The 144,179-nt window shown below is 36.9% G+C and overlaps 8 protein-coding genes across 17 annotated transcripts in view; 5 read left to right on the forward strand and 3 right to left on the reverse strand.

Moving 5' to 3' along the window:
- The window catches only part of ntrk1 (neurotrophic tyrosine kinase, receptor, type 1), a 30,113-nt gene extending 21,439 nt beyond the window's left edge, over window positions 1-8,674 (reverse strand). For both annotated transcript variants that reach the window (XM_052578368.1, XM_052578367.1), the window contains exons 1-7: window positions 8,128-8,674; window positions 4,969-5,043; window positions 4,804-4,875; window positions 1,691-1,759; window positions 1,381-1,532; window positions 533-675; window positions 107-245 (exon numbers count right to left, since the gene is read on the reverse strand). In XM_052578368.1, the coding sequence (XP_052434328.1) occupies window positions 107-245; window positions 533-675; window positions 1,381-1,532; window positions 1,691-1,759; window positions 4,804-4,875; window positions 4,969-5,043; window positions 8,128-8,306 (829 nt within the window). In that variant the 5' untranslated portion in view covers window positions 8,307-8,674. The remainder of the gene's footprint in view (window positions 1-106; window positions 246-532; window positions 676-1,380; window positions 1,533-1,690; window positions 1,760-4,803; window positions 4,876-4,968; window positions 5,044-8,127) is intronic.
- Window positions 8,675-30,079: 21,405 nt separating this feature from the next.
- Window positions 30,080-31,395, reverse strand: LOC127974442 (type-4 ice-structuring protein LS-12-like). The gene is made up of 4 exons (XM_052577680.1): window positions 31,288-31,395; window positions 31,129-31,198; window positions 30,766-30,892; window positions 30,080-30,384 (listed from the first exon to the last, which is right to left on the reverse strand). Exons 1-4 carry the CDS (start codon window positions 31,378-31,380, stop codon window positions 30,165-30,167), a joined length of 510 nt encoding a protein of 169 aa, XP_052433640.1. The 5' UTR covers window positions 31,381-31,395; the 3' UTR covers window positions 30,080-30,164.
- A 1,804-nt stretch (window positions 31,396-33,199) lies between these two features.
- LOC127974443 (type-4 ice-structuring protein LS-12) lies at window positions 33,200-34,232 on the reverse strand. Its single transcript, XM_052577681.1, has 4 exons — window positions 34,137-34,232; window positions 33,953-34,022; window positions 33,603-33,729; window positions 33,200-33,510 (listed from the first exon to the last, which is right to left on the reverse strand). The coding sequence occupies exons 2-4, from the start codon at window positions 33,996-33,998 to the stop codon at window positions 33,291-33,293; spliced, it is 393 nt and encodes a 130-aa protein (XP_052433641.1). The 5' UTR covers window positions 33,999-34,022; window positions 34,137-34,232; the 3' UTR covers window positions 33,200-33,290.
- A 1,820-nt stretch (window positions 34,233-36,052) lies between these two features.
- Window positions 36,053-41,438, forward strand: rbm8a (RNA binding motif protein 8A). Its single transcript, XM_052579403.1, has 6 exons — window positions 36,053-36,211; window positions 36,656-36,715; window positions 36,796-36,873; window positions 36,998-37,134; window positions 40,850-40,986; window positions 41,143-41,438. Exons 1-6 carry the CDS (start codon window positions 36,145-36,147, stop codon window positions 41,186-41,188), a joined length of 525 nt encoding a protein of 174 aa, XP_052435363.1. The 5' UTR covers window positions 36,053-36,144; the 3' UTR covers window positions 41,189-41,438.
- A 1,008-nt stretch (window positions 41,439-42,446) lies between these two features.
- On the forward strand, window positions 42,447-70,797 carry otud7b (OTU deubiquitinase 7B). 9 transcript variants are annotated; one of them, XM_052578321.1, is made up of 13 exons: window positions 42,467-42,668; window positions 43,191-43,275; window positions 59,069-59,249; window positions 59,725-59,895; window positions 60,162-60,389; window positions 60,784-60,885; window positions 61,221-61,348; window positions 61,931-62,037; window positions 62,139-62,266; window positions 62,533-62,682; window positions 62,996-63,110; window positions 65,030-65,114; window positions 65,614-70,797. In XM_052578321.1, the coding sequence occupies exons 3-13, from the start codon at window positions 59,165-59,167 to the stop codon at window positions 67,066-67,068; spliced, it is 2,754 nt and encodes a 917-aa protein (XP_052434281.1). In that variant the 5' UTR covers window positions 42,467-42,668; window positions 43,191-43,275; window positions 59,069-59,164; the 3' UTR covers window positions 67,069-70,797. The 9 variants fall into 9 exon arrangements, with proteins under 9 accessions (XP_052434287.1, XP_052434281.1, XP_052434288.1 ...); XM_052578328.1 differs by having other exon boundaries at window positions 60,165-60,389; window positions 65,617-70,797; XM_052578327.1 differs by lacking the exon at window positions 43,191-43,275 and having other exon boundaries at window positions 42,447-42,668.
- Window positions 70,798-73,599: 2,802 nt separating this feature from the next.
- Window positions 73,600-95,383, forward strand: mtmr11 (myotubularin related protein 11). Its single transcript, XM_052579002.1, has 17 exons — window positions 73,600-73,939; window positions 79,133-79,202; window positions 84,026-84,162; window positions 84,352-84,421; window positions 84,537-84,676; window positions 85,453-85,537; window positions 86,450-86,597; window positions 87,391-87,478; window positions 88,351-88,439; window positions 88,536-88,660; window positions 89,938-90,016; window positions 90,352-90,422; window positions 91,642-91,814; window positions 92,078-92,248; window positions 92,548-92,763; window positions 93,711-94,010; window positions 94,759-95,383. The coding sequence occupies exons 1-17, from the start codon at window positions 73,883-73,885 to the stop codon at window positions 95,176-95,178; spliced, it is 2,439 nt and encodes an 812-aa protein (XP_052434962.1). The 5' UTR covers window positions 73,600-73,882; the 3' UTR covers window positions 95,179-95,383.
- An 8,779-nt stretch (window positions 95,384-104,162) lies between these two features.
- Window positions 104,163-141,686, forward strand: LOC127975398 (synaptic vesicle glycoprotein 2A-like). Its single transcript, XM_052579441.1, has 13 exons — window positions 104,163-104,419; window positions 117,272-118,000; window positions 126,234-126,414; window positions 126,943-127,094; window positions 128,709-128,842; window positions 128,960-129,049; window positions 129,426-129,536; window positions 130,787-130,875; window positions 130,965-131,129; window positions 135,409-135,542; window positions 136,837-137,040; window positions 137,141-137,300; window positions 138,380-141,686. Exons 2-13 carry the CDS (start codon window positions 117,403-117,405, stop codon window positions 138,561-138,563), a joined length of 2,202 nt encoding a protein of 733 aa, XP_052435401.1. The 5' UTR covers window positions 104,163-104,419; window positions 117,272-117,402; the 3' UTR covers window positions 138,564-141,686.
- Window positions 141,687-142,906: 1,220 nt separating this feature from the next.
- bola1 (bolA family member 1) lies at window positions 142,907-144,005 on the forward strand. Its single transcript, XM_052578670.1, has 2 exons — window positions 142,907-143,074; window positions 143,243-144,005. Exon 2 carries the CDS (start codon window positions 143,262-143,264, stop codon window positions 143,697-143,699), a length of 438 nt encoding a protein of 145 aa, XP_052434630.1. The 5' UTR covers window positions 142,907-143,074; window positions 143,243-143,261; the 3' UTR covers window positions 143,700-144,005.
- The last annotated feature ends 174 nt before the right edge of the window (window positions 144,006-144,179 follow it).

Raw genomic sequence — 144,179 nt, forward strand, 5'->3', positions numbered from 1 at the left:
ACTGGTGGACATTTAAGCAAAACTATTTGGTTCTCCCTTGAAAAATAACAGCTTATAAGGTAAAAAAAAAGATGGAAATTAAAGAATAAAAGGTTTTCACACATACATTCAATGTCCAGCTGCACCACGGCTTCTCCCATTCCAGCGCGATTCTCTGCCTCACAGGTGAGGTTGTGCAGGTTGTCTCTAGACGACACGTTCCTCATGTACAGAATCAGCTCCAGGCTTGATCCCCAGATCCCTCGCTGTGGACAAGGATGGATGTAGGCAAGATTGAAGTGACTGACAAACTAAACAACTCTTTGAAGTCCAGATTTTAGTGGACTGGGGTTAGAACAAGATTGCTTTCAACCAATTTTACATGTATTAATTGTACAAAGTGACTTAAAAATGAGGACTACAACAACAAATGTGATTAATCATAGGGTTAGAGTTATGATTGCATGTTGACCTTCCTTCAAGTGCATGGTTAATCAGATCGGTCATTTTCCATAGATGGCTTCATCGACGATGTGAAAGCAGTGTCATGTACCTGCAGGGTCCAGTTGGACTGAAGGTGCTCTGTTCTCCAGTGGATCATCGGTGTTGGTACTCCAGTCACCAGACAGGTAAATGTCAGATTTCCACCTTCTTGAGTAGTCAGTGTTGATGGATGAATTGTGACTTCGGGAATACCTGCAGATCGCAAAACATTTAGTAATAAGGGCATTGGAAAATGATGGGGAAGATCAGGAAAAGGAAGTTTGTGAGTACATGGAATATTCTTCTGAACAAACTCCTATTCAAAAGTTCAATAGGAAATTAGTACTTCTATTGAGCAAGGGTGCATTAAATTGTTCAAAAGTGAGTCCTGAAAAACAAATAGCATTTTCCACAAAAATATGATGTGGCACAACTGTTTTCAACATTGATGATATTAATAAATATTTCTTGAGCAGTAAATTAGCATATTAGAATAATTTCTGAATGATCATGCAACAATGAACATGAGTGATGATGCTTGAAAATTCAGCATTGCATCACAGGAATAAGTTACATTTTAAAATAAATTCTAATAAAAAACAGTTATTTGGAATTGCTATAATATTTAGTTTTTACTGCATTTTTATCAAATAAATGCAGCCAAAAGACTTCTTTTAAAAACATACAATCTTAATGTATCCAATCTTAAGTATCCAATAGGTTTCAAAACCATAAATAATGATAAGTTTCCTAAACTCTGCCATTGTTGAATCAAACAAATGTCTCTGTCCCAAATTTTGGTGAAATCGATGGATGAATGGCCTGCTTATTGTCTCTTCATATTAAACTAGGACAGAACAAGTAAAATGACACACTTTTTCTTAAAAAATCGGTTTGATTCCAGATAGGAGCACTTACTGCAGTTATCCATTTCAAATGAATCCAGCTGAAAGCTGTTGCCATTGTGGACGCAGGTTTGTTGAGAATCAGTGTCGCTTTGTCTTTTTCTGTGCCACTGCTGAAGCCAGTAAATGTCACACGAGCAGGTGAGCGGATTGTCCCTTAAGATTCTGTGCAAAAGAGAAGCAAGTGACATTTCTTATGCTTAATTCATGCTTTCAGAAAAATCATATGTATGGTAGACCGAGATACATTGTTCACATTTTCAGTCCCAAATCACCAGCAGAGCAGAATAAATCTGTAAATCTGAGTGCAGTGTGTTACTCACAGACTCAACAGAGGGACCGATTGGAACACCCTCCAACTGATGTGCACCAGTAAATTAGACGCCAGATTTCTGTAAAAGAAGAGAAGATATGAATTACTCATGCCAAAGAGAGATATGCTGCATTCAGTAAGACAGGTAGATAGACTCTTAATAAATACAACTATTTCTCTTTTAAAACAGACAGCTCAGATATAGAGTATAACATGTTTGTAGGAATTGTATCAAATAACTAGATGTTAATATTTTTCTGAATATATATATATATATATATATATATATGTGTGTGTGTGTGTGTGTGTGTGTGTGTGTGTGTGTGTGTGTGTGTGTGTGTGTGTGTGTGTGTGTGTGTGTAAAATATGCTGATGTGGTGCTACACTGAAAAAAAATGGGTATAGAAATAATCTGTACTCAGAAATTGTTAATAGGTTTAACGAGCAATTACACAGAAACATCAAGTAACACAGAGTGGAACAATTTTGAACTAGAAAAACTGAACTGAACTGTAAAATATAATAAATAAATAGTATAGTAATATAGTAAAATATATATATATATTTACTACTTTAAAGAAAATACTTAAGGTGTTCTGAGTGGTTGGTAAAACTATTAAAAATAGGTTTGCCTGTTAAAATAAAGCTGAAATAGAATATGCATTTTAGACATTTTAGAATTTAAACTTGGTAACTTGGTAACTTGGTAACTTACTAAAATAAAATAAGTTTAAATGATGTAAAACTGAAACAAAAATAAACTGAAGCTTAATAGAAATTCACAAAAGCACACTAATAGTAAACTGAAAACTGAAATAACAAAAACAACAGCCAATTCAAAATAATAGTAAAAATAATACTAAAATAACACTACTGCAAGATTAACAAGACGTTGTTCTGGTTTCTAGATATGAATCCAGTAAACCCTTCAGTTTAAGGGGGACTATTTTAGCACAAATATAAAGGATGCTTTGTGTTTCAAAGAGAGCAAAATATTTAAGCTTAAGAGTTTGTATAAATCTCAACCCTCATATATGAGAAATAACAAGCAGCAGTGACAAGATTCAATGCAGCAGAATATTTCATAGCAGCACTGCATTTCTAAATAACACTGGCACACACTTGTCTGAAAACTGAAATCAAGCTTAATTTGTTTAGTGAATTTCCTTTTTTTCTCTCTCAAACCAGGTTTTCTAAGCGCGAGAGAGAGTGTTGACCACAGACACAGTTTGATGGATATTCTGCATGGTTTTGTGTACAGAAAACTGTACATACTTCAGTTCAAGGTTTCCAATTCAGAGATATTTGTTGATTTCACTTGAAGCTGAAATCTAAAGCTGGATGACAGTGACGGATTCTCACATATAGATTCTCTGTGGCAGGGCTAATGGGGGCCAGCAAGGGTTCAAATATTTGTTTTCCCTACTCCCAAAAGTTCATGTCAGATGGGTCGGCCATCGGGGCCTATCTATTACAGCTCGATTCTACCATAGGGAGAGAGCGACTGAGAATAGCAGCTGGCGTCGAGGGGAGTGGGGGCTGTGGATTAAAGAACCGAAGCCACGGACGAATAAAAGAGAGACTCGTTTATGCTTATGATTCTTCATACTGAACATCCCCAGCGCCACACGATGCTCACAGAGATACAGACACATCTGGTGCTCCGCACAGCCCTCTGTGAAATATTGATTGTGTGATAATGGACCCTTAGTGGAGTGTATTTATTATGCATCAGTTGTCAATAATACGCCAAAGTGGGCGAGTAAAAGGTGACTGCTGGATATGCTCTCATGTTTCCCCAGAACCCCCCCGTTCCCCCTCCTGCATGACCGCTTTCCCCCACATCAACAACAGTGGGCATGTCACACACTGAGAGATAACGATTACAAGATAGTGGAGATAAAGGTCAACAACCCTTCGGCTAATATCGTTAGTGTTTTTTGTTTTTTTTTTATGCCGTGATTAGAAACCTTCCCTTCAGGAGGGAATAGATGTCACATCGTTGAGCCTTAAACAGGATGATTTGGAAATAGCTATGCTTCTACACTGGAAATAAATAATGGTGTAGAAATGGTTTTCACTCACAAATTACTAGTAAATTTCACAAACAATAATTAAGAATCAAGTAACAATTTGAATTGGGTGCAATATTTTTAAATGTATTTTCTAGTAAAACATACTCCAATAATCTTTGTTTTATATGCAGCTATGAAAAATCTTTCTTAGGCTGGATTTTGAGTTGATGAGTTATTTATCTGTTTATGTTATAGTCCATTATGACATGATTATGCTGAGAAGGTTTTATAAGGTTTCCTTATGTGATGTTTGATTTATTATATACATGATTTAAAAGAGATCAAGATCATCAAAACCATTAATAAAACCAACATTTTATGGTGATTTAAAAATCCAAACATGAATACATACATAAGAGCATATTCCATAATCCAAATGTTTTAAGTCTTTAGAAATTCTGTAGAAAAAAAGATACTTAACTGCATAAAGTTTTATTATGATATGATGTGAAATTTGATTTGTTATATGCATGGTTTTCATGAAATCAAGGGCTTAGAAACCATTATTGTTATTTTTGAAGATTTAAAATTAATAATTTACCAAAAAAAAAAATGTTTTGATATCGACAGCATTGTTTCCATTTTAGGGCAAAATGTTCCTATGAGCCTTATCAAAAGCCTTTGTCACACTGTTGCATTTCAAATAGCAAATCAAGAGGAACTACAGGATGTAATGTTGTGTAATTATTATTCATAAGCCAAGCTGATTTTATAAAGTAACCTCCAACCCACCAAACAGTTTTTCAGATTGTTTTAACGCCTTTGAAATACTGTACATGATGAACTAATCTCTGCAAATTTCCTTTTGAATTACCCGGAAAATGAATGCATGTAAATTATTTCCGGAAGTGAAATGTGGAAATCTTTTCCTCTGTATTCATTTGGCTGATGACTAACTTCAAATGTGTCTTGGGTTTTTACCACCTGAGACCAATAAAGCAGCTTCACTCATCAGAAAAGGCAGAGAGTTTGAAGTGATTGACAGGTACAAGCCCTGAGACCCAAGTGTATTGTGGGAAGGCCAGTCATATATGTAAAGAACACTCACACATACTGCAGCTTGAAATTATGCTGGAAGGCATTTTCGGAGATGTACAGCAACCCACAAAATGTGACCGTCCTGAAACACATATAAATGCACAGAGTTTCAATTCACTTGAAAATCTTTTGGAATCTTTTACATATATCTTTTTGCAGACTGTGTTTTACTTACAGGTTCTTCAGTTCTCTGTAGTTGGCGAGGTCTACATCTGTGATGTTCTCCAGGTTGATTTGACTCTCTATGTATCTAAAGTGTTAAAATGAAAGGAAATAAAAAAGATTTGTATAATACAGTGATCTGACTGGTAGTTAGTACATTGTTTGGGTTGCTAGAAGTGGTGTCTATGGTATACTTAGCAGGCACCTCTAGCAATAATAAGACACAATGTCATTGATTCAAATCTGAAACTATTCACCATCAGTTCCAGATGCAGTTCTGGTGCACTTTAATCTCTTTGCATGATCAAAATGCAACAACTTGCTTCACCTCTCAAATATCTATCCTTTTCAGATGATGTCACAAATCCGTCTTACTTTCCTCTCCAACCATCAGACTCCATTCTTGTACGTAACACCCACTTTTCATGATCTCATCAGTTCCCAATCATAAGTTGATTACATTATGGATGTAAATGGTTTTCTAACTGAATTTCTTGTTGAATTAAGAATGATCTTGCTTTGTTGAAATATTGAAAAACTGTAACCACCGACGTTTCATTAGAATGACAACTCCCTGGCTTTGCATTATGAATATGCATTTGGATAAATAAATGCTCTAATGTTCACCTGAGCACATTTAGCAAAAGAAACTAGTTTTCCTCCACTATAAAACTCCAGGTTTCTTTGAGCTAAACGAACCAGCGCTGTGCCCTTGCAGCCGTTAATATGAGGCATAAACACCATCAGTGAAGTATTTTGAGATCGATTACTTTTCAGTTTCACGCAGTTTCGTTGAAAAGCACTTGTACTTCCAGAAAGGAGAACTCTGATTATTTTAGAGAAATGTTTAAATGGTTTCTCCACAATGGCTCAGTAAATTAAACTATATAGAGCTGTATGACAACATGACGTGTTCCCTAATTCAGTCAAAGTAAAAAAACGATCCAAAACCATCCATGGTGTTGCCATGGTTTTGTGCACCATGTCTCTGATCATCTAGAACATTTCATTCTGCAGGTCAGGATCAACTGACAGCAGCACCTAACATAGGAAAAAGCCAAATAAACCACAAAACTCATATCAGAAATACTCTAAATTGCACATCTGATTAAATTATTGCTTTTACTGTAGAATGCTAAAATATGGTATTTTATTTAAAAGTAAGTGAATGCAATAAATATATAATTTACGAGCAAAGTGAATCCTATATCAATTGTTTATATATTATTAAAATAATGTTGCTGCCTTATATGCTCTCTTAATTGCACATAATAACCTTTTCAAATAACTAAATACATTTCTACTGACTTTACTGGAATCCTTTGATCTGTGATTCTGTCCCGTTGTGTTCGAGAAGCACAAACAGATATTTATTAGCGTCTGATTGACCCAGAGGGCCATAATGCAATTACAGAGCAGGTGGGACGACATCTCAAACTGCTTTGGCTTATTGAATCGAGTCGAGTGGGCAATATTTCATCTATTGTTTTCAGCGGTGCATTCGCGAGCAATTCACAGAATGGAATTTACAGCATGATGAATGATGTATTTCTGCTGCTGGTATGAAGTTAATGGTCGCTTGTTTTCCTCCCTGGTAGAAGCGCTGTTCCTCTGTACTGTGCCCATCTCACTAATACGACCAAATGCTGTGTTTTTTACGGGCACAAAGTGTTCTGTGGAAACACATGCCGAAAGAGCATTCTCATTTATTGAGTGAATGCTTGTAGTAAATGTAAGACTCGACCTGATTTCAGAGAATCACACTTGAGCAGCTGTACTGAGAAAAAACAACAGTGGCAACTGTGCAGAACTTTACCATAAAAATACTTCATAATGGTATTTTGGAATTTGTGTTTTTCATCCATTTATCCTAATTATTAAATTAAGCACCTGATGACCAATGCAACTTCCAAGAAAAAAAAATATTCTGTTATTAAGCTGCATTATAATCATTGTAGGTAAAGTGTTTTCTTGTCACCTTTTTTTATATTTCATCTCTTCCAGAGAACCAAGAGAGCCAGATTCTGAAAACTTGATCTCAAAAAAGCATGGACTCCTCTTCATCATAAAAATACATAATGCACTTGATGATACAGTTCGTCAAAAACAGTCTTTCCAGCATCTGTGACCGATCTGGGCAGTGCACATTGTGTCCCAAACAAAGACCATCAAGGTAACACACATCTAAATGCCACTAAATTAATGCCATAAAAAAATAACTAATTAAATTCCATTCAACACTCCAATGGACATAATAATAAGAAAATGAAATGCAGCATTGCTTTAAAAAAATAAATGCCTTCAATATGGGAATGATATTGTTTTGACTGTAAATTTTGAGGTGAAACATAGTTTACATGCAAAATTATATACATTTCAAACAACACTAATACTTAGTGTAACAACACTTACTTAGTGTAAAAATGCATTCTAATTTTAAATATAAAAGCTTTTCATTGCATTTAATAAACTAACTTAGAGTTGACGAGTTATCAGGCTTTGTATATAGCATTTCCTTTCCTTTATATATTCCATTGTTTACACCTGGAGGTGCAACAGGGAACACATGAAACTTAGATGATTGTAAGAGGTGTAGCGATTATGTTTCCTACTACAAGCATGAGTGCTATAGTAATATAAACACTATTCTGAATGAAGTGCACTAAACTGATCTCAAGTCCTGCACCTCTGGGATCCATCCGTCTGACTGTACACACATGAGCGTGGAGATGTTTTCTCACCATTTCCGAGAATAGATTATGTACCTGACACTCTTAAAAGCACTTAAAGAGAAGCTGCACACAGACGCTCAGGAGCAACACAGAGCACCAGGCCTTTCTGTCCTTGACTAGATCCTAAGGATTCCTAAGGATTGTCTTGTTTTGAGAAAGTTCTGCTTTCGGTGCATCACATTCTGATTCCACAAATTAAGTGAAATGCATGTAAAAGCAGTAAATGTTGATGATATTTGGAGTGGTCTGCAAGGAAAAACCACTAAGCTACACCATGCACCAACTACATATCCAAATGCCCAGATTTCTCCATGAACATTCATGAAGGCCAGTCACTTTGATTGAACTCGCCACCCATTCCATCTCCTTCCAAGATCAAGCAGTGAACTCCCACGCAACTCTTCTCACTGTAAACTACCTAAACACCAAACTCCACTTACATTTCAGTGACGTTTTCGCTCTCCTGCGCCGCCAGCGCAGGGATGCTGGTGATTCCATCCGGCTCCAGACATTGAAGCATGGCGAAGGAGCAGCGGCAGGCGCTTGGGCATCCGCTCAGGGCTGGTGCGACCAGGACCAGAAGCATAACCACAACCGGGGCCACCTTACGGTCAGCCATGGTGGGGTTCGAGTGAGTTTGTTATCCTGGGAGAAACTCCACCCTGCAGCAGGAACTCTGGACGTGAGGAGAAGCTTCTCTTCTCTTGGCCAGCACTCAGGGCTATGATCCCATCCAGGAGCTGAGCTATTGAGTTGTGTAGCAGGGCCCAGGGGAACGGTGGGCTGTTGCCTCCTCTCCTCCTCTCACTACCTCCCAGTCCGAGATGGAGAAACTGAGGGGAGGGGCAAAGCAGTCCATTAGTTGAGTGTGAGTGTGAGATGAGATGAGAGAGAGCACTGGTCACCAGACACCTCTGTGACACTCGCAGAAGTGAGCGGGGAAATCAAACCCATGAACTGCAGGTGGACACGGATGGATCAGAAGTGCTCCCCTGTTAGAGCTGACCGTGAACTTTGAGCTTGCAAAAAAAACAACAGTTAATGATTATCCATGCTCAAAGGACACACTGTAAAAAGTGAATTGTCAAATTAACAGTAACCTACTGGCAGAGGCGGACAGTAGTGAAGTATTTTTACTCTGCTTCATGTGTCTGTACTTTATCATAGGGCTTTTCTTTAGAAAACTTTTACTTCACAACATTCCAAAGCAAAATATTGTACTTTTTACTGCACTCTGTTTCATATTAAATATAATGTAATACTTAATTACATTAGAAATCTAGTACTTTCTTACTTTTACTCAATTAAAAGTAATGCTTTAAGCTTAAAGGTAAAAAACAAACACTTTTTTAAATTAAATAAGTGCAGTAAAAAGTTTAACATTATGCTTTGGGATGTAGTGAAGAAAAAGTTTTCCAAAGAAAAACCACTCTAATAAATTACGGATACTTTTTAATTTCACTTGACTAAAGTACAAATACTTCACTACTGTCCACCTCTGCTTACTGTCAAAAATTTTCCAGTATTTGCTGTATTTTGCACCACAGTAAAATTGCTGTAAAACTTAATACAGTAGTTTTAAGAGTACTGTAAAACAAAGTACAGCATTATACTATATAACATTTTTCTTTACATTTTACATTTCATAGCGGAACTTCAATCAAATAAACAGAATTACAAGCATATTAACAATATTTCATTAATTAACAACATACAATTGTAGTCTACTACTAAAAACACAGTAATACATAGTGCAAGTGGAAAATAAATGGTGTAAATAATTGTTTTTAATAAAATAAAGTTTGACGTTTTAAGGTACTTAATAGTGACAATATGCTATTCAACAATAATCAGGGAATATGTATATCTCAAAACGTTTAAAAAGGTCTTCTTTATCGCGATGACTCTTCCCCCTGTCTGTCGCCTGGTTAGCACAGCTTAACTGAGAAATGAGCAACTGCTCAGATGTTCTTACAGACATTTATTAACTCAAACACATTTATATCTTGCAAATAGCATAAAGAAGACCTACCAAATTAACGAACTGTAAATTTTTTCGTCTTCACAAGTCTTCACAAGTATTAGAGGAAATGAGAATCCAGTGATTTCTTGTGAAAACTTCAAAAAAGTATTTACAGTTCAGGGACCTATCTTGGAGGGTGTGGTTGCAGCTCAATTAAACAAACACTTAATTGAAAATAAACTATTTGAGCAACATCAATCAGGTTTTCGAAAATTACACAGCACTGAGACTGCGTTGGTGAAAGTCGCTAATGACTTACTAATTGCCTCCGACTCCGGCTCCACGTCCATTCTCATTCTCTTGGATCTCAGTTCAGCCTTCGACACTATTGACCATGCCCTACTACTTAATCGCCTCGAACATGTATTTGGCTTGTCAGAGACTGTTCTTGACTGGTTCAAGTCCTATTTCACTGACCGTAGCCAATTTGTTTTTATGGGTGGTTATAGGTCCAAGGTTGGTTCTGTTCATACGGGTGTTCCACAAGGTTCAGTCTTGGGTCCTCTACTCTTTAGTATGTACATCTTTCCACTTGGTCAATTACTACAATCTCTAAACCTTAACTATCACTTTTATGCTGATGATACACAGATTTATATCCATACTAGACCGGGTCAGCAAGTGAACGTTGGGCATCTTTCTAACTGTATTGCTGAGATAAAGATTTGGATGTCCAATAATTTTCTGTCTCTAAACGGCTCAAAAACAGAAGTCATGCTCCTTGGATCTCCACATCAACTGCGAAAGGTTGGGTCTCCTACTCTGTCTGTTGATGGCGTTGCACTGGAGTTTAAGTCCAAATTAAAGAATTTGGGTGTCATATTTGACGCCACACTGTCATTTGAGCCTTTTGTCCAGAATACAGTTAAGACATCGTTTTATCACCTCAGAAATATAGCCCGGCTACGTCCTATGTTATCCTTTTCGGTAGCTGAGAAGTTGATTAACTCTTTTGTCTTTTCGCGCATTGACTACTGCAATGGTCTTCTAGCTGGGGTATCTAAATCATCACTGGATAAATTGCAATATCTTCAAAATTCAGCTGCTAGAGTACTATCTGGGGTCAAGACCAGGGACCATATAACTCCAGTCTTGGAGTCCCTGCACTGGCTACCTGTTAGGTACCGTATTGATTTTAAAATCCTTATGCTGGCCTATAAATCTCTGCACAATCTGGCACCTGAGTATTTGACTGACTTATTAATCCCCTACACACCACGTCGCAATCTGCGCTCCTCTCAGAGTGGTCTATTGGTTGTTCCGAAGACACGGCTTCATACGTGGGGTGACCGAGCATTCTCTGTCTATGCTCCTAAGCTCTGGAATTCTCTCCCGGCCGACATCAGGGAAGCACATTCATTAGTGACTTTTAAATCTCTTCTTAAAACATTTTATTTTAGGATTGCTTTTACATGAACTTGATTTTATGCGTTTATTTTCTTGTACTTACATTGTGTTTATTCATTTGGAGTTATGCTTGTATGTAAAGTGCTTTGAGAAAGCTACTTTTAAAGGCGCTATACAAAATAAATATATTATTATTATTATTATTATTATTTCCAATTCTTCAACCCCCGCCCCCACATTTTACAATAAATATATTAAAATATCAAAAGAATATGAGTAGAATATGTCATAATTTGATGATGATTAATAATTGGATGATAACTATTTGAGTTTCTGTTATATCTCTGACATTTGATTTCAGATTGTAGGATTGAGGTAAAAAATCTGAGCAGTTTGAGACATTTTGAGATTTTTTTCTGAAACTCTGAGACACGTGCGGTGTAGCAGAGTAATATGAGATTTCAATTCTGTTTTCTTTCCTACCTTTGAGCAAGTATTAGAGGAAGATGATATTGCTCATTGGATATTTTTTCATAGCTCTGGAGATCTCAGATGTGAGAAAAATTAATCTTTACCCAAAATTCCTTGGGTTCATTAAAAATAAACATATTTTACAGCAAATATGTAGAGTTATAAAATGAATGTGAGTAGCATAACTCAGATCATTTGATAACAAATATTTGAGCTTTGACTTTGATTTCAGAATTTAGATTCTTGGAAAATCTGAGTGCAGTTTGAAATATTTTGAAATCTTTTCTGAAACTGTTCTGGAGGCAGTTAGGCATTATTGGGGTCTTTATCATTGTAATAATGTCTTTATCAGACATTACTGGTGTTCCTGTAAGTTGCTTTGGATAAAATCTGCTAAATGCATTAATTTTATTAATTTATCTTGAGAATAAATCTGAAAGGTAGGATACTCAAGCAAAAAATTTCTCTCCCTTTAAAATATATTGTGAATGATATTTAGAGATGTTGAGTGATTTTGTCTTCTTTCCTGCCTATGATCAAGAGGACATGATATTGTTGAGGAATGTGATGAGAAATGTTTGACTTCTCTTTGAGATCTCCGACTTTTGATGGCAGACTTTCGGATCCTGGGAAATCTAAGGACAGTTTGAAACATTTTGAGATGTCTTCTGAAACTCTAGATTACATAAATGTGAGATTTCTGCATCTTTTTCTCAGGTGAATAAATCTGAGAAGCAGTAGGCTTTAGCAACAGTCTCCAATTGCTCTCCATTGATATTACTGAGGAGTAAAAGATAAATCTGTGACATTTGATAGGAGAATTTGGTAAATCTGAGCTCAGTTTGAGCCATGTGATATTACTGTGTCTTTTTCTGATGAGAATAAATCTGAGGACCCACTGCAAATGTTTGCATTTGCTATTTATGTATTTGTTTAACAAGTGAGATGTTAAAAGGTGATTTTGTTGTGAAAGCAACCACGTCCCGGGATTGATTACCGAATTGAACCCGGGTCGGGGACCTAGTTACATTGCGGGGTTCGACCCGGGACGAGCGCTGTGTGAACAAAAGCCAGATCAGTGTTTATGAATTTTTATTAATGTTAGTAAAAAGAATTCACCTGTTCATTGTTCGTTTGTTAGCTCAGTTTCGTTAAATAGATTTGTTTTGTTTTTAAAAATGTTGAAATGAACCCCTTAAAAAAAATTGATGCTTTAGAATAATTTTTCATTGTTAGTTCATAAACTAATGAGGTTAACTGAAGTTAATTAAAGTTTATTGTAAAAGTTATATCCATCTCTCTTAATATTTAATAGACAATATAAACATGAAAATTCATTAATTTAATGACATTACAGTATGAATATAGAGCTATAAATTGAAAGTGGATATAGCTTAAAATTTTATGAGATATTTGTTTCTGGAAAATAGATATACATATATGATTTTATAATTATTATGAATTATTATAATTATAATTATTATTATTTTGTTATTTTTATTTATTTTATTTTTGGGGGGGGGGGGGGGGGGGGGTTACAGATCCAGCTGTGCTTGTTGTAATTTTCCATGTGGTTTCTGCCTAGAGCTCGGACTTGGAGCCACTCAAGGCTTTCTGGTACTGAAAGGGTACAAGAGGAGGATGGATGTTTTTGGCCGACTGCTGTGATTGCAGAGTCTCATCCTCCCGTAAGAGATAAAGATTGTGTCCCGCCTTCCTCTCAGAGAGTCTCCATGTACGCAGCAGTAAGGTCATAGTGCCCTGACCACAATTACTGGCAGGACCTGAGCAGACCCTTTTTCTGCAGCAATAAGGACATAGTGATGGCTCCAGACTTCCTCCTCTCTTTCCCTCTTCATCAGAATCAGCAAAGATAGAAATATAGCTGGAGATAGGGAGGAAGCGAGAACGAGGGGGCGAGTGAAAAATCCATCTATGGTGGTTTTCTATCCCATGGCCCTAAAATGGCAACCGGAGAGTTTGGACGGTTCTCTCGTGCTCTTTAAAAGCTCAGCTTGTGAAGAGGCTTTTAAGACCATTTGGCAGATTCCGGACTCTATTGTTGACTCAGTTGTTTACCTCTTTACATCTAGCAGTGTACATGTGTGCTTCCACAATCCATTGATTTATTTCAGTGCGTTCTCACTCTTTTTGAAATGGTGAAAACCGTCAGCATGAGGAGCGGCTGGCTGTTAATACTCCCTCGGTGTGCTTTAAAGAACTACAGAAACACACCTCTGTGCTGACACACCTCACAGTTCTTGTGAATTTAGGGAACAGTTAGACGAATAACTTCAGATTATGGCAAAATTCTTTTCCTTTGTATTAATCCATCCAAACATTTCAAAAAGAGAGATTTTGAATCACATATTTGGCCTCTTTTTAATTTCCTCTTTTGTATTCAGGCTTCAAAAATGACCACGAAGAATCATAATTGTAGTTCATGAGAAAATGCAGAAGCCATGTCAAAGCATTCAGTAAGGACTGATTCATGAACAAATTATTTGGATGATTTTGTGAACTGAATCAATAAGAACCGACTCAGAAGAGTCAGTATATTCATTCATGAATCAGGATGATGTATGGTGCTTTTTTGTCATTTTTTTAAACAGACTTGCTGTTTTTTCTGTAAAAATGACTGTCATTATTTTCTGGTGAGCCCTCACAGTCCATTAAAGTTAGGCGTAGGAAGTATCAGTGATTTTAAACAGGATATGCTGATCAAGTCTGTCAAGCCAATCAGAGCAGAGAATAATTCAATTACAGCCCAAATTCACCACTCCCACACAACAAAACTACTGCTAATGGCTGCAGCTTCCCAAAAAGAAGGAAATTATGGACCTTTCTCGGAGACAGTGTTCAAAATTAAATAATATGAAACAAAATGCAATATACACTGAAACATGTTTCAAATAGCATTTTAAAAAGTGGTCATTTTATTCAAAAATATACATTTTGTCTATTTTTTTTTTTACACCAATTTTTTCATGTCTGAAATAAACATACATTTATGTATTCATTCATTTATTCATTTTATTTATTTAAAAATCTCTTGATTTTATGGTGTACTTTATTTTAATTTTTTCTATTATTTAAAATACAATTTTATAATAAGTGCTGTCTCTGATACAATTATTTATGTATTCTAAAATATTAAAGAAATGTCTTTATTTATTCTAAAATACTTTTTTTCATTCAGTGTTATACATTTTAATATATTTGAATCATTTTAGCAAATGATTGTCTTTCTTTTCCTCACAGTTTTTCCTGAGCAGCAGTGATGATGAAAGAGGTATGATGACAGAAGGAGAGAGTAGTGACCGGACGGCAGGTTACTCAATCCACATCAAACTAATGTCCTGCCACAGAGAGAGAGACCAGTGCGAAGTGCACCAGAGTAAAAGCACTTCTGGAACTGCTACAAGGAAAAGCTTTTACACCTGCAGTGGTTAATATATGCATCTCCACACTGACACACATGATAAAGAAAACCATTCACCTTCATTTGCATATTTGGTTAAATGATGAGTAATGTTGAATTAAAATAACACCGTAACCTTTCTGAATCTATTGCAGCTCCTAAAATGTGACCCTTCACCCTCAGTGTGAAAAAGATTGTTTGGTGGTTCTTAAGCTCGCCAAAGCTCTCTTCTTCTTTTTTTTTAAACAAAGTTTTTCATGTAATTATAGAGTTTTTTTTTTTTTTTTTTTTGGTATGTTGTTTTTTCAGCAGGCTCTGTGGTGTTTAATTTGTTTTCTATGTTTTCTATGGTGATCTGAGAAGTTTGCTGTATTAGTTGTTGTCTAGTGAGTTGCTACGGTGATTTGGGTTAGGTTAGGGTTAGGGTTAGGGTTAGGTTAGGGTTTAGCAGGTTGTATGGTTTTTTTGGGTGTTTTTCTAGGGTGTTCCTATGTCTTTTCTATGGGGATCTAAGACATTTTAGCAGGCTCTTGTGTTTTGGTTGTTTCTAGGGTGCTGCTCTGGTGATCTAAGACGTCTTTAGCAGCCTCTGGTGTTTTGGTTGTTTTTGAGGGTGTTGATTTGGTGATCTAAGATGTTTTTAGCAGGTTCTGTGATGTTTAAGTTGTTTTTAAGTCTTATGTATTTGCTTGGGTGTTCTGGTTGGTAGTTAGGGCCATGATATATGGGTTCTAGGGTGTTCTAAGTGTTTGCTAAGGCATCGGTGGGTGATTGCTTGGCTGTTCTGGGTTGTTTCTAGGGTGCAAATCAAAGAAAGCAATGAACCTTTGCTTTCAGTTAACAGAGCTTTCAGATGACCAGTTCACAGTGTTGTTTTTATGCCAATAAAACAACCAATTCAAAGGTGTTTTTCTATTGCAGGGTGTGGCCATCTCTTCCCTCACATCATCTCTCTACCAGGAAGCATACCCTATCAACACCCGAATCACAGTGTTAGTGAGACTCGCTGGGGTAAACCTGGGATCGATTGGCTCGTGCTGCTGGGGGTTTTGGTAATGTAACTGTATCTAGGTTCTCTCATTAGGGACACGAGAAGCCTGTCTTCATGCAGATGAGCCGAAACTCGAGGAGCGCTTCGCCAAAGACTAATGAACATGCAGCATCTCCTCTCCTACTCTCCATTCTGACTCGCTCTTACAGTAGTTGTCTCCATTTCTACCTCTTTCGTACACATTAGTTCACTCATACCATCTAATCTCCACTGCACCTCTTAGCTGAAATTAAAGCGTAATGATTTCATTATGTGTTTTTTTTTTTTTCTTTTTTCAAGAGCGCTCTATCATCATCTGCACCCCCTCTTTGTAAATATTCTAATAAAAGCAGTATTAAAAAGTGCAGAGGCAAGAGTGGAATCAGAAGCGCTTCGCTCTTTATCGACTGATCCTATGTATCTCATCAGGTTTGGTCTTGGTCCGGATCCATTCAATTACTATAATGCATCATTATGAAATAGGCCAATTACACGACTGACCTCAATGCAAAAATAGCATTTAATTTCTTTAAATGAAAAGCTCCAAAAACACCCAAGGCTGTTTGGTGGATCTGAACACAGCTTCAGGGCGCTCAGGGTCGATTTCCATTCACAAGAAGACATGAAATGTCCAGCATCTCTGATCCTTGAAGAAACTACAAAAAAACAAAAACATGTCTTTTCATCTGTCCATTTCTGCTTCAATAATAACTGGTTAGGAGAATAGCAACTTTATTTTTCAGAAAGTTTTCAGCTGTGCAGATGTTTTTATCTATGGAGGCTTGTTTCGGCCACCGGGATATAAAAAATAAATTAAAGGAAATTGCTACTTTGTTCTCACAATTCAGACTTTTATCTTGTTATTCAAGTGACTCAAATGAGTTCATTCTATCTTTTTCCTCAGAATTCTGCGAGTTTGCATCTCGCAATTCTAAAATAAAAGTATTATTATTTTTTATCTCATAATTCAAGCTTTTTTCTCACAATTGTGAGTTTTTATCACACAGTTATCATTTTTATTTATACGTTCATTTTTTTTATCCATTATTTGATATAAAGTCAGAATTGCGACACTATATCTCCCATTTCCCAAATGTATATCTTGCAATTTAAGAAGAAAGTCTATACATTCACAATTATATTGTGAGATAAGAATAAGAAATGATTGATAATAACTATTTAAAAAATTATAATAATTGAAAGATGTAAACTGAGATATAAATTAAGAATTCCAAAAAAGTCAGAGTTCTAAATTTATATCTGAGAATTTTAAGTTTATATCTAAGTTTAATAGTCAATGTAATAAAAGCTTCTTATTCATGAACAACCATATGCTAATTGTACCGAAATGTAATATTTAATATGATGTAATATTTTATTCAAACATTTACACAAAATATACTGCATATTAAGAGTGACAGCTGCTAAAACAGTCCTTTTTCATCTTTTAAGTGTTTGGTGGAGATCATTCGCTCGGGGAGTTTGGCATTTGAGGCCAAACATTAACTAAATATCTGAGTGAGTGCATTTTCTTTGATTAATCTCATAACTTACCCAAGGGTTAAAGGTCTGTGGGCAATATGGCTTTATGCATTAGATTATCTTGTGCATAATGATTTATTCATAAGTCCACAATGATTTTGCAGTAAATTCAAGCTATTCCTAAACACAACAGTGAAACATTGCCTTTTCTGTCGTTATTGGAAGCTTATTGGGGAAGTTTTGTTCCAGTGAAAGAGGTAGACTATCCTGTGCATTAAAATGATCTTTAGACAAGTGCCATAGCAGCAGTAATCTGACTGAACCAAGAACTGGACAGGAAGAACACTTCGACAGGAAGTGGTCATCTGAGCAGAAAGGAAAATGATGGGATCTAATAATTCAATCAGACTAAAATCACTAAAACTAAAATACGAATAGATTAAATTGAAATAGAAATATTTGAAAATGATAAAAGATGATTAAACTTCAACTAAAATGAAAGTTAAATATTTATTATCAAAATATGATAAAAGTATATAAATAATTCTAAACACTAGCGTTTATTATAAGCGCGTGTAATCAAGTGCCACTATAAATGCTCAAGCTCTTTATTGTAGGATGGATTCTGATTGGCTGTTAATGTTTGTATAATTCATCAGCTGGGGGAAAATAGTTCTGAAAGTGATTTCAGCAATATGAGTCTTCTCCATTATTTTTATTGTTGTGGTGTGGACTTCCCTATTCTAATACAAATAAAACGATTATTAATTTGACATATTATGGTTATATTTATTGTCCTTGATGGCCTTTCAGTTTTGAATGCTGCTGTACGTTGTGCTCTCTTCATTCATTCTCTCACAGGAAGTAAAAGCTGTGTGGTGTGAATATGAACGAATGCCTTCAGGAAAACACTCAGGAGTGTGGCATGACTCAATACCGATGTAAGAGCAATGTTTTAAATATTTCTTGTTTTATATGGGAATAATATACCACATTTCAGAATGATTTGCAAATGCCATTTCATGCTGATTTTAAATGCACAACTACCTTTCAGAAGTATATGATTGGTTTTATTTTTATGCAAAAACTTGTGAAGCTTAGGATAAGTTTAAAGTGTAAAGGATCTCTCAGTCACTGACACTGCATGTCATCTCCTGTGGGAACAGAACACAGATGGGTAGCATTGTTCACTCGTTCATCCTTAGAAGTGGCCCATGCTCGTTCACTTTTGAGATCAGGTTCACAGGCTTACTCTGGATAGCAGTATTTCCAGATGAAGTGTCTGAAAAACAAATCTAGAAATGTGTTATTTCATCATATGACTCACTGAGTTGATAATGAATCACAGCAGTTTCAGGAAAGAGTTCATGTTGGATGTGATCTGAATGCACTTGAATTGTCTTTTTTGAAAAGCTTTAATCCTGATCAAAAAGACATGCTGGTCATCGAATTAATTAGCAGATATTTGCCTTTTACGTCACTCATCAGGATAATCAGTAACTGTTCAATGTTTGCTTCAGGTCTTGAAAAGATTCAGTAAGAACTGAAGTGTTTGAGTTCATGGGTTAGAGGTGTATTGACTTATTTAAATTACTTATTTAATCCTTTGGAGTCAGAAGATTTATTTCAAATAAATGCTGTTCTTTTGGAACTTTCTATTCATCTATGAAGCTTGAATAAAAAGCTATATTAGGATTTCTGAAGGATCATGTGACACTGAAGACTAGAATAATGATGCTAAGAATTCAGCTATGAATCACAGGAATAAATTAGATTTTAAATTGAGAACAGCTATTTTAAATCAGTATGTTTTAAAATATTATTTTGAACAATATTTCACAATATTACTGTTATTGCTGTATTTTGGATTAAATAAATGCAATGTCTTGGTGAGCAGAAGAGATTTTACCAAGTTTTTGAACAGTATGTATATTCACATTTCTTTATTATTTATATTAAAGTGGCTAAATTATTGTCTTTTTTACAAGGAACTTTGACTAATGATGATGCACAGGTATTTTATCACATTTAATGGCCATGCTGTTCTATAACATGCTGCACATTTCCAGCGCATCCGTTTTACCGTGTTTACTAGTAGCTCCTGACCTCTTCAATTGTCTGTCTAAACACTCCACTGACCCTTGTAAGCAGATTTGCAGCTCTCGGTCAGAGCACGGCTGTGCCAACAGGGACAGATCGATAGCGGCCGAGCCTGACATTGATCATGGCTAGAGATAGTCTCATCGTTCAGATGTACTCGCAACATGTTTGTGTAGTGGCTACATGAGCCCAAAGCAGATTCTAGCTGATATCAATCACAGGTCGTCCAGCGTTCAGATCCCTCTGCTTCTGTTCTTCACAATCAAACAAACAAGATGTCAGCGTATGGAACGAAAGAAGGATTAGGTACAACAGGGAGGTATTGAAAGGGAATTTATGAGGAAAAATAATAAGGTGTGTGTGTGAGAGAAAGAGAGAGAGAGAGAGAGAGAGAGAGAGAGATGATTTGTGGGCCTCTCTTGTGTGCTAGCATTACAAGAATGGGCCTCATGGGTGGCATGAAAAGGCTCTTGATTTTAAGGAGTGGTAACTTGATATTGAAGCTCCTTGCCCTGATAGATTTATTTACATTCAGTGCCTCAGCCCTGTCTGGAAAGAGAGAGCGAGAGACTGAGAGAGAGAGAGATCGGGGGGGGAGGGGGGGGAGGCATCGCTGTTTGGTGATGATCATGTTTTGATTGAAGTTCTTTGTGCTTCTTGAACAATCGCACTAATTATTTGTAGGACTGATTTTATTTGCATATGAGGTTCAAATATTTAATGTCAACATGAAATCAATGATTTGATCTTCTTGTTTAACATTTGTGTTCTTATTAAGTTTATTGCCTGCCACATTGGGTTTCTAGTAGGTCTAGTACTATTGAAAAGTTATTTGTTATCATTTCCATTCATCTTATTTTTTTTCTTATGGGCTCTCATTGCTAGAGAAAACTGTTTTTGAGGTTTGAAGTTTCAGGTTTTGAACTTGAAAATATATTATATTGTATTAAATTATGTGTGTGTGTGTGTGTAGTCTCACATCATTACAAAAGTCAGTAAAAGCCAGAAAAAATTGTGAAATATTATTACAATTAAAATAGTTGTTTTCTATTTGATTATATTTTAAGTGTAATTTATTCCTGTGGTGCTGAAAGCTGAATTTAATATGGAGAGGCATATACAGATTTACTGCTCTAAAAACATTTCTGCTGAAAACAGTTGCTTAAATTTTTGTGGAAATATGTTTACAGTTACATTTGAAAATACATTCTTTCAGGATTCTCAGATAAATAGAAAGTTCAAAAGATATGAGTTACTATTAAGAGTATATAGCCTTATAGGGACTTATTAATAAGTTATTATAGACTTACCTTCAAGCTGTTAAAACTGTAATAAAAAATCTTTTTTACAATTATTTTTGTTAAAAAATTATTTAAATAATAATAATAATATAATATAATATTTAAACACAATAAATGTTAACAAAAAAAAGCCAAAGCAATGTCTAACTTGATTTATCAAAATAACTGAAACTACCTGAAATGAAACTATATCAACTATATATAAATTAAAACTATATAAACATTAAACGCACACATACAAAAAACAACAAAATCACTAAACTACATTTTAAATGAAAAAGGAAAATACAAAAAACTTAATTTAATAATTCAAAGATTCCAAAAAGCACTGTAATGTGGTTATATTAAATATCATTATACATGTTTTAAATGTATGTTGTTTTGCCATGACATAAAAAAAGACATGAGCAGCTGGGTTCAGCAGTTCATTTAGAAAAAAAAAAGGATACATTTTTCACAGCATCAGCCCTAAGTGATAGAGAGAGAGTCTTCATTTAGGGCAGTGGACCTATTTAGCCTGACGAGCATTAAATATGAATTAAAAACCACACAGGCCTTTTTGCCTCTAAAATGTCATTAGGCATCTTTATGGCGAGTAGTTGTTGAATAAGCAGTTTGCTGGGCTCCCCGGGGTGGTGCTGCTGCTGGATGAGGGCCGCGTCTACCAGTGAGTGCCACAGGGCCCATGCATGGAGTACTAACGGAAAGCTCTGGAAAATAAGCAGGGATAATAGCCACTGAAATGGAATTTACATTAAGAGCCCTAACGGAGTGGAACACTTCTGGTTTGGGCCGTCTGTGGGGTTGAGGGGGGCGGGCGGGGGCCTTGAGTGGAGCTTCACCATTTCCTCTTCTGGCTGCTGGGGAAAATGAAAATGAAAATTGCAGCATTGGAACAGCAGGTACATTAATGGAGAAGCATTGTGCGCCCATTAAATATGTCTTGCCAAACAACCGTGGTTAGCTGTACTTAATATTAGAGCAGAGTTACACATAAAGGATTTTACATGTGCTCATGTTTGTCACGGTTTACGCTGCCGGAAGAAACACGGAGCCGAGGATAAACGAAATAAGGCTTTTAATATATACAACTCATGGAGCACAGCGATAGACACACGTAAGTGAGTGAGTTAGTCACAAGTGAGGAGACCCGACAAAACAGAACTGAAAGGACAAGGCTTATGTACAAAAGGATAATTAGGGAAACACAGGTGGATGGCATGACTAAATTAACAGGGACATGGAACACATGAGGAATAGAATGGACACACCTGGGAACTAATCAAACCAAACACGGAAAGACAGAAACTGGGTCACGGGCAAAAACACATTAAATGAGTCCAGGTGTGACAGTACTCCCCCCTCCCGGTAGGTGCGTCCTCGCACTGTAGAAACAACCGAGGGAGGCGTGGGTGGGAACTTGGGAGGAGGTTCCGGTGGAGGACGGACTCCCAGGAGGGGGCCAGCAGACAGGGACCACGGAGGAAGGAGCCAGGGAGGAGACGACGGAGGGAGAAGCCAGGGAGGAGACAGGAGCAGGAGGAGCCAGATGGTCCACCAGAGACCAGCCAGGACGGAGATCCAAGGTGGGGTCGACGGCGGGAGGAGCCATGGTGAAGGAGGGGTCGACGACACCAGGGGGCCGACAGGCGGAGACTGCACCGGTGGGTGAGGAGCCCAAGATGGAGCAGCACAGCCGCAGAGCCAGGGTGACGTCGAGGTTCCGGAGGGCCTAGGTGGAGCAGAAGGCTCAGGCGACCAAGGCGGAGGCGGGGTCCTGGCAGACCGCTGTGGAGCCGGAGCGACCGAGGATGGAGGTGGAACCGGAGGGAAGGAGGAGCCTGACAAAGCCGGAGGGATGGAGTGACGAGGTGGAACCAGAGGAGAGGAGTCCCGAGGCGGCGGATGGTCGACGACTGACCAAGGTGGAGCAGGTGGGATGACAGGCCACGGTGGAGACGAGGGAGCTAAGAGCCAAGGCGGAGCCGCTGGGTCGAAGGACCGAGGAGGAGTCCAGGGCTCGGAGGCTGGAGGCGGAGACAGGGCCTTAACACGCCAAGGTGGAGCTGGAGACTGGCAGTCCAGCGGCGAACCACCGCGCCCCGATGGCGCGGACTGAGGGTGAGCTGCGGGACTGACTGGCACCAGCAGGGATGACGAGGAACTGGCTGGTCTAGGAGGAGGAGAGAGAAGAAACTAAGTGGTCTAGGAGGAGGGAGGAAGGACAGGAGGATCAGGGCTGGACGGAACCAGCGGAAGTGGAGCAGAGGGACCAGCAGGTTTGGGAGGAGGTGGGAGAGGGAGGCTGGGAGGGAATACAGGAGACACAGAAGATTCAGGGCTGGGTGGAACCAGCGGAGACACAGATGATTCAGGGCTGGGCGGAACCAGCGGTGAAACAGAAAAATCATGGCTGGGCGGAACCAGCGGAGACACAGAAGATTCAGAGCTGGGCGGAACCAGCGGCGACACAGAAGATTCAGAGCTGGGCGGAACCAGCGGAGACACAGGAAACTCAGGGCTGGGCGGAACCAGCGGAGACACAGAAAATTTAGGGCTGGGCGGAACCAGCGGAGAAACAGAAAACTCAGGGCTGGGCGGAACCAGCGGAGAAACAGAAAAATCATGGCTGGGCGGAACCAGCGGAGACACAGGAAACTCAGGGCTGGGCGGAACCAGCGGAGACACAGAAAATTTAGGGCTGGGCGGAACTGAGAAACTGTCTGGTATGGTCCTCGAGAGAACGTCCTTCCTGCTTCAGCAGGAGGATGAGGAATTCGGGACGATAGAGGGGATCCATAGAAACTAAGAAAAGACAAGACTGTGAAAAAACAAAAGCAAAACGGAGGGAAAAACACGCAGTTTTAAACTTTCTTTTTTAGGTCGGGTCTTCTGTCACGGTTTACGCTGCCGGAAGAAACACGGAGCCGAGGATAAACGAAATAAGGCTTTTAATATATACAACTCATGGAGCACAGCGATAGACACACGTGAGTTAGTCACAAGTGAGGAGACCCGACAAAACAGAACTGAAAGGACAAGGCTTATGTACAAAAGGATAATTAGGGAAACACAGGTGGATGGCATGACTAAATTAACAGGGACATGGAACACATGAGGAATAGAATGGACACACCTGGGAACTAATCAAACCAAACACGGAAAGACAGAAACTGGGTCACGGGCAAAAACACATTAAATGAGTCCAGGTGTGACAATGTTATGTTGCAATATTATATGTCCTAATCGGACACCGCATGATTAAACAAGACATTATGTTAGCAGGTTGCACAACTCGATATACTATAGATTTGTAAAAATATGCATATTATCTGTGTGTGCACTCTGATGCAATTTGAAAAACAGCTATCATTCATATTAGCCATTGAATTTAAGTTGCATTCAAGTTGCAGTCCTGAAATCTTTATTGAATATGAGTCTAGGGGGAAATTGCAGCTTGAATGTAAGAATGTTCAATTAAAAAGAACTGAAATGTAAAGAAGCTCAGAATTTGACATCATGCAGAGGAAACAAAATCAATATTTTGTGACCATGAATTAAGAATGTGTTCAGAAAACTTATGAATTTGTTTCCACAGGTAAATCACAATTTAAGTAAATTAAAAAGAGAGGACTGAATCAGTACAAAGTGGCCATGATTGAAACCAACATGAGGGTCAAATTTTTGAGAGAGAGAGAGTCTAAAATATTAGTATTTTTGCTATTTGTTATTTTTCTATAACTAGTTTTCTATTTTTATGCATTTTCCTATGGCAGTAATAGGATGAGTAGTGTGCTATATGATCCTGAATTTAGCAACTTACTGTTGAGTTTCTGCATCAGAGCTTGAACTTGACTGGTGTTCCAGTTAAAAGCTCCTACTGGTACAAATGGAACACACCATCAGTAAACCATCCGTTCAGTAAACTTCTCTTGCTGATTCAACTTCAACTTCCTGTGTTGTGGCCAGTGGAGCCACAGACTGATGACACATTTCCAGAGAAATTATGTGTTCAATTTACCTCGGAAAAAAGATGTCAGAGCTGGGAATAAAGTCCCACCCAAGTGGAGAGAAGTCAGGGAAAAATTGAATGGAGTTCACTCATTTTACTGTAGACACTCACATACAGCACAGCAATATGTTCACAGATAGAGGTTGAGACGTAATGAGTTTATGACACAATAATGATATGGGAATATAACAGAAGCTTCACAAATAGAGTATTTAATGCTTTCACTTTTGCTCACGTGCACGTAGGAAGCAGCCATCTTGAATTCCGCTTACTTGTGTAAGCGTTCCATTTGAAAAACCTGACATAGAGCTCTGAATTTCCTGCCTCCAATGACAAATAAAACACAGCATTAACATTGTGCATTTACATTGAAAAAAATAAATATATATATATATATATATATATATATATATATATATATATATATATATATATATATATATATATATATATATTGTACTGTGATAGCAAATGTTTTATATCTTCATTTTCAAAACATTTGATTTACATTTAACACTGTTTATTACCGAGCCTCGCACATGACATGCAAGAAAAAAATAAAAAATAAATTGTGATTTACTAATTATTTGCCTCAGTGTACTAAAACGCATGATTTAGCAAATCAAGGGAACAAATTAGTAAATCGTGCACACAATTTATAAACTGAGTGAATGAAATAGTAAATTGAGGGAATGCAATAGTAATCGTGTGCACGTTTTAGTACATTGAGTGAATGAATTAGTAAATTGTGCACATGATTTAGCCTGCTATTGTCATGTGCGGGGCGCTGTAGTTATATATATATATATATATATATATATATATATATATATATATATATATATATATATATATATATATATGGTATCTTTGCATTAAATTACAGAAAACTAGTTAACACTGTTTCGTGATTGTTTCAAATACAATATACTGAGGGACTGATTGCAAATATAACAATTTTCTCTCTCCCTGACCAGCATAATCAAAATATTGCAACAATGTTTCCTCTTTTGCAAAGTCATAGCAACCTACTGTGGTTTTTTTTATTTTTTTTTATTGTTTGCTAGTGGGGCAAATGGGAACACAAAAATTACAGTATAAAAGTATAAAAGAGGCATAAGCAGCTGTGACGATGGAAGTGTGAAAAGCATCCATTTAATTCACATTCAAATGTAATTCAGTTCTTCAGTTCTGAATTTTGTGTGAACCTTATAATAACCATATTCATAATCCATGATATTTGCAAAAAAAAAAAAAAACATGACACAATTTTGCACTTGCATGTCTAAAAAGCCATAACAATCCCATTGTGCTAATTTCTAAATGATGGTTAATTTTAGAAAGCTGTATGGCAAAGAAAAGTCTTCATAAAAAGGTGTGGCCACGTTTAATAATTCAGTCTCATTTTAATTTCCTAATTAAGAAGGAAATGCGGAAGGGAGGGGGGAGCGGTTCCAGAAAAATACAATTAATTTAATTGTCCTTTTTAATCTTGGGAACGCTGCATCCTAGCGAGCCAGCCGTTGTCTTTCTCTGCGTCTCGTGAAGTGCACCTGCCTCCTCTGTCAGTACAAAAGAACAATCCTTCACTGGCCTGCCTCTTGCTCCACCGCTGGCTCTCTGTTTTCAAGTCTGTTCTCTAATTCACCTCCACTTTGTAGCTGAACCCATCAGTCATGGGCATAAAAGACCCACTGTGCCTCTCAGGACCGCTGGATGTGTATTAGAGCAATTTAGTGCAATTTACATTTTGCTGCAGGTCCCATTGTGAAGACCTGTCTAAAACTCACTGGGGTGCGTCAAACTTGCCTTATGCGTTTCTTTTTTCCCCGCCGTTAATGGGCTGACCTCAACTTAATGAAAGAATGGTCTTCTAATTGCAACACGTTTGCCTTAGAAAATTGCATGTCTTTACCGCATAAGTTAAGTTGAATAACTTTGGCTAAAAAAAAAAAAGAGAAAAAAAGAAGAGGAAATGGTCTTGGAGATATAATTTGAACCTGTTTCTGAAAAAGCACTGTGTGTGTGTTTGTACAGAAAGAGAGATAGAGATTTAATATACATAAAAAATAATAGATTGCAAATTGCACTACCATATTATTATTTTTCAATGTAAAATGAATTAATTACTTTATAATTATGAGTAAAAGTTCTATCTATCTATCTATCTATCTATCTATCTATCTATCTATCTATCTATCTATCTATCTATCTATCTATCTATCTATCTATCATCTGTCTGTCCGATGATCTCCATCAGTGTTTAGTTCTGTACATCAAGTTTAATTTGCTTTGCACTGCTCCTTTTAGCCCAAAAACGGCCTTTGCTTTCTAAGGAGGCCATTGTATTTCTTCCATCGCCTAGCAACTATCACCAAGGCCAGCGCTTCATTGTTGCTGAGGCAAAGCTCTGCGTGCTGCTCTGTCCGTCTTCAGATTCATCTGCATGCTTTGCATTACTCTATAGATTAAATGCATCTGATATTCAGGTATGTTAGAAACATACACATGCACTAAATGGCATAATAATGGTTAAAAACAGTTTGCCATATGAATGATCAAATGCATAGGTGTGAAAAAATATGCTTTAAAGAAGACGCCAGTCTATAGAACAGATGAACTTATATACAGTGGAAAGAGAGGGCGGGACTTTTACACAAGTAAAATTTGCTTGACGTCATTTTTACACAATATCCTTGAATAGCACCTGTGTGCAGTGGGGGTTGTCTGTCTGTCAGCTTTGAGTAAAAAACATAACCCATGTCTGCAAAACCTACCCATTAGTCTCCACCACTGACCAGAGACGCAGAGCTTGCCTCGTACCCGGGGCCCTTCAGGACCGGCTGTTTTTGAAGAGAGCAGACTCCTCGGGAAGCATTGGTCCTGCATTCTTTCCTGAGCGAACCTGTAGTTTTGTTCCCAATTTTCAGCTAAAGCACCTTGGAGTTTGTATCAGTACTCCATTCATCTGGCCTCTGTTTTATTTTCAAGTGCTGCAGAGACTCCAATTATCAGCGGGAGCCTTATTTTACTCTTTTTCTTTGCCTATTTTTCTTTCTTTTTCGTCAAAGGCAAGCCCTTTCGACTATAAACTGATCCCTTTGAGAGACGCACGATGGCTGTTCGTGGTGAGTACCAAGTGTTTCATTTTATTTTGAAGTTATTGTGTCGGGAAGGAGATACCTTCATGTATGCTTTATTTGACTTTAATTCTGCTGCCTTGAATCATAAGCTTTATTGTCATTTATCCATTTTTTTGATCCATCTTTATAGGTCACCAGCTATTAAGGACTTTGAATGCATATTTCAGAACATATGGACCAAGGAAATGTAGATTAATGAGACCGAGAAAGGACAACTTTTGACTTATTTGTGATTCTGGTAAGTTTTTATAAATTTGGAAGAAGGAAAATTCAACATATGTATATATTTTTAGACATTCGACACTGTTTTATGATGCAATTTTGCTTTGGAATAAACAACATTTTGCAGATATGCAGCCCCAAAATGCTTAACACATGGCATTGAATTTCAAAGAGAGATACAAAAATGTGCTTTATGAAGGCTGACGTGCATGAAAAGCTGGCTGTACAAGGAGAAGGTCATGCGGACTCACAGTGTGTCCCTCACGCCTGTGTGACCTTCACACCCGCTATTACATGTACTGGGGATGTGAGCTGATAAACGATCAAATTATTGCTTCATAACGAGTTAAAACTCTGACAGATGTATATAAATCATTGATTCGTGCTCAAATGGGACAGTGACTGCAGTCTGCAGGCCAGGTGTTGCATTGACAGAAAGAAGTGAGGAATAAAATCATGACTGGAGAGTCTGTTTGTGAATTTCTCTTAAGCTCAGATGTCTCCAGTGGTAATGCATGCCTCTTTTAGCTGATTAATATTAGATTTTAAATTTTTGACTTTTTATTAAAAATAAATAAATAAATCAAACCAGCTTTTTCTGTGATTAGTCAGAGAAGTCCATTGCCGTGTGGAAGACTAGTGATTTTGTTGTTTTTATTATCTTAGAAGACAACAAATCATAGTCTACCTCACAGCGCTGAGATGAATGCCTTCAATGCACAGAGAAAATAAGCAGAGTTTATTTATTTACACTGCCCTCTGCTGCCAAATGAAATGATTGACATGAACTGAAATAAATGGACCTAAATTTGCTTGTGTGATTATTCAGATGCATGTGAGTTTTATTATGAATGTGTGTTTTATTTAGGATAGTTTAACTGACACCTGTAAGTGTTTCTTGAATTTTTTTTGTGATGCAGCTGTCTCGGTTTCTTGGCACAAAATATTATTCTGATTTAAGAATAGAGCTGGTTAGAGAAAATGGCAGACCTGGGCTCCTCCGAAATCTTTTTGTCATTTTTTTGCATTGGACGTGAAATTGAGATTTAAACAAATCAATTCAAATGACAAAGTGATGGTGATATTTTTTCACAATTTCTGCAATAATAATAATAATAATAATAATAATAATAATAATAATAATAATAATAAAAAGTGAACATTTAACATTTCAGACACAATATGGCCAATTTAGGTTATTTCTGCTACACAAATTAAATAAATAATTTAGAAGTTGTATAAAATATATTTGTGAAATTGCCTTTAAATCATTCAATCTTAATTGTTTAATTAAAAACAAACTTGGTCATATTAATGTATCACTGGTCCTTGAGATATGGCACTGAAATTGAAATGTCCCACTTTTTTTTTTAAATAGCAACATTTCTACTTTTAATTCAATTAGAGATAATGACTAGAAAGTTCCAAATACGTATTTCATTTCATTTTATTTCTTTATTTGAAAAAAAAATGTATGACATTGGTTGTCCTCCCATCGCCAAACCATCTTTCCTCAGAGCATATATATTAAATATGGATTCAAAAACATAAAAATTATAATAATATTTTTAAAAGGAACTTTACTAATATAATATTTTTTATAGGAATTTTTATAAGGTTTCTCCACTGTTTCACTTTCGAATACATTTAAAGTATCAGGAAAATTAAAGACAATGTTCCTTCTGAGGGTTTGATTTAAATAATTTTAGATTTGTCGACTGAAAAATGTCGACAAATATATATATTTTTTTTCTTTTTTTAATGGATACTGCATTTAATACATGTGAGATGTGCAAGGAAAAAGTACAGTTTGTGAGAAAAAAAATATGGAGATCTCACATTGACCTTTAAATCACTTTTATTATTATTTTAAATATACATAAAGAGAACAAAACTTAAGCGAAATAAGAAGGATTCCAGTGGTTTTACTGGGGAGGCAGCATGGCTTTGGTCTGGTCAGCCACAAACTTGAGGACATCTTCAACCTGGGACTGGACCATGCCGGCCAGGGGGGCGACCTGTGCCCGGACGGAGGCGGCCAGAGGCTTGAGGTGGTCTTCAATGTTGCTGGAGAGGGGCTTCAGCTGCTCCTGGAGCTTCTCAACCATGGGCTGGAGCTGGGCTCTGCTCTCCTCAAAGTAAGCACTGTAACACAAACCAAGACAATCAGTACTGCTCTTCTGCCTAAACACAAATATATGAAGGACATACTAATCATTTCTTATTGTAGATCATAATTTGTTATATGAATTAGAGACAGTAAAGTAAAAATGTCTAAAGAACCTTTCACTGAACAGTTCCTAAAAGAACCCTTTCCTAATCTGAAGATCCTTTTTCCACTTTGTGCATGGAAAGGTCACATGGATTTTAAAGTCCCTTCATGGGACACATTGATGTCAATACAGAACTTTTTTTTTAAAGAGTGTAATGATCAATAAAGACCAGCTGAGTACCAATTGTGATCTTCACTAACATTGTTTAAGTTGCAGATTCATTGCACAAAGATGATAAAGCTCATGGACTTACCTGGCTTTGTTGGCCAGCTCAGGGCCCTCGACGTTCTTCAGCTTGTCCACAAGATCCTGGAAGTACTTGGCGATCTTCTCCAGCTCAGCAGGAGCCTCTCTCTTGACCAGAGAAGCTGACTCAGAGCCTGGAAAATGAACAGAGTTTGATCAATGAGTCTTACATCTTAAATGGCATTACTCAAGCTAAGTGAGGTGAAAGACTGCTTCTACAGGGCACATTGTTATGTTAAGTACTTAACAGAGTGAAGATAAAACACCCACAACACACATTGTTCTAGTTTCTGTTCGTGTTACTATATTACATACACAAAATACCAAATATCTTGAGCACATCACAAGTTAACATGGTTTAAAGTCTCACCAATGGCCAGAGCAACAAGAACAATGGCGAGGAGGGAGAATTTCATGACTGCAGGTTGAGTGAGATTTGCCTGAAAAGAAAGAGACCATAATTAATGTATATTAAGAATCAACAGCAGAGTTTGACATGACCATTGCTATAATGTAGCTGTAATCTTACCTTATATCCAGGGTTTCTTATGCCTGATGTTGTGATGGTGAGTTCTCTAAGAATCCATGGGTTTTTATAGTCCCAGGATGGGATTGCACCCATTCACAGGTCACCCACACTGTGCTGATGAAATCATCCATATACACTAAACCTTTAGGCTTTACGCTGTGTGATTGGATCAAAGTTCAATAGTAATCTGTGTTTGTGCATTTCTGTGTCACCTGATGACTTCAGCAGTTTTAAAGACGACACTGCAGAAGACTGTCTATAGTTTATTTTTGTACACAGAAATTATAATTATTATTTTTCTGTTTAAGAACTGAAAATACTGTTTAGAAATCTGATATGAATAATATAATGCACAAAACTGCTTGTGATTTTAGTGAGAGTGAAATGATGTGAATGTGTTGATATTTTGTTTTATTCATTACAGACTTTACCTAAACGTCCTTATACCTCTGGGTTTTTTTCTTTTCTTTTTCTTTCTTTTATTGTATTAAACTGTCACATAACTGTCTTTGAGTCTGATTTTGGATGCATAAAATATTTTAATGCAGTAAAGTTAAAATGAAAACAGACTGTGTGACGCTGGTAGCATGGTCTATGAAATTCTGTTTTGTTTTAATTGTGTAATTGCTTTTATTCTTTGTCATTTGGGATTCGAATACATGAAAGTAAGATTAGAGAAGGTAATGTAAAATGACCAATAAAATCCTAATTACATTTGTTTTCTATTAAATTAGTTGCATTTAGTCTAACTGTATAGCCTATAATAAATAGAACATTTTCCCTGTTTTATATCAACCCAGTTTATATTGTAAAAATAGCTAAATGCATTTTAATACGTTTTTTTACTAAAGTTTTTACTAAATAGTTTAACAATGCTGTAAAATGTGAACTGTAAAAGCCTGTTCTCAATTTCGAATCAGCTGGAACACCCAGGTGATGCGATGCGATTGCTATAGTGTTCTGGATGGTTGTTTGGGCTAATTGTCATATGATCATATGATTTGAGGTAGCCTATCATCTATGTCTGTAGCACAAACGGTTCCTGTGCTAAAATAGCCCTTTACACAAGTCAAACTTTTTAATTAGTGAATGTGTTCGATGTAACAAGTGTTCTTCTAAATTTGTGGGCGAACACTAACCCTGCACATGTGATTTATTGTTGTCTGCTCGCTCGTGTCAACACCTCAAAAGGGCAGGCGATAATTATGATCAATACTAAATCATATGTAATGGAAAAATATCAGCCGAGAAGTAAATGATCTTATCTCTTACCACAGCTACTTATAAATAACCTGGGATTAATTGCATAAAAATAGTCAACATATATTTGACCAAGTAGTTATGCAAAGGGTAGTCTACCGAATCAGTTACACCTTTCAGATTCAGATTAGACCAGTTTTGTCCCTTATGAAAATTAACCATGGTTTTTCTATAGTAAAAGTGAAGTAACCGTGTGTGTAATTTTGTTGTTGTTGTTTATTATAATTGTATTGATTACCATTTGTATAACCACAGTTTTACTACTAATAGTGTAGCAAAACCATGGTTAATTTGTGGTTAACTATAGTAACTATTGAAAGATATGACCAGTCTTGAAGAAATTAGTTTAAACAGTTTATGCAACTGGTCCCTGATCTATTATTTGTTAACATAAGAATAAAACTTAACATAGTATTAAACATGCTACCCTCAAATCATTACTCACTATATATTTAAAAATTACAGCCATACTGAAAATCCCTATTTTGTTTTACATTATTTCTCACAATGAGTGTTGGATATAGTTCTCTCTCTCTCTCTCTCTCTCTCTCTCTCTCTCTCTCTCTCTCTATATATATATATATATATATATATAAATAAAAAAATCATATTGTTCAATTATAAAAATAACCAGCGAGTACAAAGTGGTCAGTTTTTTTTTATCATACTTTTTATTATTTCTAACATACCAGCATACATACAAAGAGACTGTGTCATATTGGGATAAGAACTAAGGAATGGTTTTACTGGGGAGGCAGCATGGCTTTGGTCTGGTCAGCCACAAACTTGAGGACATCTTCAACCTGGGACTGGACCATGCCGGCCAGGGGGGCGACCTGAGCCTGGACGGAGGCGGCCAGAGGCTTGAGGTGGTCTTCAATGTTGCTGGAGAGGGGCTTCAGCTGCTCCTGGAGCTTCTCAACCATGGGCTGGAGCTGGGCTCTGCTCTCCTCAAAGTAAGCACTGTAACACAAACCAAAGAGAATTCATTAATCATTTAAGTTCACAGTTGAGAAGAAGTTTCCACCCAAAATGGATGACGATAACAGACTTACCTGGCCTTGTTGGCCAGCTCAGGACCCTCTACATTCTTCAGGTTGTCCACAAGATCCTGGAAGTACTTGGCGATCTTATCCAGCTCAGCAGGAGCCTCTCTCTTGACCAGAGAAGCTGACTCAGAGCCTGGAACACGAACAGAGATGTTTGATCAATGAGTCTTGCATCTTTACTCTCAGCCACTCAAGCTAAATCAGGTGAAAGACTCTGTTATGTTAAGAACCAATAAAATACCCACCACACACATTGTTATAGTTTATGTAATTTAACCCCCAAACTAACTCAGTTACCATATTACAAAACCAAATATCTTGAGAGCATCACAAGTTAACATGGTGTAAAGTCTCACCGATGGCCAGAGCAACAACAAGAACGGCGATGAGGGAGAATTTCATGGTTGCAGGTTGAGCGAGATTTTCCTGAACAGAAAGAGACAATAATTAATTTCGATTCTGGACATATCCTTATAAATGTACATTAAGAATCAATAGCAGAGTTAGACATGAGTATGCATATAATAGCAGAAATCTTACCTTGCTTCCAGGGGTTCTTAAAGCCGATGGTGTGTTCTCCAAAGAGCCATGGGTTTATATAGTCCTGGGACAAGTTCAAAGGGTGACCTGTGCTGATGAAATCATCCACCCACAACGAACCTTTAGGCTCTACCTGACACTGAAGTGATCGAAACAAAGTTCAGCAGTAATCTCTTTTACTCTTTCTGCTCTAATGATGCATTTTGTGATGTTTCAAATCAACTCATGAGATTACTTTTATGTGAGGATATATTGGTGGAATATTAAATATTTAATATTAAAATTCATTAATGAAGCAGATTTCAATATCTTTGTCTCTAGAACACACTGGAAGGTGAATCTAGGTTATGTCTGACTTATATAACCTCACTAACCATCTCAGCAAGTCTTAGCTAAGTAAATAGTTCTTTATTTATTTTACTAGATGTTCTTACCTTTTAAAAGTCCTTGGAACCTCAATCCTAGTAATCCTTAATAAATCTATGATGTAATTTCATAAATTAAATAGACATCATTGGTTTTCAAACTGGGGTCTGGGTTAGGGTAATAGATCAGAGGTCAGAGAGTGCAGAGGGCCTGTGGTAAAGTCAGTGAAGTTAGTGGGAAAAAAGTGATAAAGATAAAATTATGGCAAATAAATACATTTGATGCACTAAATAAATTTGGTTAGATACATAAAACATTCAATTAAAAACATACATGCACACCTACATACATCTAAGAGTACAATAGTGAGAAAAAAATTAACATAATAAAAACTAAATATTTTCCAAATATATTTTTCACATATTTATAATATGTGTAAAAAAAACTGCCATATTGACATAGTAGGCTAAGTCAACTTTGAATGAAAAAAGTAATGACTAACAGTTATGAGACATCAGTTCATATGCTTTGACTTACACATCCACACTGTCCAGCTCAGCTGTTATTCTATCAGAAACTGATTGGGTTTATCTAAGACTGTGGAGTTGGGAGAATATCTACAGTCACGTATCCCTGCTTATCTTGTCTCCATTTGACTCCATTGAGTACAACGTTAGAAACAAACACGTTATACTCAGATCGTTTTAGGCCTTGTTTAAGATATATTTAGTCTGTCCTATTTTTCCTTGTTTATTCTTCTTCTTCTTCTTTTAGAGTTTAACTGGCGGTTGGCAAACCAACTTAAGGTGCATTTACCGCCATCTACCAGACAGGAGTGTGGTCGTCGAGAATAGTCAGAGGGAATTATTCACCTATGCGCATACTTATTATATAAATATGTACATATTAAATACGGTAGAACAACCCCGTATTTTTGAGAAACCTCATAACTTGATTTTTAACAGTTTTAGATACATCTCCTAATAAATTAACTAAAGTAAGCGCTTTCCCTTCTTTATATAGGACTGATGTTAAACAACTACGCTCTTCCATATAATTATTACACTCTATTAGGACATGTTCAACTGTTTCTGGCTGACCGCAATAATCACAACCTCCTGTCTGATGTTTCCCTATACGGAGTAAAGATCTATTGAGACCTGAATGGCCAATTCTTAAACGTGTCATCACTGCCTCTTCTCTCCTACTTCCATCCCTAGATCTTCCCCCTCCCACATTTCTTTGCACACAGTAAAGATGTCTGCCAGTGTCATTATTATCCCACTGCTCTTGCCACATCCCAATCACTTTTTCCTGAATAATAGATTTCCCTTCAGCTTTGCATAGAGGGACACTGATGTTAACCTCATCCAATTTCAAGGCCTGTTTAGCTAGAATATCCACCTCTTCATTTCCATCAATACCTACATGGGCAGGGACCCAAACAAACTGAACATTTTCCTTGTTTAGAAATTGGGTTGTGTAGTTGATTCAGTTGATACAATCTCCTCCACAACAGCAGATGGCGCAGTACTCGAACAGCATGTGACGCACACAACTCGAAAAGTACGCAGCGCCGCATTGAGTGTTCTGTGCGCATGCTCGCAGCCACGAGACGCTCACTCACTCACAATCAGGAGTCATGGCGGATGTACTGGATCTTCATGAAGCGGGAGGTGAAGACTTTCCTATGGACGAGGATGGTGATGGTACAGTAGCTATTTGTATTCAAACGTTGCACAAACAGTTTATTTATTTCACATACCCAGAATTCACCTGTTTATTAGCGTTGAATGTATGAAATCCTCGTGTTTATGTCCGACGGGCCTAGTCCGATTAGCGCGCCTGCTAATAGTTAGCTAATTCAAATGAATTGCGCGCTGTTGTGTTTATGCTTTCTTTTGTTGCCGTGCTTTGGTTTTAGCTTTAACACGTGTTTCTTTTTTCCATGTTTGTCATGGCCAAAAATAATTAAACAAATAAATATTGTGTAATCGTTAAGCACACAGGCTCATTGCATTCGTGTTTAGTGCTTCTTTATTAAGGACTTTATTTTTTATGTTCTGATAAAGTTGTCTATAAAAACGTTCATTCAGTAACGTTACCTTCGAATGCTTCGTAAGAGTGATCATTTTCTTTTGTTGACTTTACAGATAGCATTCACAAGTTAAAAGAGAAAGCCAAGAAGAGGAAGGGTCGCGGGTTTGGATCAGGTAAGTCACCTCTTCTCCCATCTTTTGTTTGTCGTCCTAATAAAGCATGTGCTAATGTGGTTTGCTTCTTTATTTGACAGAGGAGGGAGCGAGATCTAGAGTCAGAGAGGACTATGACACAGTAGAACAGGATGGAGATGAGCCTGGGCCTCAGAGATGTATGTGTAACCCACAGAACTACATATAGCATCTGCATTCTTTCACCTGACCTCTGTGATCTTATGATAGAAGTTGCAGTGAATTTTTTTTTTTTTTTTTTTTACATTTTTGTTTTCATTACAGCTGTGGAAGGATGGATTCTGTTTGTGACTGGTGTGCATGAAGAGGCGACCGAAGAGGATGTCCATGACAAGTTTGCAGAATACGGAGAGATTAAAAACGTGCATTTAAATTTGGACAGAAGAACTGGTTACCTTAAGGTTGGTTGGCAGTTTTTCCCCTCTTGGTCTGTGAAATGTCTGTAAAAGAAAATTTTGTTGTAAGTTTGCATAATTTTTTTTTTTTTTTTTTTTTTTGAAGAAACACTTGTCTGTAGATGACAAGAAAAATACAGTAGTCAACATTTGAGGTGGAAAAAAACCTTTCATCTAGGACTGGGCGATAAATCTCGATAATATCTCACTCGCAATGAGGCAAAATAAATATCTTTCGGTGAAGCACGGTTCTGTGATCAGTAGTAAGTCTCCTTCTGGAGGCCAGAGGGCGCTCTCAGGCAGAAGCTCCAAATCTGCCTTGCAGAAGAAACACATGAAATGCAGGGGGGCAGGGTTTCATATTTTTTGAAGCACCCCTGGGTGCCGCCATTTGCTAGTGGACCCCCACCTGCTGTTAGCATTCCATTGACTCCCATTCATTTTGCCGTCACTTTGACTGCGAGTAACTTTACATCTGAGGCGTTTAAAGACTCCATTTGTCCATTAAATTATTTCTAAAGAAACACGAAAATGTATAAAAGGCTCCATTACCTTGTATCTTACGTTATGTTCCCGGAGAAGCAGTTTTTGTAAAAAATAGGCTAACGATTGCCTCATAACCATGGACAGGAGGAGAAGCTCGCAGGCAATCTTTTACTGTCTATGAGGCTATCGGGGGGACGTGGAGGCGTGAAGTCAAGGGAGATAATTAATCGGAATACTTACCAAAATGGGCTCCTGATCACGCTCTCCTTCTCTGCAAGATTCGGTGGGTGATCCGGATTTCTCTTGGCACAGCGATTAGAAGACGTACAGGTTGCTCACGTGACAATTACGTCATCAAGCTCAGTTTGAGTCTGCGCAGTACGCCCGACCCCCGGGAAGTGCTTGCTTCTAATTGACTTCATTTTTCTCCGTTGAATCCAGTGGGGTCGCTGTGTCCATTTCTTTTACTGTTTATGATGAAATGCCCATCACTGCAGCTGAATAAACCGAAGATTGAACTGCTCTCATTAATTCAACCTGACTAGCAATCTCACGACTACGACAATCTTTTCTTCTTATAATTTTCTTAATAATGCAATGCCTTTGTCTCCGCTTAGAATACAATGAAATATGTTACGTCTATTATTCATTTTAAGAACTCATATCTCACAGATGGATTTATTTCAAACACTCGATTGACGGAATGAAGTAAATGTGGCAATTTTACATGCTTTCAGAAGGAGCAGTAATTGCAACACAGAGCAATTCAGAAGCTATGCAACCAACTTTCATTATTGCAGCATCATTCCATAATATCAATGTATAGTGAAAGTGAAGTGACATTCAGCCAAGGATGGTGACCCATACTCAGAATTTGTGCTCTGCATTTAACCCATCTGAAATGCACACACACAGATTAGTGTGAGCACACACCCGGAGCAGTGGGCAGCCATTTATGCTGCGGCGCCCGGGGAGCAGTTGGGGGTTCGATGAATTGCTCCAGGGCACCTTAGTCGTGGTATTGAATAATACAGATTATATCATCTGCGATAATATATATTATTTTTATTGTCAGAGAACTCCGGTTCTGTGTAGTAAATGCTGCTCCATCTGAAAACAGGTGATGGAGATTTACTACTGATTATAGAACCAGTTTTACTGACAAGATGCACATGACTATCACATGATTTATCGCCCAGCCCTACTTTCATCAACGTTTGAAACCAATTTTGAATAATACTCTTAGGATGACTTTGATTAACTTTTCTGATCCACTTCAAATGTTGACTGCTATATTCAGATTTTTTTATATATATATATATATATATATAGATATATATATAGATATATATATATATATATATATATATATATATATATATATATGGTTTACACTACCTGTGAGAGAGCTATATATATATATATATATATATCTCACACACACACACAAACACATATACACAGTGTTTCCCACAGCCTTAAACTATTTGTTGTGGCATATATTCGCCCCCATATATTCAGATATATATGCAAATACATTTTCTGCCAGCAGGGGGCGCTTTAAGAGTTGGAGAGATGGTGGTTTCTCCAATAGAGGGTTCAAAGTTGTCATGGTTGTATTGGCTCAAGAATGTTTTTCCCCCTTCTGTATGTATTGGCTTTGAAAGGCTTGCTAATCTTTCTCCGAATAGAGTGGGGGGAACTATGACCACTTTGTAGGCGGATCGGGTGTTAGCATGACAAAAAGCCTATAGGATTTTTCTGTAGGCTTTTTGATTATCGAAAAAAATAAGCTCTGTGTTGACCCATAGTTCATGAAGCTTGCACGTTTTGTCCATCAAGATGATCTTCATAAAATAATACAACTTTAAGTTTTGAAGCCTAAATAAAAGTGCCAGAACTTTACAGAGGATTTACTCTGTATATTAATTTTAATTGACGCTACATGAACCTTTTCATATAAACTGGAAAAAAATCAAAAACTAGAGCCAAACTGAAATGGTACATTAATAATAAATAGTATAGTGAATAAATTAAATAATCCTAACTAAAGGACATATGAAAGCATGTATTTCTTTACACTTAAATTCTTTCAAAAAGTCCTTGATTAACATGAATATTTTAATGAAAAATGTATCTCCACATACTATTCAATAAAATTCTAGTGCATTTAATCTATTAAATAACAGCACAGTGAGAGAGTTTTTGGATATGGTAAGATTAAACTTTTCAGCTGTGTTAGGGAGGGCACACAATGTTATTTTATCCTTGCTTCTAGACAATCCTCATGCTTTCTAATAGCTTAATATGACCGTAAACATTTACATTTAACGTGCCTTTAAGCAATATGCGTCCTTAAAGTTTCAAGTTCACAGTGACTTGTACCACGACTGGAAAATACTATAAATTGGGACGATGGAACCGGAAGTCCTAAAATGCTAACTCGCTTCCAGGGTTTTTTCTACAAAAAGATATACACCAAATACATCTGATACAACAGAGATACACCTGAATGTGCTAGATCTTGTCCACCAGATGGCAGTGTTTTAAATGGAACACATTCTCAAGAGAATGTTTGTCTGTAAGACAATGTTTCTAATGTTATTTTCCATGATGGTATGAGAAATGAGGTATAGTTAAGGTATGATTGTAGCAGCTTTGCATTTTACTAGGGTTGAGCATCTTTAATATTTTGACTTATTTAAGCACTTTGAAAAGACTTGAACAGTCGGGAGGGATAGAAAGTTAATTTAGTTTGATATTTTATTATATGCACATGTCAGATGATGTTCTTGGATCTATGTATCAAATATGGAGTGTTATGTTAAAAATAGTTCAACTAAGAAAACTCAACCCCGGTTTCCTCGTCCATTCAGTTGTGCTCTTTCTAGCTGTTTTTGATCATTTGAGTTTGAATTTGAACACTCAGATCTTGTTTTTGAAAACCTATTTTCTGTTGTCAAATTGTTTTTTATATACATCACTGTCTGCCATTGAGAACCCCACGTTGGTAAATCATCAAATTAGACCGTGTTTTTTCTAGCAGTTTTGTTTTCTCAGGAGAAGCTGACACATGTTAATACATAAAATGTTTAGTTTGGCCTGTTTTTAAGACAAAGAAAGTGAAAGACAGACAGTTCTAGAACCAGGAAACCCAATGGAAAAACATCTCTTTTGTGGGCGTCGTGTTGTTGGAAACATTATCTTGGCAAATAATGAGACTTGTTTTTCATAGGGCTATGCACTGGTGGAGTATGAGACCTACAAAGAAGCCCAGGCAGCAATGGAAGGGCTGAATGGCCAGGACCTTATGGGGCAACCAATCAGCGTTGACTGGTGCTTTGTAAGAGGACCCCCTAAGAGCAAGAGGAGGTGAGTCAATTTCTGACCCTGTTAAACTGCATTTATATACTCGTTTCACTCGCTCACACAAACTTAATTTGTAGTGGATATTTGTCTCCTATTGAATTTGTTAATGATGCAGGCCATAATACAACGTGACTAATGGACCGCTGTGCTTTTCTCTAGGGGTGGAAGAAGACGCAGCAGGAGCCCTGACAGGAGGCGACGTTGATTTTCCAAGTTTTTGACTCCAGTCTCTGTTTCCCAGTCAGGGTGGCATTGTTTTTCGAGATAGTTCCGAGTCAGATTGGAGTGTGCGTGCATCTCTTTAAATTGAGGATTTTTAGTGTTTTTGAGGGGGTTTTTTTTGTCTCAATTGTTAGTTATTTGCAACTGTCTGTAGGTCTTTTGTTAAAGAATGACAGAGGCTGCTGAAGCATACATATGTTGAAGCTGTCTGTATTTCCACCACGGTTTTAATTAGAATTTTTTTTTTTTTTTTGTAAAACGTGGCAGTAGACTTTAAAATGTAATTCACTGCTTAACTTATGAGTAGTGATTTGTATATTTCCAATAAATTACTTTTGGTTTGAGATCTGTTGTTTCCTTGCTTTGCATTTGAGTGCATTGTTTTTTACGATTACAGTTTTACCAAGAATTTACAAGTTTACCTAAATGAATGCAGTACCAAAATAGTATAAATAAAAAATAGCATTATGTAGAAGTCAAATATGTGTAGTATTCATGTGTTTCTTTTGAGATTTTTTTTAAACCTGCTTGTCATGTGCACATTTTTGCAATGACTTTAATCCATTGACTAATGTTGACCACAAATAGTTTATTAATTAGATGTTATTTTATCCAACTTATGTTTTGTATTTACTGACATTGTTCTTTTTTACCAGTATTTTCAAATTAAAAATAGGACACACAATGACTTTGTGTTGAGATAGTTGCATATTGAATTGCTAACTTTTAAGCGGAATTGATAATTACACAAATATTTGATCTGCTTTGCTTTTATTTTTACATCAGATCTGGAATGTTCACCACATAGGAATGTCATATCTCTATTAGGAAATGTTTTTAGGCCAGTTTTCCACTGACATGATAGGCGTCAACTTATCACAAAGGAAAGATGACTTCTGAGGTCATGCTGACAGAAGGTGGAATTGACCAGACAAGATGCTGATGACGTTTTTCCAGCATCAGCAATTTGTAAAATGACTAAGACGGTCCCCCTTAAATAAAATTGTTCCTTAGGCTTTGTCACTCAAGGAAATTTTTTTTCATAGGTTACTCGAACCGATGCCCATCGTGTACAATGCGGTTAACCAACCAGCGTGGAATACTGAGCTCCCACTTGCTCTTCACATGAGCCTTTCTCTGTCCCGCAGGCGGAGCTTAAAAGGAAACTCCTACCGCCATTGGCTCACACATGTGCCTGTCAAACTCAACTCTCTCTCTGATTGGCCCAAACGGCCAGTTGAGTTTCCTTAGATGGGCGGATTTGTAGCGCCTCGGTTGACATTGTTGTTGTTGTGGGAGTAAGAATGTACTTAGTCGTCAAGTCTTTTCAAGACAAGAAGCAGGGCGTATTTTTGACGTTCACACAAACCTGAATAGCACATTACCCCCGGAGGAAGTGAATTTCTGCGAACGAAAGACAGAGTGGATGGAAATGAGAGAGAAATTCCGTGAGGCCGCTCGAGGTAAGCGCGCAAATACATTAGCTTTAGCTGCGCGAGCCTGAAAACCCCTCACGAGCGTTTTGTAACGGAATTCTTCAGCGGCCGAGTGTCGGTGATAAAACTAAAGTGTCCGTTATTTCCGCTTTATCCACAGTTTGACGCCAGATTAAATGCTTTATGTGAAAAAACTGTGCGAAAGTAGAACGTTAATAAGAGAAAGTTGGCCGTTAGGTCATGTTTTAGGCTGGACACACTCTGAGAGGGACGGTGAGCGTATGGTTGACCCTTCTTTAACTGCCGAAACTAAATTAACTAACGTTAACCGTCATAGACTATAAAAGTTCATTACAAGACTTAATAAATGCTCTCAATTGTATATAACAAGACTTGATCCTCAGTTTGTGGGCTAAAGCAATAATAGTGTCCCAGCAACTTTGAGAGTCAATCACTGTCCGCTAGCCGAGCTGCTAACTAACTGGTCAAGAAGGACAAATTGTTGGGCTTCAAAGCTTTAAATTAGTAAGAAGTGAAAATGTGTTATAGATTAATGAACACTTTTGAAGCTACCATCTGGCTGCCTATGGTTGTGGACACTCCTTTCAGCCCACTGACCCGTCGTACTTCACAGGTATTTGGTTGTCATATATAGGTAACGTTATATGTGTGTCTCATTTGTTTGCCATTTTTTGTATGTAACGTTACTGTAGCTTATCATGTTGTGTGCAGTGTATCTCATACTGTTTCATTGTGCATATTATATCCATTGTGTTATATGATAACCTGATCTATATCCTCCGTTATCTTCATATGCCAATTCAACTAAAGATCTTGTGAATTGCAAATGCATTCATTCAGAAGATTATAATATACATATATAGGTTTAAGGGCCACTCAATAATTTTTACCAATAAATATTAATATTCAAGATGTATAATGTTGACACACACACGTAGCAATATTTAATATTTAGCACTCAGTAATTTTTTACAATTAAAAAGTTTTACTCATGTAGAAGTAAATGGCAGCCAACCACTTGAGTCATCTAAAAAAAAAATCATATTTTATTCAACGTGGAACTGATTGCCTTTGTATGGGCACTGCCATATCGACATCATGTGTCGCGCTATTGATAAAATCTGTCAATTAGCAGTTTTACACAGGTTGAGAATAAACAGTGGGACTTCAGTTGTTAAAATTAATAAAATAATAAGAGTTTGCTAAACGCAAACAAAGTCTTACTGATCGCATCTTTAACTGTATATTACAGCAACCAGCCAAGGACAGGTGAAATGTTTTGTTTTGTGATTGCGCCAATTTCAGAGTCTGTTGAATGGCAGTGCTTTTCAGTGACCCAATTCTGAATTTGAAATTGTAAGGAATATATGTTAATAATCAATTTTTTTTTCCACAACTGTCCTTTTTCTTTTCTTCTGGTGGAGTTTGACAGAGTTCTCAGAGTGTGGGGCGCTAATTATCAAACCCCGCTTAAAATGAAAGCTTTTGGCTCTTGCTGCCATGGTTTGAATCCCTACAATGTGTGGGTACGGTTACACTCAGCCTTGAATTATTCAGCTCTGTATTTACAAGCTCTTTTGTCAGCTTGTTGTTTAGTGAAGGCAGCCACCCCTAAACATGAAAGTAGGACATGCAAACAACGTTTTAGTGTTTTAGATCATTTGGGCTTGTTTTCTTTTCTTTTTTTTTTTGTGGACCTTGAAAATAATCCTAGTTTAAACACAGACCAACATATCAGCCTCATTATGAATTTTTATTTGTTTTTATTCCTGCATAGTTGACAAATGAACATGGGCATTCACTTTTGTTCAGAGTACGATGTTGGTGCAACATCGTGATGGCATCATTTATCAGCCCAACCTTAATTCAGACTAATGTTCTTTTCATTCTGTAGTTTACTCAGAAGCACAAAGACCTTGTGTAATACCCAGAAAAGTGTGTTGTTTTACAGTTTGCAGTAAACAGGTTGAAAGTTACATGATCTTAGAGGTTTTTTTCCTCTGAGTCATACTCTATTTCCAGCACACCTGGAACTAAAGAACAAGAGTGGACTGTGCTTTGTAGGTCCCTGCTCCCTCATTTCTTACTCTACATGATGTTATTAATGTTTTTTGGCAACTTAACTTCATTGGTAAAACAGTTTAGAGAAGTTGGTCCAGTTTGCAGCAGTGTGCATGACTGCATGATCATCACTATTTAGTAGTAATAGTGATACCTGTAAGGTAACCATGCATCCTTTTTTTCCTGGACATATCCTGTCTGGGACTTTTAAGTAGTTTTGGCTTTGTTTTCCTTTTCATTCTTACATGCTAACAGTAATGAATGAAAAGTAGTTTAAAAATAGTGTACAGGCATTGTGCATAATTGACCAAACGTGGCATGTAAGAATATTTGATGTGTTTCAGACACCTGAAAACCAATGCTTATATTCAGAGCTTCACATCAGTCTGTTAATGTGTAATTCCTTGTTTTGTTTATTTATTTTTGAGAGCTAATTGCGAGCTGGGTGTCAGGTAAGAACATGCAGGTGCTACTTGTTAATTATGAAAATTTAAGAGGTGTCCCCTCACCAGTGGGCCTGTGAACAGCTGGTCAATGAGACCAGTTGGGGCAGAGACTTCATATCACTTACAGTGTTAGCACTGAGCCAAAATGCTACCACAACAATCATCTGCCCTGATAAACATGTTACAATATTAACTTGATATGAGACCCTCAGCTGTAGACTTCTTGCTTCTTTATATATAAAGGAACAATATGTTTCCATTTGATATGAGCCAACATGCACCATCAGCATTGTGTCCTTAAACGAAGCACTAGATCGAGCAGTTTGCTCCTGGTGAATTGACCCTGAATAAAAGTGACTAACTGCTCATATTATGTCTAGTCAAAGAGCATTGTCTCTAACGGCTAGATGTTAAGATGTAGCTTTAAAATGCAGGTTGTTTCTTCTACAACAAGGAGCTTCCTAGGAAATAACTTTTCTTTTGGTTTCTCCAAAAGGCCATGTGATGACAGCCAGTGCCCACGGTTTGATTCATTACTCTGGAGAGTCCCGCTAGCAGCATACCCCGCTGCCCCAGACCTATGCGTCAACTTTACAGTGTTCCTTAACAAACCGCTATTCTTCAGAGCACCGCAGATTATACTGTGCAACAAAAGCAGAACCGCTAGTCCTAAACAGTAGCCAGTGAGTCAAATAAACAATATCCGCCATGTAACCGTCAGTTTACCCAAGCCACCAGCACTGACTGTCACTGGGCCCAGTGCCTGATGTGAAAGTGTGTTGATCACATGGCTCTTTCCTCATGCCCTGAACATCAGTCTCGATCCAGAGCAGCTGTAATCCTATCACAGAGAAGCCGAAGAGGAGTCTTTCGCCTGGGATGACATCACAGGGATTATTGACGTAAAGATGCCTGGCTGTCGAGTTTGCAGCACGTGGGGATTCACATGAGGAGTAGCTGCCTTAGGCTGTGGATCATTTATGTTGAGCTGCCTATAGTTTGTTGTGTGGTCCAAATGTCCTTCTTGATAATACATGTGTTTTCTATGGAAGAAATATTACTTTTCTGTTTACCCTGGTGAAAAGTCACTCCTTGAATTGGTTTGTTTGAAGTGTCTTATTTGAACAACAAAGCAGTTAAGCATGACTTGCTTAAACGTTTTGTACAGATATGATTCTTTGAGTTTACTTAAGGTCATGGTAGACTGCTTTTGCTTGATGAAAGGAAGCAGCAACGTTAGATAAAATCTCATTAAATACATGTGCCTTTTAAAAATGATGTGTGAATCAAAACCCAAACCACACCCAGCCACAGTAATACGGATTGCATAACAGCATCAGAGTAAATACAACTCATTAATCATTCAAGCAATAGTATTTGTAGGAGCCGCTGCTAGTTTACCATGGCGCAGTGAGCATTGCACATTTTTCAAATGACAAACGTGTTTGTGCGCTTCAGACTATTGCTGCTCAGATGTCTGGTTTTCTAAGGCGTGTTTGTTAAATTCAAATACATAAATGTTACACAGTCAGATGTGGATGAGAGAGGGGAAACCCAAACCATGTACACAGCACAGTATGACTTTGTTGTATGACCTAAGCATTGTTTAGTTTGGGTTGGCGAACTCCCCTGCACTGTGAAAACTTTGGAGGATTGTTTGCCAGGGTCAATGAAAACATAACTGTCGTTATCTTGCATTTTTATCTCTTATTTTTTGCAGCTCAGCAGTAGTTGTAGCAATGAAGCAGAACTGCCATTGTGCTACCAAGATGGCTGGCTCAGATGGAATTTTTTCTGCCTTTTCTTTACTGATTTCTTTTATTTTATTAGAGTCTGTGGAAGAATGGGTTTTAATGCAGTAAATGGAGTACTGCACTCCTAAGAAATAATCTGTTGAGGCAGATATTGTTTGGCTTTGCTGATAGGCGTATCTTTTAGAATTTGTATTGTTAGATGTAAGTAGACTTTAGCAAATTCTTAACTATTTTCCAAACAAATTCTTTAAGCTATTTAAAAGGCACTGCACTCTGTAGATTTTCTAACTCAGCATTTGTTACTAACGTACAGTGTATATGCACACTGTTTCCAGTGCCTGTCCTGAACTCAGTGACCCTTTCAGAGAAAAAAACAAGTTGACTGTGACATCATTCTTTTATCTTTATTCTTTGGTAGAGTGGACTGTAGCTGAAATAAAGTATTACATAATTTACTGCAAGCTCGTCTCGCTGTAAAAAAAAAAAAAACTTCTCCGTCATATCAATAAAGTTCATTGTGTTCCATGGTATTCATAGCGTGGGGTTTGCCAGATTTCTTGCCCTCCTGATTCCTCTCTCACTGCTGTCTGTTTTGCAGACTTTACTTTGTACTTTGTGTTGCTTTTTTTGGACTATGATTATATATGGCTATTTTTAGTAGTCAAGAACAGGCTTTTCTAAACTTGGCGCTTTGCTGATAAGAGCTTGAACACGAGTTGGAAGCTCTAGTCACACAGAGTGCTCCAAAGGTGTTTGTTACATTTACATTTGCAAGATGTCTCTCTCATCAGACTTTTGACCTATTTCCCAATATTAGAATTGACATTAGAAAAGTTTAGTCATCAACGTTTTGCCAATAATTTATTAGATGGATTCCTTTTTCCTATTATTAATAGAATGTGAGCACAGTGTGCCGCTCTCAGCACCACCATAATAAAATGTCCTGCCTCTAACACATCAGCCAAGCAAAAATACTTATCGTCTTATGTCGATATTTAAAAAAAAATGCCAAATATTGGCTGAAATATCTGCCTTGGTGACCACTAGTTTGAAAATATTGATTAGGAGTCACAGAGGACTGCATCTGGACGGTTTAGCACATTTTCTTAACTGCAAATGGACAAATTAACAGTTACTCCATGCTCTGGCTGAACAATTGGTTTGCTTTGCACTAATTACTTTTTAATGAGGGGCTGGACAGGATGCTAAAGAGCATATATCTGTGATGAAGTCCTTGAATTTCCCAAGAGTGTAGACATCCCCACCCAGCCCCATGAGACGGCCTTTGATTTCAGGCCTCAGTGTCTAATCTTTGAATGGTCTGTTTTGGTGCATTAGTGAGAGAGTGCAAGCTGGGTTTTGAGAGCAAACTGGTTCTATCTCCTCTTTGCCACATGACAGAGCCCTAGCAGTGATGTTACATAATAATACTACACATCTCATGTCCAAATGGATTACACCAGAAACAAGTTTGCTTGGCTCATCAGATCTTACAAGACTTCTTTGGACTTTGTTTGATTTATGCATGGACAATAATTCACTTTGCTCATGAAATTATACTTAATGCACTGCTGTAATTTGTATGCACAAGAATGTGCATTTTATTAGCAAGAAAACTTCATTTTATTTGGGCCATGGATGTGTTTTTTTTTATGTATTTTTTTTTATTTTTTATTATTATTTTTTTTTTCCAATTTTGCTAATGGAGCAGAATCTTTAAACTTCAAATATGTTCCCGTTGGCTGTGGTCAGGACATGGTGTGAGCGTGACAAGCATGAGTCAAGTTGTGATTGACAAGCAGCCTCTCCTGCTTTCAATCTCAGCAGTGGTGGTTGCTTGATACCAGTTGGGCTCATTAATGCAGCTCTAAAACCACGGGGATCATTCATCCCATAACCCTTCATCAGTGACTTCTGATACATCTGTCGAGGTCTGCTCCAAACCTCAGAAATTATTTCAGCTCAGACTTTCTAGTCCCAGTATTGCATTTATATTCAGATCATGATTGTCTGGCCACCTTAATTTAGATTTTTATTTTACTAATTTGGATTATGAGCAGCAGAGATGGCTGGTTAGTGTTTTATCTTGCTCATGTATGCTGGTGTTTGTCACTAGTGAGTTCATTATTAGTCATTAGGTCTGCATGAGCAGACACCACCTGAAGAGAAACAACGTCTATAACATATTCAAACAAACCTCTTTAGTTGCTGACTCTTGTGTTATTAACTTGTGTTATCTGTCATTGCACCTGCAGCTATTATTCTAATTTCTAACTCGCTCATGTATTTTTGTCAGCTTACTTTTGGGGATAAAAGAAGTCAAATGTACTATGAGCAGTTTTTGAATCAGATATCAGCTACCATGGAGAAGCAGATTGTTGCCATAGAGTAAACTTTGTTAACTCAAACTCACATTAAGATGCGAGCAGTGCTCCATTGTCATATTTATATTACCATGCTTTTCATAAGATATATTGAGGAGATCTGACAAGCAAATCAGGAGAAGCATGTCAAGTCTTGTTGCATGCATCTGAACTCAACTGGGGATTTTTTTCCGCTGTCCTGGTCAGTATTTCAGGCTATTATCAGGTCCATGAAGGCTAAAAAACAATGACGTTATTGCTTTACGTGTGTTTGTGTGTGTGTGTGTGTGTGTGTGTATGCTAGGGGTGACACAGTTCAACTTTTTCAAGGTTCGGTTTGTTTCACGGTTTTAGAATCACGGTTTCGGTACAGTTCGGTATGTGCTATGTTTATGGAAAAACTGTACTTTCTAATAAAAATACAAAAATAAGAATATTCTGTCCAACTACAAGCAACAGCACAAATAAATACATTAGAGTAAAGATACAAAAAATAAACAGTGAGTTTCTGTTTATTTATTTTTTTAGGTACGTCTAGCATTAGTTTTATACAGAAATTTAATTAAGTTATCCTATTTAAAACATCACTGCTTATTGGACTGTAAAAATTTAAGATAATTTTTTATTAAAGTTTCAAAAGCTTTTTAATCAAGGGCAGTGAGTGGTTTCTTTGTTGTTGCTGTTCGATTTATATAAAGACTGTCACTTTTTGCGTGCTTCGGGTGAGTGTACGCACAAATCTTCTCACCGCATGCAAGCTTGCGTCCTTTGTCTCTTAGATGTTTAAACTGGCAAAGCTTAAATGAGTTTAGTTTAAACGCATATTAACGTGTGCTATTCGGGTCTCATTTGTGAGCGGGCGCTATCAGCACACGCGTGGTGACGGAATAAATGACTGCTCATATTCCTGCATGCCGCATTTGCATTGAACAAGAGTGAATGGATTGTCCAAGGTTTTTTTTTTTTTTCAATCGCTGTTGTTGTAATGTCTGGGAAGTCAGAATGCACATCCATCAACAGAAAAATATGTTAGCTGAACCCTGTTTGTTTTACATGTTATTTATAGCAAACCATATTACAGAAGCTTTGTCAGATTTAAATTGAACCATGGTCCCAGCACATACCAAATCATGTGTGGTGAACCGAACAGTTCCTTTTTTTTTTTCAGTGAATCGTGCCATTCCTAGTATGAGTGTGTGTGTGTGTGTGTGTGTGTGTGTGTGTGTGTGTATCTCCAAATGTATAAACATATGCACATGGTCATTAAAACATGTTTGACAACACCGCACTAACCTGAGTGACAGTTTCTTCAAATGGCCCAGAACTCTCTAACACTGACCCAGGGTCATCTTTATGGAAGTATAAATTCTCTTTATCTTTATAGGGGTGCAATGGTTGCAAGTGAATGTGTTATTTCCATAAACTGATGCAAATCTCTGTTATTAGTTTAACCTAAACACAATCGCAGTCATCAGTCATATAGGTTAGAGGGCTAGAGTTCAGTGCACAGAGCAAACACAACCGTGTTGACCTCTGCTTGTGTGTCTCTTGTTTCAGTGATCCTGCTATCTTAAAGCACCCACGTGTTGGCAGCAATGCACGTTATGTAACAGACAAAAGCCCAGCTAGCCAATGCAGAAAAAAATCTGTTGGGTGCTGTCTGTTTACAATCCATCACCTAGGTGTCACTGGCAATACCAGAATACCATAATGATGCTACAGATATGATGTTGAGTGTAGGACTGGGCGATATAGCAAACGAAATATTTAACAACGATATAATATTGTTCAATATCAATAATGACTTTCTTTTTTTTATAACCCTTTTTAAAACAAAGAGAATTATATATTTTTTTCTTCAAAATTTAACCACTGTATTTTTAATTTACCCAGTTTATTAAAGGCTGCTTTTACATGCTTTTTTTTAAAGATCGTTATTTTGTGTATTTGGTGTATACATATGTTGACATGCTTTAATGTAAAAAAAAAACACAATTTTTCAAATACTGTACATTAATGTAGGTCTATGTCCCGCCCCTCTCAAATGCGTTATTTTCTACAGAGTCCCTCCTTCTGACAAGTGCAGTCTTCTCTGATTGTCCAGCTGAACCAGTGAATTGTGATTGGCCGAACACTGCAAGCACTCATCAGAAATGTAACGCCCCTTTCCATAAGCGGTTTTCTCTGATAATTCAGACGAAAAGATTTCTCACCAGAGAAAGCAATATTATGTATAGAGGACTCATTAATTTTAATGATGGATTTGTTTATTGCATGCAGCTTTTGATTTCATAAGATGTTAATTGGATTACTGTGATGTTTTTATCAGTTTGGACTCTCATTCTGACGGCACCCATTCATTGCAGAGGATCCATTGGTAAGCAAATGATGTAGGGCTGAAACAATTCATCGAGTAACTCGATTACAAAAAATGAATGAGGCAAATTCCTCTGCCTCAAAGCCTCTTTTAATTTATTTTAAATCTCACGTCAGGTTCTTTGCAATGATTTTTTAATTTGACACAACGCGTTCACGTCACCCACAAGCGCTGAGTCCGAAATACTGCAAGGAGTCAGCAGTGGTTTAATTTTCTGGCCGCGGGCAAACCTAAAGAGAACATTGTGGTGTGTGTCCATTGCAAGATAGAGCTGGCATACCACAACCACATAGGGCCCTATGATTGCCGCAATGCAGAAAACACGGAGGGAATCACGGAATCCAGTCATAAAAATGGAATTTACAGTTTAGCGCGGAATGGCACGGAATTTGCCTAAAATTTAATGAATTAACCAAAAATATGTCATTGCACTTAAATCAAATCACGATATGGACTAATATTAATATTAAGCCGGAACAGTGTATTTAAATATGAATACTGCATGTTCTGCGTATCTCTGTTAATGAATGGCGCAGAAGCGCGACTTTCGTTTATCACACACACTGAAGCTCGCGTGACACTCCGGTGATTTCACCGTCTTTCCTCTCACTAAATAAGGACGTGAACACATGTACAACATCTCCAGAACTGCTCTGACAGTCACTTCATGAGCAGTTGACCATTTGGTTTGAGTAAAATTAGGGTCACATCACATACACAGAACTGTAAAGGTATTTAAATTATTTAAAACCCAAACTGAATGGCACTAAATGCACTTAATTCTTCTGTCAACTTTATTGTCATTGTTAACCGTACAAGTACAGACAGAGAAACAATGGGTAATAATTAAATATTTATTTTTGATATATGCATTGCATTCTATGCATTTAAAAAATAAAAATATTATTTTTTTCTAAAAAAGGAAACTTAAGCACTATTCGGACGGGACTAGTTTTCTAAACTACGTTTGAGTTTCGATTCTTACCACCTGACGTCTGATTTTCATGTACCAATTCGGATGGGACTAACATCTCCGTGTTTATTACAGAGGTGGGAGGGTCTGATTTGTGCATCTGGGCGTCACAGAGATTACGCGCTCTGTATGCGTGCATTGCATTCATTCAGAATGATTGCCTTAGTATTATTACACAATAAATACTAAATGGCTAGTATAGCAAAACCATGTTAATGTGTGGTTCCTTTAGTTTAACTTGTTTTCCTTTTTTTTTCATTTATTTTTTATTAAATGTAATTAAAACATTATGTAACTGAGTACATAAATGAACATGAGTATTCTTACCTGATGCTGATATTACAATAGTCGGTATTAACAGTTCACGCGATCTTGCTCATGATTTCATTATTTGTATTTTTTTTTATTACTATTTATTTGCCGCTAAGCAAATATATCAAACATCCGCGCGGTAAGAGCATCTACGGTAATTCACGTTGGCCAAAACACACAAGGAAACGCGTTGTGAAATAAAATATCACCGGCAATCACAGACATTCGCATTCGGACGGGATTAGTTTTCTCAGAGGATCACTGAGTTTGCTGAAAAACGGTAGGTAATTTGCTCTGGAATTATCACAGAGGTTGTGTGAGAAAAACACAGACGTGGCAGATTCAGACGGGATTAAAATCACCAAGTACGTCTGTGAAACGCAGATTTCTCTAACGACCCCCTGTAAAACTAGTCCCGTCCGAATAGGGCTTTATTTGTTGCATTTTAAGGGACCCAGGAGTCTTATTTTCTCTTGCATAATTAATATTGCACTTTAATTAAGCAAAAACATTTTTGGTAGAATACTCGATTACTAAAATATTCGAAAGCTACGGCCCTAAAATGATGTAATGCAAAATTTCTCCAAATCTGTTAACACCCCTAAATCTTTGGCCTGAGCGCGAGTACATTTTCAGAAAATGTAAATTTTTGGGTGTACCACAATTTATTTTATTTTTTAATAGAACTGCATGACTTCTGTCTTTTCCAGTTTTGTTTGTTGGATGGTCCTGCTGAGAGATGGACTTATGACCTTGTCCTGGGGTCCCAGACCTTTAGAACTACTGCCCTGTTGTGTTTGTTTTGTATTATAGAAGATGCTGACTCACTCTAGCTAATGTTATGAAGGATGTCAGATGAGTGTGAAGCAAGCTATATGCTGCTGAGTCGTTCAAGGTTTTATTTAGCTCTTCATATTTCCTTTGAACATTGAGAGGAACTGTTTTGAGTCACTAATCTTATACCCACCCAGTGGATTAGTCTGATTAGCGGCTCTGGGCAGGAGCTCTTAACATGCCTTGAAATCATCAGATAGAGATGTTTGCTGTTGGTTTTTCTCTAGCTGCTCTTCTATAGTTGCCAAACAAAGTCAACACGAGAGGGAGAGCAGCTCCCTCACTGAAAAAGCTCTTTATGTCCATCAGTGGCACTGTGAGCCGCCTGCCTTTTTGTTGGGCGTAGGGGTGGAGAGGGCCCAGTAAGGAATCATGAGTCATGGGCATTATGTTGAAAAGTTTGAGTCAGAGCTTACAGGGAGGCAACGGCAGGGCTGACAGTATGTACCATTACAGCAGGGAGGGGAGATTTAAACCTGGGAACTTTTGACTGCAGAATGTCATCATCTTTATGTGATGACTCTGTTAGTTAGCATTTACACTGACGCCTTTGTTTGAGTTGATTTGCATTTTCCTGTTGAGGAAGATGTAATTGCCACATTAATTTGATCTGTCATCCAGCTTTGTTGTCTAATCTTGTTTCAGCAGCCATTTGAAATGCTTTTAACTGAGCAGCAGGGCTTGAATAAGACACTATGGTAGGGCTTAGTGTTGAGCGATATGGTCTTTTTTTCAAATCGTCATATCGTCAGCCTGTGAGATCGATGATGGACGATATTATCGTGCTTTGTTCTTGTCATAGCATAACTATTTACACGTCAAATATAAAGTATTCAAAAGTCAGCAATATTTCTTATTTATTGGCATGAACTTTCGTGAGGAATAACAAACAGCAACAGGAGTGCAACATTCTCGAAAAAATATATATGCAGAGGGGACGGCTGCCATAACAAAAGAAAAACATCACTTCAGGGTTCATTTATGATTTAGGGAATTAAAAATCTCCAAGATTATTTTTAATCATGATTCAATCCATTTAAAAAAACTGTTCAAAAAATGAAACTTTATATGGACTTGAGAACAGGCCATATGTGTTTTTTTATTGAACGTAACCGACACTAGGTAGGCATATTGTAATGCGCAAAAAGGCGCAAAATAAGGCCATTACAAATTCACTGGACAGGAAAACAAGTCGATCAACATTTTCGGAGTCCAGAGCAGAGCGTTTTTTCATAACTCATAACTCGTCTACTGCGCCGCGAGACCTCCAGACGTGCGTAAACGCGTCTTTACATTGAAATCATTCGCGCCAGACGAAGAGGTCGCAACTTTTCAGTGTTTTCAACCACATACTGTTTATACAAATAAATTCACATAAGTACTAAAAATACATTTTATAAAATACACACTGATGTCTATGGAAGAGGTAATAATAATCCTTTCCATTATAATTCGACACGTTTTATTCATATCAGATACACATTGTGTAAGTAACTTCAGTGTTTACATATTCTATTCCCAGTTCACCAGCCACTTACTTTGAAGTATTTCGGGAATTCATGTGTTGTAAACATAGAGGTTGTAAATCCAACAGATCCGATTCTCTGAACTGCGTCTGCAGCACAACCGGCGGCACCCATCGCGCATACAGCTAACACCTAACGCAACAACTACAACAACTAACGCGATCATTATAAAGGTGTTTAAACAACAATATACTTCCACTTGCATGTATTTGACAATCGGAATATCAGATATGTCATGCCATAACTAACACATTTGTGAATATTCTGAATAAAAAAGGAAAAATGATATAAAAGCAGATCATCATTCATTCAGCGCTGTTGCTGCTGCAGTGTGTCACGTGACAAGCAATGACATGTCACCATGGAAACGCCGCCCCCCCTCTCACAATATAGTTCCCACGTCCCTAGTGTGTGCGCGCTGGCTTTAGCGGTGCAGTCAAGGGCACTCGTAAAACTTATGTTTGTTGTGACTGCCAGAGTTGTATGCAGGGCGAGCGCGGAGAGGGGAAATCTATATCGTCTATATCATTGCTTTTTTCGATATTAATATCTTGAAAGTTCATATCTAGATATAGATACAATAACGATATATCGTTCAGCCCTAATTCTAACATAACTGTGGCATTAAACTCAGTTAGAGAGGGCTCGTTTAAAATACTGCACATATTTAAACCGTTCAGATTTCTTGTTAAAGTGCAATGAAATGCCTTCTATCTGCAGACAACGTACGTCTGTTTGTGGATGGAGACTTCTTCAGCGTTTATTTCACATCAGAACATTCATTCACAGATTTGCACACAGACTAAACTTACTAGAAAAATGTGAAGTGTGACATAATAGACCTCTGTAAATAAATACAATATAAATTCACATCTTGCACACTTTAATGCCCTTTGAATGTAACGTTTACGTTCCCTTGGAACTGGAATCATGGTGGAATTTCATGTGAAGTCCACTTCACAGGGCACTTACAGTCGAATAAGACCGTACTTGAATGCTGCCTGAACAAGAGACCTCCTTACTGTCTCGGGAATGCGCTGGCGGATCTCCACCAAATTCGAAGGATTCCTTCAGCTTGAGGAGCCCTCTCGAATGCACGGGTGGTCTCATTCGAAAGAGCGCCTCTAGACGTACACTCGATTGCATTCGAGAGGGTTCCTCAAGCTGAAGGGATCCCCTGAATTTGGTGCAAATCTGCACCATTATGGAGATATGGCTGTTCAAAGTTTCAGTGGTTTTCCATAGACTTAAGCTTTAAAGCGTTTCATCCAGGTCGCCAGTAGCAAACAACGGACAAACTAAGTAATTACACCATTTCAATCATTTTATCTGCATTATAGGTTCTGTTAAAAATATATATATAATCAGCATATCTGCGGCATATTAACCAATACCAATATATCGGCGACATGCTCATATCGGCCAATAATATAGGCAAATCGATATATATGTCGTAGTTTTAATTATGACATTTCTCTAAATGAGGCATAGACTTGAAGTCAATATATATATATATATTACCAACAAGTTGGGACAAAAATATTGCAATATAATAAAAAAAAAAACATGTTCTGTGGGGAAATAAAAAGTGTTCTGTGGTGCAGCAGGATTGTGTATCCAATTTATTCTTTGCTCTTTAAATCACCATAAATGTAACTTTCTGAATTATTAAAATCATTGACTTATTGCAGGTTTTTGAGATATACATATTGCATTATGTACATAATAATTTTAATAAAAGCAGTAACTGATAGTTCAGTGGCATTGTTCAGCTCCTCCAGTGCTTTCCTGTGCTTGCTTCTCAGCTGACCGCCACTTTCTGTCAGGATACTTCGGGCAGTGCAGTTTAAGGCATAAAGGATCAGAGCTTTTATGTGCATTTGATTTTATGCAGCCTTCAAGTCATGTTGGAGTGAATGTATTCTACACTGTAAAAAATTAATCATGGGTCTTGTAATTTTCATAAAAAAATATTAATGTGATAATTTAAAATAATGTTTGGATTTAATTAAATAAATTGTGATTCAGTGTTGTATAATAAAACCAAGAGATGTGTTTTCTTCATTTTTTTTTAAAGCAGTTTTGGTGCTTGAATTGGGGAACTGATTAAACTAAAATAGTTAAGGAAAGAAGGCTGCCTATTTATTTTAAGAGAATTAGCTCTTATTAGAATTAGTTTTATTCTAGAGGTGATTGTTCGTTCCCAGCATGCTTTGCATATGGCTGGATATGGAGAGTACATTTTGAAATTAAATGATACTTTATGTTTTTGAATGAAGGGAAGCATCTAATGTTTAATGTTCAGTTATGTTTGACATTTGTAAGAGTTTCTGTTACCGGTACATTGAAGTTTCCATTGCACAGTGCAATCGTTACCACTGTGCAGAAGAGTAGAGCTTATGGTTATGGATACCACTTCGCGAAGGCATTAAGCCTTGTTTAATGAGCAGTAGCTTTGCTAGTGCAGTGCTTTCCAGCATTTCTCAAGTATTTTCCTATTTGAGCTGTTTGGCTGTATACAGTCTTTTAAATATATAAAATAACAAAATACAAACAGACCTCACAGACCTCAAAATCACAGACTTTTGAGAATCAACTTAAAATAAATGAACACATTTCCTAATTATATTAAATTCATTGTGTCATAGATTAATTAATTTAGGAAATTTCACATGATTTATTCAGGTAGATTCCATTTTAAAAAAAACAAGCCTGAAAAACTACTCCGAAGTATTGTGTGTAATATTGTTACCTTAATTTTTTTAAGTAATTAGCTCATTACATTTTTTACAGTGTATGAGATACTTGCACATGAATGGTACTTTCTGTGAATATTTACTGTAGTCTGTGTGTGTTTTGTGTGTTGTGCTGTTGATGAGGAATCACTATAAAGCTTACTAGGAAATAGTACTCATTTAGCCAGTTTTTGAGCTAGCAGACTTGCGTGACAAAACTAAATTTTCCATCATTATCTATGCATCATTCTTGTGCTGACACAGAGAAAGCTTCAATTACACACACAACTTGCTCTTCTTTGTGTTGCATTTGAACAAAAAAAGTTTCCTGTCTTACATAAAATAAAAAAGAGAGACATAAACAAAACTGCTAACTCAACCATTTATTTAGACTAAATGACTAGTTTGAACTAAAATCATTTGAATGCACGTTTGTAATTATGACTTTCAAATCCACAAGTAAGAAATTCTCACGAGGACTTCAAGAGTTAAGAACTAAAACAAATTTTAATGCTATGCTGATTGGTTAGGTTAGCTCAAAAAGCATTGACAACTTGTTACATTATGTCTTTAATACCACTTTTGATCAATTTAATGCTTCCTTGCTGAACAAATGTTCATTTATAAAAAAATAAAAAAAATTTGCTCACCCCAAACTTTTATGTGTATGTGACAAAATTACAATTGTTTTATTATGACTTTGGAGGTCAGCAGAAAAATAATCCTTTTTTATGAGCCCTGTTTTGTGTTTGGGTGGGTGTTTTTCCCCTCCATATGTTGTAATAACATAATTTGGGACTTTAAAATGTGCCTGATACAGTGCTATCATAGTAGCCATCTTTCTAATGAATTGTATATTCTCTGTAATGGAAACTGAAGCGTACTGCTAGGCTCCACAGCAGAGGTCACAGGAAAGACATGTAACTGCTGGAGTCAACAGATCTCTGGTGATGTGCACCAATATGATGCACAGAGTCAAAGCTTAAACATGGCCTCACAGTCTGTTTTCTTCTTTTGCTCTTTAGGTGTGGCCAAAACAGTTCTTCTGCTGTGAAGGAGAATTGCTCTCCTGTCTTTTCTCTCTCCTGATGCCCCCTTCTGCATTGTAAATTCATGATCACATGACTTTGGATATGGACGCAGTCCTGTCCGACTTTGTCCGTTCTACTGGAGCTGAACCCGGACTGGCCAGGGACCTGCTGGAGGGTGAGTCAAAACCATCCTCTTCCTCATCACCCTATACAGACATAAATAATATTTATGCAATTTTCATTATGATATTGTACGTATGTTACTTTTCTTGATTATACATACTCTACAAAACTACATGAGCCATGTAGCGTTCAATATGGTGTCTTCCCTGACTAAGGTCTTTATGATTAAATGTCTGCAGAAGAGCAAAAACGCATCTGTATAAATGTGTGCCGTAAAGCCTTAACAAACCCATCACATGTTGCCTAGCAACACTGGTGATAAGAGAATGAGTTAAAACATGTATAATTCTGCAGTATGCATGCTTGACAGTCTGTACTGACCAGTATTTGCACAAGCAAACGCAGCGGAATGTGTCATTGAACTTGCTGCGATATCGAGTTAATATTTAAACTCCTTAGCTGAGGTGCAGTGGAACTATGAACTCTTATTTTCTTTGCATGCTTCATGAAAGTGGCTTTCTTCGCAGGAAAGAACTGGAACCTCTCGGCTGCGCTGAGTGACTTTGAACAGCTGAGACAAGTGCACGCTGGGAACCTCTCATGCACCTTTGCTGAAGAGAGAGAGTATCCTTCCTTTGAAAAAGAGATGGCCCGGATGGGGCGGCCTCTCTTGCATCGCCAAGATGAGGTTGTTCAAGGTACGAAAGCACTAGAAGGTCTGTCTGCATGGCCTGACTTTAATTCTCAAATGTGGTTTGTCATTTTTGTAAATGATTTACCCTGATCATGACAGTTAGTTGCTTATGTCATTTCAAAGCCTTGCCCTCTCTCACCTGACTCACATTGTTTTGCGAATTGAAGGTAGTAGAGGACTGATAAGAATAGGTCCACCAGATAATAGCTTACCAGTGTCTAGTTTTATATTCTCTAGTATACGCAGTAATCTGAACATGTATCATGGCAGCAGCCACAGAGAAGCGACTGTCGAGGGGAATCTCTCACGCCAGCTCCACCATCGTCTCTCTGGCTCGCTCACACGTGTCCAGTACAGGCGGCAGCAACGAGCCACTTCTGGACACTCCGCTCTGCACCTTCCAGTTGCCTGACCTCACCGTCTACAGGGACGACTTCCGCGGCTTCATCGAGAGAGACCTCATTGAGCAGTCCATGATGGTGGCCTTGGAGCAAGCTGGTTAGTTATTTCATTTCAAGAATCTCTCCTCCGACAGCTGAACCAAATATTTTGATATTGTGAGTTTTATAGTCAGATATTTCTAACTTGTTTCTGTTAGCTGCTTTAATCTCTACTGTCTACATAAGCATCCTGACTAAAATGTAACATTATAAGTGACTGATTTGAAATGCAGTACATAAGGCACCATATTGTGCTTCTCATGTGACGCACACAGAAGTTTTGTCATTAGCGTGATAGTCTAATAAGCTTAAAGATACACAGCACACAATTTTAATAGTAAAATAGTCTTCTTTTGTAGATTTAACTATTTAATTAATTATGAATGTGGATAAATATTTTTGAGATTTGAGAAATAAATGTTTTTTTTTTTTTTCTTCTTCTTCTTCAACAGGACGGTTGAACTGGTGGACTCATTTGGGGACCGGCTGTCAAAGTTTATTACCTCTGGCTACTAGTGGTGATGGGAACTGTCTGTTACACGCTGCGTCACTGGGTAAGTGTTCAAACTGACTTTTAGTATGTAAGCTATCAGCACAGAGTTTTTATAGATATTCATTCCACTTTAAATGTTTGTAAAAGTTTGTTGGTCTTACACATAGCTTGAATATTTAAAGCTAAAAATGTATTCTTCCTGTGAATTAATGTGTTATTGAGTAAGTTTCATAGAGTTCTATATAAGTGCTTTTTGTCTGTATTAGATTTATAGTGTAAAAATATAACTTATGTCCAAAGCAATGTTAAAAAGACTGCATACTTGCCTAGAAACCACTGCCAGGTGTAATCTTAAGATATTAATTCAAAAATTATGTTTAAAACATTATTATGCAGGTATGTGGGGCTTTCATGATCGAGACCTAATGCTGCGGAAGTCTCTCTATGCACTGATTGATCATGGGCAGGAAAGGGAGGCTTTAAAGCGAAGGTGGAGATGGCAACAAACCATGCAGAACAAAGAGGTTAGAGCACTTTATAATTATGTGTTTTACAAACAGATGGCAACAGATAATGCTGATCCATTTAGTATAAATTACCATTGTAAGGAGTATTGTGTGTACTTTTTTTACATTTTCTTAAAGAAATTAATACTTTATTTACAAACTAAACAAAAAAAGACAGCTAAGGCATTTATAGTGGTATAAATGATTTCTATTTTAAATAAACTATTTCGTTTTGAACTTTCTTTTCATCAAAGAATTCTGAAAAATAATCAGTTTCCACAAAAATAAGCAGCACAATTGATTTCTCCATTGATATTAATAAGGAATGTTTCTTGAGCTACTGATCAGCATATAAGAATGATTTATGAAGGATCATGTGACACTGAAGACTGTAGTAATGATGCTGACAATTGAGCTTTGATCACAGGAATAAATTACATCTATTACAGATTGTAATATTTCACAATATTCGTTTTTTTACTGAATTGTTGATCGAATAAATGCAGCTTCTTTTATATATATATTAGGGGAAAACTTGAAAATCTGCACAAGTTGGTCTTTATTTCAGCCTTATATTTGTGTGTTTGAATTTGTGTGTAGTCGGGACTGGTTTACACAGAGGAAGAGTGGCAGAAAGAGTGGAATGAGTTATTGAAACTGGCATCCAGTGAACCCAGGATACACTACAGCACTAATGGCAGCAACGGGTGTGTTTATTACATCTGATTTTATTTTCTGCTTTGAAAGCTGTAAACAGAGGTTTCTGGAGTGTTTTACTCATGCTGTTAGTGTGTTCTGTGTCCCGCAGTGCCGAGTCACAGGAGGAGCCGGTGTACGAGAGCCTGGAGGAGTTTCATGTGTTCGTTCTTGCTCACGTGCTCCGCAGGCCGATAGTGGTTGTGGCTGACACCATGCTGCGGGACTCTGGGGGAGAAGGTAAATAAAGACCGAATGTTCAATTTTGGAGGCCTTCCAAAAATTGAAAGAAGGCCTTCCTTGTATATCGAAGTCAAGTTGTAAAAATGGCTCAATCGAAATCTTAATAGTTATATTGTAACCAAGAACACATTAGCATGACTGTGATTGTAACAGAAAAATGCAGTGGCACACAAGTGTTGACTATGTCCCCTGTAAATAATGCATTTTCCATTTGTCCTGTCATGTTCCATAAGCAAAGCTTATCATTTTTGTCTGTTGTTTAGCTTTTGCACCTATCCCATTTGGAGGGATTTACCTGCCCCTAGAAGTACCAGCCAATAAGTGCCACCGCTCCCCTCTCGTCCTGGCATATGACCAGGCCCATTTCTCTGCTCTGGTCTCAATGGAGCAGAAAGACAGTTCCAAAGAACAAGGTGAGGAGTGGTTTATATGTAGCAAATCGGTTTGCTTTTTTAGGGTTCATGCAGTGTACTGTTCTTGCCTGATAAACCAGTTTTTCAAAGCAAGACGGAACAAAATCTGCAATAAGTTATTGTTTCCAGAAAGTCTTTATCCACTTTAATCCATCTTATTTCTTCAGAGTCCTTTGAGACTTGTAGTCATGGAGTTCATTTGAATACTGTATTGTGTTTGTAAATAAGTTTGATATAAATAAGTAGGGAAGTAGTGAAATTCAGAATGATACTAACCATTTGTTACCTTTTGTTTGGTTAAAAACCTCCACAGTGGTGATCCCTCTGACAGACTCAGATCATAAGATGCTGCCTTTGCACTTTGCTGTGGATCCTGGAGAAGACTGGGAATGGGGCAAAGATGACAACGATAATGTGATGCTGGCAAGGTAGGATTTCATTTGATTTCATCTGTTTAAGGAGTATTCTAGGTTTGAAACTATTTTCAGTATGCATTTGCAATCTGAATTCAATTTAGCAATGTGATTTATTTTATTTTATCTTTATATAAACATCAACATTTCCTAGTTTTTTGAGGCGCTCATCACTTTCTCTGCTCCACTGTCAGTTTCAGCTGTGCAATCCACTGTACAAGTGTGCCACCTACCGTATTTTCCGGACTATAATTCACACTTTTTTTAATAGTTTGGCTGGTCCTGCGACTTATTGATCAAAATTAATTTGACATGAACCAAGAGAAATGAACCAATAGAAAACATTACCGTCTCCAGCCGCGAGAGGGTGCTCTATGCTGCCAAAGATGCTGCTCATTGTTCCTGTAGCCTACATAGAGCGCCCTCTCGCAGCTGTAGATGGTAATGTTTTCTCTTAGTTCTTGGTTCTAAATAAATGCGACTTATAGTCCAGTGCGACGTATAGTCCGAAAAATACGGTAGTTTAATGAATAAAAAAGGCCCAGGCTCATTCATATAAATAAGCTCAATTGACAGCATTTTTGAGATTCTGTCAGTTACCACAGACAATAATTCAGACTCGGATTGAAAAAAGAATAAGAAGCATAAATTGTTTACAGTAATAACCTTGCATGTTATGTCTGAAGCGAGACATTCTGGAGAGTTTTGAAGCTAAAATGCATGGCTCATACTCTTGTTACAATTATATGAGTAATTTCTCCACATGTGTTTATACAATCTGAGGGATGAGTCAGAATTATTTCTTGTGGTAATCAACAGCATGTCACAAATGCCATCCATATATTTTCGCTTGTTTTAAACCTGGAACATTCTTGTAATTGCTTTGTGTTGTGCATATACCAAATTTGTTCTGAAAAATGTTTTTAAAATATTCCGGTTATTTTGGCGATGTGGTGCAAAATAACTCCGCTCTGGCTTATTTACAGCAGAGTTTAGTAATGTCTGACCTTAATGACGACATAAGCCCTGTGGAGCCTGCTGGGACTGTGCACTGTTGGCCACCACTCAAAATTAGCAACTCTCATTCTCTAATGCAGATTATCACTAAATGCTTTCTATGAATGGAACACTGAAGCCCCTTTCACACTGCCATTCCGGCAAATACAGGGGTAAAGTGTTCCTGTAATTGTTCCCTGGTCGCTAGATTTGGCACTTTCACACTGCCAGTGATGACCCGGTATATGTGCGTGCTTTCACACACAACTCGTGAAGATCCCGTAACGACACGTGACATCAGCGCGTGACGTGTAATGTACGAGTCGACAACGCTTGGAACGTTATACTTTAACTGAAGCAAGCAAACGATCTCGGCGTCAGCGCGGAAAGTGAGGAACTAACTGATCTCTGCTTCATTACAGTTTGCACATATGTTTTCGTCGCGAATGTTGATCTTCCTTCAAAACAGCCGGTAAAAGAGTCGCGCGATAACGCGCGTCATCACTTTGATACGGAATTAGATCTGGCTTTTGTTCACACAGCGCTCGTTCCGGATCGATTACCGCAATGTTACTATGTCCCCGACCCGGGTTCGATTCGGTAATCAATTCCGGGACGTGGTTGCTTTCACACAGAAGGCGACCAGGCAATGTTACGGGAATATTGCGGGTCCGACGTGCAGTGTGAAAGGGGCTTGAGAAGCTCTCAAATAGCTCAGGGCTGCATCTGTAGTTCCTTTTATTCCCACAGCTTTCACATGTGTCACTATATGAAATACCTCAGCACATGTTTCTTGTGACTTTTCCCAACTTAGCAAATGTTATTTTGTATTTTCATGAAACATGCTCATTGTTTTGCATTTCATTTTTTTAAAGGTATTTAAAGTGCTATTAATGAGTGAATATTAGCACGCTGACCTTCCTCTTGTTTGGTTTCAGTGTAACCTTATCTCTAGAGGCCAAGCTCCATCTGCTGCATAGCTACATGACTGTCACCTGGCTTCCTCTACCCTGTGAGGTACAGGTGAGCTTCTTGCCTTGACATGCTAAGAATAATTTAACTGGTTTAGTGTAAACTATCAGGCAGAAACCTTGGGTAAATTTGCTCTGACAACAACAACAACAAAAAAATACATATAAATATGTTTTAAAGCTACTCTCATTATGTAAAAGTCTTAAAATAAGTGATGATTCTAATTACACTGCCAAACAGAGTGTTTTCTGGTCACTTCTCATTTTCATTCAACTTAATAGAAACTTGTCTTGAAAGAAATCTATGATGCAAAATAAATTATCAATTGTACAAACACATTTATTTGAAGATGAGTTAAATCATTTATGAATATGCTAAATGTAGACTTTATAATAATTAAAATATATAATTTTTTGTTTTGTTTTTTGTTATATGTAAAAGTAAAAATAAAATTGTGTATGGGTATGACGTTCTAATTAAGAATAAGAAGGTAATTATAAAATAAATGATCATTATTATAATTATTACATTTATTTTTTTGCATTCACAGCAGGCCCCATTGGCTCAGCCAGAGTCACCTACAGCATTTGCAGGAGAGGATGCTCGCACCCCGCCAGACTCTGGAGAGTCTGATAAGGAATCTGTCAGCAGCAGTTCTAATGGCAATGGAGACAGCAGTACAACTGGAACCAGTGGCACAACAGGCAAAACAAATGGTGGATCTTCCAGCTCTTCTAGCTCATCTAGTAACAGTTCAGCAGGGACAACTGGCACAATTGGAAAGGAGAAGGGAAAGAAAGACAAAGAAAAGGATAAGGACAAGAAACGTGCAGACTCTGTTGCCAACAAACTGGGTAGCTTTGGCAAGAGCTTGGGAAGTAAGCTGAAAAAGAATGTGGGAGGCCTGATGACAGGAAAGAATGCAAGTGGAAGTGGATCCAAACAGGAGGGTCAAGAGAAGAAGAAAGGCTCTCTGAGAGGTCGTAAGGGCAGCAAGGACAGCTCTCCCTCCATTCAAACTGGCTCTGAGGACTCTGGGAAAGGTTCACCCTCCTCAACCAGCGAGCGACAAAATGGAAGCTACTCTTCTGAAGGTGACCCTTTTAAGTACAGCTCGGATGTGAAAGTGAGTCTCAGCGTCCTCCGATCCGCTATGCAAGGTGAAAGGAAGTACATCTTCGCTGCGCTACTCACTACAAGCAACCGGCAGCCGTTTCAGGAGGAAATGATACAACGCTACCTGCTTGATGCCGAGGAACGCTTCCATGCCGAACAGGAACAGAGAAGGGAAGCCGAGCGGAAAACGGCTGGAGGTCTCGCAACAACTGCTGGGTCCCAACTAAAAAAGGACGGGCCTGAGCTGAGTTACAGAAGTTTTGAAAGCAAAGAGGAAGTCACTGATAACTCGCCTCCTACTTTTAATGCATTGAAGTCGTCGTCTTTCAGTCCGGTGATGTACTCCGGCGTGGTCCCAATTCCTAGGGCCACCTTTATTGACCACTCTCCTTCCCCACTCACACAGCATCTCCATATGCATGGTTATTTGGATACAAGACGGCAGCTGGCAGGAGGTTCGCCGTCTTCTTACCCAGGCCTACCTTCCTATGCTACCTTGCCCCGACACTGCCCCCTAGCACAGGGCCCGCCCCATACCCAGTACCACCCTCCCTCCACCAGCTTGGGGAGTCCATCCCGTATCATCAGCCCCTGCCTGATGTCTTTTCCCCAAGATCATGACCCAATTGATTACCCAACCGAACCTGCTGGAGGTTACACGAATGGCTTGCGGGACTCACATTTGACTTTGGACAGCCGCAATGGGCCGATGCCTATGAGGCATTACTCTTTAGGCAGTGCGGGTGGTCTCGCCAACCTGCAGTCCAGCAAATGCCGAACGCCTACGTGTAATTACTTCGGCCACCCCGAGACGGGCAATTACTGCTCGTACTGCTACAGAGAGGAGCTGAAGAGACGGGAAACAGAGACAGCTATCCATAGGTTTTGATTGGACAATCTCTGTCAGGTTTCTCTCCTATAGGATTCATTAGAACCCACCGTGTGAGCCACAACATATCCTGTTTGTGTGGAACTTGCTTTAAGACACAAGTTCGGCCTTTCTGAACCAGGTTACTGAGACTCTGCGCCCACAATGAATGGCCATTGTGAGAATAGGACTGCTGTTGTTACATTTGCTGTGGCTCATAGGCAGAAGCTTTAAGCTCCGCCCACATTTGCTTGACGTGGTCATCCTCTTTCCTTTCTCCTTGTCTCCTCCTAGTGTCGAGAATGTAGAGCACAGGCAATTGACATTGGAGCACAATGTGCTAAATTGCATCATATGAACACGCTGTGTACCCCAAAATACACGTTAAGCACAACCAGAAAATACGTATTTATATCAGCTGAGTTTGTATACATAATAATAGACATGTAGGATTTCATCTGCAGTCAAAGTAAGACTTGCCATATTGCGATTGCAAGGCAAAAAACACACTGTTAACTTCAAATGAGTGTTATCTGCATTGGCCCAACACTACAATAATTTAACTTGCACCTCTTTGGAAGCCATACCGACTGGCTTGAATTAGCTAAAAATGTGCTTTCTCGTGTCTAAGATGTTGAACTTATGGAACTAAACCTTGATAGGCAAAGGTTTCGCTTTGGGTATTCACATGTCCACATAAAAAAATCAGTCGTTTATGTTCTACTAAGTGTTTCTACAACATTTAAAAGTGCAAGACGTTTAAAATTAGTGCAAAAAAGAAAGGAAATGGGATGTCATTTTTTAGAAATGGTACATCATGCAGAAGAGTTATGTTAATGAGTTCTAGGTACTCGCGGGTCAAAGGGGGCTGATGTTGAAACCATTTCTGACCCCTTCAGATGTTACCGGCTTAAATGTTATTGATCAATCGCCCCCAGAGTAGTCACTGCACCAAATCAAGCACTTTTCTAATGTCCAGAGGTTGTCCGCGTGGGTTTCAGACGTGACAATGAATAGACTGTTATGATGCTGGGCTTCTAGTCTGGAATTTCGCTTCATTCTGGAGGGAGAACTTGCAGTTCCACTTGCGTTGACTGCGGATGTCAGGGTTCGGCTGTAGGTGCCACTGTTGTGTGCAAGCTCACTTGTTTCCTAGTTGCCTTTTCAGTCTTAGTTCAGGGGGATCGTTGAACTGAATCTACTTCTGATTGGTTTTGAATTCGCAGTGCTGATTGTTGACGATATTTATGGACTCAGAGGGATGCTAGCAGATCTCTCTGTATCTCAGCTACACTATGAATGGTGCATCGAGATCAAATCCTATTACACGTTTAACAGACATAAAAGCCTCCGATAAAGCCTGCCAGTTGTACAATTCAGACAAAACATAAAATACTGTTACTAATTCAGTCTTACATGCCGTTCCAAACCTGTACGATTGGCAAATACAAAAGTAGATTGTTCTTTTCCGTACATTGGAAGTAAATGTGGACCAATCACTTAATGTGAGTAATGGAGCAGAAGTCATTACTCACAGAAAGTCTTCCGCTCCATCTCGCCTACTGACAAATCTGACGCCAGTGATGACAAACGCCATTTGGTTTTTTGTGTCTTAACGGAGCACAACAAGCCAATGTGGATGTGCAAATTAATTTTGCTAGCTACGTTGGAGGGCAAAACTGCTAATATAGCACACATGCACTCTGAATCTGAGTCAAACCAGCCTGTTACATGTTATTTACTTGCTATTAATTTTGCTCTGTTAAAATATTTAGTTACTGCATTTTGACTTGGAGCACATGTCCCCATTCATTTTCATTATACAGAGAAGAGCAATCTGGACGCTCTGCTGGACACAGCAGAAAGTAAGTCATACAGGTTCAGAACGACATGAGGGTTAATGAAATGATGATGACAGGTACTTCATTTTGGGCTGGATAACCCTTTACCTTGTCTTTGCTCATGTGAAATGGGCTCTATAGTACTGTAAGAGGATGTTGCTGCTGTGATCATGTTTGTTTGATGTGGGTAAGTGTTAGTGTGCTGCACTGATGGTAGATGTAGAGTTGGTGTTGTAGTTGCAGCAAACTCCCTTCCGCTTTTCAAACACTCAATGCAGATGTAATCAGTCGTGTGCAAATAATTGTATAACTGTGTCCGCTCAATGCCACAATGTTCCCACATTTGCATTACTGATTTGCACAATTAAATATATGCTATGTTAGTATCCTAACAAAATTTTAACATACTTCTCTTCATCTGGTATCTCCCATGCATTTGAAGCTTTAAATTCTCAATATAGATTAACTTAAATTCCAAAACACTAAATTGTCTATTATCTCAGACAGAGTGAAGATTTACAGCATACAGTATAAAAGCCTGAAGGTTTGTTAGTTTAGTTTTTCACCCAAAGACAGCATGATATATTTGACATGTTAGTCCCTCTTATGACCAATAGATGGCACACTTGTTCAGGTTACATTTTGGCTATCACCTTTGTCTAAATCAGTGCATCCCTAGTGACTCTGTGACTGATGGCTCACGTTTTCATAGTGTAAATACGGGACAAGGAGTATGCTGCTGCTGCTACTGCTTTTGGATTTAAATTGCAATTGATAAAAAAAAAAAATCAGTCTTATGTAAGGCATACACCATTTACCCAGATTTCCACACTGCAAAAAGAAATTCAGCGTGTGAGTTTGTGTGTGCGCGTTTGGTGAATTGTGCTTTGGCAAACCTATTGCAGCCTCAAGGCACAAACAAGAGGAAATTGTCAGTAAAATGATAACTACTCTCCATAGGAATTTGTTCTCCTTCCAGTGTACTTATTGCTTGCGTTTAACGGATCCAGTTATTTAACGATTGGATAGCTCCTTCAGCCACCCCGAGCGTTGGACTTCAATAAGAGTGCAAACATTTTTGTATTATGAAATAAAACTGTTGTATAAATACGTTGAAGTTATTTTTGTAAATCAAACGCAGTTTTACAGTGTTTTTTAAAGATACGAATGTATGCTGTTGGACCGTACCCTGATTGATGGTGGAGTCAGTATTCTGGAGCGTACGGCAATGACTGACAAGAGAAGCCTCTTAAATCAGAGCGTTTCTTGTGAACAAACTCATTTCTCCATCAGTGATCTGACAAAGTATGATTTGAAAATATATATTTGTAGTAAGATTTTTCAAATAGTTTGGGATGTTTAGTTCTGAAACTAAGATGTTCTTTCTTACGTGGCTAGTTGTCAAACAGACGGGCCTCCTGAAGATTCCTAATTTTGATTTGTATTTTAAAACGAATTATGATACTTAATCGAATTTTGAGTACATTTTTTAACGATGGTGGTGGCGTCCACCACCATCAGTTTTCACACACTAAATTCTCTTATTTAATACAGTGGGCTTTGTTTTATGATGTAGTTTACTATTTTTATATGGTATGTTTTCATGGATGTGACAGAGCTACAGTCATCAGCATTCTCCAATTTGCATGAGACTGAAACTGTTGCATGTACAGAACTGACAGATGCAATTTATCTAATCATATTTGTGCATTACTTCTGGCTAATTGGGCAATTTGTGTTTGTTTTCAGCCGTTTTACCTTTCTCTCTGTTAGAGAGGTAACCCCAGGCTGTGTGACAGTGCAATCTAGGTGGAAAGAACATCTGATTTTTATGTTAGTTTTATTTTATTTACTTTTTTTTTTTCTTTTCTTTTTGCACCGTTTTAATAAAATTCTCATTGTATTTAAACAGTTGTTTGTATTGATTTTATTTTGCACCCTCATTCTCTACATTTAACTATGTGGAGGCTTTATTATAACAAACATCTTGTATTTTTACAGTGACACAAGCGCTTTCAGCAGCAAGTTATTCCCACATTTTTTTTGTTGTTTTTTTTTTTTTTACAATTTTAGCAGTGATTAGTTAATAGTTAGTCTAATAATAATTAGTCAAAATAGTTGAGCCAAATATGGAAATGTGTTGGAAATGTGCTCACCCTCAGTCCATCCATGATGTAGATTGTTCATGAAAACAGATTTGAGGAATTTAGCATTACATCACATCCTCACCAATGGATCCTGTGCAGTGAATGGGTGCCATCAGAATGAGAGTCCAAACAGCTGACAAAAACATCACAGTAATCCACACATCTTAAATCCATAAATTAATGATTTGTGAAGTGAAAGAGATGTGTTTGTAATAAACAACTGACAGTGAGTACTTTTTTTTTTTCTTGAACTGTTCTTTTAAATAAGGTATTATTTTGCAAAAAGTAAATAAGTAATAATAAAAAATAAAAAACACTTCAAAATAATGGCTTCTTTGGTTAGAAGCTGCTCTTTTGCCATCTCCAGTGATTTTTCCAGTATGAAAGTGGAAACCTAAATTAAGAAAAACAAAAACTATAGTTGTAAGCAAGCGTATGCTAAAATACAGTTGATCCTTGAAATTGTTTCAGAAATATCTTAAGTTACTGCAAGGTAAAGTCGTTTAATTTTGGACTGATAATTACCACAGCATGTAAATTTTTTTTTTTATTTTTTTTTCTTATGTCAGGCGTATTCGCTGCTTATGTGAGAAATTGCCAGATTAGTGCTCAGAATGTTTGAATTATTTATGAGGTATTTTTGCGGGCTATTACTCAAGTTCTTTTGCTCTAATAAATTCAAAGTGAGAGTGATGAATTAGTAATAGCAACACTGATATCTTTGGGATCAGTTTTCATTTGTTTTTGCTTTGCAGGTATCCATTTCATGGAAGCCTTTTTTACACAGTGCACACTGCATCGTGTTCATATCCACCTGAGCGCTGATGCTGGACCCACATCGTTATCTAAAGACGCCTGTCTCAGTCTCTCTCCTGTTTGGATGTTGCTGTGAAATGGTTCTTTGATACTGCAGTGACAAGGTAACTAGGGTGTCCAAATCTGTGGGAATGTCAAGTGTGTTTGCTCACCTGTGAAGTGCATTATGTTTGAGCAGAAGAGCATTATGGTGCAGCAGTCTGAATTGTTCGTAAACAATGTATATTGACTGGTATCTTGCGCATTTAGATGCACTGATAAAGCATTGAATAGAAACCAGATTTAACTACACCATGTTCTTTTAATAGGATTGGCAGAAGATTTATTTTTAGCATGAAAAACCTTTCCAAGAATTACTTTGTGCCATGTCAATTTAAACTGGTCTGTTAGTTGGTTTAACATTAGACATCTGAGTTTAAAGCTAGCTAACATTAGTGATGAATTGAGAGATTATATGAATGAAGGCTGCATTAGTATTTATAGTATCTCTCTCTCTCTCTCTCTCTCTCTCTCTTTCTCTCTTTCTCTCTCTCTCTCTCTCTCTCTCTCTCTCTCTCTCTCTCTCTCTCTCTCTCTCTCTCTCTCTCTCTATATATATATATATATATATATATATATATATATATATATATATATAAAAATATGCCTGCGGCTGTGACAAACCCCTTGTGCACAGCTATGGCAATATGACACAGTGTTGCCCACATGGCTATTTCTACTATAACAGCTCATTTTTATCAGTTATTTTGTCTTTGGGTCGTTTATTTCTCACAGATTTCTGTTCTTTCTAAATCAGATATAGATAAAGTAGCACAGTAAAGATTATGTTTATATGAATGTATTAGTGAGAGCGATTGCATGTGTGAATTAATTCTACCTTGCAGCATCTCTGTAGTAGTAGTGATGCTGTGGGATTTAGTTATTAAGAAATATTTGCTTGAACTTTTCAGTTTCAAAGCTATTTTATCGAGAAATCAAAGTACATTGTATACAGTACATTTCTTTGTAATTTTAACTGTTTGGAAATGGAGCGTAAATATGGAAATCCTTAAAATATTTATTATCCTGTTGCGCCCTCTATAGGACCAGTGACTAGTCGACGGCATTGAATTCGATTAGTAGTACACACACACACACACACACACACACATTTATCTTGTTGATGTTATCGATTCATTTACATGAATTACATTGTATTCCTCACGACTGTTTTGTAGAAATGCATTTTAGCATTTTTAAAATAGCTTAACAACAACAACAGCAGCAGCAAAAATAATAAACTTTATAAAATGTGTCAAAGAAGTCTCATATGGCCAACTAAAAACAGAAATAACAGTAATAATGTGACATTTATTTTATTATTTACTTTTTTATATTTATTTTTTATCGTGCACTTAAAACCGAGTCTGTCGTTTTAAATGGTCGTCAATGGGAAAAGAGACTTTACCAGCAAATCTGCCAGTAGGGGCTAACTAGGCAAACCTTAACCCATTGTAGTGACCTATAATTATTTGTAAATAAAATGTCAGATCTTGTGGGTAATTCGAACAGAACATGTGAATGCTTTTTATAGTATACATGCTATATTAAGTATAAATAGTACGCTAGTATGATATATCGAACATGACCACGGATTTCCAGAAGAGCTGCAGCTCGTTCTGAGAGACAGATGGAAGCAGTTCATAAGCACAGAAGCGCATTCAGTTTTTGGCGGGACTGGCCCTTTAAGAGACTCGGTCCTGGATTTTGTTACTCAGTAACACCCGTGTCATTTCACTATGGCGTAGGGGCTGTAAACTAACGCGGTGGGAAAAAGCGCGTCCTCTTTGAGAAAACAGATTTCTGTTAGGGATGATTTCGAATTTAGTTGAGTATTAACATTGAACGGATGGAGAAATGTGTGTACGCGCTTTAGTGATGCCGACTGGACGCAGACTATCCCATTTCAGTAACATGGACAGGATCAAACCGTCAAACCTCTTTCAAATACACCGTTTATCCTGTTAGTCCGGAGCTGTTTAGGTTGAAATCATGTTGACAGGGTCCAAAACCACCTTTAAAGTGAGACAGATGGTTCCAGACATGAAGGTAAGCTTAAATACTAATGTACATATCCATCATTTATTTAGAAGTGTGTCATTGTTTTCTAATTTCTGCGTCGTCTAAGTAACGTTATAATATAAAAATTGTATTCATATTAAAGTAAGCACGATTTTGGGAGGGTTTCGAACACGTCCTTGTGGATTCTATTTATTTTATCTGTCAGTTAGTTTATAACAGATGAGTAAATGTTTGTGCAACTTTCATGCAAATGTTGCTAGTCACTTTCCCAGAAAAACTAAATCCATTAAATTCATCATTTTACCAGAAAAAGGTTTAATGGGTGTAACCACAATCTAGTGGGAGTCAGTTTTCCATTAAAAAATAGTTACAAACTTTTTCTAAGAATGACTTATGTTGTCCTGCTTATGAATTTGAGCTCAGCTTAGCTGGTTTTGGGACCTGAACTACATCGGTGCTTAGTATTTTTCAGATGCTGTGAGAATGATGGAATATACTTTTCTGTTCTATAATCTATCCTCCATAATATTGTATTTGGAAACTACCTTCCCATCATTTCATTTCACCAGAAACTCTTTAAATGGAATAGTCCACAATCTGTGGTTGAGGAGTCAGTTTTTCCATTTAGGAAAAATATATAATAATAAAAGGAACAAGAAAACATAAATCTGCTTCAGTAGACAAGGAATGTCGGCTGCTAGTATTTGTTACTTTAAAATGATGAAGCCTAAATATGTTGGAATAACAGAGCCTCCTTAATTGGACTCTCAGATGGGAATTCGGTCTCATTTTTTTATCTCAAAGGGTGTGGTGAATGTATTTTTATTTATGGATTTTTTTAGTCATTCATAAAGCATGCTTGGAGACATAAATATGTTTTAATGTACTGTGATATTAAATAATTATTTTATATAAATTACACTTAATTTTTCTTTTAATTTAGTTAATTTAATATGAGGGTTGAGTATAAATTGCAATCCTCTTTGGTTGTATAAAAAAGAACACTTGTTTTACACTCAATGCTTTAAAAATGTAAATGTTTAAATTGTAATTTTTTTTGTTTGTTTAGGATATTCACAGCATATTTACCTTTCACTTTTTTTTCTTTTGGAAAGAACTGATCGGACATTCCTCCTAATATCATCTTCGTGTTTAATGTACGAAAGAAAATAATATATATTTTTGAATGACGAGAATGAGTAAATAATGACATTGTATTTATGGGAGAGCAAATAATCTATTATTTTTTATTTTTTATTTTTTAAAGAGCTGATCGGACATTCCTCCTAACATCATCTTTCTGTTTCATGCACAAAATAATATAACATACTTGTCTGAATGACAAGAGCATGAGTAAATGATGACAAATTTTATTTATGGGAGGGCAAGCCATCTATTTTCTATCTGCTATTGCTCACCTCTGCTGCATAACTTTTCTTCCCTGGCTATTTTAAGCTGCCTTGAGGGAAACGTGGAGAGTGTGGAGGCCCCAATGTGCACAACATCTGGCTGTTGCCATGGAAACAGCCTACCTAGAGCTCGCTAGGAGTGGAGGTGGTGGATGGGTATTGCTGAAGTGTCAGACGTGACTCTTCCCTGCTTAGAAAATGAATTTTAATCGTGTAAATTGTGTGGATGGAGGCCTCCCAAGTTGGTGCATTTGAGACTGGGGCAATCTATGTTTTGTTCCAGTGCTGTAAATGAACAGATGGAGAAGGAATTGTGAATGTAGCAGTTGTGGCGAGACTTCACCACATTGGCTTTTTCATTTAAAACTCATTAAGTCAGTTCAAAGCAGTAGCTCAGTCATAACAGAGATTTTCATAGCTGACATGACTCTTCAGACTCTTCAACTGGGCGTCTTGGGATCAGCTCTTCTGGAATCAGTGGTTTAAATAATACAGAAATACTCAGAACTTCCCCGATGGATCAAACTTCACACTGTGAATGCAGATATACTGCTGTAGAGCTCAGGGATATCCCATTCATTGTTGCTTGTTTGGTTGGAGTTGAATATGCCATGTGGCGTGTGTAATTACTTGCGTTTATGTTATCGAAGTGAACGGCGTCATCTGGATTCGGTGCAAAATGAGTGGTTGTTTAAATAAGAGATTTGCTGAAGGTTTGTTTTGACTTTAAATTATTTTAAAAGATGAAGCATAACATAAACACTGCTGTGGCACACCCTCTAATTAACCTTGGAGCTTTTCCTGCACTGCTTTTTTTAGATGTGGGTTTCCTAATAAGCTGCAGAAAGAGAATGACGACACCGAGGAAGATTTTATATGACAAAAACAGCTGGAACAGTGGTGGTGTGTGTTTATGATTCTATGTAAAACTAGATTAGTTTTGCAAAATAGCTTTGTTGAGAGTGATGCTTGCCAATCCTAAATCACTGTCGCAGTTTTAGGCTGTTGTGGTGTGGCGGTGCACTTTTTAGTGTGTTGACATGCTGTTGCTAGGGTGTTCTGGGTTTCTTGCTGGCCCAAGGTCTCTAGATGTGGCTCAGGTCTGGTTTTGGACTTGATATTGATATTACCTTCAAGTGAAAATATTTATTTGAGATTTATCAAAATTGTAGTACTAGTGTTACATGATGAGGTATGTGCCAATGTGTATTATTTAGCGCGCCAAAACTCTATGAGCAGAAGTAATCAGTGTTATTTTAATTACTGCAATTAGGATTAGCATTTTAACCAAAAGTAAAAAAAAAAATAATAATAATAATTGTTTGAAATAAACAAACTGAAATTGTTTACGTTAAAGTATTAAAATAAAAACTAAATAAAATAGAAATATTAAATAAAAATGAATAAGTGATAAATAGATGTTTAAAAATACAAAAAATAAATAGTTAAAGTGAAAACAAAAATCAAATTCAAAATATTGACAGTAACAATAATAGTATATGAATGATATTAAAATAACATTAATATTTTACATTAGTTTTTAAAAAAAATTATTTTCATTTTAATTTAACTGTTTTGTAATCTTATTTGTATGTTTTTCAAATTTTTAAGTATGTCTGTATATTTTTTATGGTTTATTTATTTAGATTTATTTCATTTTTACTTATTTTAGTACATCAAGTTAATCTAAATGAAAATGAAAAATGTTGCCTTGAAAACTAGCTTAAATAAGTTAGATGTTTATTACTACTTTATTTCAGAAAATGCTTATTTAATTCCAAGTAACCAAAATTGTATTTGTTTTGGTTTTAGCTAACCACAATGACCCTTGTTGTAATATTGATATTTCCTCGTTTTTGCACTAAGGAATGATGATACAAGATGTTTTGTTAAATTCAGAAAAGGCAGCGTCATGGCTAGACAAGAATGATTTTTTTTGAGAACAAAGGTGCTATATTTAACCATCTCAACTGACATACAGAGAAAATACCTCCAACGTTTTATACAAATAGATGCATTGTTCCCGTTTGTTGACATTTCTGTGCGGCAGAGAGATGCACGCGAAGAGCACATGAAAATAACGAGCCACCGAACAATAGCTCGGCTCTATAAAGCGATAGGTTTAAGCGTCCCACCGGGCCTCTAGTTGCCTCATTTAGCCCTAGATTGATGCTCCACACAAAGGCTTATTGTGCCTCTAGGCAATGACTAATAAACTTAACAGTGTGAGGTTTATATGGTGGCACAGTGCATTCCCACATTCCCATTGGCCGTCTTGTTTCTGCGAGTCTGGCCTGACTGATTCGTGGGAGACGAGGCCTGTATGTTCCCTCAGCTGCATTCTCTGGCCACAGAAACCAGGGGAAGCCATGAGCAATGGGAACTGAAACGAGTCTTGGCTGCCTCGGCCCTCAGAAGCTGAGGGGAAGGAGGGAGGGATGTGTTTAATGGTGAAGAAAGAGGCAATGAAAGAGAGATTACACGATAGCGGTGGCGACCATGTGACTGGGAGAACTGAACCCTCAGCAAAAATGTGCTACTGAGGTTTTTTTTTTTCTTTTTCTTTCATTTATCTGTCCTGCACTTATTGCACATGTATTCACTTCCTCAGAGATGTTAAGCAGTCCAGTTTATTGTTCTGGTGGATTTTATTCTGGCTACCTTTTAGAGTCTACTATTTTGCGATTAAATTTACACACAACTAAAACTAATGAGCAAGCAATAAATAATTTTATACATGGTTAATATGCAGTATTTCCAAAACATTATGTGGGCAATGCAACCTGTTTAGTTTTTCTTCTCCCAGTCATTTCCTGTCTTTTCTCTATTAAGCATGGCTGAAACGTAACAAATTATTTATTTGTTTGTTTATTTGAAAAAAATAATTTGTATTAATATAATCCAATATCACGGATGTTTAATGTTAGTGACCAGCTAACAAGTTCTCAAATGGTACTAATGTAACTGTACTAATCTCTGTTCGACTTCTGTTCTACCCAGTAGTGAGTGACTCGCTAATGAAAGACGCTTTGTTATAAGTGAGTTGATAATATCAGCGCGTTTAATTTTAACCCACTTGTGTGGTTCAGTTGCTCAGTGGGAAATGAAACCTGAAAGTCTATTGAGAGTTTAATGCAATTTAAATATAGTCCCAGGAGCTGCTTTCAAAGCACTATTCTAATCGCTGCATATAAATGAAGGCCATGTTTCCTGTCACTGTATCAGAAGTTAAAGAAAATACAACTGTATGTTTGCATAGCGTGCATCAGCCAGACTAATGAATTGTTCAATGCTTTGAGATTTTTAGCATTAACCAGTGTCTTCTTATTATGTATAGTCTGAACTACCTGTTTTCAAATATTTTTAGTCATTTTTGAAATGCATAAATTGTGCATAATAATGCGTATGTTGAACATCACTTGACCAAACAGGAAAACCAGTCTCGTTGCATCCGCTTTTTGAAGTATTAACAGCAATAAGAACTAATTGCGATATCTATGGACTTATCTGCAAAATTGGCTGGTCGTTATTTTTGCTGGAATATTTTTCAATTTTAATATCCCATTGTTATGGAGAAGAAATAATCTTTTAGATATCAATTTGCATCAGTTATGATAAGCTTTGGTATCTCTTTTGAAGGCATCTTGAGTAAAACAACTGTATTTAATGAAGCACATAGAAAAGACCTGGTCCGGAAATTACGTGACCTGATTTAAAGAATGCATAAGTTTGTTGCACATATAACCCCTATTAATTCTATCATACTATATGACAACCTTCATTTGTTTATTATCTCTCTGTGTTTCTACAGGAGAGGATGATGAGCCACAGTAGCCTTCATGCACGCGGGAGAGATGTACTCGGCCTCTGCTGTTTGCCAGGTAAATCTCACAATGCAAGCTTATTTTTATAATATATTAACATTTATAACAGGATTTACCCTGTTATCATAATTATGCTACCATTCAAAAGTTTGAGGAATTTTTATTCACCCATTTATTATGTTTTTAATGCTTTTCTGCTCACCAAGTCTGCATTTATTTGATCAAAAATACAGTAATATTGTAAAATGTTATTATAATTTCAAAAAGGCATTTTCTATTTGAAATGTTAATTATTCCTAAATATCATCATTACTCCAATCGTCAGTGTCACATGATCCTTAGAAAATCATTCTAATATGCTGATTTGCTGTTCAAGAAACATTTCTGATTATTACCAATGATGAAAACAGTTGTTCTGCTTCATATTTTCATGGAAATCCAGAATTCTTTGATGAATAATAAATCCAAAAGAACCATATATATTTGAAATTGCATTTTTTTTGTGTGTGTTTCTGTCACTTTTGCTCAATTTCATGTATCCTCGATGAATAAAAGTATTCATTTTTACAAAAGACAAGACAAAACAAAACAGTAGTGTAAGTTGAAGTAGTTCTGTCAGGAACCGTGTAGATGCAACTACTTTTAATTATGTATAGTCTGGAGCTTGTCAAACTACAGTTTCATAGTTAGTAAATGCAAATTTATTTAAATTATGAACTAAAATACTTTTATTAAACTAAAAAACATTAAAAAGCATAGTGACAAAAATTTATTTTTGCTACAAAAAAAAAGTATAAGTAGAATGACATTTAGGGATTTAACGCGTGAAAATGGAATGATTCATTAATCATCTAATCGTATTGTTGAATCAGTTTATTGAATTGAATTAATTCACAAACAAAGCTTCCGAACCAAATGATTCCCTGAAATGAATCGTTCTTCCTAGTGCCATCTGAGACCAGGGACTGTTCTAATAGAGTGTGTTTGTTTTGTACAGTGTGACGTACAGAAACGGTGATGTAGGGTTTTGGCATGTGACTCCCCGCTCTTTCTTGGAAAAGCTACACTGTTTTGAAAACCTTCTGAAATGAGTAGTCACGTTAATAGCACCGCTGCTTTCAGGTAGTTGATCTCCGACAGGAAAAGACCTGGTCTGGTCTGGATGCTTGTGGTCCGTCTGCCTCTGTGGGTGTGAATGTCCTCAGAAAACAACAGCTCAGTGTGCAGAGTGTGTGTTGAAGCCCAGCAGCCCCTCGCCACAATCTCAGCATCAGCAGTGTGTTTAAGCAGCAGCTTTACTCAGGAATGTTGGCAGGCCATGAGTCCGACCTCATATCAGCACTTACACAGCATTGAGTGCTTCCCACCGCATCAACATTTAATAGAGCCGCTCACCTCAACGCTTCTCACACACAGCTCGGTCTTTGTTGATGTTCAGTGTGCATGGTCTCTGTTTGGACACCAAACACACACACCTGTCTATTTTCACTTTTCACTGTTTACATCTGTGAATTCAATTAAATTATCAAGGACACTTAAAACAGTGCTCCCCAACATGTTTTAATCCTGTAAAATGTCAATCTTTTCATCTTTTTTTTGTGTAAAAGCTATTTTTTGATTTTTTATATATATATATATATATATATATATATATATATATATATATATATATATACACACCCACACACAAAGCTACCGTTTGTGATAAAAACATAAACTTGACGACAGAAAGTGTCAAATTACTTTTGTATTCATTTTGAACAGGATCCACTATTGTTCAAAAGTTTGTTGTCAGTAAGGTTTTTTTATTTTTAAATTATTTTTTGCAAGGATGCATTAATTCGAATAGAAGTAAAACTACAAAAAATGTTTTAAATAAATGCAGTTTTTTTTAATCCTGAAAAAATATTGTTTCCAGAAAAATATTGAGCAGCATTACGGTTTTCAACATTGATGATAATAAAAGAGTTTCTTGAGCAGCAAATCAGCATATTAGAATGAAGGCTGGAGTAATGATGCTGAAAAGTCAGAATAAGTTTTTTGTTGTTGTTGTTGTTTAAACAGTTCTTAAAATGTTTTAATAAAATTTCACATTATTACTGCTTTTACTGCATTTAAATAAAGTCTTGTTGCGCGGAAGAGACTTCTTTCACAGATCTTTATACTAGTAGTATACTAGTTTACACACTAGTACAATATAGATATAAATACAGTTGGATTTTATAGGCTGTCTAGACAAGACAGCATACATATTACTGGCTGAATAGCAGTCTGAGGCAGCAAATGTCATCATGACTTCTTCTGTTATGGGATCTTCATTCATTTGAATCCTGGATGTCTAAGGTATCGTGCCACAGTCTCATCCATTCACAGTGGTTTGAATATGGAGCGACAAACTCTGTTTAACCATTCAGGGTCACAGGGCTCACATTGCAGTGACCCGTGGGGACGCGCATGCTCTCATGGTCAGTACAGTCATGTGTATGACTCTACCTCCATCCGCACAATCTCAGATAACCCTCGGACGCAGGGCAGCGGAAACTGAATCGGTCCCTGGAGGTGAACAGGTCAGAGGAGATTGAAAGAGTAGATTATACTGTATATACTGCTGACAGCCTGCTATTTAAAAGAATGTATGTATTATGCAATGATAAATTATTCACATGTGTAGTACACTGCGTTGTTGTCTCATGACCTCATTATGTTTCAAGGTTGAATTGACAGAATGGCATCCAGTTAGCTTCTCACAACAGAATTTTTCAGTTTTTAGACCAGTTTGCCATTTGCATTGTGTGATGCAGTATTTTTGTGCCATGTTTTGGTTGTATGCTGCGCATTTCTTGTCAGATGCATTTAGAAAAATCACATTGTGCATGATGCATACTGCAACAGTAGTGTGGTAGTATGCGGTTTTAAACATACCCCAGATGCTGTTTATTGTTTGATTGTTAGATAGAGTTGCTGTTATTTGTGTTGTGCGGTGGGTAAAAGGAAAGGGATTTGTTTTCTGGCAGGTAATGTGGCAGATGTCTTTTTTAGTAGTATTAGTGGTTTTTTATTTTTTATTTTGCAGTTTATTCCTGTAACTGGGACAAATAAGAGAAAAGATGTGTAGAGAAAAAATATATAAATAATGCTTTTTGAGATCTAGCAGCAAATCAGCAACCGGCAGATACTTTTTATGACCGTACCATGTATGTATGATAGTGTCCATTTATTATTCATTTATTTTGTACATTTTATTTTAATGAATTAATGTAATGCTTTTTTATACATTTAAATTATGTATTTATTACTTTTAATGATTTTATTTTTTATTGCATAATAATATTATTTTAAAATGATTTAGTCTTTTTTTTCGCATTGGATTACATCTGCTGTTCATAAACCCAGGACTGTCCCAGTTTCTCTAAAAACCAAATTATGTAATATCAAAAAGTAAAGGCATTTTCTGTGTCACTGACGGCACATTTAAAATGAAGTGGTTTAAGCTGTTAGACCTTCTTTGCCTCACTGGTTTAAGTTCACTGTTACCTAGTAAAACCTTGCTGGGAGTGTCTTAACTGCAGGTTTATGAAATAATAAGATTGGTGTTTGCTCCGTTATCATTGGGAATGTGCGATGTGACCCTTCTTCATGGTTGCTTATTCACATGACGTCATGCAGTAGCATAAAACCTGGAACAAACTGGCTGATGTGTCCCGGAGAGGTTGGACCAACATGGACTAACTCTGGTAGTGCACGCTACTCTCGTCTGAAAGTGAAGTTTAATAGAAACCAAATGCTGACTAAAGCAAATCAAACTGCACATGTGGTTCAAATTAGCAAAGCAGCAACTCAGTGAAACTCAACACAAGCTGGGTGAAGTAGATTCAGGTTATTTCATTTTATTTTTAGATAAATTCAGAAAAAAAATATTTTGGCAAACTAAATTAATTCAGTATTTAAGTATTTAACATATATAAAAATTAACTTTCTGACTGACTATAATATAATGTATCATAATATAATATCATTTTTTTGTTTTTGTTTTTTTAAATTTTGTTATTAGCCATTTGTGTGAGTGAGTGTGTGTGTGGGTGTGTGTGTGTTTCTGTGTAGCTTTAATTTGAGCAATTTTAGTACTTATTTCATTTAGTAGTAGTTATTTCAGTAACTTGCCAACAAAGGCAACATTTCAAATGTTTGGGGATTTTTAAATTTTATTATATTTTAGCTTTATTCTGACTACTGAAGGCAATTTTGAATAGTTTTAATGAAAAAGAAGAACACTGAAACGGCTAGAAACCTTGTGGAATGAAGTGTATATTCACTGTTCATGAAAGTGTCCAGTCAGTCCAGTGAGCTCTGTTTTCCTAATAGCACAGTAATCACCGTGACGGTCCAATCTCTCTGCTTCCGTCCTCTTCTCTCTGACATCTGCGTCCCATGATGCCTCAGGAATGAGCTTTGAGATCCAGTGCACCCTTGAGAGTCATAAATTGAAGAAACGCGCCTTTGAAAAGTGACCATAAGAGTAGCCTTACTCAGTCCACGTGAGACTGAGAGAGTGTTCATGCCTGACTTTAAGGGGCTCTTCTGACATTTGCCTTCACTTTTTATGATTGTGTGAGTTCTATGTCAACAGAATCATAATTTCCCTCAGTCTGTTTTTAAAATACCGCATATCCTTTATATATGTGACTATAATAGCCTACAGAGACTTTAAAGTTTCCCTTTGAATTAAAAGCCAGATGTTTGTGTCATTCCTTCCACAGATCACACATGTTGCTATTGCTATAGTACACTTTTAGCATAATAGTAGCATATAGATGGCCTCCAAGCTAGCAGACATGGACTAAAGGCACGTGTTTTTCATCATGTGTCATTTGTTTTTGCAGGAGAGTGTGTGCTCCAGCGAGCCGTGCTGGTGAGGAAGAAGCTGTCTGCTAAGGAAGGAGGAGGCTGGTTGTCTGGGACTCTGTTCTGCACTCATTTCAGAGTTGCCTTCGTGCCTCAGGACAGCCAGAAACCTGACGTGAGTGCCACAGATTGCTGAGATGTTTCCGGAATGAGAATCCCAGTACTGTTTTTTCCGGGTAAAGTTAAGCCTCACTGTGAACCGTGAAGTGCTTCTGGCCGGCTCAAGTTCATAAAGTCTCTGGCAGACTAGTGTAACTCTTTGCAGACGTATTTATCCGGATGGCCTTCTTTTCTCTTTCTTCAGGATAACGCAGATCCTGTGATGCTCGGAGATCATGACGTAGCTCTCGCCTCCATTGATAAAGTTGTGGCAGGTGAGACAATCTCTACAGACAGATAAACAGATGCATATTTTTATGAAACCTATAAAGAATATGTCCAGGTCACTTTTTAACTATATGTTTTAATGCATATAAATGTGTGCTGTAGTGGGACCGTCTCGCACCAAACTAGTGACCCCTACCTGCTCTCTTAAATTCACCCCCGAGGAGCTGGTGTTGTACTGCCGAGACATGCGTGTCCTCTGCTTCCTGTTTGACAGACTCACGCCTGATACTCAAGCTGTGGAGGTTCGTTTTAATAAAAGAATATAAGGAAAGTCTCTCATGCTCAGCAAAGCTGCATTTATTTGATCAGTATATGGTGAAAACAGTCAACTATTATTGCAATTCAAAATAACTGTTTCCAACAGTTAAAATGTAATCCATTCCTGTAATGGAAAGCTTTACGCAAGTATTCAGTGTCACATGATCCTTCAGAGATCTTTCTGATTTCTGCTCTATTTCAGTGTTAAAAACAGCTGTGCTGATTAATGCCTTTTTTGAGGTTTGATGAATAGAACAGCTTTTATTTGAAGTAGGAATCTCTTGGAACTTTTATAAACATCTTTACTTCCACTTTTCAATTTAATGCACCCTTGCTGAATAAAATAATTAATTCCATGAAAAAAATCTCTAAACTTTTGTGTGCTAGTGTACTTGTGCAAGTGTGCAAATGCAGATGTTTAGTTTTTGCCAATAAGACAGGAAAAATAGTAGTTAATTTCATGCTTTTAAGAGCCAAACTGAATTGTATTCAGGCAAATTATCTACTAATTATATATATATATATATATATATATATATATATATATATATATATATATATATATATATATATATATAGACACACACACACACACACACACACACACACACACATATACATATACATGAGTCCCCAGTGAGGTCATGCTTAACCATCCAAACTGCTGACTTTGAGCTTGAAGTATTTACTTTTACAATACATTATTGTGGAGTGTGTTTCAAGCTTTTGATCATCATACTCTATTCCAACTTGCTTTCAGATCACATATACCATTGCTAAGACCTATCAACCACTGAAACCTGGAACCATCCTCTCCTTCCAAAATGCTGCTTTGGGTAGTACTGGTGAGTAATTGAGAATCAATGCAAAAATCCATAATGACAGTGAGAAGATGGCACACATACATCGCCCAGGCATCTATCTGATGTGTTTGTTTGGTTTTCTTGAATCTTAGTTTTGGTCATCTGCAATGTAACTCCACAACATTCCTTGAGGGTTGCCAGCAGATGTTTTTGCAGTATTTATAATTTTGAATAAAATGTGGTTGTTGTTGTTGTTGTTTTTTTTTTTTTTTTTTTTTAAGTTGTTTATCTTATACTAGCGTATGGTAATTAAAATGTGACATATTCCAGATGACACACTTTTTACTAGATAGCTTGGTGATAATGTTATGTTTTTTTTTTTACTTGTGGTCATTTATTGAAAAAAGTATAGAAAACATTGCCTATTTTGCATTGTGATCTTTATATATATATATATATATATATATATATATATATATATATATATATATATATATATATATATATATATATATATATATATATATATATATATTATTTTTGAAAATAACTAAAATATATGGTTACATTATATTAAAAAAGACTGTTTTTTAAAGTAATTTCAGAGCAAAATATTTTAACTTATATTGTCAAAAAGCTGAAGAATATTGGAATATTATTATTTTACCCCCTTTGTGGTCCACACATATTAGAGATTCAGATGAATCATAGAAGGAAATGTGAGCTAAGTCACGTCTCTGAGAGGGAAAGTGACCGGTAAACAGATGAATAATGGAAAGTAATCTGAAACAAGTCACCTTCTAGCCCTTTTTCAACCTTGTCAAGGTTTGTTTGTAGTCTGTGCATGTTCATTGCACCAGTCCAAATTGAGTTCGCAGCACTCAGGAGGTTTTGCACACAAACCGGATCTTGTAATCAATCCAAACCTTCAATGCTTCCCTATGCTGTCTATAGAAATGAAGCAGTTCCTAAGCAACAGGCGGCGTGACCCTAACATGAACTGGTTCGAGTGTTCGATGGGATGGGAGCAGGAGCTGGAGAGGACGGGTGCCAGCGGCTGGAGGGTCAGCTCTGTCAATGACCGCTTTGAGATGTCCACCAGGTAGAGCTCCTCTTTCAGACCTCCGGAGCTCAGTTTAGCTTTGACATTAGAAAACGTTTTTCTGCTTTTTTGACACGACTGATGTTCATTGTCCCATGACAGCGTTCTAAATGCTTTTCCCACACATACATTCTGATGAATAACATTTTGTGTGTGCAAAATACCATACTACTATACTATTATGTCATTTTAGCAGTATGCAAATACACAAAATGAACGAAGGTAACATTAGCTGTGATTTTTTAAAGACATTTTAAACAAAATTGTACCAAAATAACCACATTTCAATATTATAACTGGCCATCTCTTGCTGATTTTCATGTTGCAGTTACAGTTAGTAATAGGACAGTGTATATTTTTACATATTGCGAGATTGAGATTGACATTTATAATATTACACAAGATTAAAAAAAAAATGTTACTTTCAAATGATCAAAACACATCCTAAAACAGCAATCATGCATTCCACAAAAATATTAAGCACAGCAAAAAATTTAAAACATTGATTATATTAAGGAATATTTTTAAAACAAATTACATTTTAAAATATATTCTCATTCTCAATACTCATTGGGAATTGTATTAATATTTCATAATAAATATCATAAATCACAAATGTCTTCTTTCAAAACATAAGCCCAAACTTTTGAATGGTAGTGTAGAAATGTAAGGCTGAATCTATTTGAGCTCTCCACATGATCTCATGTTTGCAAAGTGTGTCCAATCATAGGCACATCATATTATTCTATGTGGAAACTATTCCCATGTTTTTTTTCCTCCTGTGTTCTTCCAGTCTGCCCAGATTCAATGTGGTTCCTCAGAGGGTCCTGGACACCGAGCTCAAGAAAACATTTGCCCACTTTAACGAGGGCCGCATCCCAGTGAGTTCATTCTGACATCCCGCTACAAAACAAGACTTTTAAACATGACATTATTTACTACTAAGATAAATGTTCCATAATGGAATGTTCCTAAATTTTGTTTTCATAATATTTTATAATGTTACCATAATTGAAATGTAAATTTTAATCCAGGCTACCAAAATGACCCAAAACCAAAACCTACTCCTCGCAAATCAAACACTTAAGGAAGAAAATCAGATCCTACACAACATTATTTCCCACAAAATATTCGGTTCAACACTCATCATTCCAAACCTCCTCCAAAAGACTTTCTCTCTACTGTGGAACTTCTGATTTTTTCTATTGAAATTCCCTTGACCAAAGTCAAATATCATGAATGCTTTTTATGTCCTTAAATGAATAGTTAGTAATAGTTCCCAAAGTATATGTTGTTGTTTTTTTTCATGCAGCAAAAAAGTCTGTCAAGCTAAAAAAAAAAAAAAAAAAAGACATAAAATCACCATAAGAGTAGTTCATATGATGCACTAAGTACTTTGAAGCAATTCAATAGCTTTGAGCATGAATGTTCATCTTCTGGATAAATTCCAGTGCTGTGAAAAAGTGTTTGCTCATTCCTGATTTCTTCTGTTTTTGTGTATATTTTATACTAAATTGTTTCAGCGATAAAACAAAAACAAACAAAAAAAACATTTTTTTCTTCAATAAGTAACGTGTTTTACATTTCATTTGAAGATCTAAACATATTTGGTATGGACTAGACACAAAAACTGAAGACGTCAAGAAGGATGCAAATACCTTTTCACAGCACTGCTTGTAATACTGTATGTAAAAAGCATTTTTATATGGAAGCATATTTTATGATTTATAATATGTCATTTAACTTTCCTCAGCGATGGTGCTGGCGGCATCCGCATGGCAGTGACTTACTACGAATGGCCAGCTTCCAAAATAACATCTACCACGAGAAGGACGACATCAGGTTTGTCATTTCTTATTTTCTAGATAAATTAGACGTTCATTAGCAGCGGTTGAGCATTCGTTACTGAACGGAGCTCTTGTCGTCTGTGAGCTACAGGAATCTGGAGTTGGTGCTCTTCGGCGGACAGCAGCTGTGTGTGATTGTGGATCTGGGAGAGGAAATGCCGTCACCTGCAGACATCCAGCTGGCTCACACCAGACTTCGGACACTTTGTCTGGGCGGTGGGTCATTTTACTTGATTTTTGATGGCCTGATGATACCCTGGTTACAAAACCAGCTTCAATTTTCAGACATGTTGTTGCTGTTCCAACAAACTCAGACTGAAGATGGTGGCCAGGCGAGCTTGATGGGTACAGCAGCACATAAGCATCCAAAAAGCTCTTTTTCAGGGCATATTAAAGGGTTCATTTTTTCACAGAAAACAAAACAGCTCTATAAAATATTCATAAAACTAGTTTGTTCTTCACACAAACCTGTTGTATGACTTGTGTGGATGTTTTTCGTTTTTGAGTGAAGTACTTTAAATTTGAACATTTTGAATTGAACAATTGGAATGATTGGAATCGGAGCAATGTCTTTTCTCTTTTGAGGTTAAATGCTGTGACCTTTTTTGTGCAACAGCTGTTTTGAGACTTGGGTGTGGATTTAAAGATTTTGTACGCAGAGGTCAAGAGCTTCTGATACATTTTAGTCATAGTCCCAGAGATACAGACTTGTTGTTTTGTCTGGCTTCACATTCCTCCTGTGGTTGAAGCCACACTGGCCAGAAGCATTCCTCATAGTGCTGCGAGTTCAAAGAGCAGCTCGCTTAGTCCCACTATGGCTGACCAGATTTTTGTTTCTCACATTTTTCTTTAGTGTGCTGCATTTTTCTATTGTCTGTTGTGTGATGCTAAAAAATACTGGGAATTAACTAAGGAATTAACAGAATGACATTTCAGCCATTATGAGATTGGGCCCGTCATGATATCAAAATATTATAGATTATAAAAATAAATGGCAATAGAATATTAATAATTTTTGGACCATTTTTAATATGTAAAATCAAATACAAGTGTTTCATTTCAACAGTTTATGCATGTGTTGTTTGCTATAATTAAAGGTTATGTATTAATATTTATTTATTAGCCACATTTGTTGCATGTGTGTTTTCTTAGTGTTGTTTCACATAATTAAATTTTATTTATGTCTATTTGTTTTTTAGCCACATTTGTTGCAGTTCTGATTAGTTATTGAAAAAAAAAAAATTTAGCTTTTTTTTTTTGTTGTATTTTATATAGAAAGTTCATATATTCATATTTGCATTTATTAGCCACACTCTTTGCATTTTTTCGTTTTTTTTTATTGGAGTTTGATGTAATTACATTGTATTATTTAAAATTATTTTAGATTTATGTTTATGCATTCTGCTTATATGTAGCTATTGACCAGTATTGTTGTTATAAAGTTTTCAAATGTGTTGATCAATAAAATGTATTTTTGTCTCTCTGCCCTACAGATATTTCATCATCTGTATCAGTACCTGATGACAAGTGGCTGTCCACTCTGGAAAGCACTCACTGGCTTGACTATATTCGGTATATTTGTGCATGAATACAAATAGTGATCTTTTAAACTATATAACAGTATTTGGATGCATCATGTAGAAATCTTTTCTCTCTTTTGACAACATTTGTTTTCTGGACAAAATACCACTCCCACTTTTTCTGCACCGTAGTATGTATACTGTGAAATGCATCTTACCCACACTTAAGAGCATACGGCCTCCCACAATTCAATGCTCTAAACTTTAACCTAAATTTTTAGCATTGTGTATTTGATGTTGCCTTCATCATTGTATCCCGCTGTGTGTGTGTGTGTGTGTGTGTGTGTGTGCTTTGCCCTGCTGTGTTTGATGTGATTGTCTCCACAGGTGCTGTCTGAGAAAAGCTGCAGAGGTGGCATGTTTGCTCAGAGGAGGTCACATGACTGTTGTTCTCCAAGGTTAGTCAAAACTGATCATTAACGGCCATCTGACCCGACTCTGAACTTTGCACCCTCCTAGCACACAATGATTCATGTGAGTCTTTACTGTTTAAACACATCAAATCTGTGCTGAATACAGTGAGAAAATCAGATGGTAATATAACCTTTGGCCTTTACCTGTACAATACTGGGTCAATAAGATTTTGTTATTATTATTATTATTATTATTATTAATAATAATAATAATTTTATTTAGCAAGGATATATTAAATGGATTAAAAGTTAAAGTAAAGGCATTTATAATGCTCCAAAAGATTTCTATTTTATATTAATGTTGTTCTTTTAAACTTAATATTCATCAAAGAATAGTGACAAAAAAGTATTACAGTTTCTACCAAATGATATTAAGCAGTGCAACTGTTTTCTACATTTGCGCTGTTTAATATTTTTTCTGGAGATTCAACAGTTCTTTTAAATTATAATATTTCACAATATTGCTGTTTTTACTGTATTTATCAAATACAAACAAAAGAGACTTCATAAACATTTAAAAAAAAACATCAACGCTGAACTTTTGAACAGTAGTGTAAATGTGAATTTTTCTTTTTTTACTTTCATACTAATCTTTTCTGTGTATTCCCATTCTCACAAGTTATTTCAGTATGGAAGAAAATATACTACTATTTTAAATTTGTGAGTTTTAGGCTTTCTTCATATTGCTAATTCTTTTTCGAAGCCGATCTTGATACTGCTTGAAATCTGTCCCATAAGTGCATTTCTAAAAATCTTTAGAGATCACATTTCAAACTACACAAGATTACAGTTTGTAACAATAGGATTTAATCTCTTTTTAATGACACACTCTTAGCAGAATTTAAAACGTACCACACAGTTGTGATTTATTGTTTTTCCAAACCCATAAACCAACAAACATCTGGCAGTGCCCTTCAATTCTTTAAATTCTTATTTCGTTTTACAGTCCTCTAAAGTGTTTGTTTTCCTCCACGTAACCCGCAGCTACCCTGCCATATACATCAATATTCTGTGTTTCTTGACAACCAGTGAATAACGTCAGGAATGGGTTTCTCAGATGAGGCTGACGCACCCATCTATCACTGTAAAACCTGTTTGCCACATGTGCTCTGAGCAGAGACGCTGAGAAAGCACCGCGAGAGGGCGATGAAATCCCCTGATCCACTGATTTACACATGCGTTGTGTTATGCTCTGTTTCCTCAGAGCCGGAGGATCGAGACATGAACTGTGTGGTCTGCAGTCTGGTGCAGGTGATGTGTGACCCTCACTGCAGGACCGTGGCTGGATTTCAGGGCCTGGTTCAGAAAGAGTGGATCACGGCCGGACACAAATTCCTCAGCCGGATCAACTATCACAGAGAAAGTGATAAAGAGGAGGTAAAAGAGTGAAAAAATGCTCTGTTCTGTAACGCACACACATATAAAATGCATCAAAACATTTGCAGTTGGTAAGATTTTTTTTGATGATTTCAAGGATGCATTTATTTGATCGCACATACAGTAAAAACAGTAAATACTGTGAAATATTTGTTACAATTTAAAATAACCGTTTTGTATTTGAATTATTTTTAAGATCTAATTTATTCCTGTGATGCAAAGCTGCATTTGTGAGTTGTGTGATGTACCTTGTTCTCCGGCAGGCCCCTGTGTTCCTGCTGTTTCTCGACTGCGTATGGCAGCTGTGGGCGCAGTATCCCGCGCGCTTCCAGCTGACTGAAGACTACCTGCTGGCTCTGCATGACAGTGTGCACCTTCCTCTCTTCAGCAGCTTCCTGGCCAACAGTCAGAGGGAGAGATGTCGCCGTTCACAGGTATACACAAAACACTAACTACAATAGAGCTACAGTATTTAATGCAGCAATGTCTTTGCCTTAGGGGCTAATTTGACAATAAGGCATCATAAGATAGTACATTATCTTCCTTTTGCATAGCTACTTAAATGCATAAACTACCAGTAAGTTTATAAGATAATTTTGTTCAGCAAGGAGGCATCATATTGGGCAAAAGTAACAGAAAATATATTTATATTGTTACGCTTGATTCATGTGTTCATTAACCAGCCAAAACAACCGATCTGAAGTGTGTGTTGTATTGCACTGTTTCCCTGCAGCATCTTCCCCAGAGCTACACCCCAGTGAACGGTCTGAGGGAGTTGCCCATGGGTTCCCCAGAGATGCCGGTAGACCCACCTTTCCCTCCGGTGTGGGACTGGGTCCTGCAGTACAGCGCTCAGAGACGAGCCCGCTTCACCCAACCTGTGTCCCAACCCGCCTGCCCTCCACCCGTCCTCAACGGAAACCTTAACACCAACCTGGAGCGCAGCTGGGTAAGAATGATCTACTGAGAGGTCTACACTAACGGTCCCACTTCAGCAAGGATACATTCATCCTGTGTAGGAATGGAGATCTGGGCTGCTAATCAAAAGGTTATAGGTTTGAATCCTACTAGTGCAATCTGAGACCCCAAAATAAAAATGGAACTTAATTTAATCACCCTCATGCCATTCTTATCCTGTTTTTATTTTATTTCTTTTGTGAAACATTTTTTTTAAAGTTGCAGACAAGCTTCAAAAAGCACCAAAAAGTTAGTCAATATTACTATTAATGCTGTTATTTTGAACTTTCTATTAATCAAAAACCCTCAATGTTTCCACAAAATATTATGCAGCGCAGCTGGTATAACGATGCTGAAAATTCAGCTTTGCATCAAAGGAATAGATAACATCCTAAAACATATTTAAATGGAAACTTTATGAAGAATATTATGAAATATTACTGTTTTTACCATATTTTATCAATTACATGCAGCCTAAAAACATAAATACTTCTTATTGACCCCAAATTTTTGAGTGGTAGTGTACAAGTCACCATCCAAGACAATAATAGATCATAAAACACGGTCAGAATGACATGAAGCTGAGAAACAGGTTCCTCCTGAGGGATCGTCCCTGTAATAACTGCAGTAAAACATCAGATATGACTATTCATTTCCTTCTTCCCTAACAGAGAGGAACAATATTGAGTAGGGAATTGATAGTACAGGACAGAGAAATTAATTATCAGCTAACAGGCATTGCTTGTGTCAAGTTAATGATCATTGATTCATGTTTTCTGGGTTGCCCTAGATGGCTGGAAATTAAAAGGGAGGTTCTTTAAAAATGAGGCCAACTAATAAACCTTTGCCAAAATTAGGTCGTTATTCTAATCGGGCTGTCAACTGACTGTACCGCTTCATTAGCCTGAGTGTGTTAAAACTGTTTATTCTCTCTCTCAGCACAATGATGGACTGCCAGGCTCTGTGTTCCTGTTGTCCCGTAGCACATTCTCCCATCCCTCCAACCTGCTCCCCTGGAGGAGCGGAAACTCTGGCTCTTACTGGAAGAGCCACCGCAGGGCTCCTTCATCTGAGAGTCTGTCTGGACTCGAGCGTCTCATCCGAGCTTGTTCACTCTCTGAACCCTCAGAGAACCCCTCAATCCTCCACGACCCGTACGAGCCCCTGCTGCCCCTGCTCTTGGGACCCTGCGTCAGAGTATGGAGGGGCTGCTATTTACGGGGCGCACTACACGCTCAGGTACACTGTGATTGGGGTTTTGTTCTTTCCACTAGGTTGCATATTTAATGTATGCAAATCATCAAAATACAGTAAATACAAATTGCTAAGCTTTGTTTTTTATCCTAAGTTTTCTTGAAAAGTAAAGAAATCGCCACTTTCAGGGGAATTAGTGCAACATATTTAAGATTGTATGTACTGTGAAAAACCACTTGGATTTTTGTATGGATGGAAAGATGGACGGACTGATTGATGACTAAACAGATTGATATATGGGTGGATGGATGGACAGATAGATAGCTAAACAAATAGATGGATGGATGGTGGATGAAAGGATAGATAGATGCTAAAAAAATGGATGGATGGATGGATGGATGGATGGATGGATGAATGGATAAATAGACATATGCCTAAATGGATGGATGGACAGATGAGTGGATGAACAAGACAGATGGATGGCTAAAAAGTTAAATGTACTGTATGGAAGGATGGCTAAAAGGATAAATGGATGGATGGATGCATGGACAGACAGGTGGATGGCTAAACTGATAGATAGATGAATGGATTGATTGCTAAAAAGATGGAAGGATAGATGGATGGCTGAACAGATAAATAGATGGCTAAAAAGATAAATGAGTAAACTGAAAAAAAGATGGATGGATATTTGATTATTGAAAACATGATGTTTAACATCCTCACGTTGTTGATGGCTTGTAATAAACAAGTCAATTGTATAATATCAGTCTCTCTCTCTCTCTACTTCCTGTAGGCTTTCTCCCACCCCACGTCTTCCTGCAGTCAGCATCCATTAGATCAGCTAGCCTGGGAAGTGCAGCAGCTCCGAGAGAAACTGGCTCAGGCTTCTCACAGACGCCCCGAGAACCAGACTAAACGACAGGAGCCACGCCGGCTGGAGTCCAACCTCAACCAGAACGCCAACAATGGGACCTTCCTCTTCTCCTCTTCCTCTAGATCATCTCAACAGCAGCCGCCGGCGTCCAGCCGAGGTGCGGCCCACTCCTCCGTCCCTCCCAGAGCCCAACGGACTGCATCTGATCCGTCCAGGCCTGCGCAGAGGAATAACGGCAAGCACACGTTTCTGTTTGGCCACCAAGAGCCACAATCAGGGCAGCGTTACATTCCCTCCCCTAGTGCCAAACTTCCCAAACGCCCCGGAAACTCACACTGATCTTTTGGAAGGAAAGAAATGCCCCCCCTCTGGTGTTTGTGTTACTAAAACAATTAAATACGGTACAAAGCAGAACCTAGAAATCTATAGCACAGAAATCTATGTGCACTTGAAAAAGCACAGATTGACATAGACGTTGTTTGTATAAGTAGCTATGTAAAGTTTAGCATTAAATAGGCTAGCAAAAAAGCTAGCATCAATTCTTTCTCTGTTGTGTTTTTATGAGATAATTTAACTACAAAAGCTAGTTCAATAAAAATAAAGAATCTTATTTATTCATCCTCATGTTGTTCCAAATGTATACTACTACTTCTGAAGTCACGATTTTGTGTGAAAATAAAACAAAATTTAAGTCTAAATGGTTAATTTTGAAGTTTAAAAGCTCGTAATTTGCATGTAAAACTGATTATTTATCTTGTGTTCCATGGAAAAAATAAAATTAAAAAGACATTGGTATGACATGAGGGTGACTAAATAACAGAATTTGCTATTATTTCAAATAAAAAATGTAGCGAAGCAGAGTGCTAGTAGCCTACATGTATGTTGTCTGCATGTGAAATGTTATGTGTCTGAGGTTCATGCCAAAATATTGATTTGATAACTTAATGTGTTGATAAAGAAACAGTTTTAGCTTAATGTAGTTTGTGCATGTAGCAGTAGTTCATGGTACATAGGCTAGTAAAATAGCGATTTGTGTTTCCTCAACCAAAAACGCGGGAAAATGGCTGCTAGCACGCAACCGAGGTTTTGCAGTTCGTTGAACGGCCACAAGATGGACACAAAATAATCTTCAGCCTCCCTGTTGAATGCAAATAATACAAAATGCTGTCTTGCCTCTTAATATTTACAAGCAATGGCACAATACTGTTAAGTGTGTTATGCATTTTTTTATTCTATTAAGTATTAATACAAAAATAGAAGAGAAATGGAGACTAGATGCAACATCAGTGAAATTACAATTATTTATATGCTGCCTCTGCCGTTTAAGTGGATATTTAAGTCTTACTAATTCATCTTTATGAACGGGGATGTGTTTTTAAAATCAATGTATGTATAAGGAAGGACAAAAAAAATAGCACTCATGTTGAAGGACATTTTATATTGTCATTGTTATGTTTGTATCTTCTGCGCATTACTCTCTCCGTTTTCAATCAGTTGAGTTCCAGGACTTCTTTCAAAATGTTTTTTTTTTTTTTTTTTTTTTCCTGTGGATGTTTTTTGTAAGACTGACCGATTTTCTACAAATTAAGTGTTCAGAACTGCTCATTCTGTTAACAGTTGACCCAAAAAAGGAAAACTCTCATTATTTACTCATCCCAATGCTGTTGTTTTTCCTCTTAAAAATTTATTTTAATGTTCTGAGCAAGAAAAAAAACAGCATTTGGGAGAACATAAATGTGACGTTCTCAATTTTTAGGTGAACTATTCCTTTTAGGTTTGATAGAAAGCTCTGAAGCTCCTTAGTGATGTGGCTTACAAGACAAGGCGGCTTCAGATCTGTCCTTGTGAGACGTTCTTCCTCAAAAAAGCATTGCGCCACTAATGTCTGACAACAGTGACGTTCTAAAATTGAGAGAGTAGCTCCAGAGGTTTCTGTCCTACTTATATTTCCCCTACGGGGAAAAGGTGCTGAAAACGTTAACATACGGTACGGTGTTGAGATTTCATTCTATTGTCTCGCTCTCACATCAGCAGGAGAAATGGACTTGAAATATCTTGCATCAACATATTTCACAAGACTGAATTGAAGCAAAAGTTTATTTGATGGCACAAGAATTGCTTGCATGTCTTGAAATGACCCAATGCTTGTGCCTTAAAACTGATTCCAGTTGTTTTGTATTTTTCATCCTTGCATCTGCCACAGGGACGAATCATTTCCTATTCTCATGTTTTTCATCCCTTATTCTTTTGTAACAACCTTGATTGGCACATTTTAGATAAATAAATACATATTATAGCTCGTAAATACAACTGTTTGATGGTTTTCTTAACATTTGTTATTCCGGCTTATTAATAATATATGACAAATGAGCCAAATAGTTCTGACATACTTGAGTCTTATCAAAATATAGATATTTAGAACATGAGCACTTTTACAAGAAGCATTACAAGAAGTTACCAAATAAAATAATGTTCACATCAACAGCGCTCATTACAAAAATAAATACACACTCAGGTAGGCTTTACTACTCGATATCATGTGGCATTAAAAACATCAAATACAGCAAAATACCAATTGAATCTACTATCTGTGAAAGTCAGTAGTTTGTTTACATCACTTCCACCAGTAATGAAGTAAAATACTCTAACATCAACTTACTTTTCCCCAATTATGGCACTGGAGAGCATAAGAAACCTATCAAATGATTCCCTTACAATGGTTTACAAAGGGTTAAAGTAACAAAAAAAAACACTTAATGATAGACTTGTTTCTTACAACTCACTTCATAATACATTAATTGATGAACCGGAGTGGTGTGGATTATTGTGATGTTTTTATCAACTGTTTGGACTCTCATTCTGACGGCACCCATTCACTGTAGAGGATCGATTCATGAGCAAGTGATTTAATACTAAATTTCTCAAAATCTGTTGTAATGAAGAAACAAACTCATCTTGGATGGCCTTAGGGTTAGTACATTTTCAGCTCTTTGTCATTTTTGGGCGAGCAATTCCTTTAAATGAATTGCTACAATCATTCCCACAGGCCTCCTTTCTCTTCAACCAGCTGCTGCTTTTGACTTCCGAAGGGCGAACAGTGGGTCATGACTTGGTAGCTGTGGGCTGAAGCGAAGCCTCCAAGGTGACGGAGGGTTTTGCACACTGGGCAGGGATATTCGGCCAGACCTTCTATGTCCTCAAAAGCCAGGTTGACGATCTGATCGGAGCAGGGGTCGCAGTAGAGATGGCCACAGGAGAGTCGCTTCAGCCGGGCCTCGTAAGAGATGCAGCACTGGCAGTGAGGAACATCAGAGTTCAGAGACAGACTGCCGGTCAGAGAACTGCTCTCCATGCTGGCGGCCTGACTCGAGCCCAACTTTGTGGATGACCTGCAGGAGCATGGGAAAGACGGATGAGATCTCTTTCATATTGAATTGAATAGTATTCTCTTTAGATTTTGTTTTCTCTGATAAATGCCAGAAAAATGCACATTGGTATAGCTTAGTTTAATAAGTTGATATATTTTTCAAATGTAAGTGCCAGAGCAATTGCTTGCCTTTTTTAAGGATTTTTTAAAGACGTCAGATGATTCAACAGACCACACTGAAAATATAGCGTTTAATTTCTAATTTTAAATTAATTTCAATAAAATATATATTTTTAAATCTATCTTTTAAAAAAAAGTAAAATATCTAACAGTTTTCATTTTCAATTAAAATATTGTCTATATATTTATTAAATTCAAACTGGATTGTAAATCTGGAATAAGTATTTTTTTTTTAATTGTAGATTAAGAAAAGTTCTTTAATTTTTACATTTTCAAGTCAAATCTAATCTAATGCTGATTGATTGGATTTTTTTGTTACGTCAGTGTTTTCAATACATAATAAGACGTTTAAGACCACATGAATGGCAATCAAATTCCAATTCAAATCTGGAATACATGTATTTATTTCAATAAAATAAATGTAAATAAATAAATAAATTCTTAAATCTTAAGTTTTAATTTCACAAGAACCTCCATATACTTTAAAGACCAAAGTATTATCTAAACTATGATGCTCACCTACAACACAACTCATTTTTTACTGTATATTTCTATTCTTTTAGGAGACACATCTGAGACTCCTTCCCCTCAATTTAGTAGAAATATGACATGCTTACAAAGAAAGGTAGTGTGTGAACCCAGGATGAATTTGACGTTTGCCAATTAGCCTACTACATCATTTTACTGTTAAAGTCAGCATGCAATAGGCTAACAGCCTCAGTTTAAACTAGTCTTAAAGCCTGATCAGGCTAAAAGAAAACAGCCTTAAAATAGCCACACTAGACTAGATCAGCAAGCCATATTATCTATGATTGAAGCACATCGTTATTGTTCTGTTTTGTGCTGTATAGCAGATTATTATGCACCATGGATTCTAGAGACATCGCGCAATCTCTGTAGAAGATGATGTTCGGAGCAGGCATTGCCATAGCAACCCATATATAATCTGCCATTGTTCAGTCCGCCAACACGAATCCTGCATGTGCATGCAAACATCTTCATAAAGATAACGCGCGACACTGACACGGTTATTGAAATATGACGTACCTGTGCGAAGAGGACGGAGAGCCTTTAAAACAGTCCAAGCTCAATGTCGCAATAATCTTCCAGCACATGTTCAGCTCTCTCATGGTGCACGACTGGAGAGATGTGACATCTGTGCGAGCGACTCATAGTTTCGAAGCATGTTTACGCGCGCGGACAGTAAATGGGTCATTAAAACGCAGTTCACGACGCGATGGGCGGTTTATCGTTCTCGAGGTGGGAGCAGGTCGATGAATCAATAGGAGGAGATTGCTCTCGATGGTCAGCGCCAATGAGATGCAGATAGAAACGATAGAGCGAGAGAAAGAAATGGAAATCTGCTCATCACGCGCGAAGCGAGCGATGCGCGAGCGTCTCTACAGGATCCTTGCCGTCCTCACAAAGTTTCAGTCAAAAAAGACGCAAATTAAAGCATTACTCGACCTAAGTTTACTTAGATGTTTTATGGAAACGGTTTTTAAAATCTGTATTCAAATTGAAAGCATTTTTCCAATGTAGCCTGTTTATTTCACCGTTAAAATTTATTTATTATTCTGTATTATTTAGTTCTAGCAAAGTATCCAGAAGTTGTTGTCTATTCCAGTTTTATACCTATTCTACTTAGACCTTAAGAAACTAGTACTTTTTGTCCAGTTACTATAAACTATTCTTGTACTTAGTACTACATATTGATCTAGTAATTCAATATTTATTATAGTGTGCATTCTAATTGTAATAACATCTATCTATCTATCTATCTATCTATCTATCTATCTATCTATCTATCTATCAGTCTCTCTCTCTCTTTCTCTCTCTAGACTATATATAACTTATAAGTCAATATAAATAATTTATAATTGTGTTTATAAATTGTATAGCATAGCTTTTGAAGTTGATATATTTCTATAATGTAAATGTCAGAGCAGTTGCTTGTACTTTAAAAAAAAAAATTCAGAGGTTTCAGTGAAAAATCTAATATTTCTCATCAAAAACAGATCACACTGAAAATATGGCATTCAATTTCTAATTGTAAATTAGAGACCAGATTATTATTATTTAAAATAGGATGTTCACATTCACACACTATTTAGACTCATTCTGTGTGTGTCTTTTTATGTATATTTTACTTTGTAAAGCTTATATAAGTAGATATAACTAATTTATAATTATATATGTGTGTGTATACAGTATATTTAAGTACACACACATACAGACACACACACACACACACACACACACACACACACACACACACACATATATATATATATATATATATATATATATATATATATATATATATATATATATATATTTTTTTTTTTTTTTTTTTATTATTCTTATTTTTTTTTTACTTTTTGTTTTTTTTGCTGGGCACTGAAATATTTATTAACAATTAACATAAACAATTAACAATTAATTGTCTTTCTTTATACAGTCAAACAGCTCTGAAATGGCCTGTTTCCTAACAGGTGTTCACTTAGACATGCTGTATTTTGTTGATCAGTAGACTGATATAAATTGGGATAATCATATTAAGGATGTTTCGTACCAACATGCCTCACAACAGCTGGAACCAAAGAAACTGGAGATTTCAAAGAGATTTTACTACATTTTAGTCCTTGCATTTTGCTTAATAATAATGTATATATTAGCATAGGATGTCTTTGGAACAGAAGAAATCTAGCTTGCTTTAATGTCAAGTGCAGCATGGCACTTTTTAGGGCACTTAACAATACTTAGTACATCTTATTTCTTTAGAAACGGCAGCACTAATGAAGCCCTGAGCACAAATTAAGATGACTCAGAAGCATCTGCTGGAGTTGGAGGTTTTCTGTTTTATTAGGTGCCATCTCCTCATGAGGCAGAGAGGTGTAATTTAGCATTAATGAAGTAATCCATTGTTGTGACATGGTTTTGGGGAATTAAATAGAGCTAATAATTTTGTTGTTCTCTTCTAATGGCCGTATTACAGCTTGATGATGATTACCCTGTAAGGAGGTAGCAGTTTTCCTAACATTTCCATAAGACGGCATCATATAAAACACAATGTTCTTGATTAAATTGTTTACTTGCTCACAAACTTTTAGGGACTTCTAAAGAACTGCAACATAACCAAGTGCTTTGCATACTGTAAAAGTCATCATGAAATGCAGTTTCTAACCCATTTTTTTATTTGAAATAATGTGCACCATTAAGTCTGGCTTGTTTTTGCTAAAAAAAATTAAGTATGTTAAAGATTTTAGTAGATTTTAGCAATTAACAGGAAACACAGATGGTTGAAATTGATACTACTGTATTATATTCGACATGCAAATTTCTAAGCCCTCTGAATTATAAACATGAACAAAACATGGCTGAAAAATCTGTTGAGCATTCTATTGAACAAGAGTTTTTGTACCCACTTCAGGTCATCATTAATGTGTCTTTTTGTTGTAAAATCTTAACCGATTTCTGTGATGTTAACATAAAAATAACTTTTATTTTGTTAGTAATATTTCAAGATTCAAGAAGCAACTTTACTTGAATATCCTTACATAATTTTCAGAAAGATCAATAATTGTTTTGCATTTTGCAAATATACAGCTTTGATCATAAAAGTAAGCATTTGCATATCATCATACTAAAGACATATTGTTGCGAGATATAGAGTGACAACTGATATTTATAAGCCTTTTATGTAAGTAGTCTGTTACAAATCTTAATGACTTACATTTAAGCTATCAGAATTTCAGCTTACTTTTTGGTCATATACTATAAATATCAGCAACTGCACCAAACTTCATGTTTTTGCTCAGTTTGGAATAAAACGGAGCTGTTTTCCCTCTTCAAGTGAGCTCAGTATTCTCATTATATCGTACAATGTAAGCCATAAAATTTCGATCGATTATTATACTCAAGAAACACACTATTTTTTTCTAAAGGTTCAGGGGTCTATTCCAAATTATTAAACTTAATATGTCAGGCTTTAGTGGTTATGATTGCTTATCCAGGTTATACAGAGATTTCAAGTTTACATGATTAATTAGTTGCCCGTCATTTTGGTGTTGAGGTACTGTGGTGTATTAGCTTCTTCAGAGACCTGTCCATCAGCAGATGCTTCTGTTGTAAGCAGGAGAATGGTGACTTGCAGCCTTATTTGAAAACCAGTCACATCGTCATACTGCCTGTTGCTAAGCACTGCATTAGTCCATTATGTCCAATAATACTGGCACTTCTGGATCCCTGTCTGACAGGCACAGGTTTTTCAGTGCAGGTTTCATTGCAATTCCACAATAGACAAAATAAGAAATATCCCAAAATGATGTGGAAGCAGATTTTTCCAGATTTGTGATGCTAATGTTCCATCTTGGAAAACAACCGCTTTTATCAATGATGTCAGAATCAGCATCATAACCAAAGCACCTAATCATGGCAATTAGGAAACTGCTGGAAATTAAATATGGCAGAACATTATTTGTTAGCATTTGAATCATATTGTTACTGTTACTTTGTGTCTTATATCATACTGCTATTCCATTGGACGTGCTAAGCCTAAAAACAAAAATGTATATCTGACTGATTCGTTATTGCAAAAAAGTGTCAGCGTAGACAAATTACAGCCTTTATTTAAGAGGTTATTAGCATAAATATTGGCTTATATTTATTCAAGAGAAAATTATTCTGTTTTGATAGTTCACTATCACAGGAGTTTTCAGACTGGTGTCAGGGGAAAAGTTCACAGGAAAACAGTATAAAAAACATAATTAAACATAGCTATATAAATATATTAATTTGATTTAAATCAGTCAATCAATCAGTAAAACATGTAAGCTACAGTGCATCAAGAAGAGAAAAAAATGTAATGTTACGTTATATAATTTTTTTTTGTTTGTTTCATGTAGGCCAATATTTGTTAATTTTTCTCAGTATAAATTGCGTCTTTAGGCTACATGAAACACACATAGCACCTGGATGCACAGGGATCATGATAATCATATTTGGGGGTCTGTGGAATCTAAATGTTTGAAAACCTTGTCCTTTCTTTTCTCTAGCAGACAGTTATTAATTGACAGTGTTTTAACCTTTGATAAAGGCAGCAGGCTGCGTCAATTTTACATTAATAACAGTCGATGGAGAGAGACAGGAAAGCGCATCATGGTTCCGTGCTTTTGTGCACGAGACACAGCACGTGTTCAATCATGCACAGACCATTGATTTCAGACTCACTACATGTTTTAAAAGGATTATATGTTAACCACACAATATGAAATTAAATTATAAAGAAACGCGACTAATGCCGCAATTGATTATTCGAGGAAAACACGCATGTTTCCGTGAAACCTTTTGTAGGCAGTTTAGATTAGACATATTTAATACTTTTGATCATAATGAAACGCGTTTCTCTTAAAGCTTTGGTGATGCTGATAGCCTATTCATTTAGGGTCACTGTCTTGCACATTGGAGAACGGTGCGCTCGAGATGAGGGATGCGAGATAGCGAATCGTACTATGGCCACGGCTTGGTTTATGAATATTAATTGCGTAACACCACGTTAGGTCAGTAAACCTAAACGATTGGCTGAAAGGCAGACGTTCGTAAAGAGTGCAGGTCAGCTGACGAACGAAGGAATTCTACGTGTCTCATGAATATTAATGACGCAGCGTGACGTTTGCCCCACTGTTTGGCTGAAGAGCAGAAGTTTGTGATTCTGTTGTCCTATCAGCGAATTCTAGTACGGAGAAGGCTTGGCTAGGAATACTAGCTAGATTACGTAACTGGACGCTCTAGGAAGGTTACCATGCAACGTCAGCGTGCCGATTAATATTAATAAGTCAAGCGTTCGCCATAGTAGGAATAGTTCATTGTGCCTTTGTGGTAGGGTTGCGCCCCGTTACACGTCACACGCGCTTTCGGCTACAGGGTTGAAGATACAGGCAATGTCACACAGCCCTCCTCATCATCACGACTAGAAATTCACCGTATCATACATACAAAGCTTTTGGGGAAAATAATAACCGTATCGCTCTGGTAAGTGACCTTGCTAATTAATGAGTGTTTTTGGAGCTAATTTATAATGAGCATGCACATAGATTAAATGCGCTCGTAAATTTTTTAAATATACCACATTTATGTTTGAATGTGTGTTTTAAAGTTAAATGCTAAATTTTATGATTTTATATTTGAGGTATCAGATTCATTCAATTGGAAAATAATATGTGCTCATCAATGATAGATGCAAACGTGGTCTTCATCAACAATCTTTATAATTATAGCACCCTACGTAAATGAAATAAAATCTGTTTTTAAGGCAACCTTTTGTCATTTTACACGGCACATGCATCATCTCAAGACATTAAAATTTTAATTTTTTTATTTTTTTTTATTAAATTTTTTGGTTGAAACGCGCTGTATTTTGCACCCAGAACGTTGTAGCCTATTGTGACTTATTGCTTGTATGTATATTAATCTTTATTTACCATTGGGTTAAAGCATAGATTAAAAGAGTAATTGATAAAAGCCATATTCCCATAGAGACATACGGCACCTTAAGCCTCGCCCCTTCACCTAAAATATCCATCAGAACAAGACTTGATTGGGCTTTCCATTTTCTTCACTGGATGATTTTGGACTGGTATCGAGTTTCATATTTGCGATAATTGATCCACCAAGAGAAATATAAATTAAAATGATATTTGTACCGCGTTATATCTTGAAGCATCAAAATGACCTTGCAGCAGACATGAAGAATGGAAACCTGCTCCATGTGTGCGCGTGTGTATCTCCTCGATGTTTTATTCCATTGCTGACTGCATTCAGTCTCGTCACGACAGCAGTGTCACTTGGTTTGACTGAATTCACAGCGATGCTCTATGTGCATCTACATGTGTCTGTATATCACTGCTGCTTTGAAAGTGAAATAGCATTTTTGAGCTGGAAATTACCAACCATTACTCTTGAGTGCATGCAAATGGTGATAACTGTGCTCTTTATCAGTTCTTATATAAGAGTAGATTATGTAGAGCTAGATATTTGGCAGTTTTGATGAAATATGCAAAGCTGTATGGTGTTAGTATAGCCTACTGTTAATATGAAGAGATTTCCGATGGTACAACATTGATGATAATAGCCCGTATGTAGACCTTAATGTTGGTAGTATTGCTATATCTATTCATATCTTGATTGATGTTAGAGTTTTGTATCTGATTGTATTGTTAGTATGTAGAGAGTCATGAAAGTATGTAAAGCTGTATATCTTATAGTAGTGTTGGTAGAGTTGAAAGAGAGAAAATAAATAATGTGATATGCAAATGTCTTTGATGAGTTTTGATCAGGACATTGGTAGGACGAGTGACTATGTTTGCATACTTCTGGACCCTGTCTAGGACCGTTTCTCCTAATGTGAATTGATTTGCAGGCTGTTTGTGGTACACCGCTTCTGATGTCTCTGTCAGTGGTGGTGCTGCTCAGGATTGCAGTTGTTCCTCAATCATTGTGTGCTCTGTGCGCTGCAGTGCTCTTTTCAGAGTAACCTCGTGAGGAATCCTCAGAGGAGTGATGTGGCAAAGGAGGAAGAGAGAGAACAGGGTTTAACAGCAGGAGTGTTTATCATTGATCTGTGCAGGTGCTGATGTCTTATCTGACTGGGCCGCCGGTCATAACTCACTCATTCAGGGATCTGGAATATATGATTACCACTTGAGTTTGGTGCAGTACATTTCCATGCCACATTTGGATAATATTTTTAATATATAAACTAATATTTTTAGTACAATATTGCAATTTAGCAATTCAAGGAGTAGTTTCCCCCCAAATTAGAATTTACCGGAAATGTCTTCACCCTCAGACCATCCAAGATGTAGATGAGTTTGTTTCTTTATTGGAGTGAATATGTGCCGTCACTCCAAACAGCTGATAAAAACATCACAATAATCCACACTCCAGTCCACCAATTAACATCATGTTTAGGAATCAAATCCATGATTAAGGGGTGTTCATTTTTAAACTTTCACTTCTGGCCAAAAGTCCATAATTCATAATAACACTCCATCTACTGTTGTCCTTTCGCTTCAAAATCCACCGGCATACTTGATTATAACTGTTTTGGCTTGTAAACAGTGCTCGATCTGTGCATATTTATCTCCTGATTCAGACAAGACAACTTTTTCACTATGCAATATTATGAATAATGGACTTAAGTTTTAGTTTGGAAGCAACGCTTTGAAAATATGTGTACGCATAGTCAATTTCTCCAAATGTCTCTGTCAAATCAAATTCCAGGTGCCCCCTCCCCCCTTTCCCTTTCTCTAATTAAAATATGTAAAATAAAATGTTTTCTTGGGATTATTCCTTGCTATAATTGGTGATTAGTTCTACGTTTTTCCTGTGTCTTTGAATACCCACTCTCCATCTGTTAGTCTTTTGCAAAATCACTTGAACAAAAGTTCAAAAGAAACTTGCATAACAGCAATGATTCAGGTCAAAGCCTGAGTAAATGTTCAGAGTGAAATCAAAGGCATGCAGATTTTGTTGAAGGCAGCCAAATTGAAGCAGAATCTCAGAAGAGGTGTCTTTACACACCAAGGTAGAGCTATATATAAAAATGATTCCTATTTGCTTGTGTTTGCTTGTGTTTTGCTATATGCTCTCCCAGCATATGTGTTAAAAGCCAAAAACCTCTGTGAAGTGTAACAAATAACAGTGACATCACATTCCTCTATAGATGTGTGATTTACTTAGATTTTTTTTTCAAGGTTACATCCAAATGTCCTCAGTTTCACAAGTGATGCACATGAAGGGTGAGAAGTTTAACTGCAGTATGCTTAGGTTTATACTGCATGAGTCCGCATATAACTGAACCATACGCTAATCTCTCACCCATTAATCCCTGCGGTAAAATATGAGCATTTATAGAGGGACCTATCCTTTCCTCTGGACTTATATACACCACACATAGTATGTGCCATGACTGTTCTTTTGTCATTTAAACTGGTTGAGTTGCGCATCCCACAATTATTTAAGTCAGAGTCAGAATTTAAAGCCATTTGCAACCCATTTCTGAGTGAAACTGGATACTTATCAAGAAGTAATGGAGTGAAGCTTGGTTTTATCAGACTAGAATTGAGAGAATTGTGTAAAGTGGATAGATCTAGATCGAAAGATGGTTTGGCTCTCTGTTATCATTGTGACCTCAGCGGAAAAAGGAAATTTGTTACAGAGAAAGAAGACATTCTTACGTCTGGATGACATTCAGTGTTCCCCCCCCCCCTCTGGAACAAACACACACACACACACACACACACAAAAAAACAAACTCTGGTGTTTTTTTTTCAGATACTATATTTTATAATATGAAAATGAAATAATGAATAATGAAATGTTTCATTTCTGTAGACTAATGTGTGCTAATGAATCATGCACCGTCAGATCAGGAACATATTAAGAATGCAATAAGGTCAGTTTAAATTTTAATCTTTGCAGAATATATATTTCACATTTCAGTGTTAATTCACATTTGCACTATAGCAACAATATGATAGAATAGAAGTGTTTCCTGGTTTTAGTGAAACATTGCATTGACAACACCCGTCTAAATGCGGCTCAGTGTTTGCGCTGGAATATTTTGGGCTAAAATGGAGGCAGGGCAGAGGATGCTGGTGGTGCTGATGTAGCAGAGGGCAGGAGTGACTGTGGCCATGGTGACAGCAGCACACACTGAGAGATTTGTTCCAGGGCTAACGTGACTCACAGCGGCTGTGTCCTGAGACCGCTGTCGAGACGCTTCTAACCATCCTCCTCTCCTCCCTCTATTTCTCCGCACTCATTCCCCGATCCATTAACTCCAGGCTTCTGCTGTCACTCACGCTCGTTGATATACACCAGATACGTTGAGCTTTGGTCTTGTTAGCAATACTTTTTCATCCTTAAGCGTAAAGATAGTGTTTAACTGATTACTTTTCGGTGAGCTTAGACTTAAAACAAATAAAGAGATGATGTGCAAAAGATGAAGAATTTTTTTTTTTAAAGTGGCTAGGGCATTCTTTCCTTAAATTATTAAGCTAAATATTAAATAATATATTAAATAATGTAATGTTACAGTGTTATAATACAATCATTTTTCAGTTACAATCACCAGAAATTGAAGGTACGAATACGATTTTAATAATATATTTTAATAATAGAATTATTAATACAGTTATTTAGACATTATAAAAAATATTTTAATTCAATTTCTGTTTTATGTTGTTTTTATGTTAAGTCTCTTATGCTCACCTGCGTCTTTTATTAAATCAAAATTACAGTAAAATAATATTGAGAGAAATTTATAATAACTGTTTTCTTGAAAATATTGTAAAATGTAATTTATTCTGGTGATGGCAAAGCTATATTTTCAGCAGCCATTATTCTAGTCATATTATCTTTCAGAAATCATCCTGATATACTGATTGGCTGCCCAATCATTTTTCTATTGAATAGAAAGTTTAAAAGAGCAAGAGTTATTTCTAATAGAAATCCTTTGTAAGAGTAAAAATTTAATGCATCCTAAATTGAACAAATATCTTACTGACCCCAAGTTTTTGAATGGTAGTGGAAATTAAAATGATTTATTATCACGAGATCCTTAAAAGTGGTCCTAAATTACAGCTGAAATATGTAATTTCTTAGCCATTACAAGCTAATTAAATTTTGCAACAATATTGCTTGATTCCAAACACTCCCTCTAACAAACAGATAGTCCCTTCTCAAACTTACACCATTGGCTAATTTATGCCCTGAACATGTTCTGAACAACAAGTTTGGTTGAGATTCACCTATTGATACATTCACTTGTTTGTATCAGGCTTACTGCTTCATTACATTCTAGTTGCTGTTATGCTGTGGATGTTAGTATACTCATGTTTGTCCTGTGGAAAGCCCCTGGGCTGTTTCATCATACACATATTCCATATGTCTGGTGAACAATGGATAGCTTTATTTCAATTTTGTTCAGATAATCGGTCACAATGTGGAAAATTGCTCGGTAAGACGTGTATTGTTCCTGAAGGGCACACTGTTAAGGCTGAAATTGCTTTTCAGATTATTTAAATTAATAATTAATTATCACATTAAGTGTATTAATAGGGTTATTATATGGGATGACATAGGATTTATAATGCCTTGTATGTAAATTACAGACGTAAAATGAATAATAACAAGTATTGGTTAACAGAAGTGGTACTGTAGGAAATAGGAATAGGAATGTATGCATTAATTTGAAAGTTTGAAATTAGTTTTGAGTGCTTCTTGTCTTCTCAAATCTTTATGTATGTAATTGTTTGCCTCGTTTTTATCAAATAAGGACAAAAATTATTTTCCTTGGATCCAAACATGTGTGACTTTTATTTTTCTGTGAAAGTTTTTTCGTGTCTAATATTATGTGACATCAGAACAGATTTGGAGAAATTTAGCATTACATCACTTGTTCACCAATGGATCCTGTGCAGTGAATGGGTGCCGTCAGAATGAGAGTCCAAACAGCTGATAAAAACATCACAATAATCACAATAAATTCACTTTGAACCAAAAAGCTGCATGTTTGTAAGAAACAAATCCATCTTTCGGGTTTTTAAACTTTAAACCGTTTCTTTTGGCCAAATACGAGCAGAGGTGGGTAGAGTACCCAAAAACTTTACTCAAGTAAAAGTAAAAGTAATTCTAGAAATATTTACTCAAGTAAAAGTAAAAGTACTAGTCTTGAATAGTTACTTGAGTAAGAGTAAAAGAGTATCGGATAAAAAATCTACTCAAGTAGTTAGTTACTAGTTACTTTGGGTCATATATACAGAGCCTATTTTTATTTAGATATATAGATTAAATGTATGTAATGTATGTGTGCGTGTATAAATTTATATATTTCATCAGCCTTTACTCCAATTTATCATAAAACCCTGTCTGTTTACTTAAGTAACAGATATAGGTTTCATGCCATAACATGTTTTTAATACGACTTACTTTATATTAAATGTGAATTTAATATTGAAAGGTAATGTGATATAAATTTTGCTACTAATCTTTCATTGTTCAGAAAGAGAGCAAATAACATTTACATTATTAAAGATCATTTTCACACAGTCAGTCTAGATTTCAATCACTCTCAGAAACTCCCATTAAAATCACTGAAACTGTTAACACTGTGAAATCAATATCTTAATTATAGATTCGTACACACATCTGCACTTTGTTGTTTCTGACGAGAGCATTCGCCAGAAAGAGGTATTCAGTCAGTGAGTGAGCGAGTGAAGGAAGCACCGGCATTTTAGCGATGACTCATCTGAGCGCCTCTGATTGGCCATTGCATTCAAAAGAATCGTGTGTGATTGGTTATAATGCGCAACTCTGTAAAAACGCATCTATCTCTGGCTCAGCGCCAGCTATCGATCACAGATCTGATGATATGACTTGCTGAACGTACTCGCACCGGTGTGATTGTATTAAAATTAATAAAATCTTAATCGGCTATTTTTTTTTTTGTCTTTTGGAAGCTGCATTCAACTGACTCCCCTCTGTTATAAGCCACACACGTACAACAAACTACCATCACAGTGGTAACGTGTAGACTGTAATCGAATATACTGTAGCCCAAGTTATTACCTGTTAAACAGTATACAGCACACACGGTGTTCATCTAATAAGGATCTCCATCACAAGCAAATACTAGCCTGCAGATTTGCTTTCAATTCAGTGCAGATCCATATCCATGTTTTCAACGCTGCTGATGATCTTAAACGTTACAACTGTGAACCGCTTCAGACGCTCAGCGCGTGGTGCAGGGAACTGAACGACTCATTCAAACTGATTCATGAACCAATTCACTCGTTTGCCAATTGGTTTGATCAAGCCTTTGAACAGAATTGACTCAAAAGAACGAATCATTAGCGTGCATCGCTCATTGACCAGAGAAAAGTAGATGGCGCGTTTGGAATAAACTGAAGCATTTATAACATTTATTGCATCAAGATAAAGTAACGAGAGGGGCGTCGCCTACAGTAACGAAGTAAAAGTACAGATTTTTCCCAAGAAATTTACTCAAGTAAGAGTATAAAGTACCCATCTTTAAATATACTCCGAAAAGTATTAGTTACCCCTAAAAATTACTCAAGTAAATGTAACGAAGTAAATGTAACTCGTTACTACCCACCTCTGAATACGAGTCCATATCAATAATAACATTTCTTCTAGTGAAATGTCTATCAACTGTTGTCTTCTCCCATCAAAATTTACCAACAGGTTTTGTACTGTTTTCGCTTGGTGTGTTTGATCTTTGCATATTTATCAACTGATTTAGACAAAATGACTAACCTCATCTTTCACTAGTGAAAGCAATATTATGAATAGGACTTACATTTTTACTTGGAAGCAACAGTTTAACATAAAAAATGTAAAAATGATGGATATCTTTCTCACAGACATGCAGGTTTTCACTTCACAGGATGTTAACTGATGCACTTGAGTGGTGTGGATCATCTTAGCAGCTGTTTGGACTTTCATTCTGATGGCACCCATTCACTTCAGGGGATCCACTGAATGACAGAAAAATGAGAAAGTGATGTAATGATATTTCCCATGAAGAAACAGCTCAGTTAAGCAGTCCCAAGTCTAAGTGTTTTTTGCCTTGTGTGTGTTTGCATTCCTCTGGCAGCGAGCACAGGCTCCTCCTCTCTCTCTCCACATGCTCTGCAGCTCTGTAGGACACTGTTGCTGAGCAGGTCTCCTAGCTCATCGCCAACCTTCGACCGCTGGCATTTAACTGGCTCGGCCAAAGTGACCCTTCAATGCAACACATGGCGGCTTAATGTCCTTCTCTAGAACAAGGACTGTGCAGTAGAGACATAAAACGTACTATTCCTGAGTAATGTTCAGACTTCAGTATAGACTTTGGCATGATTCTGTTGCTAGGCTACACTCTTAAAAATAAAAGTTCCAAAAGAGGGTTTTCACAGTGAACAATTCTGGGTTCCACAAAGTCCCTTTTTATTATTATTTTAACAGTCTAAAGAAACATTTTCTGTTATAAAGAACCTTGGATAGGTTCCATTGATGTTTAAGGTTCTTCATGGAACCATGAATGCCAATGAAGAACCTTTATTTTTAAGAGTGTAAAAATACACAGCACACAGAACTATTGGATCAGTTTGTGTCTTTTCAATAAATGATAATTTTAGCTATCGAATCATATTTAGAATCAACACTTTGCTATATTGGATGTTTTACTAAGCTCTTCCTAAAGCATTATGGGATTGAAGTCTCTGTGAAAGATGCATGAGATGCTGTTTTAGAATTTGGTCAAAATAAGGTATTTTACAAGGCAGCATAATAATTTCCTCTAAATGCTAAAGAGGCATCTACTTATGTTTTTTGCAGAGATGAACATGCCTTGGGTTGATGAATTATGGGAATGTAGTCATGGATGCAGATGATACTTAATGTGACTATTTATTTGCATGTTTTGGTAAAGAAAGAGACACTTCTGCATTCACACTCGGTTGACAACCCTGTTTTTCTCTGAATATCATAATTTTGTCAAAGCCATTTGATGTGATCCTAAACATCTGCATGAGGGATTTTCATTGACATTAGCTACTAGATGGAGTTATTGTAACACGATATCAGATCACCAGAAAACACACCCAAACAAGATGACTTTATGATCCCTGTGTGTTTATCAGACAAATAGATTAACCAGGACTGTACAGTGATCACAGCTTGCGCTCTCTTAAAGATCCGTAAATCACTATACAAGTAGTGCAGAATATAATCTTCTTTTATTAATGCTCATTTTCTTTGTAATCTAAACCAGAATTTGTTAAATTAAACTTAATTGGATTATGTGATTTAGGTTAAGTAAAATGATTTTACAAAAAGACTATCAAAAGTTAAATTAATGGCAAAGAGGAAAATATAAAAATCAAAGATGAAGTGTACAGAAATTAATACAATGAAGAAACACGTTGGAATATTTATATTTATTTGATCAGTTTGTCATGTTAGAACAACATCTATTCTCATATTTATTTTGCTCACCAAGGATGCTTTTATTTGATTAAAATGCAGGAAAAACATGAATATTATGAAATAATATTGTCTTTTAAAATAAGTGTATTGTATTTGAATATATTTTAAAAAGGATTTTCTTTCCAGGGATGCAAAGCTAAATTCTCAGCATCATTCTAATATACAGAAATCATTCTAATATACTGATTTGATGCTCAAGAAAGATTTATTATTATAATCAACGTTAAAACAGTCACGCTGCTTCATAATTGTGTATCCTAAATAATTCAATTAAATAATAAAAAAATTGTTTCTGCAACCAAATAACAAAACTCAATCGCAAGTTTACATCTCACAAATCAGATTTTTTTTTTAAAAAGCTGATTTTTTTACTCAACTGGTCTTTAGAACTTGTAATTGTAATATAAATAAATGTATATCTCACATTTCTGAGAAAAAAGTAATAAAAATTCTAAATCTTTTACAATCTTTTATCTTTTTTTTTATTCCATTGCAGAAACAATCTGTAATATATGGTGCATATACTGTATAAAAAATAAAAGAAACATAAAAGGCAAGTAGTTTTGCAGTGTACCATCCCTCTTGATTTGTAACAGATCTAGAGGAAATCTCATTTATTACTGCATTTAAGAAAGGCACTCTCTTCCTTGTCTGTTTTGATCTACCGCAGTCCTAAATCACATCTAAAAGGCCTGTAATCTCATATTGCATTAGCGAGTAGATTTGACAGCTCTGGGCTAGGCTTTGCTTCACAGAGCTTTTAGGCCCTGTTCTGTAGCGCTGACATGTGTTCCTGTACCAGTCTAATTGAAACGCACACGTTCCACCAAGAGAAAGACTGTTGTTCCCAGCAGAGCTATCTCACACACACCGCTGCTCCTGCACACCACTATTGCTGTCCCATCTGCAGACCGCAATAGAGATGAGACAGATTTGGGAAATGTGCGGGAGACGGTTACCATGGCATGATAATGTGCTCTGCCTGCGCTGGCTTATTTACATGTTTAATGGTTTGACACTGAATATCATTGAGAGCTCTTAAAGCATAAATGAACAATTCTTTCATCATTTACTTTTTAAATCATTGGTTTTTATGTAATGTGTTTTTGTACTTTTTATTAGTTTTTTTTTTATTATTATTTATGCTATTTAGGTTTACTACTTAGGTTTTAGTTTTATTTAATTATATTTAATACATTTAGTGCTTCAACTTAAACATATTTCAGTTAGTTTCCAAAGCTACATTTTATTTTTTATTTTATTAAAAAAAAATTTTTTTTAGCAGTTATAAAGTTAATGATTATAACCCTGGTAAATAATCTCAAAATAAAAATTTGGAGTAAACTGTATCATTTAATGCAGTAACCAAAAGATTTTCCAAACTTTTAAAGTGATAGTTGGGTCCAATGTTTGTGTGGACCCCACCAATTTTCATGAATAAAATATATAAAAAAAAAATAAATAAATAAAAACAAACACAAAAAAACACAAGACAAAAATATGCTTTGTGTACCACAGAAGAAAGGTTTGGAATGACATGAGGTTGAGTAAATGATAAATAAGTCAAACCATCATTCTTATTTATGTATTTTGAAAGAAAAATTAGTTCCCTGAGCGTGGCCGCAGTGCTGATGATGAATTTTCATCATGTGTCAGTGCTGTATCGATTAAAAACTTGCATACATTTTTGTATAATAATCAGCGCTGCAACGAATCAATCTTAAAATGATTTTCACAATGGCAGCGCAGGCCTCTATTGGCAGACGCGTGCACATGCAGAGAGAGCATGCAGGGATTGTACAAGTGAGAATGAAACCACCACAGAGGACAGCATAAGGCAGATCCATGCCTGCTGCCGCCAACTGGGCCATTTCTCCCTTGGACCAATCGCATCTGTTGGTGAGCTCATAGCGCCCCAGATTCAGCTTTACAGACATTTATAGCTTTACAACCATCGGAGTGTTTACTTGGAGTACTGCTAGAAGCACGCCAATTTGTTTTATTGGCTCTACAGTCCACATGACTGGTCTGTTTCTGTGTATTCACTTATTAGTGCCGTGATAATGTAATCGGACTCGAGAAGAGCAGTGCTGACAGATATCCCAGATTCACTCATTATCTTCACAGACTTGGGGTGAAGTGAGCTGAGCACTGATGAGCTCTATTCAGAGAGGAATACACAATCAGAGAGAGAGAAAAGAACAGGATGAAGATGCCCAAATCTTTCTTATTTTGTTGAAATAGAATATTTTTTTCCATTTAATATTGCCCTTCGGAAGCAACAGAAGACACTTGCATGTTTCCCGGGAAACACAAATTAAGTAAAGTTTACCTTGATCTTCAAAGTCATTGTGGCAAAAGGCATCATGTTATATTATATTATTGAAATGAACATGATAAAATGTATGTCAGGATCCTCAGTGAAGGATTTAGTAGTGAGTTTTATTTTGACTCACTCATTCTCATTAGATAACAAGAACCATTTCATAGGTGTTATTCATTTAAAAATCATGTTACATCAGTTGTTCTGTAGTGAGAACAACTCAACATAAAGCGACCAAGATGTCATCACCATCTCTGGTTTTTATTTCATAACCCTAAATCTCATCCCTTTCAGGTTTGTTCAGATTTCTGAACTTTATCTGATCTATATCTGTGCAAGATCTTTATCTGTGCTGTAGAGCTCCTAAGTACCCCTGAGATATTATTAATGTGGCTCAATTATGTATATTAGATTATTAATGCAACAACAGGATCCAGACCAATTTCAACAGATTGTAGAAGGCAGCACAGACTGATGTTTTTATGAATTTCCCTTGGGAACAATTTAATCGCTTTTTTTCAGGGAGACTCAATTGGTTCTTAAAGTGTTTTCCTCCAGAATGTAAACTGGATGAAACAAGGTCACTGAGCTGCTGTACCCATTTACATGCTGTCAGGGTTATTCATGTAGTCATTTGTAATTGTGCTTTTAGCTTACAATAATTTTAATTCCATGTGTATTTCTTGCTGTTATCACAAAGCTGATTAAACATAATCAAGTTTATTCGGGTAATATAAATGCTTGAAAATCCTGCTGAAACCAAGCTCAGTGTAATAGCTGGTTTTATATGATTTCTATATGGTCTAAGCATGCCCTTTAGCAGAACTAAGATGGAATAGATGGTTGCTATTAGCTAAAAAAGTAGAAGCCAGATGCCTGGTTTTTGACCTGGCAGACTATCTTTCTAACTGATATTTAATATATTAAATATTGTGGGGAAAATGCATAGATATGAACAGTTAAACTGTGCACAAAACAAAAAGCCATTGTTTAAGAAATTAAAATCATGTGCTTTGCAAGTCCATATTAGAAATTATGGTTGATTAGCTAGAATAGCATCTGATGGACCTGTTTTTGAGAATATACAGATTACAGACCACCTGTATTCACTAAACAGTGAGATATACATTTTTTAGAGTTTTTGCATTGACATTTATTTAATAAAACTTAAGCACAAAAAATAGTTACTGTAATGCAGTGATTTATTTTATTGATATGTGCTTGCATGCTGTGCAGATAAACTATTACAATCATTATGCAAAAATACTTAAAAATTGTTAACTTTTTATTTATACTTTGTACATTTTTAAGTATTTTTGATATATTTAAAATATTTAAATTTATTTTATATACCATCATTTATAACATATAATTTATAATAGCGTGCCTTATGTGATGTATGATTTAATTGGAAATTAATTGGAAATTGTGTTAATGTTGTAAAGAATTCGCTTTAATGCCTCAGTCTTTCATCTTGAATAACAGCTTGTGTTCTTGTATATTTTCAGGGCTCTTTGCTCTAGAAGCTGCTGTCCAGGGTCCTGAACTTCTTCAGCCCAGCTTCACTCTACTACATGCAAACAGGCAGCTCCTGACACCCAGTTCTAATTATCTTTACATCAGCGCACAAATTTAAACCATGGAGGAGGGTTACAGAGACCGTTCGGCCTTCATTAAGGGGGCTAAGGACATTGCCAAAGAAGTCAAAAGGCAAGCAGGTAAAAAGGTGGGCCGACATGTGGACAGGGTGAGCGACGAATACAGCAAACGCTCTTACACTCGCTTTGAAGAGGAAGACGATGATGACGATTACCCAGTGCAGGCCCAGGACGGCAGCTACTATCGCAGCAACAGCCGGGCCAACGACGACGAAGGGGCTCACAGCGACTCCACAGAGGGCCACGATGAGGATGATGAGATCTACGAGGGCGAGTACCAGGGCATCCCCAGAAATGACTCAGTTGAGAAGGCCGACAGACAGGTGGACGGAGTGGGACAATCTCAGTTCCGGGACAAGTCGCAGTATGAGGGCGAAAGGAGGAAGGACCAGGAGGAGCTTGCCCAGCAGTATGAGACCATCCTCCAGGAGTGTGGCCACGGCCGTTTCCAGTGGACCCTGTACTTTGTGCTGGGTCTGGCCCTCATGGCTGATGGCGTGGAGATCTTCGTGGTGGGATTCGTACTCCCTAGTGCTGAGAAAGACATGTGTTTGTCTGAGCCCAACAAAGGGATGCTGGGTAAGTCGAGAACAGCTTATAAGCTTTTATTTATTTATTTTTGCAATGATTAGCAAAAATTTTGTTTATTAGCAAGAACTAATTTGAAGTAAAAAAAAATTTTAATTAGACAAAAAAGACAAAGCTGTGTTCTTAACACATTTAATCAGGGAAAGATCACAATATTATGATTATTGTTGGATCTTTGACAAATTATTTGTATTTGTCCTCTTTTGTATGTTTGCTAAATTCATAAATGTAAAGTACTGCAATCCAAGAAAGACTTGTGAATGACATAACTAAAATAAAAACAATGGAGAAATATAAAATTATAGGCTTAAATATGCAGAATATATAAATAATTCATTTATGTGTGTGTGTGTGTGTGTGTGTGTGTGTGTTTGTGTGTGTGCGTGTACAGGTGCATCTCAAAATATTATAATATCCTGAAAACTATTTTTTTCTGCAGAATTATTTTTTTTGTAACTTATTTCAAACTACTAATATATTCTAGATCAAATACATGTAAAGTAAAACATTATAAACGTTTTTTGGTTTCATTTGAATGATTAGAGCTTACAGCTCATGAAAGTCAAAAATCCACAATTTCAAAATATTAGAATATTTCCTAAGATTAATAAAAATAAAAAAAAAATTCAAGTCAAAAAGCTCAAGTTCTTTAAAAGTATGTTCATTTATGCACTCAATAATTGGTCGGGGCTCCTGAGGTGTTGCATGGGAGTGATCAGCCTGTGGCACTGCTGAGGCACTATTGAGCCTTCAGCTCGAGTCAACTGTTTCTCGTCTTTCTCTTGAAAATACTCCATAGATTTCATATGGGGTTCGGTTCAGGCATGTTGGTGGTCAATCAAGCACTGAACTATCATGGTCAGCAAACCACTTGGAAGTGGTTTTGGCTCTGAGGGCAGGTGCTAAAATCCTCCTGGAAATGGAAATCAGCATCTCTGTAAAGCTTGTCAGCAGATAAAAGCATAAAGTGCTCCAAAATCTTCTGGTAGACAGCTGCATTGACTTTGGACTTGATAAAACACAATGGCCCAACACCAGCAGATGTCACGGCACCCCAAATCATCACTGACTTCACTAATGATTCACTAACGGACACAAACTTCACTCTGGATTTCAAGCAGCTTGGATTCTGTGTCTCTCCAGTCTTGCTCCAGACTCCAGACCTTGATTTCCAAATGAAATGCAACATTTACTTTTATCTGAAAAGAGGACTTTGGACCACTGAGCAACAGTCCAGTTCTTTTTCTCCTTAGCTCTTGTAAGATGCTTCTGATGGCTCTGTTGAAGAAGTGGCTTGGTAGTCCTTTTCCTATAGACGTCTGAGCGTGGTGACTCTTGATGCACTGACTCCAGCTTCATTCAACTCCTTTTGAAGATCTCCCTAGTGTTTGAATCGGCTTTTCTTAACAGTATTCTAAGGCTTGCAATCATCCCTGTTGCTTGTGCACCTTTCCCTAACCATTTTCTTCCTTCCAGTCAACTTTGCATTTAATATGCTTTGATACAGCACTCTGTGAACAGCCAGCCCTTTCAGTAATGACCTTCTGTGATTTACCCTCTTTGTGGAGGGTGTCAGTGATTGTCTTCTGGACCACTGCCAAGTCACCAGTCTTCCCCATTATTGTGATTTCAAAGAACAAGAGATTATCATTTATTGTATATATACGCCCCTACAGCGTTTACAAGACACAAACGACTCACACTCAGAATAATGAAAGAGAAAAATGTGAGGGAAAGACCAATAAACGTTTCAATTGTTCACTCAAAACTTTAACAAATTCTTGCAATAAATATGATAACAGCCTCAACAATGTCCAACAAGATGAACAGCAAACATTCCACTCTCTCACGCCTCTCTTTCTGAGAATGTTGCTCTACGCTCGTCTTTTTGAAAGATGCCGGTGCTCCTCGCAAACCTACCTCCACACACGAAAAGACAAGAGAGAATATAAAGGGAAAAAGAAACACCAAAAAAAATACAGTCTCAGGCGTAACAATATATATATATATATAGAGAGAGAGAGAGAGAGAGAGAGAGAGAGAGAGGGAGGGAGGGAGGGAGAGAGAGCTGATTATTTTTGGTATATGTGTAGGATTGAAAAATTGGGTGAATACATTTAATGAAACTGGATTATACAGGATTAGTTTACTCAAAAATACTACATTTTTCAACCATGTATGATTATCTTTTTCTATGAAATACAAAATGAAGTGTTAGGCACAGTGTCCAAGTTACACTCTTCCTTACAAAGAAATTTGCTGAAGATATTTTACTTGTTGATGATATTTTCCCTTTTTAAAGCTTGGCAGTATCTGCATTTTTGGAAATGCATTATGGAAAACAGAACCTCAAATATTCTGCCTGAGATCTTCTTTTGTGTTGCACAGAAGATACCACTGATATTCATGTTTCACATATTCACTATGGTCTGGTCTAAAAAATGCCCAAAACTCTTGTAGAACCAACTAAGACCAGCAAGCCAGATTACGCTAATGTAAGTTGTTTATTTTTTCAGTAGAGATGTTTCAAATCTCTGTCAGTGGTCACAGAAAAAAAACTTTCTGTAACATAAACAAAATCTTAAGGCCAGTTCCCACTGTCATCTTGTGCCCATTTCACCATCTGTCAGTCCATACAGCAAGCACACCATTCTCCATCCTGGTCAAACCCGACGCAGCATTGACGCAGTTTGAGCTATAATTAACTGACAATAGACATGCTGAACAGCACAGTGTGCTTTCATGGCTTGTTTTGTCTCCTTGTGGTCTGTGATAGAATATTATAATAGCCCGTTTGCATGGATGGAGTCCCTGAATATCATGTTACATTATATAATATACACAGACATTTTGGTAGTCTTAACTGCTCTGCTCATGCATGCACGCAGGTGTTGCTGCTCTTAAACCATATTCATTATTTCCTTATGTTAACTGTTTGCTAAATGATCTTTTAAGGGATTATTGGGACATTACTGATGTGTTTTCCTGGTCGTAAGGTTCACACCTTGGTTTATAATGTGAGCTTGTGTGCTCATGTCAGTGCTTGTTCATTGATATATTCACTTGACGTGGATCTCAGCTGAGCGTGTGTGTGAGAGTACCATTGGGGAACAGGGCCCTTGGTCTCTCCCCTGTTACAAAACAGCCCTGACTCATGCAGGAGTGCCATCTGTATCTCTGCTGGGTCCTAGTGCTGAAACGTTTTAATGCACACGCAGCTGCAGCTCTGCAGCAGAAATGCTTCAGCCTCTGTCACATGACACTCTCCAATAAAATCCAACCGCGTGGATGTGTGGGAAGAAATGGCCCGCGGTGGGTTTGTTTCTGCTCACTGCACCCAGCAGTCAACCTGCATGTTTCTCTACTAATGAGCTTAAATGCAACGAATGAAGCCTTAATGAGAAGAAACTGCATTTTTTTGTGTGTGTAATGTGAAAATAAGATGGACACTTTTATTATGATTATTATTATCATTAAAGGTCCCCTGAAGTGCCTTGAAACATGCAGCATTATTCAATGTGGTGACGTAATTTCAACAGAAACGGGAAGAGAGGGCGGGACGTATCTAGCAGCCCTGCCCCCTTTTTTAAAATAGCAGTTGAGCTCGGTAAGGCCGCATTTGACAGCCACAGTCTAATAGATTACCCCTAGATTCAATATGAAACACTTAGTAGAAAAAAAAAAGTTGTCATAATCATGCTGAGTAGTTGTAAAAGTTTTTAATATGTGCCGTCTTGTGCATATGATCCACCCCGTGCGATGGCATCTCAGGACCAGTGCCAAAGTCCGGACCAGACTGTTCGCGTTGCCGTGGTTCGTGTGAAGTTGCCATGGTTCGTGCAGTACGAGCCATTCACTGTACAGGAAATAATACACTGTGAACAAATGACCAATCTCAGCCGCAGCTTCAGTGTCAATTTATAGTGCAGGTAGACTGATGGCTGAAGGTCTGGAACTCATGGCAGCTTTCATTGGCCAAGGCCCGCCCATGAGGCCGTTCGACTGACATGTCAAACAACCAATCACAGTTTGTTTCGTTCAGCATTACATTTCGGGTATGGAAATGTCGCTACAATAACAGACTCTCTGTAAAACTCTCTGACATATTTTAAACATTATATGCCGTGAATACCCATACTTTTGAATATCCAGTGTTTAGTTGATCCTGATAAGCGCTTATCATCACAGTTGTAAACTCGGCGGCTTTCTTCTTTTCGTGAGGGGGTTTGGTACCACAGCAATTTTATTTCCAGGTGGAACGTTTAAGAACACGACACATGTCTCCCTGAAATCATGTATAATTCATCCAATCCGATGATGACTTTGACACTTCTGAAGTGTCTCCACTTTTGTGTCCCATATGCATCAGACTTTTAGCCAGTGGTCCGTGGACGTCACGTCTGAGGCTGAGGCTATACTGCGGGGGGTGGGCACTCTGGATTCTAGAGGGCATTTGATTGATCAGAAGATTTGATGAGAAGATGAAGTTTGATGTGACGTCAAAAAAATAATTTGTTGAACTATTTTGGTGCAAGTTACGAACTGTAAGCTTTGAATGCTTGTATTTTCTAATTATGAATTTTGTCACTGTTTTGTAACACACTGCCTTATATATAGTAACCTTAGGACTAACATATTGATACTAAGTTTTGATTTCATGGGGACTTTAAATGTTATGTCAAATCACCTGTCAGGGAGATTTTATGGCTTAACGGATTTGTATTGGACGTTTGTTTGGATGGATGGATGTATGGATGGATGTTACATGGCTCAGAGATAGAAAATAAAAGATAGGTAAATAGATGGATAAAGATAGATAGATAGATAGATAGATAGATAGATAGATAGATAGATAGATAGATAGATAGATAGATAGATAGATAGATTTACGCACGTTTAGCCTGTTCCTCACCCGAACACCGGGTGCCAAACGGCACATTAGTCCGAGTGAAACTGAAGAACCCAATACACAAACCCACCACAGTCCATCGCGCTCCCCTCATCTGTGACGCATAGACACACTCGCAGAAAAAAAAAAGGCTCTATAAATAGTCTCTCGTCCCCTCCCCCACTTTCTCTCTCTTTTTCTCTCACTTTCGCAGCCCTGGAGCCTGTGTACTTTCCTGTGACTGTGCTGGAGAATCCTCTCTCGCCCTTCCCCCTCTGCTCTCTCTCTCTCTGAGAAGGAAGAGGAGGCAGAGGTCAACTGTCTCCAGGCTCTTGCCCCGCCCCTCGTCTCTCCTTCATCTCTAAGACCCCTGTGATATCATGCAGGCAACCCGCCCACTTAGCCATCCCAGAGCCTTTATTGGCTTGGTCGTGTTGCATCAGTGTAGCAGTGGCAGTGTAAAACCTTTAAATTCAAGACACGTGGTAAACTTCGAGCACAGCCATGTTTGTTAATGCTGTCAGGTGAACGAGTTGTGTAAAATCACACAGCACATGTTCAGTGTTGTCATCTCTATTGTTCAGGTCTCATTAGCAAATGTGCACTGCATCATTGCCTTTGAAGGTCATAAACAGGCCTGCATGAACGCAGAATTCAGCGGAAAGCACCGCAGAGTTTCACAGAATGCAAATGCTCAACACATTGTTTATGGAATATTATTGAGATTATGATCATGCTTTCACCCAGTCTATAGTATACACTAAACAAAAAAAAATTTTTTTTTTGAATAATGTGAAGTAGTTCTTTAACACAAGAAAAATATGCACAAATATTATTTTGTCTTATTTTTTAGTAAAAATATGGTTTTATTGTTTATTTGAAGATTTATACATTTATAGTTTTAATTTATATATGTATAGATAATTACAGTGTGTGTATATACTGTATTTATTTATGTATGTATGTGTGTGTGTGTGTGTGTAGGTGTATGTGTGTGTGTATATATATATATATATATATATATATATATATATATATATATATATATATATATATATATAAACAATATATAAATATATACATTTTACGTGAATGTTATATGAAATATTTCATACACACACATAAATATATATTATAATTATATTATAATATATAATTATATATATATATATATATATATATATATATATATATATATATATATATATATATATATATATATATATATATATATATATATATATATATATATATATATATATATATATATATAAAGATATATTATCTTTTAAAAGATTACTAAAATGATTATTATTTTTATTTAGATTTATTCTATTTTTGAATGTTCAGATATTTTACTAAAAAAAAAAAAAAAAATTAAAACTGTGTATTAAATTATAAATGTATTCACAATGTATGTTAAATACATTATTCTTATCATAAATTATTGTAATTAAAAACTTAAAAACGCAGGTGTCGTGCAGTTCAGGGTAATGCATAATATTTCTTATAGATGTAACAGTAAATAAATAGATTAATATTATAATGTATTATAAATGTGGTTACAATTCTTCATACGATCATACAATACATTATCAGTTGCATTACAGTGCATATTTAATGCTTAAAACGCTTCATAATGCTTTATATATACATCCTTAAAGTAAATTTTTTTATTTTTTTTTTTTCTTGCAGTGTGATCATATATTTTTAATTTGACACTTTTTGTCAGCAAATGCTTTGAATGATTCACCATTACCTTAGTGTTGTTTTCATCACCCAATTTGTTATCCCATCGAATTCAACCCAGACTGCAGACACATCTTTCTACTGCTAATAAGAGAGCAGTCTTGTCATATTTAAATCCCACTGTCCAATTTTAGCGCTGCTCCTCTCTGCTAATGCATTGTCCAGTGGACACAGCGCTTCAGTCAGGAGGTGCTGAGAGCCGCGGGCATGTGCTGTGCAGGGTTTGTGCAGTGAAAGCCGAAGGGCCCTGGAGAGGAGGGCTTGAGATAACAGACCCCTGTGCTGCATTGCAGTGATGCCTATCAAGGCTCATCATCACGGCTGTCAGCCATAGCGGCCCATTATGAGGCCAAGGTGAGAGAAAAGTAGTGCTGACAGCTCCCTCACAAAGTCAACTTTAATGCTACTTCAACATTTGCAGCATCATCTCAAACACCTGCAGAAACACCAGACACCAGCACAGATGCTCATCGGAGTCTACCTGATGGGTCTGATGGTGAAATGAAGAAAAGTGTTTATAAATGCAATTCATTAAATACTGAAAGATATTACTAAATGTATTCCAATATAGTTACAAATCTGTCTTACCCAACATGTGCGTGCAGTAAATATATTTAGTAATCATAACATTTAAAGTGATTTATTTTAATGCCATAGTTATTGCCAAAACATGATTAGTGCCATGATATTTCTGGCCAAAATACACAAGAAAATATATTTTAAAAAATTTAAAATATATTCTGACTATTCCTTCATATGCCAAAAAATGCCAAGAGTATACTTTTCTGGCTTTTGGTTGAATGCAAAATTTATATTTTTAAATATATTTTTGGCTATATATGTAGGATTAAATGGATACATATATGTGTGTGTGTGTGTGTGTGTGTGTGTGTGTGTATGTATGTATTTATATGTGTTTCTGGAAATATTAGATGATTTGAAACGCCCATGCAAATGACATAAGGAGTAGAACATTTATGTTATTGTCAATGTAGTGATTTCCATTTGAGTTAGGATGTTGCCTATACAGGCTGCAGACAGTACGACAGCTCATTAGGTTTTGGAACAGAGCCATTGTGTTTTCAGATGCTGGTGTGCTTAGCTAGCTTAGCTAACAAGACCTAATGTGATTAAAACGACTTTAATCAGAAGTGAAAGAGCAACGTCTGAGGAATATAATTTTCCTTGGGTCATTTATATTGTATCCATGGATGAGTCCTTGCTTTCTGATTGCCGTGGCAGCACATCTATGCCAGCGGTGCCAGCAGTCTGCCGGGTGACGCCTGTCTGTGTTCACACCGGCAGTCACATGACCAGCTGGTGCTGGAGCTGTGAAAGAGCCGTCAGTGTAAATACACCAATACACTCGCACACACACAAAATGCAAAATTAATTTGAGCTGTCAGGAACAAAACAATGAAAATGTTCCCTTCTATAAAAGAAGCACAACTTTGACATTTTAATCGTATTTTGGCTCCAGTTCCAGAAATGTCACTTTGATTTAATGTCTGTTTGGAGTATCCTGATTGGGACAGGACGCTGGTATAGGTATTGATCGGCCTGTCTCTCTGTGTCTTTCTCTCGCAGGTCTAATTGTGTATCTGGGTATGATGGTGGGTGCCTTTGTGTGGGGAGGTCTGGCTGACAGAATCGGCCGTCGACAGACCCTTCTTATCTCTCTCTCCATCAACAGTGTCTTTGCTTTCTTCTCCTCCTTTGTCCAAGGATACAGCTCTTTCCTGTTCTGTCGTCTGCTCTCTGGTGTGGGGTAAATGCACAGTTCACAACACCTACAGTCTCTTTTACATTTATTATATATATATATAAAAAATAGATATGAAGGTAGGGGAGAATTTGGCTCCCTTTCAGATAAAATTAATACGACTACAGAATTTGAATCAAAATACAAAATATTTTACATAAATGAGAGCAAGCAAATATGTATAAATGTATATACAATATGTGTATATATAGAGAGAGAGAGAGAGAGAGAGAGAGAGTTAACTTTTTGTCCATTTTGAATTAGCTTTTATTTTTATCAGTTGTCATTTTCATTTTAGTTAGTGATTTTATGTGCTTTTGTCATTGTTATAGTTTTTTGTGTTTTTGTGATCTAATGATTATAGAAATACCAAGAATTTTCCCTGTTATTGGTTATAATGTAATGAAAACAGCACTTACCTACTTCTTGGTATTTTTACCAGCTCAATTCAAATTCAAAAAAATTATAATGGTGCACAAATGCACTGTTATGTTTAATTTTAACATAAGAGTCCCTCTCTGTTTTGTGCTGTAGGATCGGTGGCTCTATTCCCATCGTGTTCTCTTATTACTCTGAGTTTCTGGCTCAAGAGAAGCGTGGGGAGCACTTGAGCTGGCTCTGCATGTTCTGGATGATTGGAGGCATCTACGCTGCGGCCATGGCCTGGGCCATCATTCCCCACTATGGTAACCATCACGCTCACATTGTTTGGGTGGTGTTCTGTAGCTTAATGGTTAATTGATCTCAGCTGGTATCTGAAAGGTTGTAGCTCCATTAACTATCACCACTGACTGTGCCCTTGAGCAGGACACTTAACCTCAGCTCACTCCAGAGGGGACTGAACCGGTAACTTAAGATCCAGATGTCACTGAAAGTAATTCCACCAGTTATCGTGTCATGTGATAATCAATAAATGATTCATGGACAATGTTAAAAGTGGTTCTAAATCTCATCAGCTTAGCTTCAAAAGTATGACATGATTTTAGAAGCCTACTTGCCATACATACCAGCAATGTCAGTCACTTGAGTTGTTTTGCCATAATTAATCCTAAAACATTGTCCAAACAAGCTTACACACAGACTGTTCCAGGTATGGCTTGGGAGATGACTGTTAATTATAATCCAATACTAAAAGTGGTAACCTGTAATTGTTATATTAAAGAGCTACAGTATTTCTAGTAATACTCAATCTTACCCTTAATTTGTTTTAGTATTTTATCAAATCAATTAATTTAACAAAATTAATTTTACCACATGAAAATCATTTTAAGATAACCTTTTTTTTCAGTGTGGTTTCTCTGTCTCTGAAACACTGAAGTCTATGTAATTTATTAGTTGTTAATTAAGTGGTATTTTTAGCATTCACACTTTAAAAAGTCTACGGTGAAAAAAGGGAAACATTTTGATATCATTGATTATTTTGGATATTTTGTGACTTTTTAAATGTGCATAAGGGAAGGCTCAGAAATTGAAAAAGGGATTAGGGCAAAAATGCAACCAAACTCATAAAAATATCACCCAAATGCAAGATGTTGGGGCAAAAAAAGGGGGGGGGGGGGCACAATTGAACAAAATCTGAAATCTGAAATTGCATAAAAGGACATTTAAATTTAGTTCCTGTTTTTTATTTGTATGTTCTTTTGAGGCTATTTAAAATTTTACGTTTTACAATTTAAAATTATATTCATCTCATAGCATATTTACAGACACAATAAACATTATTAAACATGCTCTAAATGCCATGTCAGATGCAGCTTCGGTGCTACCTTTGACTTTTTTAGATTTTAATACGATTTTGTTGGTTAAAATCTATGGTATTCTGATTAATTGAATAAATACAAGAACCCAAAACAAAGGTAAAAAATGCCACTCGACATCAGTTCCAGTTGTAGGGTGACCATATGCGCCGTTCATATGGAACACGTCCTAGCCAGGATTTTAATATTTCCTAAAATATCCAGGTTTTGGCTATTTGCACTGTGCAGGTTGATCGTTGTGTAACATTCATGAGAGCTATAAAGAGCGGAGCAGACGGCTCCTTATGCTTTCAAATCGCTTTCACGTGTTTGTTCCTTCGTTTGACTTGAAGCATTCGGTCGATTATGTACAATACCTGCATGTATTTGGTCAAACTGCTCTGGATGTTTTAGGCATTATTAAAATCCTGGCTTGGACGTGTCCCGTATGAACGGCGCATATGGTCACCCTATCCAGTTGTTAATGTTGCCCCTTAATGGAAAAGCTTGTTTCTGAGCCTGATTCTTTGGAACTAGTAATATATGCCCTTTTCCTTTAACCAGGCTGGAGTTTCCAGATGGGCTCAGCCTACCAGTTTCACAGCTGGAGAGTGTTTGTGCTGGTGTGTGCCTTCCCATCTGTCGCCGCTATCGCTGCGCTGACCACCATGCCAGAGAGCCCACGCTTCTACCTGGAGGTTATTGACGTCCCATATCCCGGCTTCGACCTGTTTTTAGGTTCATGCTGGAGGTAGAAGTGCAGAATACACTCCTAAATGAAAGATGACTTTGCTCCGATGTGTGTGTTTTAACAGAACGGAAAACATGACGAAGCTTGGATGATTCTGAAGCAGGTCCATGACACCAACATGAGGGCCAAGGGCTATCCAGAGAGGGTTTTCTCTGTGAGTACTGCTAGATTCGCCATCAGAAAGACAATAACAAGTGAATTGTGGAAATATTCATTCCTCAGTATGAATTAGAAATGAATTATGCAGCCAAGCTAATGAGTTTACATTTATCTGGCTGAAATTGAGTTGAATTGGTCTTCATGCACATTTAATGAAAAATATTTTTTTATTTTGGGAACTTAAACAACATTTTGTAAGTATTATGGACCCTTTTAAAGTCTGCAACGGGTAGCATTGTAAATCTTAATCTTGTTAATTAGGCACGGCTCACCTCTCTTTGCCAAGAACTGTAGTTAATATTCCTACCACAAAACTGAGAATATCAGTGAAGTATGGAGGCACGTTTTGAAGCATGCTGTGAAATCCTCAGGTCACCACTATTAAGACGGTGAAACAGATGGATGAGCTGGTTGACATGGGTGGAGAGGCCACAGCCTGGCATCAGCGCTGGAGGATCAAGCTGACCAACCTCTTCCATCAGGTAGAGTATGATAACACCGCAAAAATCACTCAAACAAATGACATTTGAATTTCACATGATCTACAGAAGACATATTGTATTCTTCTACACATTTAGTTTTATATCAGTCAAAGTTTCTTGCATCAAAAAGTCGTCATTTCATTGAACACTACTGCTCAAAAGTTTGGGGTCAGTAAGTAGTTTTTCCACTTTTATTCAGCAAGCATGCATTACATTTATAAAAAGTGACAGAAAAGAATTTATAATGTTACAAAATATTTATATTTAAATACGGTTTGAAAATTCTATGCACCAAAGAATCCTGAAAAAACAAAAACAAAAAACAAACACATCTTAAATATTAAGCAGAACCTGGCCTAAAACTATTAAAAACTATTTTGTTGACCTAAAAACAAAATAAAGAATAATTGATAATAAAATATTAGATGAAGATCTAAGTGGTAGCTCTTCTTGGTAACTAACTAAAAATATTTTATGTTGAAGCTCTAAAATTACTAACTGGAAATAAATAAAAGTTAAAACTGAACTAAAACTGAAATACTATTTAAAAAGAACAAAAAGTAATAAATATTACAAAAGAGCAAAACTAACTCAAATTAAAATAAAAAACTAAAAAAAAAAAATGTAAATTTATAATAATAAAAATGAAATAACACAAAGCAGCACAACTGTTTTCAACATTTATAATAATACAAAATATTGGTTACACTTTATTTTAAGGCGTCTTTGTTACAGCATAATTATGCTTTTTTTATAACTACATGTACTTACTATATGGTTAGGATTATTGGTTTGGGGTTACTTGCATGTCATTATGCATGATTTATTGTTATTATAATAGTAAATACATGCAACATGTAACAAGGACACGTTAAAATAAAGTGTTACTGAAATATACCTTAAGATACAAATCAGCATATTAGAATGATCAAGTGACACATGTGACAGGATTACTGTATTTTTGACTTCCTTCAAAAACATTAAAAAAAAATCTTGTTAAATCTTGTTATTTTATATACAGTGTGTAAATGGTTGTTATTATAATTGGCTAACCTCTTTGCATGAAGTAAATCATAATGCCCTCAACAATTTGCTGAGTACCGAGTGAGTGGGTGGTCATATCTTAACATTCTTACGTTTTTAGTGGCGATTCTGATTGACACATATTTGCAGCTTAGTTTCCATAAATTACAAAGACCAAAGTCTATATAGTACATTGGACTCAAATAAAATCCTGCTTTATTTTCCAGGTGTGGAGCAACTTCCTGACAATATTTAACCCAGAGTACCGGAGGATCACTTACATGATGATGGCCGTGTGGTTTTCCATGTCCTTCAGGTAAACTACCCTGAAGCACATGCATTTTCCAACCCATCCTATAAATGCATCTCTGCATCGTTTCATGTCTGGTTGCTCTCTGTTTCCAGCTACTATGGGCTGACTGTTTGGTTCCCTGACATGATCAAATACCTGCAGAAACAAGAGTACTCCTCTCGCACAAAGGTCTTCATCAAAGAGAAGGTAGAGCATGTGACCTTTAACTTCACCCTGGAGAACCAGATCCACCGGAATGGAGAGTACTTCAACAACAAGTAAGCGCTGCTCACAGGCAGTATGCCAGACATATTTCTGTAAATAGGCCTGACCTTTCTATGAAAGGTGAATTGTGTTGGGACATTTGCTTGTTTTTTTTTTTAAAGGTATATTCCAGATTAAATGCAATTTAAGTGTGGGAGAATGGCACAACAACCTTATCCTTTGAACACACCTTTGTTTTTCTTTCATTTATGGCATACAAATAGTTTGAGCCAAAATCTAAGGCAACATCATATGCAGTATTTATTAATATTTTAAATGAGCTTTAAATTCTCTCTCTCTCTCTCTCTCTCTCTCTACATATATATATATATATATATATATATATATATATATATATATATATATATATATATATTAGGGGTGTAACGATACGCGTATTCGTATTGAACCGTTCGGTACGACGCTTTCGGTTCGGTACGCGGTACGCATTATGTATACCGAACGGTTCGTTGGAGTAATTAATTATATTTGAAAAAAAAAAAAAAAGAGAGAGAAAGAAATATAATGATATGCGTTCAACAAGGTAGCCCAATAACCCAAACAACGTAACAGGCAACGCCCCTGACACCCCCGAAGAAGAAAAAAACACCAACTTATATGTTTATGTTAGGCTACTCAGCAGGCGCTCGCTCACTCAGTACGCGCTGAAGGCTCGTTGCAAAATAGCCAATGCGTTTAACAGACTAGAAATGAGAAGATCCTCCAATAACCAACAGGTCTGGTGTTTGGGTGCACTTTGGATTCCCTTTAAGCTATAATGGTGATGGCAAGAGAGTGGTGGATAAAAAAACAACGGTATGTCGCATCTGCAACATGACAGGGTACACCAGCGGGATTACAAAAAAAAAAAAAAAAAAAACCAGCGGGAATATCTGGGATATATGCGTCAGTACTATCTGGGAAAAGACGAAAAAAAGGAGAAACATGCACGCAGCAAACTATCCCTGCAGCATTTAGACACTATAGCTTACAGGGAATCCAACCCAAACACCAGACCTGTTGGTTATTTTAGGATCTTATATTTCTGGTCTGTTAAATGCATTAGACATTTTGCAACGAGCCTTCAGCGCGTGCTGAGTGAGCGAGCGCCTTAGGGGCCGTTCACATATCGTGCCTAAAAACGCATGGAAAACGCTAAGCGCATCTTTCTCCTCCTTTCCAAAGCGCTCGGGCAGAAGCGCTCATGAGGCGTCTGTCTTTGCTAAGCAACAATGACGTGCTCTCTCCATGAGACGCGGAAATTTCAGCGAAGGATAAATGGATTTGCAGCTCTAAAAATCGCTTGCAGTAGCTCTGCTACTGAATTTATTTCAAAATTGCAATCCATATACAACTATGATCAGCTGTTCCTTCATCTTGGCTGAGCTCTCAACGTTGTTACGGGAAAGGATGAAGCTGATTGGTTGGTTCTTGTCACATGACCCGCGGTGCGCTTGCGGCATTCTGAAAAGTTGAGATGTTTTTACATTTTGCTGTATCTAAAACGTATCGAACCGAACCGAACCGAACCGTGACATCAGTGTATCGTATCGAACCGAACCGTGAATTTTGTGAACCGTTACACCCCTAATATATATATATATATATATATATATATATATATATATATATATATATATATATATATATATTAGGGGTGTAACGCAATTTTGAAATAAATTCAGTAGCAGAGCTACTGCAAGCGATTTTTAGAGCTGCAAATCCATTTATCCTTCGCTGAAATTTCCGCGTCTCATGGAGAGAGCACGTCATTGTTGCTTAGCAAAGACAGACGCCTCATGAGCGCTTCTGCCCGAGCGCTTTGGAAAGGAGGAGAAAGACGCGCTTAGCGTTTTCCATGCGTTTTTAGCAAGGGGCAAGGAACTCGACCGGAAGTTGAAGTCGGGTGGGGGCTGCCATCTTTTAGCAGAACTTCACTTGCGTTAGCATTCCCATTGACTCCCATTCATTTTGGCGTCACTTTGACAGCGAATAACTTTACATCTGAGGCGTTTAAAGACTCTGTTTGTCCATTATTTATTTCTAAAGATACACGACAATGTATAAAGGGCTCCATTACCTTCTATGTTACATTATGGCCCCGTATAAACAGTTTTTGTAAAAAATAGGCTAACGATTGCGTCATAACCACTCGGCTCTCTGTCGCATTACCGTACAGACAGGAGGAGAAGCTCGCAGGCAATTAACTTAATATGGCGTACTGGCGTTATATTTTAAAACACTATACAAAATAATTAATCAGAATACTTACTCCTGCTCACTCACGACAAAGAACTCCCCGCTCAAGCTCGCCGTCTCTGCAAGATTAACGATGGCAGTTTGCACGCACAGCTACTAGGAGATTTACATCTGCCAGACAGGTTGCTGATGTCGTCAAGCTTCGTTTGAGTCTGCGCGTCAGAAACGGAAGTGCTAAAAAACGCTAAAACTGGGCTTCATTTGTCTCAATTGAGTTCCAATGGGGTCGCTGTGTCCATTTCTTTTACTGTCTATGGTTTTTAGGCACGATATGTGAACGGCCCCTAAGGCGCTCGCTCACTCAGCACGCGCTGAAGGCTCGTTGCAAAATGTCTAATGCATTTAACAGACCAGAAATATAAGATCCTAAAATAACCAACAGGTCTGGTGTTTGGGTTGGATTCCCTGTAAGCTATAGTGTCTAAATGCTGCAGGGATAGTTTGCTGCGTGCATGTTTCTCCTTTTTTTCGTCTTTTCCCAGATAGTACTGACGCATATATCCCAGATATTCCCGCTGGTTTTTTTTTTTTTTTTTTTTGTAATCCCGCTGGTGTACCCTGTCATGTTGCAGATGCGACATACCGTTGTTTTTTTATCCACCACTCTCTTGCCATCACCATTATAGCTTAAAGGGAATCCAAAGTGCACCCAAACACCAGACCTGTTGGTTATTGGAGGATCTTCTCATTTCTAGTCTGTTAAACGCATTGGCTATTTTGCAACGAGCCTTCAGCGCGTACTGAGTGAGCGAGCGCCTGCTGAGTAGCCTAACATAAACATATAAGATGGTGTTTTTTTCTTCTTCGGGAGTGTCAGGGGCGTTGCCTGTTACGTTGTTTGGGTTATTGGGCTACCTTGTTGAACGCATATCATTATATTTCTTTCTCTCTCTTTTTTTTTTTTTTTCAAATATAATTAATTACTCCAACGAACCGTTCGGTATACATAATGCGTACCGCGTACCGAACCGAAAGCGTCGTACCGAACGGTTCAATACGAATACGCGTATCGTTACACCCCTAATATATATATATTATATTATATATATATACACACACACACACACACACACACACACACACACACACACACACACACACACACACACACATATATATATATATATATATATATATATATATATATATATATATATAAATTTACTTTGAAGTTATAGTAATTGTATGTTTTTGTGATTTTTATTTCAAATACTATTAAATATTTGTATATACAGTACTGTGGCTTAGGGTTTATTTATTTATTTTAGTTTGAGTAATTTTAGTACTTCAAACTTAAACTTTAAATTGAGGTTTTTCATCTAATATTTATATTTCAGCTTTATTTCACTTAACAAAAATGATTTTTATTAGTTTTAGATTTTGTTACATTAACAACCTTGCTCATACAGTTTGTATATATTTTTTTTAGAAAGACAAGATTTTCAATCCCAGTGTGTGTTGCTAAAAATCATGCGAATACAGACGAGTTGAGAGAAATGCATGTCACATAGGTGGCTGCCTGTAGACTGTAAGGCAGCTCTGTAGAGTTTGTAACAGAGCAACTGTCCCTCAGAAGCTTTCCTGTGAAGCCTGTGATACTCTGATCACCCTCCAGCCGCTCTTTGAAACCATTAATCAGTCAGTGTCCTCCAGTTTTATTCAAATAATGTGTCCCAATTATGAGCAGCTGTTCCACTTTAAATAGATCAAATCTTTCCCACAAATCTAGTTTATGTTCAGCTAATCAGGAATGTGGTTAAATATATAAGCTAATCTCTTATCATCTAACGATTTTAGTTTATAGTTACAATGCAGATTTAATTTCATGACCTTCAATAAAGTCTAAATACAGATTTGTCTCAACATGCACACCAAATCCAATAGGAATGATAAAAAAATCACAGAGACCAGATGGAGACTTTCCAGGTTATCCATTAGTATTTGGGCCACTTTGTAGAAGCTAAAGGAATTCTGAATGCCTCTCAGGCAGCAATACTAATTTTCTTAATGAAACTTTTCTTTTTGTCATTAAAGGTTCTTGAATCTGAAGATGAAGTCTATGGTATTTGAAGACTCCCTGTTTGAGGAATGCTACTTTGAGGATATCACGTCAAGCAACACCTTCTTCAGAAACTGCACCTTCATCGCCACCCTCTTTTACAACACAGGTGAGAGAACCACAGGTTTCACCCTTCTGGGTATAAAACATATATAGTATTGGCATTCAACAGCATTCAGACAAAAAAAACACTTGAATTCCAGCCATAGTCATTTTGAAGATTTGATCCCTTATAAGAAGACACTCATATGACATGTTTTCCTTCGGTTAAAATGGCTTCTGTTTTTAGAGCTACTGAATGCATTGAAAATGATTCAGGTATCCTAGCAACACCAGCTCAGATTCTTCCTCCGCCTGTCTGTGAAGGAATGACAATCTGCTTTTCCTGATTCAGTCGTGCTGGGCGTTTTTAATCGTTTCCCTGAGCAGTTCCCTGAGCAAATAAATGATGAGGCTAAAAAAGACTAGGCTCTGTTCCAAAACCTAGTACACTGTCTACCTAGACAACATTGTAATGTTTACATGAATGCATTTGGAGATGCTTTTATCCAAAGCATTAGATAGTCATAATTTACTCATCCTCAAGTCATCACAAACCTGCATGCATTTCTTTCATCTGTAAAACACAAAATAAGATATTAGTAACCAATCCTTTTCACATTGCATTGATTTCCATCTTGTTTTTTTTGTTTTGTCCACACTATAGAAGTCAACCGGACCCAAAACCACTCGGTTACCAACATTCTTCAATATATCTTCTTCTGTGTTCCTGAATTTTTTTTGGGTGTATGGCTGCATGCATGCATCCCCTGACATGCACTATAGGCATACAAAATGCTTTTTTTCAAAAGGTTTAGTGAATAAATTAATCCAAGTTGGCAATGACTCTAATATCCATATCCTGTGTGAATGACCATTTGAAGACAGTAGACAGCTTACAAGCTTTTAGTATTGAGGCAAATGTCCAAAATTCTTGAAGTCGCTCAGTGCATTAGAACTCATTGCATAAAGATGTCTATTAATTCTAGGGTGACCATAGGTCCTCTTTTTCCCAGACAAGTCTTGGCTAGGATTTCTAAGTTGTCTAAGTTGCCTTTACTTTGTGCTATTGTTTTCATACTTGCTGAAGGTAAGTAGTTTGACCAATGGCATGCAGGCATTGTACATAATCAACCAATCGTAGGATGCAATAAGGTGGGATCTACAGAGCTTGTCAATAGGAGAACAAAGCCAAAGCTTGGCAATTTAGAAATCCCGGGAAGGACATGTCCAGAATAAAAAGAATGTGTGGTCACCCTATTGATTCTTACAGCAGTTTGACCTTAAAACGCCTGCATATTTAAATTGGTGTAATGGAAGAATCGCTGCTGCAGTGGTTAACAAGAGCCCTCATCTGTTTCTAGACTTGTTCAAGTACCGGCTGATCAACAGCAAACTCATCAACAGCACTTTTCTGCATAACAAAGAGGGCTGTATGCTGGATTTCAGCGATGAGAACAACGCATACATGATCTATTTCGTCAGCTTCCTCGGCACACTTGCTGTCCTTCCTGGGAACATCGTGTCTGCCCTGCTCATGGACAAGATCGGACGTCTAAGAATGCTGGGTAAGAAAAACAAGTTGCATCAGTGCTAAATAATTTTTGGAGCTCAGAATAATATGATAATATAATAAACATTCGTTCTCGCTCTTATCATCTGGTGCAGCGGGCTCCAGTGTGATTTCCTGCGTCAGCTGCTTCTTCCTGTCATTTGGAAACAGTGAATCTGCTATGATCGCCTTGCTCTGTCTATTTGGGGGCATTAGCATTGCGTCGTGGAATGCCCTGGATGTGCTTACAGTGGAGCTGTACCCCTCAGACAAGAGGTGGGCCAAGCTCACAATTCTATCACAATTGTTCTCTTTTCTCTCTGCATGTGTATTTAACAGTGATCTCAATACAATTTTGGGCACTTACTCTACATTTTAAAACATATATTTGTAAAGCAAGATTCTCTTCTACTTCTCTTCTCCATTTCACACAGTGTGAACATTTTTTCACAGTGTGAAATGCTTAGAAAGATTAATAGATCAAATGTATGTCAGTAATTCTGTGCTGCATTGCCTCTGCAGTGCAGATCAAATAGATCATAATTTAGGGCATATATAAAAATTCTCAGTCGAAATGAATGATGTCTCAGCAGTTCTGACATAAAGTGCTATGCACTATTTCTAAGAAAATATGTTGACAGTGCCTGCTTAACAAAATGGGCTCTTTAGCACCCCTAAGAGTTGAAGCACTGAAGAACTGATTTCAGAAACGATTCGGAGACATTTACAATATTATAAAAGATCCCAAATAACTTTCTATTTAGTAGAGTCCTGAAAAAATGGTTCCACAAAAATATGAAGCAGGACAACTGTTTTCAACATTCATAATTATACCAAATGTTTCTTCAGCATATTACCCTTTTTTTGTTGTGTGCAGTCAGTGATGCCATAGAACATTCGAACCATTTGAGTTCCACAAAGATCTTTCTAGTGAACAGTTCTTATAAGAATCATGTGTTTCTTAGACTAAAGAACCTTTTTTCCTGCTATAAACAAGCTTTTCTGCAATGAAAAGTTTCCATGGTTGTTAAAGCTTCTTTGTGGAACCTTCAGTGACCAATAAAGAACCTTTAATTTTTTAAAAGTGTAGAATGAGGATCATGTGACACTGAAGACTGGAGTCATGATGGGGAAAAGTTATCTTTGCATCACAGGAATAAATTACATTTGAAAATATATTCAAAACAGTAAAAACAGTTATTTTAAATTGTAATGATCTTTCACAATATTACAGTTTTAAGAGCAAAAAAAGGAGCCTTGGTGAGCATAAGAGACATCTTTGAAAAAGAAGGATGAATTTCTTTTCAGACAGATCCAATTTATGAAATTTTACATATTTTTCTTTTTTTCCACAGAACTACAGCCTTTGGCTTTCTGAACGCCCTCTGTAAGTTAGCTGCAGTTCTGGGCATCAGCATCTTCCAGTCGTTCGTGGGCATCACTAAAGCGGTGCCCATCCTCTTCGCATCAGGGGCTCTGGCAGTGGGAAGCTTCTTGGCTCTCAAGCTCCCTGAGACTCGTGGTCAGGTGCTTCAATAGTGCAGCGTTCCAGCGTACAGGTGGCGGCGTTTGAGTTTGACCCTATCCGTGAGTGAGCAAAGCTGGAAGCAGCCGGCACAAATCTACCATTTACAGATCTCTTCATTCCTTTAATATGTGCAATCGTATTATTATTTCATTCAATTTTATTTGACTTCATTCTGATCTACATGTATAGATATGTTCCCTGCTGATGTCTCACTGTCTTACAGAAATATTGGAAAACCTGTGCGAATGTGTTTGTGTGTGTAGAAAAACTGCCATGTTAAACACATTCCAGCTTTGCGTTATGGACTGAATGTGAAATTTAACATGTTCATTTTGACTTTCCCTTTAACCTTCATCCGAGCCATCACGTGATAATTTGAAAAGCATCACTGAGGACCCGTGAAATCAGTAGGTAGATATATTTGAATGGACAGTGTTGGTCTAGTGGTGCTGGTGATGGTTAATGTTGTTGCTTTACTCTAGTCTGTTGTGTCCCAAAAATGTAAAAAGTGTGGGATGCCGCAATTGCCTGCAACATCGGCTCAAGCACTCCTCACTTTTAAAATGTTTTAATGCATTAACACTGACGTCAAATTACTATATTATAGACAGTGGTTCACTCATTTCTGGTTTTTGGAATTCAAATTTGGTTGATCTTTCAAAATGTCTGATTATTGACGGTGTTGTGCATGCAATGAAGCGTGTCGATTCATAAGAATATGCTTGAAGATAGTGAACATAACTGATGAAAGTGATCTGTATTACGCTTCTCTGCCTTTGATAATTTGGACATTATGTAAAATATGAGAAAAGTGACATGATGGGTTGTATATCATTATGTATGCTACTATCATTCTTTGTCCTAGAGTTTGTGTTCCTATTGAGATCCAATTGCGTCGCTTTTGAATGTGACAAATGTTACATTCGCCCCGTTTTCATATAAAAAAATCCATTGAACACATAAGAAAAAAAACGAAAGGAAAAAATGAACAAATGAAGCACAATGCGATTTGATTAAACTGTCCAAAACAATATCTTTATTTTAATGATTATGTAAATTATGTATTGAATATAAATATATACAAATTTGCTGTAATTCAAGTCTGTCTGTTTGAACACTTAAACTATTATTAAATATATAAACATATATATAAGAAAAGATATTTACATGTTCAAATGTTAAACTAGAATCAACATATGTCTTAGATAGATTCCATTTGATGTATGTATATACAGTTTTTATGTTCATTAAGGGATTTCATTTTTTATCAAAGAAAATATATAAAAAATGACTGAACAAGTCAATACACTGATTTGCAGCACACACAGTAACCCTCCTTCATGTTTTCTCTTGTGTTCTTGTAAAGAAACAGAGGTATCCGTCTGTGTGTGGGTGTGTGTAAGTATGGAAGTACAGTATGTGTGCTTGCATGTGAAATGTTGAGTGTTCTCTGAATATTTGTATTTATTTATATAACTGTTTATGAGAGTTTGATTTTATAGTATTTTTTACTTTGAGTATCTGTAGAAACAGATGTAGTGCCACATGCAGGGGGAAGTTTTTGCTGTATCATTGTTGACCTGATGTGCAATTCTTTGGTGACATGGTAGCAGTAACTGGATCTAGCATAAAAAAAGGATTTTAAAAATAAAGCAACATTTGATAGGAAGCAAAAACCTAGGATATCCCATTAGGACAAACAACGTGTCCAATTCTGCTACATATTACCAAGCACAATTAATACTAATTCCATAGAGAATAATGGAAAACTGGTTAAATAATCAGATAATGACAAAGAAAAAAAGTAATTCAGCGAAGACAAAACTCTCTCTGGCTGGAAGCTATATTTCAGCCCTGTTGCTCGTAAACACAGCCATTGCTTACACAAAGTCCATTTTTGGTGTCATTCTCAATGTTCTTTACTGCCATTTTGTAGGATAGCAGCCATATTATGTGCTCAGAGTAGACACACAATACAACCAACAAGTTTTAGACTTAAAAATACTTCAACCAAAGTGGTTACCGAACACAAACTATTCATTTTAGACACAGATGTAATTTTCAAGCCCTTCAAATGTTACAACCTATTTCAATTGGAGAAAGCGGCATTGCGCATTGCCACATAGTTATAAAATTCTAGAAACTGCCATGCCTGCCGTGACCCTTGGTCACCGGTAGTGTCACAGATGTTTATGTGCGCGCATCTTTAATTGCCAAATATTTTCTACTTCCTCGGTTTGTACTGGCAGATCTCACACAGGGCACAGACAAAAACGTTATTTGTAATGCATCGATGTTCTAGAAGGATGTGGTAAAACAATATGAATAACAATGTTTTGAAGCTATAGACATACAGTATCTCTCAATCAGGTGTTTTACTGAGATGGGATGCACTTTGTCTTACAAACATTTAAATCGAGCTGAAAGCTGGTTACAGTTTAGGGAAGGCTTGAAAACGATAAATATTAAAGATTTGGTTGGGCAGTCAACTAGATAATTGTTTGGACGAACAAACCAATCATCTTGAACTTCTTTGATGTCACTTTTGAAAACGTTTCTGCAGTTTGTAACCCTTTACATCTCTAACGTGTAGCTGTTGTTCCCTTCATTGAATCACGATGAGTATGTCACAATTGCTGTTGTATGCTGTGAATTACAGTAACTAATCTCAGTGAAGCTATGACTTATCTGTGTACATGCAGTCCTTGATTTGGTCCTCATTTAAGATCGTGTATTACTGGCTGTAAGACTTTTGGGTTTTGTTACAGGGTCTTTTGTATTTCTAAACGTGTTCACTTAGCAACAATCAATCTTGTGTGCAAAGAGAAATTAAAGCAATAAGTGGTAAACATGTTCGCTTTGCCCCCAAAACTATTGGGCATGAAAGCACACTAAAATATCTGCTGGCCATATTCGATGAAACAGCAGCTGAAAGAAAACAACAGGCCAACATCCGTGTACTCTACAAATATACCAGAGGTCTTCTGATGCTTTTGTCAGTTTCAGTGTTTTGCCATAATTTCAATGTTACAGAGAGTTTATCACCTTATCATTGTACTGTGCTGTAAAGATAGTAGATGTTTGTATGTAAATGAATAAATATGTGGAATAATAAAAAAAAATGTTGAACAAAATGTTGAGAGTATACTGTATGTTGTTCATTTTGTGATTTTTTTTTTTTTTTTTTTTTTTTTGTACATGAGAATTAAAATGTTGACATTATCGCTGAATACAGAGAGTATTCCATCCTTGTCAAAATGGTTCTGTGTTACAGTTTGTGAGATTTACTTTGTGTTTTTTGACTCTATTCTGGGGATCGGACTGCGCTTGTGCATTTCAAACTGTCCCTAAATGGATTTAAAACATACGTACAAATAATAAACAAATGGTATAATGCTTTAATAGATTATTGCAGTTCTTCATGAATGCACCACTCAGACAAACTTACACTCATGAAAATTCTGTCATTGATTAATCACCATCATGGTTCCATGTTCTTCTTTTGGGAAACACAAACATGAATGTTTTGCTTAAGGTCCAGGGCCTGGTTTTCATGCAAATAGAAAAAGCTTACTTGATGGTTGGATCAAAAAATAAAAATTGTAGTAAAAGTAGCTATATTCCAAAAAAATTCATATGTAATTAAAAAAAATTTGGTTTATCAGACAAATAAGATATTAAATATTTGTTTGTACTTACTAGACGACTTCTGATATGTAAATCTAGAATAAATGTACAAAATATGAAATAAATAACAGTAGTAGTCAACTTACAGTAACATAGCCAACAGTATGTTATGGAATCAGTGTATAAACATATAGAATTAAAATGGTTAGCATAGGCCTACTGTATATATACTTTATGCAGCTGATATAGACTAAGGCAAATCTGATTTCAGTTTGTGACAGTTTACATGGTGCCATATTAAAAATATATATTAACTGGAACAGGATTGAAAGATCTATCTCTTGATTATAGACTTACAATAGTATGTTACAGAATGCTTAAGCGTCAAGTTCTTAAGCCCTTAAGAAAGCAAATTGTGCTTGGGGTGTCAAACAGCAACAATTAAACTTTTATAAAGGCTTTAGCTACTTCTGATAGCCTAAATCTACAATATAATGAGAAATTATGAAATAACAGTATTTACGAATTATTACGGAATAGCACGTACCGTGTGAAATCACTATATATGTAGTATTAAAACTGTTTAGTATCATTTTAACTTATTCAGCTGCTATGGTTGCCTCTTCAGGTGATTTCGAATTCTGTTCGAGAACGTTTATTTGGCGCCAAATTAAAATGCGCGCGCGTAGTTGAATTTTGAGGTGTTGCGTCTGCAAGCTAGGTTGTTTACGTAATGTAGAGGCATCCTCGGTATCTAACGCAACTCTCCATCCAGCCGTCAGGCGGCGCTAATGTCATTTCAGCCATCCGCTTTCTAAACAAGTGAAGGAGGATCTGCACGAATCGCTTCCTGTGTGTGATACAAACACAACACTGCGGAGAAAGTGTCTGAAAGGTGAGAGAAATTATTTCGATTTTTTATCATGCTTTAAAAGATGAAAACTAACAAGTTAGTTAAAAATATAAAGCAGGAATAGACTTGACTAGAGTAAAGATCTCTTTATTTTAGTTACTTACATGTCTCGACACAAATGTCTCACTGATCTTTGATGTTTTCCTGCAGCTGGTCTCACTTGCGCCTGATGCTGTCCAGTGCTCTCCGCTGTCTGCGTCCCTCCACCTGCACCCTTGCCTTAACCAGACAGCTGACCCATCACCGGCCCCACATGGGTCCTGTGGAGACCACAATACGGACCAAACTGGCCCAGGCCCTCAAACCTGAGCACCTGGAGGTCATGAACGAGAGTCACATGCACGCCGTACCAGCTGGTTCAGAGTCCCACTTCAGAGTTCTGGTGGTGAGTCCTCAGTTTGAGGGTCTTTCGCTCTTGCAGCGTCACCGGCTTGTAAACGAGACCCTGCGGGAGGAACTCAGTAGCTGCGTTCATGCCCTCGCCATCCAGGCTAAGACACCCCAGCAGTGGAGCAGTAACCCCATCCTGGCCAAAAGCCCCCCATGCATGGGAGGATCCAAGCATGATAACACCATGGCTGAGAAACTGAAGGCGGGTCAAGACTAACTGACCAAAACCTAGTATTGATTGGTATTTAAAAATATAATAATCAGCTATGAAGTTTTATCCGTTATTGTTATTTTTTTTTGGCACATTTGCTTCATGCCTATGTCTCATCTGGAGCTGACCGGGACTAATGCATAATATTTAATTGACTTCATACAAACATTATTGTTATTATGCAGTTTGTTCTTATTGGCTTGAACTATTTAAGTCTGGTTAAGTACAATAATAAAATGTGATTTATGCTTCATTTACATCTCAAGGAAGTGCTTCTCGTTTTATCACAGTAATAAAGTATTTAAAAAAATACTAAGTATTTATTCTCTTATTTTTTATTTAAAAATGTATGAAAACTTTTAGGAAATAATGTATAGCACAGCCTTGCGTTTCAAAAAATATTTATGCTGATTTAAAAAAAAAGGCCTAATATTTCCTAATTTGATGATAATGATTTCAAAATCTTGCTTGTAGAGACCATTTAGA

The sequence above is a fragment of the Carassius gibelio genome, chromosome B16, assembly GCF_023724105.1.
Source record: "Carassius gibelio isolate Cgi1373 ecotype wild population from Czech Republic chromosome B16, carGib1.2-hapl.c, whole genome shotgun sequence".
NCBI classification, from domain to species: domain Eukaryota; kingdom Metazoa; phylum Chordata; class Actinopteri; order Cypriniformes; family Cyprinidae; genus Carassius; species Carassius gibelio.

What these genes read in the sequence shown, in the direction of transcription:
- mtmr11 (XM_052579002.1), top strand. Translation starts at nt 73,883, where the DNA reads ATGTTGACAGGGTCCAAAACCACCTTTAAAGTGAGACAGATGGTTCCA. An exon ending in TTAACGAGGGCCGCATCCCA is followed by an intron (nt 87,479 to 88,350) that starts GTGAGTTCATTC and finishes AACTTTCCTCAG; the next exon opens with CGATGGTGCTGGCGGCATCC. An exon ending in CATGACTGTTGTTCTCCAAG is followed by an intron (nt 90,423 to 91,641) that starts GTTAGTCAAAAC and finishes CTGTTTCCTCAG; the next exon opens with AGCCGGAGGATCGAGACATG.
- LOC127975398 (XM_052579441.1), top strand. Translation starts at nt 117,403, where the DNA reads ATGGAGGAGGGTTACAGAGACCGTTCGGCCTTCATTAAGGGGGCTAAG. An exon ending in ATCCAGAGAGGGTTTTCTCT is followed by an intron (nt 129,050 to 129,425) that starts GTGAGTACTGCT and finishes TGAAATCCTCAG; the next exon opens with GTCACCACTATTAAGACGGT. An exon ending in TGACCAACCTCTTCCATCAG is followed by an intron (nt 129,537 to 130,786) that starts GTAGAGTATGAT and finishes TTTATTTTCCAG; the next exon opens with GTGTGGAGCAACTTCCTGAC.
- otud7b (XM_052578327.1), top strand. Translation starts at nt 59,165, where the DNA reads ATGACTTTGGATATGGACGCAGTCCTGTCCGACTTTGTCCGTTCTACT. An exon ending in GCGGGACTCTGGGGGAGAAG is followed by an intron (nt 62,267 to 62,532) that starts GTAAATAAAGAC and finishes TCTGTTGTTTAG; the next exon opens with CTTTTGCACCTATCCCATTT. An exon ending in AGACAGTTCCAAAGAACAAG is followed by an intron (nt 62,683 to 62,995) that starts GTGAGGAGTGGT and finishes AAACCTCCACAG; the next exon opens with TGGTGATCCCTCTGACAGAC.
- bola1 (XM_052578670.1), top strand. Translation starts at nt 143,262, where the DNA reads ATGCTGTCCAGTGCTCTCCGCTGTCTGCGTCCCTCCACCTGCACCCTT.
- LOC127974442 (XM_052577680.1), bottom strand. Translation starts at nt 31,380, where the DNA reads ATGGGTGCAATCCCATCCTGGGACTATAAAAACCCATGGATTCTTAGA. An exon ending in TAAGAAACCCTGGATATAAG is followed by an intron (nt 31,199 to 31,287) that starts GTAAGATTACAG and finishes CTTTCTTTTCAG; the next exon opens with GCAAATCTCACTCAACCTGC. An exon ending in TCTTGTTGCTCTGGCCATTG is followed by an intron (nt 30,893 to 31,128) that starts GTGAGACTTTAA and finishes TTCATTTTCCAG; the next exon opens with GCTCTGAGTCAGCTTCTCTG.
- rbm8a (XM_052579403.1), top strand. Translation starts at nt 36,145, where the DNA reads ATGGCGGATGTACTGGATCTTCATGAAGCGGGAGGTGAAGACTTTCCT. An exon ending in TATGGACGAGGATGGTGATG is followed by an intron (nt 36,212 to 36,655) that starts GTACAGTAGCTA and finishes TTGACTTTACAG; the next exon opens with ATAGCATTCACAAGTTAAAA. An exon ending in TGAGCCTGGGCCTCAGAGAT is followed by an intron (nt 36,874 to 36,997) that starts GTATGTGTAACC and finishes TTTTCATTACAG; the next exon opens with CTGTGGAAGGATGGATTCTG.
- LOC127974443 (XM_052577681.1), bottom strand. Translation starts at nt 33,998, where the DNA reads ATGAAATTCTCCCTCATCGCCGTTCTTGTTGTTGCTCTGGCCATCG. An exon ending in TGTTGTTGCTCTGGCCATCG is followed by an intron (nt 33,730 to 33,952) that starts GTGAGACTTTAC and finishes TTCGTGTTCCAG; the next exon opens with GCTCTGAGTCAGCTTCTCTG. An exon ending in GAGCTGGCCAACAAGGCCAG is followed by an intron (nt 33,511 to 33,602) that starts GTAAGTCTGTTA and finishes TTTGTGTTACAG; the next exon opens with TGCTTACTTTGAGGAGAGCA.